At 35.3% G+C, this 138,702-nt stretch overlaps 12 protein-coding genes across 18 annotated transcripts; 1 reads left to right on the top strand and 11 right to left on the bottom strand.

The window, feature by feature from the left end:
• Positions 1-8,284: 8,284 nt before the first annotated feature.
• On the bottom strand, positions 8,285-11,619 carry LOC110728121 (cyclin-dependent kinase inhibitor 3-like). Its single transcript, XM_021907765.1, has 3 exons — positions 10,987-11,619; positions 8,804-9,007; positions 8,285-8,707 (listed from the first exon to the last, which is right to left on the bottom strand). The coding sequence occupies exons 1-3, from the start codon at positions 11,373-11,375 to the stop codon at positions 8,638-8,640; spliced, it is 663 nt and encodes a 220-aa protein (XP_021763457.1). The 5' UTR covers positions 11,376-11,619; the 3' UTR covers positions 8,285-8,637.
• Positions 11,620-38,543: 26,924 nt separating this feature from the next.
• On the bottom strand, positions 38,544-44,472 carry LOC110728120 (E3 ubiquitin-protein ligase PRT1-like). Its single transcript, XM_021907763.1, has 7 exons — positions 43,942-44,472; positions 42,833-42,861; positions 42,571-42,750; positions 41,778-42,068; positions 41,373-41,576; positions 40,378-40,505; positions 38,544-39,300 (listed from the first exon to the last, which is right to left on the bottom strand). Exons 1-7 carry the CDS (start codon positions 44,052-44,054, stop codon positions 38,815-38,817), a joined length of 1,431 nt encoding a protein of 476 aa, XP_021763455.1. The 5' UTR covers positions 44,055-44,472; the 3' UTR covers positions 38,544-38,814.
• Positions 44,473-45,635: 1,163 nt separating this feature from the next.
• LOC110728119 (transcriptional corepressor LEUNIG_HOMOLOG-like) lies at positions 45,636-57,590 on the bottom strand. Of its 3 annotated transcripts, none has more exons than XM_021907761.1 (19): positions 57,294-57,590; positions 56,922-56,981; positions 55,637-55,734; positions 55,422-55,531; positions 54,467-54,608; positions 54,306-54,357; positions 54,121-54,196; positions 53,883-53,994; positions 51,367-51,416; positions 51,043-51,255; positions 50,280-50,351; positions 49,843-50,064; positions 48,753-48,894; positions 48,560-48,666; positions 47,992-48,141; positions 47,758-47,913; positions 47,326-47,442; positions 47,013-47,210; positions 45,636-46,375 (listed from the first exon to the last, which is right to left on the bottom strand). In XM_021907761.1, exons 2-19 carry the CDS (start codon positions 56,951-56,953, stop codon positions 46,235-46,237), a joined length of 2,190 nt encoding a protein of 729 aa, XP_021763453.1. In that variant the 5' UTR covers positions 56,954-56,981; positions 57,294-57,590; the 3' UTR covers positions 45,636-46,234. The 3 variants fall into 3 exon arrangements, with proteins under 3 accessions (XP_021763453.1, XP_021763454.1, XP_021763452.1); XM_021907762.1 differs by having other exon boundaries at positions 51,043-51,213; XM_021907760.1 differs by having other exon boundaries at positions 51,043-51,282; positions 57,294-57,589.
• Positions 57,591-62,209: 4,619 nt separating this feature from the next.
• LOC110727718 (clumping factor B-like) lies at positions 62,210-62,752 on the bottom strand. The gene is made up of 2 exons (XM_021907300.1): positions 62,674-62,752; positions 62,210-62,595 (listed from the first exon to the last, which is right to left on the bottom strand). The coding sequence occupies exons 1-2, from the start codon at positions 62,750-62,752 to the stop codon at positions 62,210-62,212; spliced, it is 465 nt and encodes a 154-aa protein (XP_021762992.1).
• A 13,538-nt stretch (positions 62,753-76,290) lies between these two features.
• Positions 76,291-78,047, bottom strand: LOC110727717 (replication factor A protein 1-like). Its single transcript, XM_021907298.1, has 8 exons — positions 77,904-78,047; positions 77,559-77,820; positions 77,367-77,466; positions 77,151-77,281; positions 77,000-77,078; positions 76,759-76,870; positions 76,511-76,671; positions 76,291-76,429 (listed from the first exon to the last, which is right to left on the bottom strand). The coding sequence occupies exons 1-8, from the start codon at positions 78,045-78,047 to the stop codon at positions 76,291-76,293; spliced, it is 1,128 nt and encodes a 375-aa protein (XP_021762990.1).
• A 3,243-nt stretch (positions 78,048-81,290) lies between these two features.
• Positions 81,291-84,313, bottom strand: LOC110727715. The gene is made up of 3 exons (XM_021907297.1): positions 83,387-84,313; positions 82,978-83,276; positions 81,291-82,701 (listed from the first exon to the last, which is right to left on the bottom strand). The coding sequence occupies exons 1-3, from the start codon at positions 84,311-84,313 to the stop codon at positions 81,291-81,293; spliced, it is 2,637 nt and encodes an 878-aa protein (XP_021762989.1).
• Positions 84,314-87,809: 3,496 nt separating this feature from the next.
• Positions 87,810-91,396, bottom strand: LOC110728117. 4 transcript variants are annotated; one of them, XM_021907757.1, is made up of 5 exons: positions 90,813-91,396; positions 90,693-90,724; positions 90,447-90,544; positions 89,595-89,633; positions 87,810-89,008 (listed from the first exon to the last, which is right to left on the bottom strand). In XM_021907757.1, the coding sequence occupies exons 4-5, from the start codon at positions 89,616-89,618 to the stop codon at positions 88,043-88,045; spliced, it is 990 nt and encodes a 329-aa protein (XP_021763449.1). In that variant the 5' UTR covers positions 89,619-89,633; positions 90,447-90,544; positions 90,693-90,724; positions 90,813-91,396; the 3' UTR covers positions 87,810-88,042. The 4 variants fall into 4 exon arrangements, with proteins under 4 accessions (XP_021763449.1, XP_021763448.1, XP_021763451.1 ...); XM_021907756.1 differs by having other exon boundaries at positions 90,447-90,520; XM_021907759.1 differs by having other exon boundaries at positions 91,206-91,396.
• A 3,676-nt stretch (positions 91,397-95,072) lies between these two features.
• Positions 95,073-100,662, top strand: LOC110728116 (desumoylating isopeptidase 1-like). The gene is made up of 5 exons (XM_021907755.1): positions 95,073-95,211; positions 97,528-97,571; positions 97,679-97,776; positions 99,195-99,511; positions 100,042-100,662. The coding sequence occupies exons 2-5, from the start codon at positions 97,563-97,565 to the stop codon at positions 100,479-100,481; spliced, it is 864 nt and encodes a 287-aa protein (XP_021763447.1). The 5' UTR covers positions 95,073-95,211; positions 97,528-97,562; the 3' UTR covers positions 100,482-100,662.
• A 672-nt stretch (positions 100,663-101,334) lies between these two features.
• LOC110728114 (thiamine-repressible mitochondrial transport protein THI74-like) lies at positions 101,335-110,250 on the bottom strand. 2 transcript variants are annotated; one of them, XM_021907752.1, is made up of 4 exons: positions 109,897-110,250; positions 108,709-109,530; positions 108,165-108,582; positions 101,335-101,985 (listed from the first exon to the last, which is right to left on the bottom strand). In XM_021907752.1, exons 2-4 carry the CDS (start codon positions 109,270-109,272, stop codon positions 101,687-101,689), a joined length of 1,281 nt encoding a protein of 426 aa, XP_021763444.1. In that variant the 5' UTR covers positions 109,273-109,530; positions 109,897-110,250; the 3' UTR covers positions 101,335-101,686. The 2 variants fall into 2 exon arrangements, with proteins under 2 accessions (XP_021763444.1, XP_021763445.1); XM_021907753.1 differs by having other exon boundaries at positions 108,709-109,405.
• Positions 110,251-111,023: 773 nt separating this feature from the next.
• LOC110728115 (probable serine/threonine-protein kinase PBL25) lies at positions 111,024-114,225 on the bottom strand. Its single transcript, XM_021907754.1, has 5 exons — positions 113,265-114,225; positions 112,799-112,986; positions 112,485-112,674; positions 111,991-112,382; positions 111,024-111,722 (listed from the first exon to the last, which is right to left on the bottom strand). Exons 1-5 carry the CDS (start codon positions 113,347-113,349, stop codon positions 111,348-111,350), a joined length of 1,230 nt encoding a protein of 409 aa, XP_021763446.1. The 5' UTR covers positions 113,350-114,225; the 3' UTR covers positions 111,024-111,347.
• Positions 114,226-114,659: 434 nt separating this feature from the next.
• Positions 114,660-122,459, bottom strand: LOC110728113 (probable serine/threonine-protein kinase PBL7). Its single transcript, XM_021907750.1, has 5 exons — positions 122,333-122,459; positions 122,063-122,241; positions 116,109-116,298; positions 115,613-116,007; positions 114,660-115,194 (listed from the first exon to the last, which is right to left on the bottom strand). The coding sequence occupies exons 1-5, from the start codon at positions 122,457-122,459 to the stop codon at positions 114,961-114,963; spliced, it is 1,125 nt and encodes a 374-aa protein (XP_021763442.1). The 3' UTR covers positions 114,660-114,960.
• A 1,584-nt stretch (positions 122,460-124,043) lies between these two features.
• On the bottom strand, positions 124,044-126,314 carry LOC110728112 (receptor-like kinase LIP2). The gene is made up of 2 exons (XM_021907749.1): positions 125,120-126,314; positions 124,044-124,917 (listed from the first exon to the last, which is right to left on the bottom strand). Exons 1-2 carry the CDS (start codon positions 125,220-125,222, stop codon positions 124,640-124,642), a joined length of 381 nt encoding a protein of 126 aa, XP_021763441.1. The 5' UTR covers positions 125,223-126,314; the 3' UTR covers positions 124,044-124,639.
• Positions 126,315-138,702: the final 12,388 nt, after the last annotated feature.

The following is a 138,702-nucleotide window of genomic DNA, read 5'->3' as shown; positions in this document are numbered from 1 at the left end:
ATTAAATTGAACGTTGAGGAGAAATTATACTTATATGTTGATGCTAAGGCGATGAGCTTATGAAACAATTGGTTCAAGTTCTAATAAAAGTAGACAAGAACTAATCAAATTAAATTCACAACTAAAATACTCCGTAATTTTAATGAGTATCGAACAAAGTTAACTTGAGACCGTAACTCGAACTTTGAGGGTTTAAGTAGTCTGAAATCTCAATTAATAGCATGGTCCCCTAAATGTATCATGAAGAGGGGTTGATCTACAAAACAAATGGAATGCATGACATAATAGTTCTGAAAACATGAAACAGAGAAAGTAAAAACTCAACATCAACAAATCCCAAAAATAAAAATACAACTCAAAACTCAAAAGAAAGTAGCAGTACTCAATACAAGTATGAATGAATCAGAGGAGTACTAAGGTACACCATCATATAACTGGCAAATTGTACAAGGTCCCATGTGAATTTGCCTATATCTTCATCTCTATTTTCATCAATCTTTCTTCTTTTTTTTTCTTTTTTTTTATTTACTTATTTATTTTTCTTAATTTTGCTAAGGTAAAACAATAAAAACTCAAGCTTGTGGGACCAACCATTTTTTTTAGAACATGGAAAAAAATCCCTGAAAGAATTACATCAGCTGAATGAAGGATAGCCTTCAAAATAAACCTTGAGCATATTTCATTTCCTGCCCTCTTTACCCCCACCTTTAAAAAATAAAAATAAAACTTTTTGGTTCCGATTAATCATCTTACTACGTTTTAGATCTGGACATGCATATTAAGAAATTTAACAGGGTTGGATAAGAATGTAAGAGCAAGAAGAATTAGTAAAAGAGTTTACTTATATCACATGCACGGGCTAAGATTGGATCGGACCGAAACTGAAAATATAAAATTTAAAGCCTATAGACAAGGCCGGTTATGCTAAGACTAGATCGATAAAACTGACAAAACCCGAACTAGTTACTAAAAGTAAAAGAAAAATTACTGTGTAATTGTTATTTGGAATCCTAATACAAAAGAGCTCATAATATTACAACTTTCCTAACATATTAAGATGAGGTTTTTTAACCATTCTAAAGATTTTATGCATAACTTAAAGTAAATATGTGTTAGGCTCAACACCAATTTTAACGCTTTCTTTGAATAGCAAAGAAAGAAGGAAAGGAAGGAGATGTGATGGGAGGGAAAATAAAGGGAGGAGGAAGTGAGCTCCATTTTCCCTCTAAATGTCTCCAATATGGGAGGGATTATGCTCAATAAACATGAGTTGTATGGGAAAAAAAAATCATTTTGATCATTATGAATTTAATTCAAAAAAAAAATGTGGACTTCTTTTGGATGTTTAAAAAATAAATCCAAGAAAATTATTTGTGAAAGATTAGGTGCTAGTATTATATACATATACTATAAAATCTTTCAAAAAAATATTATTCCTCAAAAAAAATTTATATACATGTAAAAATAATTATGAAATTAGAGAAAAAATAACAATAAATGCCCACTTGTAGGTTTTTTATTTTTAGGGCCCACTTCTTGTTATATCACTCAAAAAGCCACTGAAATCTTTAAAAAAAATGACATAATAGGGGTGCAGAAAACTGTCAAATGAACTATAATGTTATGTATGACTTTTAGTCTGTCAGCAATTTAGTAGGGAAAGAAATAAAAATGCCAAAACCTCCTGAATTCAGATTCTACTATAAAGTTTCTAACTAGTCCAACTATTACTTGAGAACACTGTTTTTTCTTTTCTTTTTTTTTCAAAAAAATGGAGTAATGTACTCCTAATAATGTAAGGGTAGCATTAGATTCACCAATTCAGTGCCTTTTGGCTGAAAGGAATCCAAGAAATTCCTTTTTCAAAGTTTTAATGAATTGGTAGTTACCATTGGATGACTTTTTTAAGCCAACCCTGATTATTATAGACCATACTACTATGGTCCTGTTGTTAAGAGCTGAGATGGTCTGCTATTTTGAAATCTGTTAGGTTGACTCAAGGCCCGTTTCGATTTACTGAAATGAAGTGATTGGGGCTGAACTGAACTGAATAGAGATGAAATTAATTGTTTGATAGAAGGAAATTAGGAACTGAACTGGACTAAACTGAATTGAAGTGAACTGAAATTAAGCTGAACAGAATAGACCCTTAATCTGCTCTACTGACAACTCTAAAATTTGTTTTGCTCTACCCAGAAGCTCAAAAGAGCATGGCCTACATTTATTTTCCTCGGCTAGGTACGAGGTATGGAGTACGGAGTATAAGCTAGTGTATAATTAAATCTAACCTTTGAATGTACTTGGAAATAAATTTGGTTAAGGTTTTTTTTAAAAAAAAAACAATGATTTAGGTGTAATTACTCCCTCCGTTTTTAAATACTTGCTCCAGTTCTAGCTCATGGGCACGTATGCCGATACAAATTTTTAATCAATGATATCTTTAATTTTTAATAAGTATAAATTTTAACAACTGAAATTAATATTCTATTCATTGAGATGATTTCAACACGTACCCACAAGACTATATTTTTTTCTTATATATAAATCACAAACATTAGTCAAAGTAAGATAAATTAATAGTGCAAAAAGTAGAAATTGAGCAAGTATTTAGGGCCTGATTTACTGAACTGAACTGATTAGAGTTGAACTGGACTGAACTGAAGTGAGCTGAAATGAATTGTTTTAAGAGAAGAAAATTAGGAACTGAATAGAACTGAAGTGAACTGAACTGAAATTAAGCTGAAGAGAATAAGTCCTTAAAAACAGAAGGGGTGTTCTTCTTATAACAGTATTGTAGGTTGTTGTAAGTGTAGATGATTGTTATTATTAAAGCACTCTCACTTTGCTTTCACCACAATAGAGATGAGATTTTGAAGATGTCAAAAATATGGTTTTTGGAATGCTAAAAAATCACTACAGAAAATTAATCTAAATGTGATTTTATATTATGTACATGCATGGGTTTGGCCGTTTGGGAGATTGAACTCAACTGACATCATAAGATTCATGTCAAACACCTCAAAAATCGTACATAATTTGCAAGAACTGATACATGCAAAAAAAAGCTTAATTATTGAAACAAGTCCCAAAATATTTTATTATGAGGTCAAACACCTCAAAACTCGAATGGAAGTTCATTCTACAAACAAAAATATGATCGAAGGAAATTAAAATATGATCCAATGCAAATTTTCCGAACTAACATAGGATCAAATGGATATTGCTAAACACTATTATTAGAAATTTTTATATTGTGAATATTATCATAATCTTATACAAGTACTCCCTATTATTTAGGATAGGAATATATTTACTATGGATTTTTCAAATACCTTTGTAAATATATACTTCTTTCTCGTTTGTTTGTTTGTTTTTTAATTTTTTTTTTTTTTTTTTTTTTTTTTTTTGAAGCAATACTTCTTTCTCTTTTTGTAAACAACAAAATGGTCATTTTGTTGTCAATTTCTTCATGAATACACATATTATGGTAAATTGGTAATATGATAATACCCTTAAGATACATGTGAGTTTATCTGTAATCCCTAATCACTATTTCAACTAAAAACACCCACTAGAATTTGTATCTTGTATCGCTTTACATATATTATATTGGTAATTAATTTGATATTTCATTGGAAGGTAAAACTAAAGTATTTGTTTATCAATTATATTGTTTGCATGTTTTGTATGCAAATGCAACAAAACACTTGGTATGTACTTGTAGCAATCAGCATCAAATAATCCTACCACTCTTGGGCGCTAGTAAAGCTGGATTTTGGGTGATTATTCATGTTAGAAGCAGAAGGATAGTTGCTCTCAAGCAGCTCTATGTGATGTGGCAAGTACCCCGGCCCAAATCTACAATACACGACAAATTGCTTAGTATCGATTATGTTAGTTGGTCCATATGAGGCACAAAGACATTACAAATTACAAAGAAAGAAGGTAAAATTCAAATGGGCGTTTCTATTATAAATGGACCCTCAACTTTTGTCACTAGTAGGCCAATTAATCATTAGTGTATAATAAAGACTTATGGAGTATGTGCTCTATATAGCTTTGGTAAAGAATTTATGTTTTTAAGGAAATTAAAAGTTTAAGTGTCGTCAATATTCATAATAATAGACCTTTTTCGAAAATTAATATAATTTAATCTTCTAAAATTCCACTATATTGTCACTTAATGTCACATCTAAAACAATAAACTTGTTTAATATAATATAAATCTTTGTTTTTTGAAGGAAAGTTACGTCAAATTAAGCCTTGCTATAGAACCGAATCAGACATAATCGGACCAAATCATAATACATCAAATCAACAAGTATTACAATAATTGCTTTAAATTACTAGTAGTGAGTTCAGTTGTGAACTAACTAGTCTAAATAATTCCGATCCCTTGGGATTTCCTTTCATTTTCATAGAATTTGACAACTATATGATGAGTTACATGCATTAATATTGACAAAATAATCATTGACTGTCTCATACATCAAAATATGTTGCAATTGAAGAATAAGAGGCATAAAAAAAACGCATGCATGCATTTTAATTTCATGAAATTGAGAACAAACCGACAATAACAAATTTCAAGAACATACTAAATTACACTGTTACTCAAAACACGAAAGTCAGAAATTAGGGCATATATATGAGTCATGCACTACTAATGCTTAGATAGTCTTTTCTTGTCCATCGTATATGTCGTTATAACGTCCATTCTTTGCACAACATTTGAAGAGAGTGAAGTGAAACAGGAAAAATACAGTAATAGATTGGTTAAAACTACATGCACCACTACTTTGATGCCTTTAATTATTTGTCTTCATTGCAGATGGCTTGGATATCTATGTTACCCATCACGCGAACCTCCTAATAAAAGCATCACACATTGGTTTTTATTGGCTAAATAAGTCACAAGAGTATTACAATATGATAAGATTTGAACCTATGACATATTGTACGTATATATACACATATCTAAATCTCATTGGTAGTATGTCGCACATTGAAATATAAATGATATAGAATTAACAATCTCTGACACAACACGACAACATGATATACATATCAATCAGTAAATATAAAAAGTAATTTGAATACAACATGATATACATGATATACAACATGATATACATATCAATCAGTAAATATAAAAAGTAATTTGAATTCGACACTACATGAACTTGAATCAATCATAACCAATTACAGAATATTTTTATGTACTTTTTACATATAGTTGTTGATATATTTAGTGAACAAATCCAAACTCGACATGAAATCAGATGCAAACACGACTAATTTACTTGTTTTGTGACCTTGTACCACGGCAACACTACAACGCTTAATTAACTAAGTGTAATACATTTGGTGAACAATTCAAAATTGACATGAAATCAGAATCGAACACAACTGATTTACTTTTTTTTGTGACCTTGTACCACGTCAACACCACAAAGCTTAATTAGCATTTAGCAAGTGTATAATTGTTGTACCTTGTCAATGACACAATACTCTTACAACTCGTGAAGGATAGGGGCTTAGGACCTGTTCCCTTCAGCTTAATTTCAGTTCAGTTTAGTTTCTAATTTCATCCTCTCATAAACATTTCAATTTAGTTCAGTTCAGCTCCAATTAGTTCAGTTCAGTCCAGACCCTTAATTGCTTAACTATGTATTTTTGATTTATTGTGTGAGATAGTTGTATCATAAGGAGCTACTCCTAAAAATTAAGCAAGGGTATTAAATGACCAATTATCAAATTTTGTAATGACAAATTATATAAATACTTATCAGACATGAGATCGTCTCACACTAGAGCTTGACCAAACAAATTTTTGGCCACTTGTTCAATATGATTGACGTTGAATTGATAAGTCGAAAACAGGGGTTCAAAAGCAAATTTTGCCCGTTCATATATAATACTACGTAGTGAAAACACACGCTGACAACAAAAGCGTAGGAATCAATTTTGAAGTGTGAAACCCAACTCCGCAAAGCAAAAGTGTAGCCATTACTCTCATGAACCAAATTAGGGAAGTTGTCCAAGCTTCACAAGACAAAGAACCAGAGATCACTAAATTATATTCAACCAAGTAGAAACTCTTGAACAAGTCTCAATTATTTGAACAATTTTAAAACCATATGTTACAACTTACAATAAAATTCACAACTGAACAACTTTAAAAACTTGTTACTACAAATTTTGCGCAATCACAAGAATAATGCGGACAAGTTTACCCTAGTTGCGGAAGTGTAACAGTGGTAAAAAAAATATATTAAAAAAAACATCACTTTCAGCTAAAGTTTGGATTTTTATGTGCAGATTTATAGCTTGGTTTCATTAAGGCAAAACAGTTCGTGACACATATTATTACTATGAAAGTAACACTTTGAAAATGACTTTAAAACAAGGGAATATTAAGGGGGTAAAAAAAAATAAAAAAAAAATTATAGTACAATATATACATGCATAATTATAATATATGGTCTAATGGTTATAATTCAAGAATAATAGTACTATAGTACCATGGACCCAAAATGAGGGCGGTTGGGGTTATACTTGAGAGAGTGTGGTAGAAGTTGTGTTTATAATTATCAAACAAGGGGTTCAAGACAAAGCCAATTCATGAGTTTATATGATGAGATACTACTTTTACTTGATTTGATTGTGCCTGTGTTTTTTACCCCATAAGGTTCGAGTCTATGTGTAGCACGAGAGGCGGCACACTCTTTTTAATATCGAATTTTTGGGTTTCATTCATTTCACCTAGAACTCTTTCATCTAATCACTAACAAAATGTATTAGAGAATAATATCACGATCTTTATTTTTTAAATCAATATGTTACCTGGAAATTCTTTTATTTTATCTTTAAGAAAAAGTATTAGAGAATAATATCATGATCTTCATTTATTTTAATCAATACGTCACTTAAAAGCTCTTTCATCTTATCTTTAAGAAAAGGTATGTTAGAGAATAATATCATGATCTTCATTCATTTTAATCAATATTGAATCATCCTAATCTAGATATTCCATCTTTATCATAATCTCAACTTATCTTAACATATCAATGTAATTTGTCGTAAATATCGGCTAGGTTAGCACCTATGACATGGGATGGAATCCCGTCTACATCACCGACTAATGTAGCTTTATATACGCGTAAAAACATTGATTGGAATATCATGTTATACACTTAATTATTATACTAGAATTACTAATGTCTTATTAATTAAGAATATAGCATTTTCTCGAGATAATTAATTATTTTTGTTATTACGAAAATGACCAAAAGAAATGAAATGCCCCAAATCTTATAGAACAATAAAAGCATGCCTACTCCATAAGTCATAACTACTAAAGGAATCATGAACTTAATAAGGTCTCTAGTCCAAAGGAGTTTTAATCATATCATATTTGGGGTCTTGGGGATCCAACATCTATTCCTTGAATAATGTCCAAAATGAAACATTAACCACGAGTTCTAAGAAAACTCTATTAAATGTAGGCTTGTACCATATTAAGTGATGGAGATTTGGGTGCATTTGGAATTTTGGAGTATTCATGCTACTTTAAGATTGACAGTTTTAAAGCATTACTTCATCAATATACTTCCATTCAGTCAAAGATCAGGTAACCGGAAGGAGAACTGCATTATGTACTCACATTGTAACTCCGACTATATTGTGATATGTCATGCCATGCCTAGCTCGTGCACATATCGAGTTGTGCCTAGATTTCGTGTAACCATCCATTTCAATGCATATCGCAGTGTCACGAATACCTCCATCTTTGAAGAAGGTGGTAATAAGATGATTATAAACATTATAAAGTCCATGGAAGATTCACATGCTGATAGACAAAATTAATGAAAAAATACAGCATTTTGGTATCCTAAAAGTTAAGCAGATTGACAGTAAGAAAACAAAGATGCAGAGTAGATACCAAATATGTCATGTAAAAGGTTTCTGACTCAAATTTTGACAACATTAAATATAGATGTATCGCCTAAAATATTGCGAAGTCATCCTCAAATTCCTTGGTTAACTTCGTCATCAAAAGAAGTCATTAAAAGAATACAAGAGCTAAATAAAACATCTTATGCAGGTTTTTTGCATGCAGCTTTACTAGCTGTAAAACATCAGAATTCAGTATTATATCCTATGACAGTTACAGATCGATTAAGCGTTGATAGTGTAATTTAAACTAGTAATATGACGCTTAAACCCAAACATACGCGGCATTAGAAGCGTAATTCAGCATATATCAATGAAAGCAGAGAAATGCAGGGGTGAATAAGGGGGAGAAATTATGATTAAACTCCTTGAAAGCTACTAGTCTACTACATTTGGTTTCGGAACAATATTTAATGATATCAATTACAGAATACAATGGTGTATACAAACCATCATAAACTGAATTCTAAACCTACAGAATCATTTTATCTTCACTTTGGATCTCAAAAGCTAAAATCAGTCTTCTGCTAAGCTACCTAATAAAGAAGGGTTAGGCTATATTTAGTCAGCTGCACTTATGTTACAAATCACAGGTTACACATTCTTTCTATTTTTTTTTTTTTCCTTTTTCCATAATTTCTTGTAAGAAATGTGCATTGGCTTTTTGCAGATTCTTCCCTCCTACTTGTCTACTCGTACCCACTCGTAACGTCCTGGGAGAGGCATATCGTTTTTGATATCATAGTTGTACCTGCAACATATAAAATTCGACCAACATAAGGATTTGTTGAACATAGCAGCAGAAGAAAAACACCCGAAGAAACAAGTAAAAAGCGGAAATAATTACTTTTCAATGAATAGTTTCTGCTGGTGATGCTCAAACCCGGCAAAGAACTCTTCCATCTCCGGGTTTGTCGGGATGGCTCTTTGTGTACTTCTAGTTCTTCGGTTGTTTACTACAGTGGAGCATGTCGGTCTAGTAGTAGATCCAGGCGTCCCAATAGTTTCAGCGTCTCTAATCAAGCTGCAAGGGGTGCTCTCCCGGGTGCTCCTGCAGTTTAAATGCACAACATATTTAATCCCACAACTCAATTCTTGAACAGTCAAAAACCAAAGACCAGAACAAATTCATGCAGGACATTAAAGAAACAGGCTTTAAGGATAAACAGTCTATTACATAAAGAAAAGCACAAGGACAACTTGAAGCTATTTATCTTTTTATAAGAATAAAATTTAACATCGTAGTATAACCATAAGTACATTAATCAGATTTGGCATTGGTCCCCAACAATACAAGATGGTTCATTTTGAACCAAAAAACACATGGCAGAATGATTTATTGCCGACATTTCAACACTCATCTTTGCTCCCAATTCAATCTTAAAACACCACAATTTATTACCAACCACTCATGAAATTCATTAAGACTACTACTTCCACCATTCAATACTAACATGTTTTAGTATTGCATATAAATTATGAAATGGCAGCAATATCATGCAGAGCTATATTGTTTCTCAAGACCGATGCAGACGAGCTGCAACAAGTTAGCTCAACTAATAATGTACTCATATCAAGCAAGGGCGTGTAAGATATTCAATTGAATGGTTCTATTAAGGTTACATCGCGTCAATGGAAATGTTTACTACATATCGCGCACAATACCACAATTCAATACCAATTAACGCCTATAGACGGGTTTATTCATCCGTGCCTAAAGAACTCGTTACCAACCTACAAAAACATCAAACACCGAAAACGAATTGATAAACAAAAAGAGCTATATCTTAGATTCTTTATATGATATATTGTCACGGGTCACAAAGGTTAGAAAACATTTGGCTTCATATAAAAGCCATAAGAGAAAGAAACAGATAGGCTGAGGGAGGATGCATTGAATGAACAGGAACAGCCAAAAGCATAAGTTGCTTTCTAAAGGAGATATTCTTGGATTCTATTTGATATCCATAAGTTTGGCCCATGACATATTATATGAATTAAACAAAAAATATACAAAAATGAGGTGTTCCTAAAATTACAATTCTTGTGTTGATTTGGTTGGCCAGCTATAACACGGTAAATGTTCCTAAAGTCATAGGTAAGCTATAATTTGTAATTGGGGCGATTTTATATCACAAATTCTTGTATAAGACGGTTTGTCGTGTTCCGACTCCATTAAACCGGAGTCGGAACAAGATAATTATGAATATGAACAACAGATATATAATTCCACAAAAATACAATAGCAACCTTAGTTTGAATTATTGTTTTACTTTTTAAAGAGAAAGTAACAACTACCTAGCTAAGGTTCTAAATTGAGGAACTGAAAAGCTTCAATTTTTTGAAGATACTTTATATTCACAAATGTGTGCAAACCCAAAACTCACATGATTGAGCCTAAATATTCCGCTTTTCGCCCCACATTTGATGCACTTGAAAATACTTTTTTTTTACTCCAAAAAAAAAAAAAAATCAAATAAATTCCCTTTTTTCTTGTTTTTTTTTTCCTATGAAAATTCCATGAAAATTAAAAAAAAAAAACTCTTCAAAAAAATCCAATAAATTCCCTTTGTTCTAATTTTTGTTTCCTATGAAAATAAAAATTAAAAAAACCCTCTTCGAAAAAATTACTTTTAAAAAAAAAATTAAAATTTACAACAAAGTTCTACTTTTATTTCCTTTAAATTTTATTTTGATGAGAATAAAATAAAAAAGGAGAACTTTTGAGGAGTTCCAATAATAAAAATAAAAATTAAAGACAATTCTAGATCAAACAAGAAAAAATTGACAGATGGCATACATGAACAAGAAGTGTTGTTTTCAATATTCATCTTTTTGGAAAAAGAAAGGTTACCCATTTTTAAAGAAATCCCACTCTCAACAATTAATTTTAATAAATTTTCAACAACAAAAAAAAAACATTAAAATTAAATTAAACAAAACAAAACCAAACCAAACACAACAAACCCAAATAAATCAATCAATGAAAAATCAAATTAAAAGTCAAAAAAATAAAAATAAAAATCAAACCTTTCTCTGGAATCAAAATCTAAATTGTTCTCTCCAAAAGAAGCTTCAACAGTACCCAGATCATGAAAATCCTCGGAATCACCCCCATCAGTAAAATGACGAAAACGCCCTCGTCCACCACCAACAACACCACTTTCCCCTTTCTTGGACCCACCCGAGTTAACCGGGTTGACCCGAACCCGACTCCTCAAATCCGAATTAACCGGCGGCGGAGTCAGCGGAAGAGGCTTCTCAAGGCGGCGACTACGAAGCTGAAGGTAAGAAAGTTCAGGGTTTGGTTGAAGAGCGAGGGTTCGAGCCCTAGTACGAACACCCAAAGAAGAAGATTGAGGGATTTCCATTACTGCTACATCCCCTGTAATTTTACCCTTTTTCATGTATTTTCCCATGATTTTATTATTATTATTATGATATTATATGATCAGAATTTCATGAAATTGAAGGCGCGAAAATGGAGATTTGAGAGGAGGAGAGAGAAAGCGAGGGGAGAAATGAGCGGGATGAAGAGGAATTTGTAATGGAGAGAAAAATAAAATTAAAAGTTAGGGTTGGAAAGAAAAGAGGGATTTTTGATTTGGGGGAAAATCAATTGTATAAATATAAGTATAAATGTGAATAAAATATTATAATAAGGGTTATATAATTTTATTTTATTTTATTTATTTATAATAAGGTGAAAAATGTATTACGGGGAAACAGCGGCACGCATTATTGGTTTGTGTCACGGTATTTTGGTGATACCAAGTATTTATAACGGAGGTTTGTTGACGGTGATTCAGGTTTTTTTTTTTTTACATGCACATGACTTGCACGTGTCTTTGTTATTTCTAATTTTGGATTCCCTCCTTTGGGTTTTTTTTTTGCGGAATAAAAAAAATTAATTTATGTAAATCTTATACGAAGTATTTCGTATTAGTGATGATGTCGTATGACTTTTTATTGGGTGAGAAATTTGTAAAGGATAATTCTTTAATAATGAGGGTGGACCGTGGATGTATAAAAGATAAGCTTAGGGTGATAATTATGATGTGGATATTGGATATTGGGTACACTAGTAAGTTGTAACTATTGTGATAACGATTTATTTTGATTTGTTGATATCATATGAATTTTATGGTTTTTTATATGAATGTTTAAAACAAACATGGCCTAATAGATTAATTGGCTAATAGGTAATTAATTGAGGCTAAAGAAAACTTATTTTATGAGGATGGGAAGGAAAACTAATGGTATGAAATCAGTGAAATTAATTTGGTATGGAATTATATCGTGATAACTTATGGTGAGATTGGTGTGTCTTTTAATATTTTGATTCGAGCTTGATTTGTTATTACTTATATTTTTCTTGAAAAAATAGATGCAACTTTAGTAACATCGATAATTCATCAATTTGGAGAGAGGGTGAGATAGAGAATAAAAAATTGTGACAGTGCGTAGTTAAGTAATTAAGTTAGACCTAGCTCGGTAAGTCATATGATGTACGTAGATTATATAATAAATTTTAATTTTGTTGGTATTGAAAATTGACATTAGAAAATTGGTGCTGTTTGATTAGCTAGTCTTGTTTACTCTTTACATAATTTCAAATTTTTGTAATTTTAACTGTCTAGAAATAAAAGTCAAAATATTGACAAGGTATAAAAGTCAATGTGTTCCATCTAAAAAATGGATGTGGTATAGATTAATATATTATTACGCTAAATTTAGTTTTCGTTGTTTCCTTAACAACTAACTTTGAAGTAGATGGGTTTTTTTTTTTAAAAAAAAAAAAAAAAAAAAAAAAAAAAAAAAAAAAAAAAAAACTTTAAAGTAGATGATGACTAGATGTAAGCACGGTTTTTAAATATTTTATTTTTTATATTTTTTGTTTTTATTTTCTATTCTATTATTTTAACATTAATTTAAGGTAAAATATTTTGTAAAGTTTTAAATTATTCTTATTCAAATTTTACGTATACAGAACTTGAATTTATAAATTGAAATAAATATTATCTCATTCATCGGATAGTTAGATAAAATCATTAAATCAAAATATATTTTTTAATTTCTAATTATTTGTTAAAATAATATAAATCCTAATGTAAAAGATAATATAAAAGATAATTTTTGTTTTTTTTTCATAATTTATATCTTAAATTACTATTTTTTGTATTCAATTCTCAAATTTCATTTGTTATTTTTTTCTTAAATGGCGACTGAAAATTTAAATTTTAAATTAATATATAAATCTAATTTTTCATTGGTCGAAATATTACTTTTGCTTATGTGGCGAGCGATGCACGAATTTTTTTATACATTTTGTATATAAATATTTTTAAGGTGATCTCTTAATTTTTTTTCTTGCATTATAAGTTTTAAAATTTTGTATGAAAATATCATATCATCAGATATTTACATAAAACCATTAACATCAAATGATAATTTATATTTTTAAATATCAAAATATAATTTTTAGTTTTTTAAATAATATAGATCCTAATATCTAAAGATAATTTTTATTTGTAACAAATAAAAATGATAAAATTTAGTGTTCTTAAATAATTAAAATTCTAATAAATTACTATTCGTCGTTTTTACGCACGTGGAAAAAATTTAAAATTTCATTCGTCACTTTTGTTTAGGTGGTGAGTGATTTTTTTAATTCTAAAATAAAATAGAAATCTAATTTTTAATTGGTCGATAATATACCTTTTCTTATGTGGCGCTCCCAATGCTCTCCAAAAATGCCTACTTTATTTATATACTAGTTTTGTGCCCGTGCGATGCCCGGGTTCTTTATTAAATTTAAAGATATATTTTAATCTATATGTCAAATTTTAAAACATATCATTGATACAAAATCAGTTAGGAATTGACGTGTTTTTGTGACGATTTAAACTTGTAGATATGTAATGACAAATAATAATAATATTGGTGATTTTTTTTTTTTTTTTGACCTTGTCTGAAATGACTCGTGACCCGACCTAATTGACAGGTCTATACACAGTAATAAAATTATATTAGATTGTGAAGTATATTATTTTAATTGATTAGAATATATTATAAATCATGGATGTGGTACATTTTGAACTAATTCCTTTGCTCCAAAAAAATATTATGATACAAAAAATAAATTTATATGATAATTTATGACAGTAATAATCTATTTTTTTTAATAAAATTATAATTCAATTTGTACATATGAAATATTGGTACTTTATCAAAAATAAAACTCTAAATTAACAATTTTATCCTAAACTTCTATCCAAATTTGATTGAAAATAAAATTCTAAACTATCTTTTTTATCCTACAAATTGAATTCTATATAATTCTATCCTACGTGGCACGACACTTGGCAAAAAGTTGGAACGCTAAGTGTCGCTATCTCGTCGCCTGGCTAAAAGTTTAGTTTTATATTTTCTATCCAAATTTGATTGAAAATAAATTTCTAAACTACCTTTTTTATCCTAGAAATTGAATTCTATATAATTCTATCCTACGTGGCACGACACTTGGCGAAAAGTTGGAACGCCAAGTGTCGTTATCTCGTCGCCTGGCTAAAAGTTTAGCTTTATATATTACTTATATGATATTAGATTGTACAATTATTACTATATCTAGTATCTACTAAATGTATGTTTAATTGACAATTACTTTAGTTAATTAAGGGTCTGTTCTCATTGACAAAACTCAGCTGAACTGAACTGAACTTATTAGAGATGAACTGAACTGAACTTAACTTATTAGAGCTGAACTGAACTGAAGTGAGCTGAATTGAAATGAATATTTTATAAGAGAAGGAAATTAGGAGTTGAACTAAACTAAACTAAACTGAGTTGAGCTGAACTGAATTGAACTGAAAATAATCATATGAGAACGGGCCCTAGTTTTGAGAAGTGTTACTAAAGACAAGGCAAGGTATCATTTCATATCCACATCATTTGATATTTGTAAATATTGTGATTCTTTCTAATATTAATGTGGCTTGTATTAGAGTCATAAAACATTACATATATCATTGTAAATACCACGCAGTGAACACGCTTGCAAGATAAAGCAATATAATGGATAACAGTATAAGCAGATCAAAATTAAATTGTGATATCAATAGTTATAAAGCATTCAATTTTAAAGATCAGGAATCATTACATTCAAATCGCAAAGCAATAATGGTGTTCGAACCCAAATTTGGTATAATCTAATATCCTAATACCGCTACCTTTACAACTAAGAATATGATTATGGTTACCATTTATATAGATGCATCTGCACCACAAGCACCATGCTATATATCAACACGTGTTTTTGCAAATTAAATAACACTTTTAAATTTCTCTCATTACAAGTATATGTAACACTATATGTGACACATAGACCACTTCACAAAACATTGTATAAACTATATGAGTAATTTATTACATACACAAACAAAATATACTTCGTACAATGCTTCATTTATAAAGTTTTTTCCATGTGAAATTATATATCTTACCACGCTACATAGTTCATACATTGTGCACTTTTGTTAGCTTAGGTTAAGTCTTTGTTCTTTTGATATGCTATGGTCTGCTCTGCTCTGTTCAGTATAAATAGGGTCTGTCTATTAATATATGATGTCAGTTAATTTTTTATTTTTTTTTAAGAAAAAAATCATGAAATTCAATATATGAAACACATTCACATTTCATCGTCATTCATAAAAGAACATGTATGCCATAAGCCCATAATACAATAATAAGATCTAGTGTATGATTTCCATGCTCCGTGAAGGCTATAGCCATAGCACACACGTACTTCATTGGCACACATATGCTTCTCTCTCTCGATCGTTGTACGTAGTAGACTAGGTAGCTACAAGCTAGATTCTTGGCTATATAATCACTATGGATGCATGTATGTCACAATATCATAAATGAAGTAAATTTGGTAAATTCGAGATACATAGGTATAAAATTTTCAAATTTTGCATTTATTTTAGGTAGGATTAGTCTGTGTAGGAATAAGGGCATCAATACACAAGAAACCTAGAATAATGGGAAGAAAATAAGTTCATGATAATCATAGAGAAATCGAGATTACTAGATAGAAAAAACACATGTTAGGATTAGAAGTAATATAAATACGTATGAGGTATGAGATACGTCAATATGTATATATAAACTCTTGCATTATTAAAACAATATTATGTATATGTGAATTTTGTAATATAGGTAAAGGTGCACCTCGGCAAATCAATTATTTCATCGATCAATGATATTCACTCTCTCCTCAACTCGTTTGACTATTGGCAATTTGTCATAACAAATCGTGCAAGGGATTACTAGCTAGATTGCTAATGTTGATAACCTAGTCTCCACTAGTACGTTTAGATATTGAGCTTTGTAACAATTTTGAATTATATTCTATAAATTTTCAAATGCATTAATTAGACCGATGCTTCCTTTATGAGAATGGTCTCTAATCCTGACGTTTTTATTTTCTTCTTACCAAAAATATGATCATATAATAAAGTTGTTTAATTAATTAACTATCTATTAACTAGGAAAGAAGGTTAATTAGTATAATTAATTAAGTGGGAGTTTTGGAATTTTAGGTGATGGAATATATTAAGTACTATGTCTTGGAAGAGTAATAGCAAAGCATGGTAACATGGTCGAAACATAAGATGAAGGGCAACAAGGGGCAATGACATTTATGAGTAATTGACCTAATTGTACTTTGTTGATGCGTTTAACATCTCTCTTAGCTCAAATCGTGTTTCTCGTGAGTGTCTTATGTAGTTTAATTATATTATTGCAATAATAAAGTTGCTTGTAATCTTATTAGGGCCAAACCTTCCTAGAAGGTGGGATAATGCCATTAGGAAGCTATATTATTAAGCAGGTTTATCAAGCTATATAATCATATTTTGGCTTTTTTAAAAAACTATATTTGCAATACACACATGGTTGTCATTTTATGACTAAAGGTAAAGTATGTATATAGAGATTGTGATGAATAATATTCTTAGTACTCCATATATAGTTTTATCAAATGTTGAACTAACTTGCTTTAATTTAATATTCCCTCCGTTTCTTTATTAGAAGCTTTTCTACAGAGTAATAATTATTATATTCATATAATAAAGAGAAATATTTTTTAATTTAGGAACGGAGGGAGAATTTATTAATTCACCAAAATATATAAAGTATCTTTCTCACTAACACATTAAGGGTTTGTTCACATTTACTGACTGAACTAAACTGATTGAAGCTGAACTGAACTGATTGGAATTTAACTGAACTGATTAGAGCTATATTGAACTGAAATGAATAAATTATGAGAGAAGAAAATTAGGAGTTGAACTGAACTGAAATGAAATTAAGCTGAAATGAACAGTACCTAAGCTAGTAGGTTGAAGTTGAACATCACAACTTAGTTTCATACTCTAATTTTAGGAACATTCAAAATATTGTATATTTCGTTCACAATAGAGATGATTGTGTCATAATAGTTTTCCTTCCTCTTTAATGTTTTTTTTTCGAAAAAAAAAAACTTGTAAAAAGGTTTATTTTTAACTAAAAACAATTATCCAATATGTTACAATACTAAACAACGAAAGAAAATTCAAGGAACTTAAAACTGACCCGATTCAAGAACTTGGTCTGAACTGACAATTTGTACCCAAACAATGGGGTGAAACTAGTGACCTGTAACCCAACGAACCGTACCTGAACCCGACTTGATGTTAACCGACAATTGATTTGATCCAATACTTTATGACTTAAACTCGTACCTGCACCCGACCTGATAGTAAACGTCAACTGATTTAACCAGACCCAATTAGAACTTGAAAACAGTTGTAACCCAACGCTACCTGTTATTGACCCGAGTCATGCAATGTTTAATAAAATTTTATAACCTTTTGATTAGCTTATATACATGAACAATTCTATATTACCTCAATCTGGTTCAACTTATATACCTTTTATTAGTTCTCTATTACTTGTATATAGGTTTAATAAAACCTTGATATAAAGGTTCAACTTGACCACACTGACATGTATTCGAATTGAACTTGAACCAAAACCAAATGATCCAACATTAAGATTATTATCCGACGACCAAAAAATTATTAGACCTAACCCTAACCCGAACCTGATTTGAATTTGACTCGACTCGAATCTGACCTATAATCGAAAGGGTGAAGGACCCAAAATAACCTGAACTGAAATTGACCCGACCCCAACTTGAACTTGATCTGAAGCTAGATTGACCCAACATAACTTGATCATGATTTAACCCGAGCCCTAATTTGACCCGAGACCTAATTTCACCCGATCCAAACCCGACTTGAATACCCAAATTGAAAGCTCTAAGATTAATAACTAATAAGCTAGCCATTTTGTCCAAGTTTTCACTAATGCGTAAATACAAAACTGTTAGGCTGAAGTCGTATCACCTAATCAAAAGTATTGCCTAAGTCCTCTAACTAAAGTAGATAGGGAAGTAAGGTCGAATCCACAGGGAAACAAGTCTTTCTATTCCTAATTAATTAAAATAATCTAAATTATTGAGTAACCAAATTGTTGTTATTAAAAGGAATTATACTACGGAATTTAAGATTAGGAAAAATTCAATTAATAAAAGGCCTAGGGTCATAGGTTCACCAATAATTAATATTCTAGGATAAAATATATCAATAATTAACATTGCACATATAACATGATTAACAAATTCTCGCAATTTATTAATCAACATAGATCTAACAGGCTCTCGCAATTTACTAGATCTAAGTTCCTATTGAAAATAGCCGTTAATATCAAATTAACATCTGCTCGATTCATCAATTCAATACTGTTATACTTTTACAATCAAATCACATCTACTCGATTCATAATCTAATTGTAAAGAATTAAAACAATTAAATAAGAAATTATCATGCAATATCAATAATCAATAATAACAAATTATCCATTCATATTAATTATGGATCCCCAAAACCCTATAACTAAACTTCCTCACATATAATTAAATCTTAACTAAACAAAGGAATTAAAGAAAGCATGATTAAGATCAAAGCAAGAGAATAAACAATAAAGAGAGAAGAAGGAATACCGAAAGGAGGAAAATTGAAATTGCACTAAGAAGGTAAGATCTTGAGTTTAACAATAAAAAACCAACTAAAAATCTCTCTAGAATTTGAGTATGAGAGAAAGAATAATGAAAAACGTGTCTAAGAAAAGATTACCAAAAAAAGTATTAAAACTAAGCTCGAAGATTAGCCCAAAACGAAACTCCTAAACCGACTACAAATATGCGCGCCAGATCGGGCGAAGGGCCGCCCGATCGGACCCGCCTTTTTTCTTCACTCCTGTTTCTGGGAAATCGCCCGATCGAGCCCGACTTTGCCTTGGCCATGGCTCGAGCTTCTCTTCTAAATTCCTTGGGCTTCGAACGACGAGGCCCAACACCTCTTCTTGGTCCATTGCTCGGACCAATTTCACGAACCGAGCCCTTAATCACCGATACAATCGGTCTTAGGCTACGATCAACGGTCATGATGTGCTTCAAGCTCCGATATCTTGTAGTGGTAAAAAAACCATAAGAAATACCGACAAATTCGGGAAAATCCTACAAAACATATGTCAACTCTACAAAACACTTGAAACCACATATTAGTACCAAAAATAGCCCCGAAGAAGAGCTCAAATATGCATGTAAATGACCATGGGTCGGGGGGATTAAATAACATATAAAACATGAATATCAAAAACACCATAATTTTGGGTAAATTTGACGACAACAAAATCAACCATGAGTCCATGACTAAATTGCATATAACATCCTTGTAAAATAAAATTGTATTTGTACTCCCTTGTAAACCGTATTTGTACTCCCTTGGATTGTGTTTAAGGGTCTGTTTTCATTGACTGAACTCAGCTGAACTAAACTAAACTGAATTGAACTGAAATGAATATTTTATAAGAGAAGGAAATTAGGAGCTGAGCTGAACTAAACTGAACTGAACTGAACTGAACTGAACTGAACTGAATTTCAACGTAAGAGAACAGGCCCTAATTTGTTCTTCCGATTTGAAATTGAGAAAAGATAGAATAAATTAATGTGCTAATTTGGAAAAGAATGATGATTAAAATTTAGTTTCGTGTATAGGGAAATTCAATTATTGAAAATTTGTTTAAATTTTTTTATTGAAAAGATAATTAAAAATAATTAAAATCAACACATTTCACCAAATAAATGGAGAAAAACTTTTTTAACCTTCCGAACAGAGAAAACACCCCGTTATAAACAAACCGTGATAAATACGCGGAGGAGGGTAAATGAGGAAAACCCCAGAATTTTTTGAAGTCCAAAAAAATGAATAAACATAATGTCCCTCATAGTACAAACTCTAATCCTAACTTTAGCGCCCAAATTAAGGCTTTGATATAAGTTTAGGCACATTAATCAATGTTTAAATTGTACCATACTCTCAACTAATTTTGCCCTCCGTAGTAAAGTTATATGGCATGCCCCAATGTAAAGGGAATCTTTTTGTTTGTTTCTTTCCCGCCATTTTTCTTTTTTGGCGCCAAATCCCGCCTATTTGCTTACGTCAGCAAATATGTTCCGTTATTATTTTAGACTATTATAATGAGTACGGAATAATAAATTAATGTTTATTTATTTTGGGTGACTTCATCCATCCTCATCATTATCTCTTTATTTAATTTATTTTTGGTTGGCGCAAATCATTGTTACGGAGTATCACTTTTTAATTAAACGGATTAAAGTATTTCTATGTTTCATTATCTTTATGTTTCACCCCTGAATCCCTAATGAGCTCTATATGTGAGTGATGTGATTAGATCTCATGATGCTTTATCTTGGTTGTTTGTGGTCCAATTTAGCAGTTTAGCACCCAAATCAAATCAAATTACAAAAGAAAAATACACTTTAATAACCCCAACATTAGGCGATTTAATTCTAATAATCCCAACTAAGGTTTACTATATAATAATCTTAACTATATTATGTGTTTGCCTCCAATGGTCCCAACCGGTCAATATCAAGTCAACGACCTATTATAACATGTTATCATGACAGGTGTCAACACGTGATTGGTCCAAATTTTTTTAAAAAAAAATTAAAAAATCCAAAATTCCCCCCGACCACGAAACCCTAACCATTCCCCTAACCTCGTCGGAATCTAGTCGGCCACCCCTCATTACAACAAAAATCGATCGGCCAAAACTAGGCTAGGTTTTTGGGATCGGGGTGGCTGGGTAGGTGGTTTTAGGGTTGGGGCTAGGTTAGTTAGGGTTTTAAAAAGGCCAACCGGTCATTTTTGTTCGTTAAGGGGTTTGACCGACCAATTTCCGGCGAGTTTAAGGTTTCACGGTATGGGTGGTTTCGTTGGAATTCTTAGTGGTTTTTGGGATCGGGGTGGCTGGGTAAGTATTTTCAGGGTTGGGGCTAGGTCAGTTGGGGTTGTAGAGGGTCGATCATCAAGTTTCGGTGGTTATGGGGGCGGCCGGTCAATTTTCGGAGTTTAGAGGTGGGGTTAAGGTTTCACGGTGGGGAAGGTGGCTGAATTTTTTTTATTTTTTTTTTTGGGGGGGGGAGTTTTTTTTTTTCAAGTTTTTTATTTTATTTTGGGTCAATCACATGTTGACACGTGACTCATAAACCCCCCCCCCAAAAAAAATAACTCGTTCAGCATGTTACCAGTCATTGGGACCATTGGAAGCAAATGATATATCCAATTTATATAGTGTTTTACCCCCATCCCACGGTCATAATTAGTAGTGCTTTTGACTCTTTAGGGCCACTTTTAATACTAATTTGTGTTTTCTAGTGTTTTCGTAGTTTTAGTTGAGTTTTACAGGAAATTGCACTTTTGGAGCATTTTCCCGGGTTTTCATGGATCGACTACGAAAGCTAGAAGGACACGACCACTCTTGAAGCCCAGGATCGGTGAGAGCCGATGATTAAGGGCTCGATATGTGATACCGGGGCTATTGGATTGATTAATCAAGACTTGATGAGGAAATCCAGATTGGGCCGAGGAATTAAGCCCAATCGAAATCCAAGCCTCAAAGAAGAAGATCGGGCCCGATCGGGCAAGCTTACGACCGATCGGGCGGATGCGCGCAACAGCAGCCTCAAGAAATGCGCGCCCGATCGGGTGAGCATAGGCTCGATCGGGCGCAGCGTGCCAAGCAAAGGCAGAGCAAAAAGGCGCGCCCGATCGGGCGGTGCCTCGCCTGATCGGGCGCGTTTTATTATTAGGAGATGATTAGCGTCGTTTTAGTTTGTTTTTAGCTTAGGATTTGTACGGAGTATAAATACTCCTCCGTAAAACGATTTTAGGATCACTTCTTACTCTTTTCTTTACCCTCTTAATTATTATACTTAGGATATTTTCTCTCTCTTAATTTCTCTCTTAACTTTGTTCTTAATTACTTTCATTAATACATATTTCCTTTGGTAACTATTTATCTTCTCTTAACCTTAGTTGTTTATTCCATTCCTTTGATTATGTCTTGCTTTATTGCTTTGATTAGTTTAGTTTCTATTATGTGTGAGTAGTTTTCCTTCTAGGGTTTATGGGGATCCATAAATAATATAAAGGGGTAATTTATTGTTGTTGATTGTCAATGCTAGATTAATTTCCTATTGATTGATTTAATGCTCTGTGACTAGATTAGGCCTGATCTTTTATGCATGAGTTTGACAATATTGATTCGAGATTCGACAGATGAGAATTGATGTTTAGGTTTAGTTTCAATAGGCAGGTTAATTTATAAATGGTTAGGTCGAGATTCGAAAGATGAGATTTGATACCGGTAAATTAATTGTGTGATTATAATACGTAGCGAAAGCCCTTTATAATCTGATTAATGTATGCATTGATGAATGATTATTATATTCTACCCTGGAATATTGTTTATTGGTGAACCTATGCCCTAGATCCTTTTATACATTATTTCCTCCTTATTCTTAACCTTCGTAGTTTAGTTTCATATTCAACTTATATATTGGTTACCTAATAATCTAGATTATATTAGTTAATTAGAAATAGAAAGACGTGTTTTTCCTGTGGAGTTCGACCCTACTTCCCTATCTACTTTAGTTAGTGGACTTAGGTAATTACTTTTGATTAGGGGATACGACTTTACCCTGTCAGCAAACACATAGCATAGGTTAAGATTATTGGATAATAAACCTTAGTTGAGATTATTAAAAGTCAATCGTCCATAGTAGGGATTTTAAAAGTGAACAAAACCTCTGATACGATGAATAAAATAAAACCATACCGAAGTCCTAATTGTACGACTTTGGTATGATGTCCTTCTAACGTGGATGATTCGCGTAGAACACCACACCACCATGTTGGTATATAGATAGGGTAAAAAAAAAGGCCCGCAATCAAAAGTTTTGCACCCCTTTGAAATGAGTACATGTACATCACACCTCCTACGGTTGATTTTTCTATTGCAAAATTCAATATATCGACAAAAAAAAAAAACAAAGAAAAACAAAAAAAAAAAAGAAAAAGAAAGAAAGAAAGAAAGAAAGAAGAAAGAGAGAAGAGAGAGATTGTACCTTAAATAGGGTTTCATAATTTTTTATTTGTGGCTGACCATCATCATGGGTTACTTCATCAATGTTACAAGCTAGGTTTATTTGATTAATATTACATGCGCTACACACAAAACGTATTGTTTAACCATACAACCATAAACATTAAAATATACCAATAAAGAGCGACCTATGAGTAAGAAAGAAACCTTTTAACTTTAAAGTTAGTTATGGAGTCAATTTTTACTAAGGGCACTTCACTTTGATGGTTTGAATTTCCTCATCCATCCCTCCTACTTTTGAAATATCTAGCCTGCTATTCTGAGTTCAGCTAGCATGTGATAGGTTTCAATTCAAACCAATAGATTTTTATATGGTGAAAATGTTTATAGTGTAAGTTTAAAATGTGGGCTTTCTTTGAACCATTCAAATTAAATGTTTTAAACGATCAAAAGATTAGTTGGTTAAAGTAGTGAGTGTGATATGTAAACTTAGATCAAATCTTGTGTACATCATTGTATGTGCCTATATTAGTTCTTAAATAATTTTAATACATCCAACATCCTATAATATATATGTGTATGTGTTCCATTTTGGGGGTCACAATATTTTGTGCATGTTTCTAATCAAGATCTTTCTATTTTTTAATAACATAATTTTATCATAATGTGCCAACTCTTTTAACCTTTCCCATAAATTACCATATCATTTTCTTAAGTTTCTTGTTTTTATTTACTTTTAATTTAAAATATTTCCTGTATAAAATACTCATATATATAAATCTTCATTAAGCCATTACGTACTTTTCACACTTACCATATCTATAAATATAACTAAAGTAATTACCGCTGATGTCATTACTTTTCACATGTCAGCCTCTTATAAAAAAAATTTCCCACCAAAACTGTTAATGACATCATTTTTTCCCCAACATAAATAAAAATTTGAAAATGATAAATTAATTATACATTTCTCTAACAGATTTTATATTTAAATGGACTAATTATGCCATTTTGATTGGAAAAATTAAAGGAAGGTCAGACTATTTCATTTTCTTATAAACAATATCTTTTTCTCCTACTCCATAAATTTTATACATATTATATGAATTGGGGCTTCCACTCTTTATTAATTTCTCAATTTATTAGATGTTGATTAAATTATTTGTACTACGTACATATTACACACAAATAAGCTAAATAATATTGTTAAAATCGTAAAATAATATTTAAATCGTGCATCGCACGAGCCTAATCTAATACTCTAAAAAAAATATTACACATTCTCAGCTCCTTTCCCTTTAATTCCCATGAAAAATGTAGAAATTCACACTATATTATGCTTTAATCTTTAAATAAGGATTCTAATATTACTCCTTTTTTTTTTTTGCATCACTTTCCTTTTATGGTTGTTTTATGTAAAATGTATCACTTTAATATTTGGTAACTTTATACTATTGTTTTATCATTTTTCTCTTTACTTTAAACCCCACCCAAATTATTTTTATCATTTCTTACTCTTCAATGGTCCCCATCTTACTTTTACTATAATAATTTATTCACTCACAATCAACTATTCCTTCCGTTTTTAAATACTTGCTCCATTTCTATTTTTTGCACTATTCATTTATCCTACTTTGACTAATGTTTGTGATTTATACATAAGAAAAAATATAGTCGTGTGGGTACTTGTTGGAATCATCTTAATTTTCAATTGTTAGAAGTTATACCTATTGATAATTAAAGATAATAGTGATTAAAGATTAGCATCGGCATGCGTGTCCAAGAGAAATGGAGCAAGTATTTAAAAACGGAGGGAGTACTTCCTAGTAGCTTGATGTCGTTTAATGGAGGTCTCGAGTTTGAACCTCACCGAATGCAAAAAAAAAAAAACTCTTGTTATTAGGAGACTCACCCACCGTAAGCTAGATGTGCAACTCGGGTCGAATATGAATATATATAGTCGGAGCTAAGCTTCAGTGAATCGGATGGGGCAAACTAACAAAAAAAAAAAAACAACTACTTCCTCGACCCCCCCCCCATTTTTTGCCCCATTTGACTTTTACGATATCCAATACGCATCTTAAAACGTACTTCCTCTGTTTTCTTTTAAATGCAACAAACCTTCTTGGCACGCACTTCTAGGAAGTGATTTAGTAATATAAACGGATAAATTAATAAAAAAAAAATTATACATGTAGTACCTAACTCTTCTATAATCTCGGTGTTAAAATTATTTTGATAAAGTAACTCATTTACCTAGTCTTATCATATCCTAAAAAACATGCTAAAAGGGTTTGTTGCATTTGAAAGGAAACAGAGGAAGTACTTATCTTCATTTTCATGTACATAAAAATTATAAAATCGTGATGTTCTTTCCGTTTTTAAAAACTTGTTCCATTTCTCTAAGCGCGGAGTTTTATGAGAAAGTAATAAAATATGGAGGTAATGGGGTAGGTGAAAGAATAAATAACATAATTTTTTTTTTAAAAAAAAGTAGTTAAGATAATTGACAGAGAGAGAATATAAAATTTATAAAAATATGATTTATGTTGGGCCAACTAGGTGAGAGAAATGAATTGAATACTATAAAAATTTTCCAAATAAGGAAATGGAACAAGTATTTAAAAATGGTCGGAAATGAAATGGAGTAAGATTATACCCAATGATTAACTACAATCATTGTAGTTATCATATATTTTATTCATTTCTCTATCTTCCACCTAATTTGTAACAACTTTGACAACCATTCTATAATCGTATCCCAATTGTTGCCCATAAATTTTATTCAATAAGTAGAGAATCTTACAAAAGTGGGTAAATATTTTATTCAATAAATATGTTACAATAACCTGGTTAAAGCTTTAACCATGTTTTTGTTTTATCTCTCTTTTTTTTTTCCTCTCTCTACAATTTCATTAATTAAAGTCATACGACATCTATAATTGACAAGTAACGATAATGAAAACGAATCTAACAAAATCAAACAAGAATTAATCAGGGAAGGGCTAAGAATCTAAATACATAAATATAACAATTCGGCACATTTTCGATTCGTTGTCTCTTACAACTTTTTGAGTGGATCCGTCATCACTTCGCAATTTTATGAGATTGTAAATTCTCGTGCTGATTCCGTAACCTGAATTCGAATCATAATCAATCGTAGCCCCGCATAATTGGACACCAAATTAAACACAAATATAACCTTGTCTTTCGCAAGAGTCCGAAAAACCTTGTATTTCAAAGGATATCGAAAAAACTTGTCTTTCGAAAGAGATAAACCCTTTCTTTTGAAGGAGACATTTTTGTAACCTAAGAAATAAAAAGCTTAAGAGAAAATAAGGATTTGGGTTTTTTCATCAATAAAAATCCGATGGAAGCCCCTTCAAAATTGACAAATGAAGGCTAGAGTTTAGGAGAGAGGAGGCTAGGGTTTTTTCTCTCTCTCTACAATTGCTTATAATATTTTTACACTCTCTCACCTAATAACCACCCTAAATAGTTGATTGCCGGCTATGCGCCTATGCTCTAAGGCCCTGTTCCATTCACCTTAAAAAAATAATATCAAGTAAAAATAATTTCAGTTCAGTAAAAATAAGTTCAGTTCAGTAAAATTCAGTTTTCTCAAAGAAGAATTATAATAGAAAATCAGTAAAAATAATATCGATCAGTTAAGCAAAAATAATTTCAGTTCAGTAAAATTAATTTAAGTTCAGTAAAAATAATTTAAGTTCAGCAAAAATAATTTCTATTCAGTAAAAATAATTTAAGTTCAGCAAAAATAATTTCTATTCAGTAAAAATAATTTCAGTTCAGCAAAATTAAGGTGAAGAGAACAGGCCTAAGTATCTAAAAACGATTGAAAAATAAAAAGTAGAACAAGTATTTAAAAACGGAAGAAATATTAATAAGATAATTAATACTCCACCCTTCTCTTAATGATGGTCTCGTTGAAATTTCACGGGAATTAATAGTGTAATACTCGTATAACATAAGACTTTGATGTTTCAAAGTTGATAGCATTCCCTGGAATTCAAGTCAGTGCTTGCGGCTCGAATCCTGATGTAAACAAAAGGCTGAGTAGTGTGACTATTTGAGATAAAGACATGGCTTAGGATCAAGTATGAACTAACCTTGGAAAGAAGGCAACCCATTTCATATTTTCATAACTTATACTCAGTACTAGAGATCAATTATTCAATCACCATATTTTTTTAGGAAACTTTAGAAAATAACACCACAAAAAACACAAATTTTAATTATAATACTGCCAAAAAAAAGTTTTTATTATAACATTACAAAAAATAAAATTTATAAATTTGAAACACCTAAAAAGAAAGATGTAATTAAGGGATGGAGGGAATAATATTTTTTTTTCTAAAAAAAAAAACAAAAATAATACTCCGTATAATCAATTAAGAAAGTGTTTCAATTATAAAAAAAACAACCGTTAAAAAAAATTGTAATTATTACTCCCCCCGTCCCTTATTGATAGTCTCTTACGGGCAATTTTCACGGGAATTAATAAACATAAATAAGAAGTAATAAAGTATATTGAAAAGGTAAATTTAGGGTTTATTCTCATACGTTTATTTTCAGTTCAGTTCAGCTCCTAATTTCCTTCTCTTATACAATATTCATTTCACTTCAGTTCAGTTCAGCTGAGTTCAGTCTATGAGAACAGACCCTTACATTGGGTATGCAAAAAAGTAGAGAGAGAAAGTAACAAAAGTATATGGAAAAACAAAATTTATATGGGAAAGTTAAATTTGCACAAATATAGTTGTAAATTGAAGAGAATTTTGGTAAAAAAAAATAATAATAATATTAATGGTACTTGAAAAAAGCAAATAAAACTATTATTTTGGGACTTAAAATTGGTCATAAAGAACTATTAATAAGGGACGGAGGAAGTGCAAAACAGATGGAGAACTTCATTTGGTGGAAAATACAAGAATAGGTGGCATGGTACAATTATAAACATGGGCAACGGGCCGTGCCGTGCCGTGCCTAATTTTGGCACACCCCAGCCCACGGCACGGCACTACTCACGTGCCTGGCGGGCCGTGTCGTGCCGGGCCGCGGGCCAAACCGTGCCACTTTAATTTTTTTTTTAAAATAATAAATGTAAATAAAAAAACGATATATATTTTTAGTACAACTTAATTTTATATAAATAATGTGATTAATTTATGTTTATGTTAATGTTAATATATTTTGTTTAGAAAAACTTTATTTTAATTAAGGTTATATAAATTATTTATCTAATTATGTTTAAGTTTATATAAACAAATAAAAACAATTTTACTAATTTAGCAATAAACAGCAATGCATATAATAAAAAATAAAAAATTACGAGTGCGATAATCCGAAAACACAAAAAATTGAAGAATAACTTATTTTATCATATGCCGGGAGCCGGTATGATAAATCGATAATACAAATAATTAATGATAATTAAAAACCGTATAATATTTGGTGAATAACTTCATTTATTATACGGAATACGAAGTTCGATATTACAAAAATTGTACAATAGTGTATAATGGTGAGTAAATATGGGCTTCGTGCCGTGCCGGGCCGTGCCCGGTCGTGCTGGCCACCGTGCCGCCCATCGTGCCTGCGTGCCGTGTCAAAACTAATTTTTTTGTTCACGGCATAGCCCACGACCCACAGGTGGGCCGTTGTGCCGTGTCGTGCCAGTGTGCTGTTCCGGGCCGTGCTAGCGTCGTGCCGGGCCCGTGCCGGCATAGCCCATGCCCACCGTAAGTACAATTAATCTCTCTTATGTAAACAAAGTAAATATTGGACTTAAACAAAACGAGTTCATAAATAAATAAAAAGTAAATATGGGAATTATTTATTTATTTATTTATTTTCTTGATGGGGAAATAAATATGGGAATTATAAATTGTACTGTACATAGGAAAAAAAAAGTCAAAAAGGTTTTTGAGCTTTGTAACAAAGTTTCCTTTTTTTAATAAGCAAGCCGGATGGCCCATTGATATATTCCCACGTGTCCATTGACGATTGGCTGAAAGCTGACGCACGTAGAAGGATCCAAGGTAATTATTCCATGCAACAATGCAACGACAATCATCTTCTTTGTTACCAATATCTCTCAAGAGTTACACATTCATTCACAATTCATTCACCTAATTATCTTCATTAATTTTTTTTTATTTTTTTTAATTTTTTTACTATGGTCTTATGCCCTTATTTGGTACTCGTAATTGGTCAAATTTAGCTAGTGAACTTTTCAATTAATATTAAAGGCGTTTACAGCCAATTAATTCTTAACCACACACACATAAAAATAAAAATAAATAAAAAAAAGAAATAAAAGGAAGCTACTTTTTCCATTTGTTTTTTGTTGTTGTTGTTTGGTCAAAATTAGTTTATTTTGTACAACTGACATCAAAGAGTTTATTTACTAAATTTGTATGTAAGTTTTGAAAACAATTAACATAAACAAGTGACTTAAACATTTAAACGATAGACTTCAATTCCGTTCACTTCACCTTATTTTTGCTGAACTGAAATTATTTTAACTAAATTGAAATTAATTTTACTGAATTGAAATTAGTTTTGGTGAATTAAAATTATTTTTACTGATTTTTAGTTATATTTCTTCTTTACAATTACTGATTTTTATTGAACTGGAATTATTTTTTACTGAACTAAACTTATTTTTACTATACTAAAATAATTTTTACTAAATAAAACTTATTTTTACTGAACTGAAATTATTTTTACTGAATATTATTTTTGTAAGGTGAAGTAAACAGACCTTCCTCTATTTCTTTTTATTTGCAACAATTTGACTTTTACACTATTCACATATCTTACTTTGACTAACTTTTGTAATTTATAGATTCGAAAAAATATAGTCGTATGAGATCTTGTTATACTCGTCTCGATTTATAATTTAGTATTATTAATTTTTATAATATTTACATATTGATAATTATAGATATTAAAGATTAAAATAGTGCATTGATAAATGTGAAAAGAGAAGTATTGCAAGTATTAAGAATGCACTCCGTAGCATAGTCAAATTAGTTATAGTTATCCAAGGTACATGGTACAAGCTACTGAGCTAGGTGAATCAAGTAGCACAAAAAAAAAGAGAGATAATTTTCAACAAAATTGACTAATGAATACGATCAACAAATTAATGGTACTCTATTAATCAATTAAGGTGAAACTTTATCACAATTCAAAATATAAAGAACACTGATACAGTGAGATTGTTTATAATGGGGTCGCAAATAAATTCCAAAAAAAAAAAAACCAAAAAGGGTAATAGGGCTGCATATAAGTATTTAATATACTTATTTTATTGGTATTAAGTTGGGAATTTATCGAAAATTCATGAGTAAATCGGTGTAATAAATGTTTATTTATTGTCGATTCTTTTCATTTTTAGCTATGGTTGCATGCATATATCATTTTCCAATTTTTTTTTTTAAAAAAGAGAGTATTGTAAAAAATAAGCACACAATGAATGAATTATAAGAAAATGACAATAATATTGTATTCCGTATAAAAGAGTGATTAAAATAAAATAAAATAATTTACCACTCCTAAATCAAATTAGCCACTATATAATGAATAATTGAGATAAGTGAATTGTTAGCTTATTTGAAATAATAGAGGAAGTTAGATTATGTTTGTGTCATTTTATTTGGACTAATTTAGGGTTTATTCACATTTACTTAATTTCAGTTCAGTTCAGCTTCAATAAGTTCAGTTCAGTTCAATTCAACTCCAACCAATTCAGTTCAGTTCAGTTCAACTCCAATCAATTCAGTTCAGTTCAGCTCTTAGGGTCTGTTCTCATACGTTGAAATTCAGTTCAGTTTAATTAGCTCAGTTCAGTTCAGTTCCTAATTTTCTTCTCTTATAAAATATTCATTTCAGTTTAGTTCAGCTCGGTTTAGTTCAGTTTAGTTCAGCTCCTAATTTTCTTCTTTTATAAAATATTTATTTCAGTTCAGTTCAGTTCAGCTCAGTTCAGTCAATGAGAACAGGCTCTTAATTTCCCTCTCTTATCAAATATTCAATTCAGCTCAGTTTAGTTCAGTTCAGCTCCAATCATTTCAGTTTAGCTCATTTCAGTAAATGTGAACAAGCCCTTAAACAAAATAAGTTAAGACAAAGTATATATTTTAATTAAAAAAATACTACATTTTGATTTAATTAGTTATTTTTGCATAAACTTCAAATTATTTTAGATAAGTTCAAACAAGAATATTTTTAAAAAGTTCTAATAAAAAAATATCAGATTTTGATGAACCAAATCGAGGCTCTTAAACAAGCTAAGTTTTTGAAATAAGTACATACAAAGGACATAACATAATATATTAATGCATTACATTTTTTAATCTTATATTCCTAAATAACTCTAATTCAAAAGGTGGGTCATAGTTTTAAGAATATGATGGAATTCAGGATTACTATACATCTATACTTTTGGGGTCAAAGCTCTTAATTGGCACACAAGGAAACTTTTTTTAATATATGTGTGACCACTTGAAACCTAACCTTCCTTGACATGGCCTGGTTTGCATGACTTCGATGAAGATGTCACTTTAGCCGCAGCTTGTTTATAAGGATCTTGTTAACGTAATTATTTTAAATATTACCTAAATGGTATTAATTAGGAAAAGCGTGATAAAATCATGCGTCAATCGGTATAATTAATATTAATTTGTAATTTAATCTTTCTACTTTTAGTCAGTTTATCCAACGTCTCCGGGACGTTCGTTAGCTTTTGCCTATAATTACATTACAAGTATCCAAGAATCGGAAATAATTGTTATAAACGGAACTGCTGTAAACAATAAAAACAGAACAAAGTTACCGGGAATTAGACTGAGTCGCGGACTATGTCGCTCTCTTTAGAACATTCACGGTACTGCCCTTTAATTTGTGCAAGCAGCTCGTACAACAACCGGATGTTCCCCAGGATAAAACAGTCTGTCTAAGCAAGGAAAATACCAGTGGATTTGCACAGAACCAGTGGACAACTAACCACCAAAAATATGAAGAACACTGCTCGAATATTTTGTAAGAGGAAAAAAAAGGGATTAGAAAAATTCTGTGATTTTTGTTATATAAAAACAGTGAACATAACATGATGTTTTATAGGCAAAACAATGGTATAACGGTAGCAAAAACCGTTCCAACACCAGCGTGATTAACGCCAAAAACGGTCAATTAAAACGTTAATTTACCCAGTCAAAACAGCTAGTAAAACGGCCAAAGTTTAATTAATCTGGAAATAAACGTTAGAGAGATAATCAGTCAAAACCGTTTAGCAAAAATCAAGGCACTAATTACGTAATTAAGCCTTGTTCAAAAACTGAGCAAAAATTAAGTTTAATAAATAAACCCGACCCGACCCGACCCAGCCCAGCCCGGCTCGGTTCGGCGCGCGTGTGTGATAAGTGGGCTTGGTAGGTAAGTCCTCCCTCTCCACAAAATGTGGGTAGCCCAAGGGCCACACCCAAATACTCCACATTCTCCAATATAAGGGAGGACAAACTTCTATTTCCCACCAATGTGGGACTATTTGTTTTCCACAAAATTTACACCAAAACACACTTGTTCCAACAATAATAGAAGACCAAGAGAATTTAGGATTTTCATTTACTCGTATACAAGGTGTATGTTGTCTCATTTGTGACCTCATCACATGCCATCATCATTAAATTAGTTGACTAAGGAATATGCATAAGCCCCGTGCAACATCATATTATTATACGAGTAATCTATTCTAAATTCTAAACTTCTAAAATTAGATGAAAGATAGACTAGTATTCAAACTTGAACCGTCAAACTTTTAAACCATGGATCTTACTCTAATAGTCTAACTTATGTATATTTAGTAAATAAATCTAACCATATTTTTGTATATAATATAAGAGTCGTATATTATTACCCAAGGTGCATTGTATATATCATCTGCCACCTAACCACACATAAATTAATAGTGTCAAAAGAAGAATCGTTCACTCGTATAATGTGTGTACGTTATAAGATAATGATTTATGAGCTTAATTTTTGCTAAAATTGAAAATACGCAAGCTGGGGATCTAATTTGAGAGGAAGAAAGGCGGAGACAGAAAATGGAACTGATCATTAATTACTAATTGATGTAAGTTTAATGTTGATACTTGTTGTTTATCTTTACTTGTACCATATAGGTATAGAATTTTCTCAAATATATAGTTCCCTTGAGCACCCTCTCATTCCTAAAAAAGAAGTCTCGTTGTGTACCAATAAAATTTTGTGACAAGGACAATTCGATTCATATTGGATATTGAAAATACTATTGGGTATGAAATTGAATTTGATCATGAATTGGAGAGGTACCATCGTATTATATTACAAATAAATGCCTTCTTCCATAAAATTATGGGTAGGAAAAGCGAAAAATATACTGTAATAGATGAGACTCTTCTCTAATAATGCTCCTTAAAAATCATACGTTATGTCAACATGTAGTCCCCACTTATTATGGTTATCTTTGATTATTAATCACTCATTAAAGAGTTCTCATAATTAAGGAAATATTTTACTTTGGAATATTTGTTTTGACTACACAAAATTTGATGAAATATCGAGGATTGAAATCCATAATCATATCAATCATGCAAGATTTTCTTTAATTTGAATATATATTGTGTCATCTGTGTGTCTAGCTTTTACGTTGTAAGATATTAACAGTTTAAAGTATACATTCGATAAACATGAAAATAAAAATATGGCTCTAATATATAAATCCTAACTTACTATACTTTACCATTTTCAACCTTGTTTTCTTACTTAGATTTAATGTAAGAAGGCTTAGACATCCCACACATGCCTCCTTTACTTACCTAATTAGAATTTCCCACACCTTAATTCAAATTAGAGTTTTCAGTTAATCACCTAATGGTTAGACTCTTATGCTACCACTATTCCTTAAGACCTGTTCACATTTACTTTATTTCAATTCACTTCAGTTCAGCTCTAATCAGTTCAGTTCAGTTCAGCTCTAATCAGTTTAGTTTAGTTCAGTTCAGCTCCTAATTTCCCTCTCTCATAAAATATTCATTTCAACTCAGTTCAGTTCAGTTCAATTCAGCTCCAATCAGTTTAGTTCAGTTCAGTTCGGCTCCAATCAGTCCAGTTCAGTAAATGTGAACATATCCTAATGTTCTTCACAATTCTATTTCCACATACTTCAATGCCATCTTTTACCGTTAACATATCCAATTAAATCTAAATATTTTAAAAATATACTTTGAAAAATCCAACAAAATCTCATGTGATAACTTTTTGCTATTTGAAACAACGATAATTTAGACAAAGTTTATTACTTTCAATGTTTGATCAATACATTACAAAAACATAAAAAACATTAAGAAAGAGAGATAATACAAACAGACTTTTAAGAACGATCCTTTCACTTATAATTTATTTTTAAAGGTATAATACTTTTGAGAGGAAAGCAAAAATACAAAAAATAAAAAGTGTACAAGTGTATAATGTACTAATAGTAGAAGTATTATGGTATGCACACGTGAAGGTGAAGCCAATCATGCATTGCATGAAAATTAGATTAGATCAGAGTTCCCTATGCTATTGCTAGATCCCTATGCTTCCCTCTTTCCCACACAATTCCATAATCCTACATACTGCCCAACACCATCTTTTTATCGCGTGAATTTTTGACCAGGTCTTGATCTTCTTGCTTTCTTTTTGGTTTTAATTTACCAAAGTTTACTTTTTTTGTCCAACTTTACATCTATTGGGAACTATCCACACCCTCACTATATACATACCCTTCCAATAAAACAAAATTTGGTGTAATATACTCAATAAATAACCAACAAAAGTTTGCTCAAGTGGTACGCTTAGGGGAGGTATCGAGTTCGAGCCTCGCCGTATGCAGAAACTCTTGTTGGGAGACTCACCCATCATAAGCTAGGTGTGCTACCCGGATATAGTCGGAGCTAAGATTCGGTGAACCGGGTGGACATCTTAAAAAATAAAAAAAAAACTCAATAAATGTATTTTTGTATGTATGTTGGTAGGATGTATATATGCATTGGAAATTAGAAGACCTAGACCTTATAATTCTTAGGTGGAAAATCTTCCAATGTTAGCAACTAAAGTATTATTGATGGTGAAAAAGACTTTCTCAATTTTGATCAAGTTGATTGAGAATTTCACTATTTTTTTGACTGATTGATTGAAAACTTTCTCTAGCCAAATGTTTATTTTATACACAATCGGAGTTAATCTAATTTATCGATCAATGAACTTAACAATAATTAGCTATGAGAGTGAGGGATACCTTAAGTGATTAGAGTTTCCCTCCTGATTCCAGATGATCATGGGATCGATTCTCATCACCCGTCCTTGCTTGTGGCTCTCTACACAAAAAAATAATAATAATAATAATAAAAAATAATAATAATAATAATAACGAGCTACAATTCTACAAATGTAAATGGTGCGTAGGTTAATACCTCCAGGAGTCCAGGCCAACTTAATTGCCATTAGACTTACTTTTTACTGTAGAATTGAAGAATGACTCGACACAGTCATTGCTTTTCAAATAAATTCCAATAAAACATATTACCAGTTGAATGTAATACATATTCGGCTCCAAAACTCAATAAATAATACCTAGTCAAAATATTCAAAAATGTGAAATTGGTCATCGGCCCTGTTTGGTAACTAGTTGGTAGTTGATTGATATAATTGATTGTATTAGCTGATTTGACTTACTGGTTATATTAGCTAGTTTGGCTAGCTGATTGTAAATAGCTAACTGTATAAAAGTGTGTGGTAAATAGCTGTTAATTATTGTTAGCTGTTTTAGTGCATTTATAGCTAAAAAGCTAATTGTTCAATAAGCTAATTTCAAAAAACCATTATAATGAGTTAATTAAAAAGCTTTTATAATGAGCTTTTTATAAAAATAGCTTTTTCACTCTAAAAAGTTCTTTTAATAAGCTAATTACCAAACGTTTAAATTAGCTTTTTTTAATTGGTCAAACCTCTAATAAGGGACAATAATTTAAAAGCTCTCCAAAAAGCTCTTTATCAAACAAGACCATCATGTAATTGCGATACAAAAATGAACCACGGAGTATTTGGAATGGGTTGTAGGAACTAGCATAGGAATAGTGAAAACTGCTTATGTCTAGAATTCTAGTCTTATATGTCTCAGTATCCCAATTGAATTATAGACGAGGTCACTTATGATCTTGATGTACCACTATAATAGTCTGTTCTCTTACGTTGAAATTCAATTCAGTTCAGTTCAGTTCAGTTCAGTTCAGTTTAGTTCAGTTCAGCTCCTAATTTCCTTCTCTTATAAAATATTCATTTCACTTCAGTTCAGCTCAGTTCAGTTCAGTTCAGCTCAATTCAGTTCAGTTCAGTTCAGTTCAGTTCAGTTCAGTCAATGAGAATAGACTCTAAGTCTATAAATCATACTATTACCTCCGTTACATATTATTTGCAACGATTTGACATAAAGTAGAGAGAAAAAATGTCTAATTGTTGCAAATAACATGTCGGAGGTAATACGTAGACGAGCATTGCCCATGTCATAAATAACATTATTAAAAATCCCTCATGTCGATTATTGCTCATGTCGATTATTGCTAAGGATTTCATCAATATACACCATTAAAAAGCCTATATAACTGTTATAATTGTACTATTAGAATATGAATATTAGATCCTACAAGCGGGATTATGATGTGTATCATGCTCGAGATAAAATTTCATATAAATGAACTAACACCATCTTTTCTTTACAAAATATTATATATACCCAAGTAACCCAATGCATGAAGTACATCATGTTCTCAAGTGTAGGATCTGAGCTTGAATTGTAAAATTAACCTTAAAATTTGACCTCTTCATTAGCCTATATATGGATATAATTCGTACCTAGTTATTGTAGTTTTAAGGTTCTTACAATAATTTAATCCTGAATATCACACCTAGGGCCTGTTCTGATTTATTGAATTGAACTGAACTGAACTGACTGATTGGAGCTGAACTGAACTGAACTAAACTAAATCGAGCTTAACTGAATTGTTTATGAGAGAAGGAAATTAAGAGTTGAACTGAACTGATTTGAACTGAAATTAAGCTGAAGAGAACAAACCCCTAGACAGAGTTTATACTTTTTACTAATTATTATTAGTTAGCTTTCATTTTCATTATATTTAAATAAATTAAAATCTACAATTATTATTATAAATTTTACAGTTTCAGGACAACCAATGTTGCACATTAATTCAAATTGGTTGATTCAAATCATACATTGAGTACAGATCGGGCCCAATTAGAGTAATTCAGCTTACAAAATCCAGCAGTCACTTTTCTTAATCTAAAATTTTATTTTTGATACATGTGAGTATTAACTATTAAGCATAAACTCTTTCTTTAAAAACAAAAAAAAAAAAAAAATAAAAAAAAAAATAAAAAAAAAATTTAAGCAACAAAATATGTCATGAATCAGACTAAAGTAACGGTTTTTCACCAGCTTCACAACTACCGATTCCTCAAAAAATTCCTTAGAATTGAACAAAATTTCCTTAGAGGAGGAGGTGCAAATGCCCATGACATAAATCAATGTCACAAACTGCTAAAGGAGCCCAGTTGGACGACTAGATTAGCTCATGTATATTGAAAAGACGTGACAGATTGGTTGGCCAACCGTGAAGTTGTTCAAGACTCTCCGGTTCCACCTTCTAGATTTTATCCCTTTAGAACTTAATGTTTGGTTGCTTTGCTGTTTTGTTTTAGTTTGCTAACTTTCTCTTGGATGTATGTCCTCATTAGAATTAAAAAAACAAAACAAAAAAGACGACTCTTTGTTAATAAACTTACTAAACAGATCGAATCACGTATAGATTTCTTGCGACGTAGCAGGTTCTATAAAATTGAACCAACAACATTCGCATTCGCACCAGTGCTTATAAAGCGGATACTAACAAAAATCCTGCCTCTTCCAAATATTCACATCTCCTAACATTAGAAATTAAGCAGCAACTACAAATTAATACAAGTATACAACAGATCTGATTAAATTAACAATAGAATTGTCATTTACAACCCCTGCAGGACCTGAAGTCCTGAACCCTATCAATTATCAAGAACTAAGATCTAACTTTATCCTCTGGTTTCATGGGTGGGGGACTGAAGATGCACATATTCAAAAACTAACAAAAAATTGCAGCAAAAGCTCCAGTGTTAGATATTCTAAAAGGGAGGATCCTTGTTACCATCTTGATCGATATTATGATCAAGATGAGAAAGAGAAGCTGCATTATCCTCAGAAACTTCCAGAGCATCAACAAACTCCACCTCAATAGAACCGTCTTGTGTGTCAGTGTCATCATGCATATCACCAGGACTCTCATCAGCAGCAGCTACATTGTTACCTGGGTTAACTAGGTCATCAACTGATTCAACAGCAATCCAACCATCCGGGGGATCTTCGATAGCACTAATGGCAAGAACAGGAGCCCCAGAACTATCTATGAGATGTCCTCCAACAAGGCGCACCATTAGATTCTGTAGATTGTCTGGCTGCTTGACAAGCTCAAACTTGTGATCCAGAGTATGTTGCTGATTGAAACGACCTGGTCGTTTGGATCGCGTATTATAGCAATTTCCGCAAAGGTCAAATCCCATCAACTCCACACAATCTAGGCATCTGTATCTATTCCCGACTATAGGACACATCTGTGCAAATACAAAACAAACACCAGAATATTAGTCATATATGCTTCATTATCTCACAGAATCAATCAAGTGCAAACAAAAACATCATGTACCATGAAATTTCACAGATAAAGTTGTCAAGTGCATCCAATCAAGGACATCATATTATAATCATCTGTACTCAAAATAGAATTGGTCGGAGCAAGGCTTGATCTTTTATATAACTTTACTTTTGACAAAGCAAGGCTTGATGATCTAGGTCAAAAGGTCAAGAGGTACTTCATGTTTCGAACTGTGCTTTCTACTAGCAAAGCCAATTTCAAAATCTTAGGTTGTTTCCTTAGTAACTTAAGTTGTTGAAATTACAAAAACTTTCTGTGTGTCCACTACTGACATAAATTTTCGAACCAGGTCGCAGCAAACAAGTTCAAAAAGCAAAAGTACACCTGAATCAAATAAAAATATCCATAGCAAGGGATGTCCAAAGATCCTTGAGCATATATTTAATGTCCTGGAATTAGTCTGGTCACTTCCTCAATCATTTTTCATTTATATATTTTCTCGAATCACTTTACTATTTTGACAAGAAATAAGACAGTGTAAGAATAATGAGAATCTTTGCATATAAGTACTCCCTCCGTTCCATAATGATGTTCCTGCTTTCAATCTTTGACTTTTTTACGGAAGAGAGAATCTTCTAAATTTCTCTTAATCTATAAGAGCAAATATAGTCATGTGGGATCTAGTTTGATTCGTCTTGGTGAGTAGATTATTAATATATAACTTTTATAGTTTTTACTAGTGTGAGATTAAAGATATTTGCGGTCAAAGATGGGTAAAATTTTGCATCGATTTGCGAAACAGGAACATCATTATGAAACGGAGGGAGTATGATGGAATAACTACTTAGAGCAATGAAATCACAATACAAATTACAGTTGATAATGACAAAAGCCTTCCAAATATTTGGACTCTAGTGGATCCTATAATACTACAACACATGAGTCAGTATGATGAGTGAAGCATGCATAAGAAATATATATTGTAAAGGAAACCTATATATAGGTTATAATAAGATAACAAAAATGAGGCCCTTACTCCACAATAATCACAACCAGCTCCTGCATGAACTTTTGAACCATGTTCATTCCACCACGGAATGAAGTCTTCACTGCCCCTAAATGGCGTGATGAAACTTTTTTTAGCAGATGCCTTCGAATTGGAACCTGGACCAATGAACAAGAAAAGTCAACTTGGAAACAAAAATTTCTTTTTAACAAGGCATGTTAAGGAAGGTTCAACGTTAGTAAAGCTGTTACTTATGATACTTTAGCAAATTACTTATGGCATTTGGTGTCAATATAATCCACACATTTTTTAGATACCAAAGCGAAATTTCCATCAATTAATGAATAGAAGGCAATTGCTCTAGTGTCATCATCATTTAATTTAAATCTATACTAATAAGATATTACATGTCAGAAATAAATCTCCATTCTCCAATGACATTCATATTGCACAATAACATTAACTTCAGATACAAAAAAAAGCAATACTAGCAACATAAATTCAGAAGCTCCAGGAATTGTATTGCTCATCTCTATACAACAAAATGAAGACAGTCAACTTTCACAAAGAAATTCCAAAATTTTTTGGAAAAGAGCCTGATTAGAAACATGCAGCTAACAATCTCAACACCATATCACCAACCAAGAGGAAGGTAACTGATTAACATGAAATGATAGTTGCATTTATTGATATCAGTCACCACAACTTGACAAAACCTCACTATCTTTGGTTATTTACGAGAATAAATGTACGGCAAGAATTATAACTGGACATAACCATGTAAACCAACATATTTATCTCTAAACCCATCTTAAATCTCATAATTTCAGTAATAATATTTCCAAATTTATATCATCATTTTGTCATTAAAAACATAAGAACAAATTTTCATTTTAAGATATGTTCTACTTCAAATATGTTTTCTAATCAGTAATGAAGTTGATACAAGAGAAATTGGTTATGATTAAAAGCATAGCATTGCAAATACAAGTACTTGGAAAGAGGAAAGAAGAAGAAAAACATACAGGAAGATGGATTCTTATGTTGAAACCGTGCTTTTTTCTCTTCAACACTTTCTTTTTGTGCACCATACTCTTTAGGGAATTGCTCCTCCAAGAAGTTATTAAACTCCAAGCAAATGTTTGGACAGTCACTTGGATGTGGGCACTCACAAACTTTGCATATGATTATTCCGTCTTCCGGAACTATTATACAAGCTTCACAGTAAACTGGCCAAAGATATGAAATAATATGTATATCAATCAAGCAAAATTAACAACTCAATAGCAAGCACAAAAAAACTAATATAAGCATACGACAAAGAAAATTAAATAGAGATGCATTCCCCTCAACTAATGACGAGTTTAAAACATGCACGAACACAAAAAACAAGAGAAAAGGACATAAAGGCATGGAAGATCAGACAATACCATGACCACAATTTAGAACTGCAGGACGATATAGAAGTTCCTTGCAAGCAGGACATAGGACATCACAACTCGAAACCTTTTCCTTATTGATAGCTGATAAATCCTTTTCCTTAATATCATCTGAACCATTACTATACATCTTTGAAGAATTTTCGCCTACCCTAGTGATGCAGGAGGATGAAGCCGGATCAGACATAGCATTGGCATCTTGAGAAGGTTTGGATCCATCAGTACTGTTGTCTTCTTCACAATCAAGCTGAGGTGAGAAGCAATTCCTTGCAGTCTCTTCCTCTGAAACATAAAATAGAGAAGCTTTAGAAACATATTGGGTTACAATTTTTCATTTATAAAAATGACACAGAAACCTGGTCAATTTGAAATCGCACCCTTAAATGTCCCAACACCCCCCCCCCCAAACACACACACTAAAAAAAAAAAACACTCACAGTGCCTAGGGTTAGAGGTGTTTAGGTACAATATGAGGAGAAAAACACAGCACGAATGTGAATTTTGATAGGACCAATGCACATTATAGCTTTAGTAGCTTAGTATATTAACAAAGTGTTACTGTAATGATATTAATAGGAAATGAAAGAGTAAAAACAGCAAGGACAAGTTGTCCTTTAATTTAAAAATTGCAGGATACAAGGAGACAAGAAAAGAGATGAATCAATTGTATCATCGACATCAAAGAAGGTTAATAATTCAAACTTCCAATAAAAAAAAAAAAGCAACTCAACATTACAATGATAAAAGTGACATGAAAAATATCATTATTTGGAAGTAGTCTTACCAAGAATTTGTTTCCCCCTTCTCTTATAGGCTAAGGGATACATCTTTAAAAGCAGGAAGTGCAACATTTCACATATATTTGGAAAGTAATGATATGGATTCCTACAAATTGGGCAATGAGATTCATGGACCATGTCCATAGATTTATGAACACACCAAAAGCAGGAAACATGACCACATTCTGCAAAAACAAATAAGAAGAATTACTACATAACTATAGGAATTTAAATTGCCTTGAATGTTGACACTAGAAAATATTGTACCTAGCACAATGGGCTTGTATAGTAGATCTCTGCAACATAACAATCTAGATGTCAGAAAATATATATATATATATATAGTGAAAATAAACATGATACTCGGCTATATTACTATCAAAAGCTGAAAACAACCCAACTTCTTTCATCACCAAAGAGACATACATCATCATTATAGATTAATGTTCAACTCACCAAAATTTGAAATTGGGAAATAAAAATCAAGAGTTGCAAGAACCAACAACAAAAGCTATTCAAAACGTCTGATCCAAAACCATAACTTTAAATTATAGATGTATGGCATCGTAAAGAAAACATCATGAACTAAAAATTAATTCAAAGCAATTAACACTTGAGTAAAAGCTTTATATTCATTTTTATGCAAGATTGAATCATAAACCGCAACTACAAACTGATTTGGAATGGATAAGGCATAAAACTAAATGCATATATCAACAAAAAGATAAATCTTTACTAACAAGAAGCTCGATATTCTTATGCATCCCCAAAATCAAGTCCCTAAATTGGAATAAAACTAATTTCGCTTTACATGGTGATTTCAAATTAGATTGAACCAGAGGTCCTTCATAAACATTGGATGGCATCTTCTTCACAAATCACGGCATATGATGCATTGATTTTACAAACGAAAAACGAACTTAAGCAATGCCTGACTCCTATGACTGTAACACAAACACAGGAGTACACTACAAACTAAGCTAGACTACACAAGTGGCAGAAAACCCGACGCCACGAAACAATTAACTCCAGCTTATACAGGAGCCCATCAACAAAATAGACCTTGGCGGGGCAAAATTCACAATCACGTCATCCTAAACTAATCAACAAAGCTCAATAATCTAATGCTGAAGAATCTAGAAATCTAGAATCATCATCTTCCACTGAACAAATCATTCCACAACAACAACAACAATTTCAATCGATTTAATCAATGATCATATCAAATTCCACCAAATCAAAAATAAAAAAAACAAACAAAATAAAATTCAGCATCGTTTCGCGGAATTGCGTAATTGCAGCATGAATCATTTCAAATTAAGCAGAATTCCGAATGAAAATTACAATCAAATTAAAATTAAAATAGAAAAACTTACAAGCAAACGCAGCAAATGAAAGAATCAGAAATTGTTTCTTCGTGATGATCAAGTTCCAAGCAATTGGAAGAATTATTGGCCATAACGGAAGAAAAACAATTGAGAAATGACATATGAAATTGATTTGATGAATTAAAGTGTATTGTAGAACCCTAGGAGAGAGAAAATTAAGGAGAAGATTTAGGTAAAGAAAACCCAAGGCAGGTCAATTTTGATTAGCAATTTTTTTGACGGGATAAATGATTAGAAATTTGTTGTAACAAGTTTATCTATTTATTTATATTATTGTTTTTTTTTTTTTTTTTTTTTTTTTTTTTTTTTTTTTTTTTTGTGGTTTTTGACGGACTATTTATGTTAATCACTTAATTGTAATTCTCGAGAAATGGTCGGTAATCTTAGGGGTTGTTTGGTTACACAAAGAAAATGGAGGAAGTCAAAAATCATGGAAATTTGAAAATGGGTGAGTTGTTTGGTTGACACTAAAAAGTGAAAATGAGGGAATTGCAAATTCATGGGAATTGTGACTTTCGACAAAACATGGTAAGTCAAAATTCCCATGATTTGCAACTTCCTTCATGTCAACCAAACAATTTTAAGCAATTCCCATGAATTTGATGTAGGAATTTAATTCCCATGAAATACAAATTCCTATGGGAAGTAAATTCCCATAGCAACCAAACGACACCTTAGTATCCGACTCAAAAATTAAAATAAAGGGGGACATGTGATGATGTGTTTTATAGTGATTGGGTAAGGGGGTGTTTGAGGTGACAACAGCGAAAACTTTTCTGTTTTTAGCTCACTTCATTAAGTTAGTTAGATAATAATCTTGTTGACTGAGGGCCTGTTTACTTCAACTTAATTTCAGTTCAGTTCAGTGTAGTTCAGTTCAACTCCAGTTCAGTTCAGATCCGCTTCTGATTTCCCTCTCTCATAAAATATTCATTTCATCTCAGTTTAATTCTGTTCAACTTTCATCCGTTTAGTTCAGTTCAGTAAATGTGAACATGCCCTCAATAAATTCTTTAGATGCTAATACTTCGTGATTCGTCAAAATTACGGAGTCGTCATAATTTAACAGCAAATTGTTAATTGAATTAGTGATTTTATAAAGATTTTAATTGCGATATTTTACTAGGACTAATTGGGGACTTTTACATGTACGTCATGCAATAGTATGTCTGTGATTAACATTTCACTAACTTATTAAATTGAACATATCTTTAGAGATTAGTTGTCAAATCACACAACCTAAGTAACCTCAACCACATATAGGTTCAATTTCATTCATCAAAGATATCATTAAGTTTCCCTAGCAAAGTTAGGCTTTGCTCTACTCAACTTAATGAAATAAATTATAGTAAGAATAAGTAAAGTAATAACTCATGACAAATTAATGGGTATCAACAAAAATTAGTTTGGTTGAGCAAAATGCATCAACCAGCAAACAGCAAAACTAAGCAGAAGATAGCAAAGCCTTGAACAGATAAAAAAGAACCTCCCCTATTCATATTCGGTCGGTCCGAGTGTTTAAAGTGTTTAACCTCTAAAATGGTGTCTAATCGGTTATTTGATGTGTCAAACCTTTAGTTACAAACTATTCCAACTTTGCTTCATAGATTGGGTTAGCTACAAAGGTGCTTTTTACTTGGAAGCTTTTCCGCCCCACACAGAAATATTCTACACTAAGAAACTGATATCAAAGATTAGAACATTATTCTATATACTTGGATCGTACAATATGTCAATATGACAAGCATAGAAACAGTTTAACCTGGTTTTCAGTCACATGAGCAAATACATCCTTTTGACATGACTACAGATCATAAAGCATGTGCTGCAATTAAATTAATACACCTATAGAATACGCTAGATGACCCAGGGCTCTACAACTTTAAAGCCGGGGTTGTAAAAACAACATTCTATTGACAAGGAAATCTAGGTCAGAGGAACTAAAATAATAAAGGAAGATAGAAAATAGAATACATGAAAATTCAAGCTCAAGGGACCAATACACCATAAACTACAACACAAACATCAATGGCGATACTAGTAAAATTTTCATGAAACACTTGTCTTTGTTGTGCTTCTATACCTCCATTGCCATGCTCCTACTTGAACAAACTGTTTAAATACTCTGAGATGCTGGGTGCTGATTTCTTATGTATAGTGCATTTAGCACGGGTAACATTTCTCATCCTGAAGCTCAAGCATTTATTTCTGAGACTTCGATGAACTTTTGGAACAATACTAGTTAGGATTGAAGGGTATTGAACTTAACCACAATCACCCTTTATTTCCATATCTTAACAGCACAGTCATGTCCTGCCGAAGCAACCATTCCGGTGACAGATGCTGTTAAAGCTGATACAATATTATCATGTGCTGGTACCGTCATGCTCCTATTGTCAGCCATGTTCCACAATTCCAAGGACTGACAAAATTGAAAAACTCAAGTTAATAAGTTATTGTAAGCAATTCTGAGGGCTTTATTTTTAGCAAGACAAATATCATCAAACTTGAGCCACATATTGTTATGATTTCTTCACATAAATGAGAATAGTCCCTGGAAAATAAACAGCAGCAAGCAAAAAAATCTCCATAGATCAGCTCTTAAAGTCCTTTTCGATGGAGCGGATCAGTAGCAGTAGTCAAATATTGGTAAAACTGATAATAAACACCTAAGTAAGGCTATAATACTGGAGACAATATATGCTGTCATACTAGCATTTAAATCATGGTGTGCTTGCCTGCTTGGATAGTGACAATTAAAACTAATCAAGTGTGACCTCAATGGTAAAGCGCCCAACACCAAACCATTTGAACTTGGGTAGGCATCTGTTTCTTTTAGAGTGGGGATGGTATATGATGGTTTGTAATGTTCTCTCTAGGCCTTGAAATTTTTAGCCTTTGGGCTGGGATTTTCTATGGGATTAGTTTTTCATAAACCTATTAACCTACTGGCTTGGGGGCAGTTCCTTTCAGTTCGTTAGATGTAAGATTCCCCTCACCCCAAACAATGGCACATCAGAAAAAGCAACTTAAATCTTTCATTCAAGGATAGGAGTTACCCGTGTGCCTCCAACCACCAAGAGCGTTGGGAAACTGGGATGAAAAACACATGAATGGAACTGATTTCCATTCGAGCACAGCTCATGAATGCAGTCTCCTGAGGTCAATGACCACACTTTTACACTATCTTGACTGACAGATGCCAGAAGTTCTCCACTTGCATCCCAGCATATGTAGTTTACAACATCAGAGTGTGCCTACTCACATTAAAACATGCAGCATGTTAAGTTGTTAACTGCAAAATTTAGTGCATATATTATAAGGCATATGCTTCACTGGTAACACTATCCAATGCTAGCTCTTCAAACTAACCTGGAAAGAGTGCGTTGGCCTGTCTGACTCAACATCAAATATAGAAACAACTTTATCTGATGCAGCTGCGAGAAGCTGCCCTACTCTTGGCTGAAATCTCACTTGTGCAGTACCACCCTATTATTCCAAAAGAATAGTGTCATTGATGCCAACTAATAATCAGTATGTGTGTAAATGCTTAGTAAATGTGTTTTTAACATAATTGTAAGGCCTAATTATCTTCACCTTTTTTTTTTTTAAATCAGGAACTGAAAATATTTTTTCTGATTAAACTGATTTTAACTGTTGTATATTAATTAGAATCGAATTTTACTGGTAATAGCAATAAATTTGTTTTTACAGATTTAAAACTTAAGTACTTTCTAAGGTGAAGAGAAGTAGAGAGCATGGGCTCAGTATTACAGAAAAGCAATGTAGGGACAGTCAACTAACCTTTGACATGCGGATACAGGAAAATGGACTCATGCTCCAGTAGTGAATATCACTGTTACTGTCGCAAAAACAAAAAAGATCATTCTTTTTAGGGTGGAAATCAAGAGACATAACATGATTGCCTCGTCCAGGATAGACATTCATACAATGGCTGGGCTGCAAGGATAGAATTGAAATGATTAGTCAGATATCAAAGAGCAAACAAGAAGTATTTGGTGTAACTTGCAAACTGACATTGGATGCATCCCATAATCGCACAGATCCATCAAACGAAGCCGTTGCTAGATGAGTTGAATTTGGCCTGAAACGAACATCCGTTATTACAAGTGTATGATCCTCAGGAGTACTCTCTGTTTGCAGAGTGTCCATGTTCCAGAGAACAGCCTAATTACAGGGGGAAATCACATTAGAAATTCAGCCATTTGCAATCTTACAAAGGGCAATAACCAAATAGTGCAACATTGAAAATCAAGCTAGGTAACCCATCCAATCCATACAGCAACTTATCTTATCTTATTGCTAGGATTAAACAGTTAACCAATATTCCTTCTCAATTGTATGCACATCACTAGGTTCAGAAGGAAAGTCATACAACTTTGACATGATTAAAGTAACTTAGACAACTGCAAATACTAATCCAGGAGGATGCAGCACCATTTAGACAAGGTAATAGAGAAATGCAAGTCTTAGGGTTAGTGATTCTGTATAATATGTTCAGCCAAAGAAAGAAAAAGTAGAACACACTTAAGCAGAGATACTGATTACTTAATGGCAGGTGATGAATAAAACACATAATGCATACCTTTTTGTCATGCCCCGCACTTGCTAAATACTTCCCATCTGAAGAAAAATGGCAGCTTGTGACCTTATTTCTTGTACGTATACAACCTACTTCAGAAAATGAAAATCCTGAAAAAGCAGCAGCTTCTATGAGAATTAGAAGGAAGTAAAAAATTGCCAGAAGCATGCACAATAAAGTAACAAAAGACAGTTACCCTTGGAGGGCTCTGGTTTTGGTTCAGCTGGACTTTGTTTTATGGATCCATAGAGATCCTTTCCATCTCCTCCGTCATGTGACAAGAACGACTCCACGTTATCATCTAGAGAGCCAACATCTCCAAACTGCTCTATGTCATCCTACAAAAGAAATGGCATCTTGATCAAATTATCTAATTGACAAATAGCATTTTTGTGGTGATCATATGGTGACGTATCAGCTAACACAAATTGATCTTCCAAATTGGTGATCAATGATATTTCCCAACTCATTGAGGAATGAGTAGCTATCAGTTCATCTTACTAATAAAATTATACTTCCTCCGTTTTTTAATAGTTGCAACACACACTTTTCACGGTATTTAAGAAAAATGGGGTTCATATGATATAATAAACTTTAAAATGAGGTGAGTGGTTGTTAGGAGTATAATTTAGTGGGCCATGTGATTTAAAGAAGGGATATGGTACATCTTTTTCCTAATATAACTTTTCATGTATAGTGTGTTGCAAGTATTGTGACAGTTCCATTTTAGGGAAGTGTTGCAAGTATTAAAAAATGGAGGAAGTATTAATCATGAATTATGACCCTTCTCAACATCATAATAAAGTGTGCTTCTGGAATGCACAACCATACCTGCAATTTTATCATTAACCTTCTGTATGTACAGAATAAGTTTTTGATGATGGGCCGGTGTGTATTATTGTATATTATGTGGTTTGGTTTGCGTTGGCATGGATAATTAACAATATCATGGCAAGTGGTGATGAGGAAGACTAAGTAATGTAAGTGGGCAAAGGATAGATGTTAGTTATGTTCACTTTTATTGCCATCTTATAATCTTATATGACCCTTATAACCTGAAAGTCACCATAAGTATTTTCTTTTTAAATCACAGCTATTAGGTTTGACTGATAGTCAAAGGTTAACTATTACATCCAACTATCCAAGAGATTGAGGATTCAAGAATAGGTAGACTCTTTCAAGTAATAGATACATTGATTCTTCAAAAAAAGATGCACACATACCATTTAGGATCAATACCGCCATCAACGCAAATTCTAAATATCATAAGAAACAAAATGTCATACCAGCTGATTTGAAGATGAAGCCAGTGCTCCGGTTCCTTCAGCACCATACATCAATAAGCTTTTAGGCATGCTGTTAACCTGCTGCAGACTGTTTGCTGGTCCAATCCCATCACCAGGTGTATGAGTTGATGGAGGAGAGTTAGGTGAGGGGCCTACAGTGTTGCCAGTTCCTGTACTGTTCGCTGGTCCAGAAGAAGAATGTTGTTTTCTTTTTCTATTGTTCTGTTGGATACAGAAAATAATTGAGAATTAAAATCTTACAGGGTGGTTAGATAAATCTGAATAAGTTGAGATAAATGACATGCCATAGTCTCAATACACGCCATGTAGAGGGAAAAGAAAAAAAAAAAAAAAATCAAGTGCTTTACAGTGAACAATAAGGAGGGTGGGGGTATGAAGGGTGTAAAGGTTTTATAATTTTCTCTCTAATGGACAACCTGTTGTATTTGCTGCTGCTGTAACTGATCTTGCTGCTGAGAGGAAGATTGTTGCATCTGACCCATCTTCATCTATGAATACACATGCATGAAGAATAAATCAATTAATCACGTCTCTAATATCATAAGCACATAAAAACAACCAAAATTCTGCTGAAACATACATCCATTCTAGCTAATATTTTACAGGGAACGGGATTGTGGATACAGGCATAAATTTAATAATAAAATTATTAATTGTACTACAATCCTTTTTTACTTTCATTAATTCTCTTTCGAAAGGACCTACAATATTATTTATGAATTGCAAGATGCTCCAGGCAAAGAGAGGAGCTTATAGGAAGGCTTGGAGAGAAGTTTAAAAAAATTAAATAAAATAAAATAAAAAAATGAATTCACTTGACAAGTGGAGACAAAATTAATGACCGAATGAATAGCCCCCGCTCCTGCTTGGGGAGTAAGTTATATAGAGTTATCAATGTCGTACAAAGCAGCAAATGCCCAAACAACAGATTTTGTTGACAAAATATTGATCTCTGCATCCAAACCACCTAAACTCAAGCCTTTGCATGGATTTCTTGCTACGGGCAATCAAATTCAGCATAAATTAATATTGTTTGTAAGCAGTAAGCCAGAGTCATATGATTATTGGGATTCTAAAGCCTCTAGGTGTTGAAGTATATGCTATATAACTAAAATGATCACAAATGTCAGCCTTAATGTTGCAGCTCAAGCAACTGAAAGGAGGTAAAAAATAAAAAACCTGTGGTGAACTCGATTGCATTGGAGAGCAGACATCATTTCTAGCAGATTGAGCTTCTTTTGTATTCATGCTACCCTTTGGTAAACCATTAAATCTTCGAGGATCATTATCTCCATAGCTTGGTGAACTTCCAAGGCTGTTTTGTGCCTGAGCCTGTGACAGGACTTGTTGCTGCTGAGCCGCCAAAAGAATTTGATTTTGAATTAGAGGCTTCTGTGGCATCCTCAAGGTGTCAATTCCCTGTTAATAAACTCAAGACATCTACACTAAGAAGGTTTGAAACAAATGATAGTACACATCTATGGACCTTACGAGGGGACTTACAGTTAAGGGCCAACCCTTCAAAGGAAGACTGTTGATGCCGGGATTCAAACCTGAACACAGAACTTCATTAATATTATGAACTGTGAAGCCAATTCTTTGTATCATTGAAAGTACAAAAAATTATGTAGGAAATTCAAATTCAGAGGGCTTAAACACAGAAACTAACAAACAGGCCATACTATATTAATTATCAGTGTCACCCACTAAATAGAAAACCAATGAATTAAAATGCTTTGTGAAATTCTGGTAAGAATGACTAATAAGAAAATTTTAGCCCATCACCAAGTCAATCTCAAACAGTAAAAAGGACATAAGAAAAAGCAGTCTTGAGTCTTGACCATGCCAAGAACTTGTGTGCAAGTTTGGTCATATGAGCATGACCCACAATACCACAAGTCAAGACAGACTGCCAAAAAGGAAATGTGTACAGTGTACATGTTCTGACAAAGTATATTAAGCTAAGTTTTGCTTAGAGTAGAAAGGATCTACTAAGGGCATTATCGCTTTCACCAGGGCCTCATTAACTGTTTGACACGCCTTGAAGAGTGAAAGGGGCAAAACAGTACTTTGATCGTTTGACCTCTTATAGAAGATCAGTCTTGTCAAGGTCAGAGAAAGAAGTGCCAAAATACAACCTAAATTATAATTTAAGCCATCAAAATCCTTTACTCCATTATTTCACCTTCCTCGGCAACATGTATAACCTTTGACATAATGTGCTGAGAAAATGAAGACAGACCGGGCAGATGCCGGGGGGGGGGGGGGGAGGGGGGATTGACATTGAAATCATTAAACCCAGAAGAAAAACAGGCAGAATAGTATAGTATGCATTCTTTAAAATATTAGGAGCCAAGCTGCACCATACAACCCTTCTATTTGTAGGCACTGCTTTCCTGTACAAGAGAACAGCCTACCATTCTCCTTGTCATAAATCATCATTCCATGATAAGGCAAAGATAATCTCAGCAACTCCAAGAAGATGTAGAATTTCTAAGATACTTTTGGGACAGAGGGAGTACTCCTATGAAATTGTATTTCCCCTCTATTAAACTCCAATAACCTTAAATATATAAAAAGATATATTTTCTACGATTGTAGTCCTGCCACCGTCCAGATATAGATAAATGAGGAAATCACCACTTATAATGAACTATCAGTGTTTGCCACTTAATCATCAATACCTCGACCAGGAACATAGGTCTTCATGCAAGGCAAATGAAAATAAAAAAATGGAGTATCAACTGTATCATATAAACATCAGGAACCTATGGATGGATTCAAATATTGTAATATCCGAGAATAATAAGAATAGAGGTAGACGTAGCTAGGGTACACAGGTCAGAAATCATAGTTACTGTCAAGCTTAGTTTGACAGTTAGCTAGATGACGAGAAGATCATAAGTATCTCAGTAGCAGCATGCCACAGCATAAACTATTGAAAACAGCCATTATAAATTAATGCCTTCAACAATATATTAAGGGTTAATAGGCACTGGTTGTACTGACAAAACAAAACACAAGGAAATGTACTTGAGAGAAGCAGAAATCCTCAGACAGAGAAAGGGTAGCTACGGGAAGGCATGGCTCCAATACGAGTACGACTAGCACATAGATAGCTACCCAGCTTTCAAATATACTGCTATCAACATGATAGAGTGAAGAGGAATCACGTAGCCAAAAAGACACTTTTATAGTAAAAAAGGCCTCAACACTGGTAAACTGCTTTAAGTTGTCACTTTTTTGCAGCAAAGGACAAGTAGCTAAAGTCTTTGAGTGATTAAAACTACAATCAACCCAAAAGAAAAATGAAATCTTTGAGGTATAATTGATGGAAAGTGAAAGAATAAAGTCTAGTAGAGTAGTGCATAACTCAATTGTAGACCTTAGATGGCTTGTTTAATTTAAGATAAAAAATAAGAAGAATGAATATTACTTTAGGACCTTTAACAGTGACATGTAGTTAGCTTTGGATGTTTGGAATGACTTTCTAATATTTTAATTTTGGAGTCCCAGCTTACTAAAGTTTGTAAAAAAAATTAAAAAAAAAACATCTAAGATGTTACATACATCAATATTACTCTTCAAAATTCTAATAAACTATAAATCTTGTGCTACAGCCTGCAAATTAATTCCTTATATTAAAGAAAGGTGTTTTTGGAAAGACTTGTCTCAGAAATAAATATGACTTCACTTGAGCAATCCAAAAATTTAGTGTGAATGTTAATTGTCATAATGAGAAAGGGAGAGTATGACCATTCTCATCAATACATTGCCTTGGTACCAAATGGCTGCTAAGAAGTTATTTTGAAGACATATTCATCCTCGTCGCATCACATGCAAAAACTATCGGCTGTGTCAAGTGCTTTACTCGCACTGCATAGCGTCAGCTGATCTAGTATATTCATACTCTCTCGTACAGTAGTATATCTTTTCACTTATGGATCATTCATTCCTATCTATTATCACACTTAATGCAGAGAAAAGAGAATATTGCAAAACATCATGTTAAATCTGACCTGCACTCCCAAGTCCAGATTTTGATTGCAAAATTGCCTGACCATAAATGGAGGAAGGATCCATGGGTAATGATTTCTGTGCTCCACCTATGCTCACCTCACTCTTGATATCCTGTACAGTCCATATGTTACACACATAAACCATTGGTTACAAGGCAAAGGCAAACTCCCTGACAGCAGAAATAAAAGGAAGGAACATTGATCATAAAAAGGAATACAGCTAACTAGAACTACTCACAGATGTCATATGAGGCCGTGCCTGGATTTGCTGCAAGGCTGCAGACATTCCCCCTGAATTACCTTGGATCAACTGGCTGAATCAACAAAATTGACAAAATATATGATAATGTTTCAACACTAGGAAAAAGTAGGAGAATAACACCTTAAGCTAAATCCATGATAATTTCGCCAAAAAAAAATTACCCTTGCGGATTGTTTGCTGATTTGAGGAGGGCCATCCTGTTATCCATGATACCTGGATACACATCTAACTAAATTAGAAAGAGATTTATCACACGTCATTTATTTTATTTTATTTTACACAACATCTATCATCCACTGTTTAATAAATTATTTTTACACACCGTTTACAGGACCACCAAGGGGAGGATGGTTAGGACCGCCTCTCTGCATCTGAGCATTCCGCTGCTGCATGAGTTGCATCTGGTGCATTTGCAGCTGTTGCTGCTGCTGCTGTTGTTGCTCTCTAGTCTTCATTTGTTGTGTCTGATTTCCAATAAGAAGCGCAAACTCTCTAATAAGCCCTTATTTTTTAGCCATTATTTGCATACTTGACATGCCAGAAATCAATTTGTCTCACTTAAAAAACATTGCACCACTATCTGTCATTTGGAAATTCCAATGCAATATCTAAGCTCCTAGGTCTGAAATCATCAGTCACATCGTCCCATTATGAAGAATATATCATGATTTGCTAAATGAGCCATGCACTGCCTTAATTCCCTTGTAATCATATTCATTTCTTTAGTTACTCTTTAACTCCATGCTTTAGTCCTATTTTGGCAAACTTTTAATCCCACCTTAACCTTTCCTCCACATACAAATCTCACATGCTACTCTCTCTCCTACTTTTTCATACTTAAACCTCACATGCACCTGAACTCTTCCTACCCCACACAATCCCTCATGCAACACTTTCTCTCAAACTCTATCATACACAAATTCCACATGCAACACACCTTATAGTACTTCTTACACAAAACCCTCATGTAAGACTCTATCTCCTACTTTTTCTTACACAAACTTCACATGCAAGTATGCAACACTCTCTCATATCCACTTAGGCCATGCAACAAACAATAATTCTGATAAACATAAAGGAGATGAGGTAAATATTCAAATATAAAGCACAATCCAATTCTATTTAAAATAAATTTACTTCAAACAAATTTTTTTTAAAAAAATAACAATTGTTTACATGACTTTTATGTCAAACAAATGAACAACTCGCAAAGGGATAAGGAGGCAGGCAAAAGCAAGAACACAAATGATACAAGCCAGGTTAAAGGTAGAAGGTACCTCAATATAAGCTGCAGCAGCTTCAGAATGTTTTTCATTTGTTCTAGCAATAAAAATGTCCCAGAAGACAGACCACCATTCAAAGAGAAACCCACCAGGAGCATCAATAGCTGCAATGAGACAATGAAAATTAAAAATGATTGTCATAGTGATTCCCTTTTGATCACTGGCTGATGATTTAATCGACAAAGCTGGTGTAAGGATATAAAAATTACCAACTGGATCAGTAGCCACCTTCCCTTCTGCCATAAATGCTTTGGCAGAATTATGCAATTTTCTTTTCAACAAATAATCATGGATATAAACATCCAGCCTACAAAAGAAAAAAAAATCATTTTAGAGACACACATTGCAGCCTAGAGTCGCTTAGAACCTGATTACTCGCAAGCATACTATTTTACATCCAAAGCTTGTTTGCTCAGGTAGTCAAACATTCATACCATAAATTTGTACACGATAATAGGGAATGGAGCCAGAATCCAAAAATCTAAAAGTCCCTCAAAATAAATGTGAACTTCTAATCAAGTTAACTCCCATAAATAATTAACTTTTTCACGTGATTAGCGAAATATAGTTCACCCTTTATCAACCAAAAGACGGTGCTTTTCTCTAAAAGCTAACTCTGCCCGCAAAAATAATAAATTTACGCTATTTGCCTATTCCAGAACACTTACTCACCTCTACCAGCTACCCTACAAAACTACTTCATCAAACACCTTTTTTTTTTTATTGATTTTTTAAGCAAGTCCCAACTCTAAAAGCTACTTGAAAAGTTAAGACTGAGCATGACCTTTATCATGACTGCAGGACAAGAATATATTAACAATTTATCCATGCAAATTAGACCAATTAATCAAAATAATATTATGAGGGAGAGTAGGAGATTGCACTGTTTGCACATTTACTTTAAGATACGAAATACTCTCCATCCTGAATCACTATAATTGTAGCCATTTCAGGTCTTTTTTCCAATCCACTTTCCTTATATAGTACTTCCTCGGTTTAATACTTCATAAATTAATAAAACTTAATTAACTTTTATGGTCAAATCTTGTATACTTATATCATGTAAATGATCGATATCCAACATGACTCGATACATATCTTAGCTTCAATAAATCTAGCAATTAACGAGCTTTGTCCCATTATAATCAAATATCCCCTATGATTTTGATACCAAAGCAGTAAAATCGCGATTTTCTCACACTAAAGTCAATTAGATTCTAAGTAATCTAAATAAATTAATTTTTCCACTTATTAAATACAAGTATCTAAATTGCAACCAATAATTATTACTACTTCAAAAAAAAAAAAACCTACAAGTCCTCAAAATTCAACCTTAACATATATTTTTTCGAGGTATACAAGTATATAGCACGGAAACATCCATCTACGACTAAATTCAACAGCGATTGAGGTCAAAGGTAACAATGTTTTAGTACAACAGTCTTTATTTTCAGTCAACATAAACGAAATAAAGCAATAAATCTCAACTCTTACATCTTATCAGCTTCCCAATTACTCTGCGCCATTATTACTCGCTCGATCTCTCTCTCTTGTCTGAAAAAATCAACAATTCCGATAATCAGAATTACCTTTTATAATCCACTTAACATTTAATTAACACAAAAATTACTCAAAAAATCACAAAAAAAAACGCAAAATTAACACAATTTTCAACTCAAGCAGAAAACAATCACTGCATTTTCAATTAAACATCATTAATTACAAGATCTACACACAAATTAACGAAATTCATGCTAAAAACACAACGTATTTGTTAAAAATTAAAAAAATAATAACAAAACAATACAACAAAATTAAAATTAACAAACAGAATTTAAACACAGAAGAAGAGAGGAGATCTCTGACCTGAAATTAATAGAATTAGAGTAGAAGAAGATGATCAAGGAAGAGAGAGAAAGAGGAGAGAGAAAATTTCTGGAGGAGTGAAATTAGGCTCTCGAGTGGAGAAGAAATTGGGCTGAGAGAGAGTTGAAGAAAAATGAAAAATGAAAATTAAAAAAAAAAAGAAAAAAAAAGGTGGAGTTAAAAAGTGGAAAAAAATAAGGGAAGATATGAAGAGAGGTGGATACAGCACACACAGCTGTTTGAGTAGAGTTGTGACGATTGAATTTTGAGTATAAGTGTGAAGAGGTTGGGTTCGGGTGGAGTGTTTGATCGATATTTACTAGGCTCGGAATATGTTGCGTTTACCTCTTTTTTAGTGCGTCGTAATAATACTAGTACCAAAGTTTGATCATTTCTGTGTCACCATATGTGTTAATACAAGAGGACAAATAAAAAAGGATCGCCTGGATCGGTGAAGTTGGTGAGGAATTCACGAGTTCGTAAGGTCGAATTCTTTTGGCTGCGAACTGTGGTTTTAAATATGTAGCTGTACAATATTAAAACTAAATGAATAGAAAAACTATGAGAGTTAATAGGGTTTTTCTCTCATTAAAAAAATTTTAATTTTTTTATGTGTGTTTTATTCCACGATTTTGGATTTGTTAGCTGGTGAAAATTATTCATGTTCATCAAGAAGACAATTTAGTGGTGGATTGATTCTTAAATCTAGGTGTGATTTAGGAGAGCAATGCTCACGTGATATACGATATTCTTTCAGTTTTAGGTAGCTTTTAGACGAGAATATTATGGGTGTGGCGCATGGCCTTTTTCATGCCTGCTTTCACCCTTTATTTCGTTTTCTTTTAGCTTTAATTTTTGTTATTGGTGAGGAATTCACAAGTTTAAAAGCTCGAATTCTATCAATTATAGACTTGGGGTGAGAATCCCTTTATCCTCCCCCCCCCCCCCTCTCACTCCCAAGAATCTAGTCTACAAATATTGGACCACAAAACCGTGAAGGTTGAGGTTTGACCATGGTTCTTCTCTCCTTACCATATAAATAAGTAAATAAATAAAAGTCTTAACTTGCCTTTTGTACACAATATTAGAGAAAGATGAATTAAAAATACGTAGTAAGATAAGTGGAGATTTGCTGATTTGTGAAGATTATCCATGTTTATGGAGAAGGAAATCTAACGGTGGATTGGCTTTGCAAATCGATGTGACGTACTTATGAGAGCAACTCTCACGTTATATACCATATTCCTTCAGCTTAGGTAGTTTTTGAAACGAGAATATTGTGGGTGTATGAATGTGGGTGCATGGCCTTATCATTCCTGATTTTCATCCTTTATTATGTTCTCTTTTAGTTTTAACTAGGGAGGCTAGAGCGCGCTACGCGCGCTTTTGGTTTGTAAATCGTATGTGTTTGTCGTGTTTAGAAATGTGGCCATATTGGGGGTTTCACGAATTAGAAATCTAATTATGCTATGATTTGAAACTAATACTTAAAATGTGTGGTTGTGGATTGCAATGGAAGAAAGTGGTTATTGGTAGAAAAAGGAAACGTATAGAACTATTATTGGTAATATTATTAGTGTTTGCATACCATAAATTTAGTGGAGACTATTGTTGTCATTATAAAAAAAAAACAATTATATATATCCTATATGATATACAATATGTTACGATGGTATTGGTAAAAAAGCCATTTAATTACGCTATGATTTTAAAATAATATGCAAAGTGTGTGGTTGTGGATTGTGATGTAAGAAAGTGGGCATCGCTAGGTTTTGTATACAATAAATTAAGTGGATTTTTTCTTGTTCCGAAACAATAAAAAATAATGGATTATGTTTATCATATATGATATACGATATGTTAGGCTATTTATTTTAAGTGACACAAAGTGAAGTAGTTTTGTTTTAAAAAAATAAGCCTTTTATTGTTACGTGAAAGGAGTTTTTTTAAAAAATGATCGTTTTAAAGTTGCTGGGGAAATTATAATTTGTTTAAATATAGTTTTGTTTTTTCGATTTTCCTATGCGCTAAATTTATTTTAACAATTTTTAAAACCGTTGGAATTGAATTATTTATATGTAAAGTTATAATCCGAATGTATTCTCGTACACGTGCGTTGTATGAAACAGTGCAACTTATTTTGTGCTTCTGCATGTTATGATAGACAAATGAAAAGACATGTTAGGAAGAGTGATGGTTTGCTTAGTGACGGTTTACTTAGGAAGAATTGGAAGAGTCGTTCATTATTTTCACATATCCCCAAATTCATTTTGCTCTCTGTGAAAGTTGAAAAGGTTTTCTTTCCTCTTTCATTTTCTTTCTCTCATCCTCAATTGAAAATTTCAGTTTTACAATGGCTGGAATTGGTGACAATGATACGATCTTTGATGACTGGTACCGTAATTTTCTGCTGAAGCGCAAAGACAGCCTTCGTGGTCAGTATGTGGCTTGGGCGGAAATTCGAGCACAAGCGTCAAAGAAGATGGATGAAATGCTGGATGCTACGAAAGATTGTGATGCACAGATAGCCAAGTGTGATGAGGTTGCTCGAAAGAAAAGCAAGGCTGAAGAGGCAAAACCCGGAAGTAAGGGTAAGGAACCTGAACTCGGAAGCAACTACGATACTCCAATTAAAGTGGATACTGAAAGTGATACTGATGAAGAGCCTGTGAGAATGAGAAGGATTGTAGGGGTTCAAGGTGAGCCATCTAAGTTTAGGGGTCAATGTAGCGGCACAAAGTTGGTGTTTGGTGCTGGGGTTGAATCAGGGGATGCTGATATGGATATCAGCGATGATGAAAGCATGGTGAAGCATGTGATTGATGTTACGGTGGCTGCACTTGTTGAACCAACAGAAGATGAGCCTGCTGTTGGGGGCGAGGGTGCTGGTGCAGGGCAGCAAGGGCAGCAACAAGTGCAAGCTAACGAGGAACATGAGTCTGAAGAGGAGCAAGAAGATGAAGAAGGAGAAGCTGAGGAGCAGGGCAATTCTTCGGACTCTTCTGACATTTCTGGAAGCGATGACGGATATTACGGTTTTGATTCCGATTAAGCATTTTTAGTTATTTTTTAAAGTACTTTGGCTAGGTTGATATGAATGTAGGGGTTTTAAAATATGTAAAGACAATGTTATCTGTTTTTAATTTTGATTAAGTATTCTATCATGTTTGATTTTATGATCGCGGTAGATCATAAGTACTTTGGCTGAATATTTATTAATGATAGAATGTATGCTTTTGGTTGCTAATCTTTGAATTTTTAATTTTTTTGTTCCTCATTTTTGCTATTTAGTTTTTGTTATTTAGTGTGAGTGACTGTGTTTACTTGTTTGTGTCTAGGTGTTATTGAACAATGCAATATTAGGTGTTATATGTTAGGAAAAGGTTTGTGGGTTGGCTTTGATTCAGCCTGAAAATAGGATACACTGGCTGGATTATGTAAAATCTTTTTTTTCCTATTTAGTGTTCCCTAAATGCTCTGTAAGTTAGATATGTTCATGCTCTTGGTCTTGGTATCTTGTCTGCAGCAAGGTCTGGGATTATTTACATAGTGTCGGGCATCAACAGTAGTTTGATGGCCATACTCTTTGTCCAAAATAGACTTGATGGTTTCTCTGCAGCTGCTTTTCTTGGCTTGATCAACCTTCTCTTTTTTTGATCATTTAGCAAAAAGTTTTTCTTTTGCTTATATGCATTAGTAACCTACTTGACTGATATGTTGCTTCTGCATCAAAATTGCTAAAGCGTTGCATATGCGTGCAGTTTCAGGCTGTGACATATATTGTAGCTCTAGCTTGCAAATATTTGGTTGGAAGTATGTAAGTATCAGAGTGATCAATTTCTGCTCTTTCATGCATTAGCCATACAAGCAAACATGTCTGAATGTTTTTGCCAGTCCATTGCATGTGTTGTGCTGATATTTGCAGTAGCTCTAACTTGTAATTGTAGTTGTATACTTCCATAAATTTGATAGCCTACTTAAACTTTATCTTTTAAACTTTACCGTTAATCATGCATTATCAAATGTGTTGTACTCACTGTTGGTGATGGGACACAGAATTATGGTGATGGATCTGGTAACAAGGAATTGCATTCTCTTTATGTATGGTCCTTGGCTGCATTGTGTCTTTATAATGGAAATTGTATTTTGATGTCTTTATAATGGAAATTGTGATAATTATTCTATCGGGCATGTGCTAAAAAAATACCTCTAGTATGCTATCGAATAATCAGAGCAATTAGGGAACTTCAATGCTTGATAGGATATGCTTGAGAGTTGTGACCTGTGTCTCTTGATTCAGGTATGCTTGCGAGGTTTATGCAAAGTTAAATTTCGATGCTATTCTCAACATGAAGCTGCAAGGCATATACATGACAGGATAAGACTTGTTTTTCCTGCTTATGAATAAGTAATGCATAATGTGAATCTTATGGTATTGGGTAAATGTATAGGTCACAATGGAATATATTTCCTCGGAGCGATGAAGTGCAGCACTCATGCTATTGTAATGCTAATAGATAGAGTTGACTGAAATTGTACCTCATTGTTAGTATACAAAACTACAAGCTAAGTATTGTATCAATGTATGTTCATATTCTGTAAATCAGTAGAAATAGCAACAAGTGATATGCAGTGAAATTAATTTTTTGATGAAAATGAATTGAAATTTTGCTAATACACCATGCTTTCATATTGTATTAGCTAATTTTGCTTACACATGAGTCAAGACCTTAGGTACATGCTTACTTTGCACATTTACAAACCATTAACCACTAATAGAATAACCATAAACTATCACCCAAAAAAAAACTCTTAACAGAGTTTAAATCTGCTAGCACTTCTAAAATTTGTCCAAAAAACACCACACCATTAACAAACAAAAACAACAATGGTGTCTAATTCTCTACAGACAATTTTTAATCAGGAATTTTCATAGCAAACATGGAAGAGTCTTCGCTTGTTTCTTGATCTGCTTGTTGATAATTCCCGGAATCGGATTTTGTTCCGGTATCATCATCATCATCATCACACTGATTGCTCTCTGACTCGAATGGTTCATCAGATTCTATAACAGCTTTTTCTTCACTCCGAGTTTCAGACTCGGAATTCACATCACTTTCAGAATTTGTATCGGTCTCGCCTTCCTCAGTCTCCTTTTCTTCTTCAGCATCTTCATCTTTCCCTTTTGACTTACTTCTTTCTTTCTTTCCATCTTCCTCAGTGTCCTTTTTCTCTTGAGCATCTCCATCATGCCCTTCTGATTCACCTGCTTCCTTTGGATGATTTTGAGCGTCATCATTCTCTGACTCAACAATGATGACAGACCAGTCTCCACAACCATTTTTCTCAATTTCTCTTTTCCTTTTCTTGCTTGATTCACCTTTTTCTTTTTTGTTTTTCCCTACTTTTGAAATTCCTTGTTCTAGAAATTCCAGATGACTGTTCATCTTCTCCGTCATTTCCGTCACATATGTACGAAAGCTTGCGACATTCTCTGATTTTTATCTTGATTCATTAGGTCTCCATATCGGCGGTGCAAATACCTTGCCAGAAGTAGCAGTGCTGTCAGTGCTGGCCATTGTTGCATGAAAGAAAGAGGTTTGTTGCAGAGAAAGAAAAAGTTTTGTTGCAGAAAAAGGAAAGAGGAAAAAGAAGATGTAAGCAGACAAGAGAAGCAGAGTACAATATATGGACCACGCAACCCAAACGTTTCAATTGACCAATCAAATAGCAGTTTCAACAATTATTCCAACATGTAAAAGAATATAGATTTACATAGTACAACTTTAATGTACTTGTTCTAAAACAATTTTAAAGCTGAAAATAGTTGTTTTATAACTTTCCTTAGATGCACAACATTTATAAACACGTGTGAATTGGGGTTTAAATTTTATAAGTATGCCAAGCTATTAAAAGGAGGGGGGATGAATAATGCAAAAGTCTAAGCGCGTCAAATGAAAAAGAACATAAAAAGTCGTAGGATGCGTTTATTTTCACTATATCATATGCGATTTGGAAATATAGGAAAGTTCTAAAAGTAAAATAAGTGTATAATTTTAATTGTTTTAAGGGAAGAAAACAAGTTTTTTTTAAAATGAATCTTGCTTAGGTTGTCATCTCGCTAAGCTAATTGTCTTAATTGACTTTGTTAAATTGTTGTAATTGCTCAAACATTTTAACGTGTGTTTTATTATGAAAAAAAAAATTGTAGTTTTGTAACCTATTCCATACTAATTGGGCTTGGTTGTACTTTAGGCTTTTTGTTGACCTACAATATGATTGTGGTAAGTTGACTATTTGTTTTTTGTTTGGTTAACAAGTATGCCTAAAAAACTTGGGCTTACAATAATGCTTAATTTGGTTGGATAAGAAGTAAAAGATAAAGGTTTTTTAGTTATCATTTTGCGGACAAAATGTTATTAAATCAACATTGCAATGTACAATGAACTTAAATCTAAGCATTATTGGAATTGTTTTTTTTTTAAAATTGTTTTAATAAAAACAATACTATTTATTAATTATTATTAGGTATAAAAGTACCTAGTGTGAAAATGTTGAATATATAATAATATGCTTCTTTAAAAGTTGTTTGTAAAATTCTGTCTAAAATTGGAAATCAAAAGGTTTTGGACCTTTTTTTTAAAAGCTATTTTAAAAAGTAAATATTTTTTTTTGTGATATGTTTTAAAAAAATATTTGACTTTAAATTTTTTGTTTTGTGCGTTAGCTTTTCATCTCCTCCTTTCTTTTTATTCTTCTTTCTCTCTGAATCTTTGATTACTGGGTGTAGGGGCTTAGCATATTAGTTTGCCATCTATTAGAGTTTCAGTTACAATTTCACTCTTTAGAAACTCATAATTTGATTGTCAAACTTTGGGCTAAGTGAACATGGCAGATGATATGGAGTTGCGAGATGTTGAAGCACAACTTAATGTGCTGTACGCAGAAATGGAAGCAATTGCAGAACAGGAAAGGATTAAGAGAGAAGAATTGGCAAGTTTAAGGGTAGCGTATAGAAGTAAGCTTCAACAAGCTAGAGTTCTGTCTGATCAGGTTCAGAGGGTTCGTGTACGACGAATGTCTGCGTATTTTTGGAGAGTAAGTGTAGGGCGTAGAAGGTTATATGCAAGGATGGGAGGAATCGGGCGTGATGTTGGGTATGTAGAACATGCTGATGCTGAAGAAGACAGGGCTAGCGGTGTGGGTAGGAATACTGGAGGTGGCAATGAAAGGGATGTTGGTGGGGTTGGAGGAAGACTTGCTGGTGGTGATGCAGAGATGGAGGAAGTGAAACAAGGTGGAGGTGAGGAAGAGAATATAGAGGAAGGGGATGATGTTAATGACTATCATGATAATGATGTGGATGTACATGGTGCAGAGGAGGCTGGGGTGCAGAATGAGGGGCAGGATGCTGGCCATCAACAATCCGTGAGCAACTTTGCTAAGATTTGATAGTTATGTTAGGGGTTTTATTGAGTGATGTATTAATCAACTCTAGGCAATCGACATGGCTTGGGTTTTTTTCTATAAATTAGCATCAATTATGAATGGTGAAAGGATATTGGTGCTTAATTTTGCAGAACTGTATTGTTGGCTATTGTATTTTGAGATTGTAGTGAAATCAAATTGGTTACCTATTTAGTTATTACCAATGAGTGTGATTATTGTCTTATTTACGTATGTATAGAGCTTTTGCATACCTAATGAAAGCAAGTAACATGGTTTCTGTAATTATGAGCAAGTGTTAGTTTAGATGAACTACTACGAGAGGGGGGGTGAATAGTAGTAGGTTCCAATCGTGGAACTTAAGCGGAAATAAGCAATTAAAATGTAAAGAAAACTTAAAGCACACAACAAGTTTTACGAGGAAACCATCCAGTGCCTAATTGGAAGTAAAACCTCGGCCCTATTGGGACTTATAAACAAATTCCACTATAATAGGCAACTCTCCTAGTACAACCTATTACACATACCTTTGCTTTGCAAGTTCCACCACGGACACTTGACTCTATGATAGGACACTTCCTACCAGACCTAAGACACTTCTCAAGACCCTTTTTCTCCCTTTACCCAGGACACTTCCTAGGTGACCCAAGACACTTTTCAGGTTCCTTTTACTCACTGTGCACTCACAGCTACCACTCGAATTTTAGAGAATTCAAACTCATACACTTGTGTGAATTTAAGAGAATCCACAATCTCACCCCAAAACCAATTACAACTCAAAGACACACTCTAACACATAAATGGAAAGCTACACATGAAACCCGAAATCAAAATGATAAAGCTTAAACCTTTGGCAAACTTACTTTAAGCACTACGTGGTTTTCACGCTTTTAAACTCTCATTTTACTAAGCTGGAATACTTCTATATTTATAGGAGTTTCTCAGCTTCTCAAACTAGGGTTTTCGCAAACAAGATAGATCAAACAGAAATCTGATCTTATCTTCCTTAAAACCGAAACCAAACGGATTTAATTTCGTTTTTATGAAAACCAAATTTTATCAAACTCGTTTTTATTAAAAGATAGAATTTTATGAAAAAGATAAAACCAAGTTAAACCAGATTTTATAAAATAAAATCAATTAAGTACTTTTTCATAAAACTTATAATTATCTTTTACGAATTAATTAGTTTGCCAAGCTTTATCTGATTTCTAATAAGTTCCATGCATATCTATCATTTATATGTTTACATCATCCTACGAAAACAAACTTATCTTTTACACAACTATAAGTTATGAAGTCCATCTTCTTCGGTTGATATCTTGATCTTTGTGTTGATCCTTGATTGTTGAGGCTTGCCCTAGCATTACACCAGAACCAGGTCGTTACAACCCGTTTGAAGTTCCTGTTGAGAAACTTCGGGAAGTTCCATTGTTGGAACTCTTCTTCTGTTCTTTACTTGTCCTCATGGATCTTCTAAAGTTCCTTTGTTCCAGTTCCTACTTCAGCCCTCTACGCTTACTGAACCTGCCAACATCACAACACTAGAAAATCCTTATTAAAAGGAAGTTTGCTCAATTCTTAACATCATCATCAAAACCTCATAAGGGTCAACAATTTCCCCCTTTTTGATGATGACAAACTGAGCAAACTTCTGAGGATGATAAGTAAAGAAACAGAAGGTTAATTTTTCATTTTTCAATTTTTCTTTTTTTCATATAAGCAAAGCAAAGAAACAAAACAGAAATAAATAACAGAATGAAAAGAAAATGAAAAACAAACAGAAAGCAAAGAAAGAAAAATTTAGAGAAGAGAACAACCTTTGTTACTTACTCAACTGGAACTAGAACAACTTCAGCTTTCAAGTTTGCTCCTGCTTTTCCCCCTTTTGGCATTATCAAAAACGTGACTTTTCAAAGTTTTATTCATCTACTCACAGTCCCACAGGCAATTCATCGAATGTGGGAAGTTGGAAGCAGCGCTGGCTAGCTCTCTTAAGCTAGTGCTTTCATACAAAATACCCTGTTTTCTCAACAAGCAATGCATGCATATGTAGACAAAGTTCCAAGATTCAAATTAAAAAGCATACAACCATCCAGAAAAGTTAGAGTTATAACAGACCAAGTTCCAAAATAACCAACAAAGTTCCAAAGTCAAACCAAGTTCAAAAACATAGAAAACATAACATTGTTCCGAAAGTCATATGAAATAGACTAAGCTAAGGGATGGCTGGGTTAGGCTGCAAGGATGGTCAGGCATCAAGCGCTTTTCAGAATTTGCTCAAGATCTGCCTTGCTGTCTTCTTGAGCTTTCTTTAATTTTGCTTTAAGGCTTGAGATTGCCTTGTGGAACTCCTTAGCTTGAGCAGCATCAGTCCTCTCCATTGCCTTCAACTTCCCTGTTAACTCAAGAAGCTGTCCTTCAACCTGCATAAGTCTGTTGGACAAGTCAGCAATTCCTTCTTGGGTTCCTTCATCCCTGTTACTTAATTCCACAGGTTCACTTGCACTTGATTTTGCATGAGTTCCACCAGAGAGTCTTCGACTTTTCCTGACAGGATCTCTTGGCAGAGGACTCACTTCCTTTGCCTGTGGTGCAATATACTTAACACACTTCCCCCTCACCACTTGAAGACTTAGCCCCCTCAAAGTACTCTCATTGATCACATTTTCACCTTTTTCCTTCATTCGGCCATAATAATCCACAAGTTGTACACCTAGTTCCTCAAAACTGAAGCAAGGATAGCAGCATACCCTACTTTTATCTCTCTCTCAATACAGTGCTCTAGGTGTTGTATCATCAACGATGGAAAATTTATTTTGATCCTTTTTGACATGCAGAAAATTAAGGCCATATCCAAATAACAGAGTTCATTTTTCTTTTGTGTTCTAGGAACTAAGGATTTCTTCACAAAATTAAACAGTAGCTTATGCATAGGAGACAAATTATTGTGATTCATAATACTCACACCCTTTTTCCCACCTAAGTAAGTTATTACTTCAGTCTTAGTGTGCCCTGCAACTTTTACAGACACTGCACCTTTCATGTAGGTGTCAAACCCCTCACACGGAACTTGAAGCAAAGTTCCCAACCTCTCAGCATCAAAATCTATTTCTACCCCATTAATTTTACTGAAACACATCCCATCTTCAAGTTCACATTCTTTGCAAAATTCATCCATAGCTAAAGGATACAAGTAATTCTTAGCTTTTACCGAAAACAGTATTTCCCACCCTTGAAATTTAATCAGATCTAGAAGTTCCAGAAAATTCACTTTCCTACACCAATCAAAATCTATTCTGTAACCTACGACATACCTCTCAGCCTGCTTAGCCATGGCCTTTTGATCATCTTCCCCCTCAGAATCGTTCTTCTCTTTTGTTCTTCCCCCTCTTCCATGGCATCGACTTCCTCCATTTGCTCTTCAAGAGTCTTCTCCATCTTTTCTGACTTCCTTTTCTTCCATGCACTGAGTCGATCCAACACATTTGGTAGGCTTGCAGTTGAAGACGTTTCGGTTTCTTCAACTGCTTTGGGCTTAGTGTTTTTGTTTTCTGAGGTAAGAGGAGCAGAGGATTCAGGTAATAGCATGACACTTGGCTGGGTAATTTCAAGATTTTGTGACTTGGTGGTGAATTCTCGTTTTGGTTCTTAGGGTTTTGGTTTTCGCCTTCCATGGTTAGGGATGGTTTAGCTGTGAAAATTGATTTTTGTGGGTGAGAGAGTTTGAGAGTTAATTGTGATTTGACGTTTGTGGTTGGGTGAGTATTTATAGTGAAGGCAATTTCTTTGAGGCGGTGCGTGGGAGGTGAAGAGATAGAATTTTAGGAACAATGTATTTTACTTTGATTTCAAAACAATTTATCTGGATGGATAATCATATTAAAAAATTATCTAAAAAGAGATTTTAAATTTGTAAATTTTTGAAACAGAATTTTTTTTTTGTAAAATACATCCTGGAACGTGTCACATATATGTCTACATTAACTTGAAAATTATGTACAGTCTCTTAAGTATTAATTGCACTAACCTCCAAGAGTTTACCAACGGTGACATTCCCGTTATGTTTATCACACCAAGTTTGTGATAGATGTTTTATTCTTCTTATTGATCTTGTTACTTGACAATGCCATATCTAGGAACTTCAGTTGCAATCAATTCAGCTTGATCATCCCAAGTTCCAGTCTCATGTTCTCAAAGCGTTCTCTACTCAAAGCCTTAGTTAGAATATCAGCAATTTGATTATCAGTAGGACAAAATTCCAACTTAATATAGCCTTTTTCCACATTATCTTTTAAGAAGTGGTTTCTAATGTGGATATGCTTAACCTTAGAATGTTGTACTGGATCTTTAGATATACAGATAGCACTAGTATTATCACAATAAATTGGAACACATTCAAATTTTAAACCAAAATCACATATTTGTTGTTTTATCCACAGCATTTGTGAGCAACAAGCTGCAACAGCTACATATTCAGCTTCTGCTATGGACAAAGCAACTATATTTCTTGGAACCCCAAGAAACTAAGCATGGTCCAAGAAATTGAGTCATACCTGATGTGCTCTTTCTATTCACTAAATCACCTGCATAGTCAGCATCTGTGTATCCAACTAAATCAATTGATTCATTCCTTGGATAGTAGAGATATAAATCATCAGTTCCTTTGAGGTACCTAAGTATCCTCTTAACTGCCTTGAGATGAGATTCCTTTGGATTCGCTTGGAACCTTGCACATAAGCCTACACTGAACGATATATCAGGTCTGCTAGCAGTTAGATATAATAAGGAACCTATCATACCTCTATACATCTTCTGATCTATGCAAGTTCTAGCTATGTCTTCATCCAGTCTGGTGTTAGTTCCCATAGGTGTTCTTATAGTTTTGGAACTTTCCATCTTATATTTCTTTATGAGTTCCTTCACATATTTTTGTTGGTGAATCATTATTCCTTTCTCAGTTTGCTTAATTTTCAATCCAAGAAAGAAGTTTAGCTCTCCTATCATGCTCATCTCGAACTCACCACTCATAAGGTCAGCAAAATACTTCACCAAAATTTCGTTAGTTGCACCAAAAATAATATCATCTACATATATTTGCACAACTAAAATATCAGTTCCTTTAGATTTCAAAAACAAAGTTTTGTCTATTTTACCTCTTTTAAAATCATTATCTAACAGGAACTTGGATAACCTCTCATACCATGCCCTTGGTGCTTGTTTTAGCCCATAAAGGGCTTTATCAAGTTTATAGACATGATTTGAGAATTCTGGATCTTCAAATCCAGGAGGTTGTTCCACATAGTCGTCCTCTTTTAATAGACCGTTTAGAAATGCACATTTGACGTCCATCTAAAACAACTTAATTTCCATAAAAGCTGTAAAAGCAATAAGAATGCGTATAGCTTCTAACCTGGCAACTGGAGCAAATGCCTCATCAAAGTCTATGCCTTCTTGTTGATTGTACCCCTTGACACCAGTCTAGCCTTGTTTCTTACTATGATTCCATGTTCATCAAGCTTGTTTCTGAACACCCACTTTAGACCTATGACTTTCTGATGTTCCGGTCTAGGAACTAGGTGCCAAACTTTGTTTCGCTCGAATTCTCCTAGTTCAGCTTGCATGGCTATGATCCAATCTGCATCTTGTAAGGCTTCATCACAGTTCTTTGGTTCCAAAGTAGATAGGAACGAGAAAAATGCACAGAAGTTCCTTAGCTGTGACCTGGTCTGAGTTCCTTTTGTTATATCACTCATAATCATATCCACTGGATGAGACTTTTGATGTTTCCAATGTTTAGGGGTAAAGTCTTTGATTGGATACAACTTTTCAGGTTCAGCATCACTGTTTCCTGTCTCTTGATTCAGTGGTTCCTGATTCTCAGGTTCTGGATTCTCAGGCTCAGGATGTTCCTCTTGTGGAACTTCTGTTTCAGTTGCAGTTTGGTTTTCAGCTCCTGGATTCTTGTTTTGCTGCTTCATGGATATTGTTGATTCCTCATCAGGGTCATGTCTTCTTACTAACCCTATCTCGAAATCATCATCATCTTGTACATCAATCACAAAATCAGTTTCATAAAAAATTATATGTACAGACTCTTCAACACACATTGTTCTTTTATTATAAACTCTATAAGCTTTACTATTTGAGGCATATCCTAAGAATACAGCCTCATCACTTCTTTCATCAAACTTTCCCAAGTTTCTCTTTCCATTATTGTGTACAAAGCACCTGCAATCAAAAGATCTAAGATAAGAAATATTTGGTTTTCTTCCTTTAATTAGTTCATAAGGTGTTTTGTTGGTTATTGCCCTAATAGAAACTCTATTCAATATATAACATGCTGTGTTCACTACTTCTGCCCAGAAGTTCCTAGGCAGTCCACTGGAAATTAGCATAGTTCTAGCCATGTCTTCCAAGCTTCTGTTTTTCCGTTCAACTACTCCATTTTGTTGTGGAGTCCTGGGAGCAGAGAAGTTGTGGTCCATCCCATGTTCATCACAAAACTCATCAAATTTTGAGTTTTGGAACTCAGTTCCATGATCTGACCTTAGGTGAATCAATTGATGACCTGTTCTTCTCTGTTCTTTCTTCACAAAGGCAACAAAGTGATCAAACGTATCGTCCTTGCTTACAAGAAAGAAAACCCATGTATATCTGGAAAAATCATCTACAATAACCATCACATACCTTTTTCCACTCCTGCTTTGTATCCTCATAGGACCACACAAATCCATATGGATAAGTTCCAATGGTTTTGTGGTGCTTACCATATTCTTAGATTTGAAAGATATTCGTGTCTGCTTACCTCTTACACATGCACTGCAGACTTTATCTTTTAGGAACTTGATGGATGGAAGTCCTTCCACAAGTTCTTTTGATCTAAGTTTATCAAGCAGAGAAAAACTAGCATGGCCAAATCGTTTGTGCCATAATAAGAGATCATTCTCAATGACACTAAGACAAGTCAAAATACTACTTGGAACTTCATTGAGATCCACAATATATGTGTTCCCTTTTCTGGTTCCTTCAAGAATAATATTGTTAGTGTCATTGTTAATGATTCTACAAAGATTAGAAGTAAAGCCGACTGAGTTACCTTTATCACAAAATTGAGAAATACTTAACAAGTTGTGTTTAAGACCCTCGACTAAAAAGACATTTTCAATAGCATGGGAACTTGACCTTCCTACTTTACCTATAGCAATGATTTCACCTTTCTTATTATCACCAAAGGTCACAGTTCCACCATAGTAGGCATCCAGTGAGAGAAATTTAGATTTGTCTCCAGTCATGTGCTTAGAACAACCACTGTCGAGGTACCAAGTGTTGTTCCCCCTCACTGGAACCTGCATGAAAACTAAGCGTTAGTTTCTGGAACCCAGGTTTCCTTGGGTTCCATTGTTTTGGAAGAAGATTCAGATTTCTTCAACCATACCTGTTCAGCATGCTCAGTATTCTTAAGAGTATCTTTATTTCTTTTAGGACATGCAGCTTTAAGATGTCCTGTACTACCACAATAGTAACATAGCTTTTGACTAGGTAGATCCACATATTTCTTGTTTCTCCTAGACTTCTTCTTATAACCTAGTCCTTCTTTATTCTTGTTATGAGTATTAGCTATCTAGGATGGAATTCCATTATTAATCACTTCTTTGCCTTTCCTGGCTCTAGCAAGTTCCTCCTCCAAGGTTTGATTTTTTATTTTAACTTCTTCCAAATCAGATTTTAATTTCTCAAAATTTGGAAGTTGGCTTGCAATAGGAACTTCAGAGTCAGGGGAGTCAATTCCAAGTTTCAGTTGAGCTAACTCTACATTAAACAGAATATTATCATGTTTCAGTTTTTCAACTTGTTCTTTTAGAAAGACATTTTTATCATATAAGTCAAAGAATCTAGTTTGTATGTCCGTTTTCATATTATCTACCCATTCACTATGTTCTTTGTGAATTTTTAAAGCTTTATCAATTTGGAACTTTGACCTGTTTAGTTCTTTACAATCATCTTGAAGTTCCAGAATAATGTCCATAAGATTTCCTTTATTTAAATGTTTGAGTTGTCGATAGTCATACCATACCTCAGATTCAAGTTCCTTCAGATGAGATTCATCATCAGTTTTGGCCATCAAACATAAGTTGGCTGTTTCTTCTAAGGATTCTCTTTCTGCTTCTTCTTCAGAATCAGAATTTCCCCATGCAGCCATCATGGCTTTTCTGACATCCTCCTTTGAGAACGATGATTTGTAATATTTGTTTGGCTCTTTTCCCTTGTACTTCGTTTTCTCATCCTCCTTAGGTTGAGGACAGTCTCTGATGAGATGGTCCTTGGAACCACAACCGAAGCATTTAATCTCCCTGGAACTTGGCTGTACTCTCCTGTTCTTTTCTCCTCTCTTTCCCAGCATCCTCCTGAACCTTCGTACTAGCATGGCTGTCTCCATGTCATCATCTTCAGACTCACTTGATTCGTAAGCCTTTAGAGCAAGGCTTTTGTTCTTGGAACTTTCAGTGTTTGCTCCAAGATGAAGTTCATGAGTGAGCAGGGATCCATTGAGTTGTTTAAGGTTGAACTTGGTGAAATCCTTGGATTCCTGCAGGGCAGTGACCTTGGATCTCCACCTTTCATCTTGAGGAAGACTTCTAAGGACTTTCCTTACCTGTTCATCAATGGGTATGGACCTGCCTAAAGATTCTAACTCATTGACAATGTTAGTAAATCTAGTGAACATATCCTGAATGGATTCTTTGTGTAGCATTTCAAATCTTTCATATTTTGACATCAGTAAGTCAATTTTGGAACGTTTAACTTCATTAGTTCCTTCATGTGTTACTTGAAGCAAATCCCAAATCTGCTTTGCAGACTTACAACTCATGATCCTATTGTGCTCATGAGGTCCTAGTCCACAATGCAAGATTTTCATAGCTTGAGCATTTAACTCATATTTTTCATAATCTTCTTTATCAAATTCAGCTAGTGGTTTAGGGATTACCTCTTTGTTTGCATTGGTTTTTGTTACCTCGAAGTCACCGCTTTCAATGACTCTCCATACTTGGTAATTTTCAGCTTTGATGAATATCTCCATTCTATTCTTCCAGTATGAATAAAACTTGCCATTGAACATTGGTGGTCTTTGGGTAGAATACCCTTCTTCAAGTTTCTCGTGTGCATTCATCTCTTCAGGAACTTTACTCTACAAGGTTGCTTGTAATTTCGTGAGAACCTGCTCTAATACCAATTGTTAGTTTAGATGAACTACTACGAGAGGGGGGGTGAATAGTAGTAGGTTCCAATCGTGGAACTTAAGCGGAAATAAGCAATTAAAATGTAAAGAAAACTTAAAGCACACAACAAGTTTTACGAGGAAACCATCCAGTGCCTAATTGGAAGTAAAACCTCGGCCCTATTGGGACTTATAAACAAATTCCACTATAATAGGCAACTCTCCTAGTACAACCTATTACACATACCTTTGCTTTGCAAGTTCCACCACGGACACTTGACTCTATGATAGGACACTTCCTACCAGACCTAAGACACTTCTCAAGACCCTTTTTCTCCCTTTACCCAGGACACTTCCTAGGTGACCCAAGACACTTTTCAGGTTCCTTTTACTCACTGTGCACTCACAGCTACCACTCGAATTTTAGAGAATTCAAACTCATACACTTGTGTGAATTTAAGAGAATCCACAATCTCACCCCAAAACCAATTACAACTCAAAGACACACTCTAACACATAAATGGAAAGCTACACATGAAACCCGAAATCAAAATGATAAAGCTTAAACCTTTGGCAAACTTACTTTAAGCACTAAGTGGTTTTCACGCTTTTAAACTCTCATTTTACTAAGCTGGAATACTTCTATATTTATAGGAGTTTCTCAGCTTCTCAAACTAGGGTTTTCGCAAACAAGATAGATCAAACAGAAATCTGATCTTATCTTCCTTAAAACCGAAACCAAACGGATTTAATTTCGTTTTTATGAAAACCAAATTTTATCAAACTCGTTTTTATTAAAAGATAGAATTTTATGAAAAAGATAAAACCAAGTTAAACCAGATTTTATAAGATAAAATCAATTAAGTACTTTTTCATAAAACTTATAATTATCTTTTACGAATTAATTAGTTTGCCAAGCTTTATCTGATTTCTAATAAGTTCCATGCATATCTATCATTTATATGTTTACATCATCCTACGAAAACAAACTTATCTTTTACACAACTATAAGTTATGAAGTCCATCTTCTTCGGTTGATATCTTGATCTTTGTGTTGATCCTTGATTGTTGAGGCTTGCCCCAGCATTACACCAGAACCAGGTCGTTACAACCCGTTTGAAGTTCCTGTTGAGAAACTTCGGGAAGTTCCATTGTTGGAACTCTTCTTCTGTTCTTTACTTGTCCTCATGGATCTTCTAAAGTTCCTTTGTTCCAGTTCCTACTTCAGCCCTCTACGCTTACTGAACCAGCCAACATCACAACACTAGAAAATCCTTATTAAAAGGAAGTTTGCTCAATTCTTAACATCATCATCAAAACCTCATAAGGGTCAACAACAAGTAAAATAGATAGATGATGAGCTTGACAAAGTGATCTGAGTAACTAAAGTTAAAGAATGTATAGAATGTGACATTAAGAATTAGGAAAAAGAAGTAACAGGAGTGTTGAACACATGAGATGCAGAGTGTGATGTGTAAGATTTTACAAATGTACAAGCTAAGTATGCAATTATCTAGGGGATTGTTTAGTTAGCATGGTTTACAGGGTATGAGATATAGAGATTTTGAGAGCAGTAGCTGTTACTTTGCTCTTAATCTGCACAGATGAGTTGGATATTGATGCACTTAGTGATTTAATGATCTAAATGGCTGACTCATTGAGTATAGATGACTAACCCATGCGTAAATAAAAGCACTTTAAATGACAATCATAATTAGCATATTTGCGATAAAGAAATGAGCAAAATTCACACAATAAGCAAGTTTGAACCATAGGCAGCTATTGCATCCCTGCAATAATTTAAAGAACAAAGTGCTTCATGAAAGAGGTATTAAGTTTGAACCACAGGCAATTGTTTAATCCATTCAATGGATTGAGCAAGCAAAAGAGGCATTGTTTGTAAGCCTAATTCTAAGCAGATTTAAGTTGCTCTATATGACTAACATCATCAAAAGAAGATATAACTTCAGAGTTAAAGAGACAATGGTTGTTAAATTGTTGAGTAGTGAATATGATTAAGGGTAATCAAGAATGCCTCAAATAAGAACACATGCAAAATGATAAGCTGGAGTTATCGTGGATGATGTGTTCTGATTTGAAACTGCAGATTGGCAGGACAAGTGTTCAAGAATGAGAAACTGATTGGACTACCCACCGCAGCACTCCTGCCCTGTTTAGTGCCTGAGATGGATGGAGGATTATGTGCATTGGTGTGGATTTTAGAGCTGCAGCAACATGATCATAATCGTTCCAGTCATCGTGAGAATAAAAATCAGTGGTGTTATACCCAAGATAGCTAGCTGCATGGTATAATTTTATGTAGACTTTATGTTAAGTGTGAGTGGGAACCTTTATCTTTCTCTCAAAAATCTCAAGTGTTGTGAGCTTGAATATCTGCTCGCATACTTGGCCAAAGGCAGTGAGGCGAAATGTTCCAGTGTCATCTACAACATCAAAGGTAAAGTTAACCCTGCATTTGTGGTGTGAAATCATGGTAAGTGACATGAGGACTTGGCTAGTTGGTTGCGCAGCATAAGAATGCAAAACGAACCTTTCAGTGGAGGTGCATTTTTTGTCAGGGCAATGTGGGCAAAAAAAGTCCACATTTGCAGCAACGCCACAACGCTTTCCACAATTATCGCAGCCAATGTAAGCAATAACATTGTCTAGTTGTGCATCTGGAATTGTGACTGTCAGCGTGTGTATTTCTTCCTGGACAGTATTGTCAACCTAAATGGAGCTGTGTTAGTATACAAAAACAGGTAGTTAGTAGAAGGATTTGTGTGTGAGTGCACTCACATTTTTGCCAATGATGTTGTCAAGTGTGGTTGGAACCGGCTCAGCACCAATAGTCATGAATTCGAGTTGTCTTGCCATGTAATCACTAATTATGTCTGGATGTGCATGGGCCCTAGAAAAATATACAAAGAAAGACATAGCTGATTAATCACAGGAGTTTAAATTAAGCTTGATTTAGATACAATAAAGTGCGAATGTGTATCGGTGTAAATGGTTTTTAGCTATAAAGTTTTTGGATTACCAAGCTCTTAAAGCGTCAGCTTTTTCACCACTGGGGGCTGGATCAATCGTTGTGGACATGCTTGATTGCAGCGAAAAACCTGTGAAAAGTTGCATAAGCATACTTGATCGTCATATGATTTATACAGTGATAAAGGGTGAGAAAATTATACCTCTGTGGGTAGCAGGCTTCAGTGAAGTTAAGCTAACAACTAAGAAAGTGGTTGCCCAGTCTTTGAGGTTCTCACAGTCAGAAAGGGCTAATTGTCCCCATGCAGAGATGATCATTGAACGAGAACCAGTGCTGCAAAACAAAGTGTAAGTCAGTAAATGCAGATTTTGATTATATTGCAGGTAGCATTTTGGGGCCTTAAAAGGGTAGTAGCAACCTTTCATCAACTATGCTGATATCACGTACGTCGGCTACCCTGCCTGATTTGTATTCCACTTGTCGGGGGTCTTCCATGTGGACTACTATTCCAAGCAGATCTGTCAATTAAGTAACATATAGGCACATTATTGTCAAGAGGCAGATGTGTTTTTAGTTATTATGTGTAGGTTAGATAAGGTTTTGATGATACCAAACTGGTCTGATGATCCACTTGTCCTTGGTACATCAGCTATGGAGATGTATTCAGGCAACACAGGTCCCTCTGTTCGATCAATAACTTGAATTTTAGTCATTCCGCCGAAGGTTAGTTCACATTCTCCTAGGAATGAACTAAATTTCGTGTTGATTGTTCGCACTGGAGCATTAGCTATCTCATACTTCTTCTTGTGTTCAAAGACTTTTTGAAAGTGGTCGCATTCAGCTCCGAACAAATTAGCTTTCATGTTGTTACCCTGTATCATGGAAATGGAGAAGTCATGTATAGGATTGTAAGCACTTAATAACTATGAAATGATGCAGAGTGGTAAGTTTGCACCTCTTCATCTTCAAAAACCAATTTCTGAAATTTTTTCTTGTTTGGAGGAGTTCGGATAGGAGAATTTTCTTTCACTGTCACACGTACTTTGTATTTCTTGCTTACAGGTGACAGCTTGTTCAAAGGCGTGTACTCAGGTTTCATCTATAGTATACAAAGACAATTAGTTTTGTTATTTGTGCTTAAATTAGATAACAACAAATTTGACATAAGTCTATGCATGTAAGTGACTTGTATAATATTATAATATTATAAAAATATAAAATTAGAATATTATAATTTTATAATATTATAAGCAAATTTGGCATAAGTCTATGCACAACTATAATATTATATGGTATACATGCATTTACAATTCAATATAATAAAATATAAAAAGGAATCTTTAATGAAGTGACTTGTGACTATAAATTAAGTTCAGTGCTATGCAATGCTAAGCACATAGCAGGTTTTGTATGACTTTCTAAATAGGTATAATTATTGCATGGTTATATCCCTTAGACAAAGAGGTGTTACCCAGGCATATATAAAAGGAATGTCAGGCTTCAACATTTTCACAAACCATTTCTTTATTCCACATTCACATTTCTCTAGTCTTTTTTTATTCAATTCCAAGTGAAAGTAATGGCAAGTAAGGGGAAAGATAAGGTGAATCCTAGTAGTGGATATGAGCTTCCTAAACAGACTAACTATGAAGCAATGGAGGCACGGCTCACTGCTTTAGAGAAAAAGGTGGAAGATTTAGAGGTTGTGGTATCTGCTCTCTTCTTTGAGTCTGAAGATAAGCAGCCTAGCCCAAAGAAACAGACACCAAAAGAGGGGACCAGTAATTACAAGCCTCAGCCTACGCTTAACTTGAGTGACATTCATCACCACTCCAGCCCTTCATATTCTCCTGGAAGTGATGCTTCCTATGGTGGTTCTTTTTAAAGGGCATTTGAAGCTGCAACAAGGCATTTGTAACTTAAATCTAGTTGTGTTTTTAAGTAGTCAGAGACTTGTGTTGTTGCTTTAGTAATAAACAATATTTTACTTCTAGTTGTGTGTACGCTGTTGTTAATTAGTAAGTTGTGCTCAGTATTTGGTTGTGAAATGTTCTAAGTCGCCTTGTGTGGTTTAAATGAAAGCTTGAATTTCTTTAATATGGTTACTTTGTGTTCATAATATAGGCAGTTTGAGCTGATTTATATCATAATATACGGGTTCTCATATAATTTCTGATGGAATTTCTTAAAGTAACTTTCTCATCAGCCCTTAGCCAACTGTAAGTTTTTTAAAAAATTAAAGATGTATTTGTTACTAATATAGTCAATAAGTAGTAATTAACTTATCACCAAGTCACCAGTAGGTCAACCACAGACTCTATCAAAGTGCCTTTCTAGTTTCATGTCCAAGTAACCTACTTTAAAAAAGACATGGCTTCTCTGTCATATATTATACTTGAACATGGTCCTTTCAACTCATGGGCAACAAATATAAGGGCATAAGTAAAAATAATTGTGTACATGTGGCTTAATCACTGGCAAGATGATAGTAAGTTTAAAAGGATGAGAATCTTCTATGTAAAGGACTGTATGTAAAATAGCTACATGGGTTGGCTGAATGCAAAGCAAGCAAAAATACAGCTAATAAAAACATGTGTACATATGTAATCCAGCTTAACAGAAGGCCACATGGAAAGCAACACATATAACTTAATTGAATGCAAGTAAATAAAGGAGAAGGAATGAAGTTAATGCACAAGTAGATGTTAAGTACAGCAAAGCATCATTAAAGTGCTTACCTTCTTCAAGTGGAGTTGCAGGCAGAAATTGGTAGCACACGAGAACAGCAGAGCAAATCAGCAGAGAATGGAAGGAGAGTAAATGCTCTCTAGAACTATAAGAATCTTAAATAGCAAATAGCCTATTGACAAGTTAAAGCTGAATGACCTTTATAACTTAGTGGTTATTAGGATGTCCTGATACAACATATTGTCCATCGAATAAGAAGATGTATTGAGTAATCTCTCTCAAGGAAATCTGCAATGGTAATAATTATGCAAGTATAATATGAAGTGATATTATAAGTAATAAGAGTATAGTCACTGAAACATAGTTCTGTCCAGTGGTTAATAAGCTGTTTGTGGTGAAATACACTAAGGTTACATGTGCAAGTAGATAATAGAGTAATCAGTTATTGATCTATTTTAGCTATAAAAGAATAGATGTTATGTGAATTAAAAATAGCAGAAGGTTCTTTTTGGAAATCATCATTGTGGGCCACATAGGAAACATAGAATTTAATTATTATTTGTTGTTATTGTGATGCTTGATAGGAGCAGCAGAAAAAGAAGTGCTGCTATAATTATAGTTATCTAGGGAAAAAGTATTTATTTTTAGCTTGAGTGTGACCTGTTTGAAAGACTAAGAAAGGGCTGCACTTAAAGTAATCATGACTTGAATCACTGTATTGTCTAGCAGTTAATAAGGTGATTATGTGAAGTTAAAGCCATGTTTCTTTACTGTCTTGAGGGTAATAGAATGAAGGGGTACTATATATAACAGTGAAATAATAAAGATAAAGAGGGTTTTGCAACAAATCAGATTTTGTTAGCCATTTTAGGTATATTGTAAAATATTGAAATTGCACTTAAAGTAATCATGACTTGAATCACTGTATTGTCTAGCAGTTAATAAGGTGATTCTGTGAAGTTAAAGCCATGTTTCTTTACTGTCTTGAGGGTGATAGAATGAAGGGGCACTATATATAACAGTGAAATAAGAAAGATAAAAAGGGTTTTGCAACAAATTAGATTTTGTTAGCTATTTTAGGTATATTGTAAAATATTGAAATCAGACAACCTTTGATCCTGATGTTTTTTTCCCCCTATTTGTAATCTCATTGAAAATTTGTGCTCATTATTTATTATATCAGTTCAATATCTAGTTAGGTAACAACTATATCCAAATTATTTATTTATTCTTGATAATGTTTTTGGTTTGCACCTAATGAGCATTATATAATAGATGTGCATTGAATATCATTTTCTTGCTTAGTCAAAGCACAATTGTGAAATATTAATTGCAACAGAAAACAGAAATGTACATGTGAAGTAAACCTGTTCAAATAGTGTTGCTGCAATTTGAATAGGAGCATGTAAATTAACAGGACAAGAATGTTTGTAAAACAGTGCAAGTGATTTCAATGCTGCATATTTATATATAAAATAATGATTGTAAAACAGATATTACAAAAAAAGTTCTCTATACCAAACTGATATTCCAAAGATGTACAACATCAGACCTGCATAATAAGATAGTAAAATAAAATTAACAGAAAGAAAAAGGAGTTTGTTTCAATGAATAATTATAGAAGCAATCTTAGAAATACCTGCATCATATTGTATCATGTTATGCCAGATAGTCGCAAGACATCATAAGCCACAATGTTTTTCAGAACTGGTGTGCTGTGAATTTCAGTAGGCTGGGGTGTGATCACAGTCACTTTTTCCGATTTCTTAGCCCTTGACAATGCAACATACAATTGACCATGTGAGAAGCATGGTTGTGGGAGATAAACCATGACTTGGCTTAGTGTTTGTCCTTGAGATTTGTTGATAGTCCTTGCAAAACTGAGTTTTAGAGGAAATTGGATTCGCTCAAACTGAATCGGATATTTTGCTGATGATGGAGGCCGAAGGTTCACACGATGGATGAATACAAGCTCTCCTTTACGATGACCAATTGCTATTGAACAAACAATAACATTTCTTCTGAAATACTTGCATATGAGACGTGTGCCATTGCATAGGCCATCGGCAGGATCAATATTCCTCAGCAAGATCACTGGGCTGTTAACTTTTAGGACTAGCTCGTGTGGTGTCATACCACTCGGGGCAAGCTGGTTCAAGAATTCTGCTGGGTATATTGCACAACTATCATCTAGGATACTGTCAAAACTTCTATAAACAACTGCTTCTCCTGGGAACTTGTCAATCAGAAAGTTGTTGATTGAGTCAACTGCATCATTTAATGGGGTTAGGATTGCCCTTTCTGTGAAAATATCCGGTGTAAAGGCAGGTTGTTGCAATTCAGGGAAAGCAGCAGCATCAACTAGATAATCAATAGGTTCCTCGGCTTGTTGATAATAATTCACAATGTGAGGAGGAACTTCCACAAAAGCATTCTCAGTTGCCTGAAGCTGAACATTTCCCAAACTCAGCAAAAATGATGCATATGGGGGATCTGCTTTAGCTCTAATGTTTTTAGTCAGATGTAAATTTTGTAACCAAGGCCAAATATGTGAATTAACCAGGCTTGTTGCAACAGCTTCTCTTTGAATCTTGTGAGGAACAACTGGTAAAACCTGCCTGAAATCTCCACCGAAGACTATAACTTTTCCACCAAATGGCTGATCTGGATCACAGAGATCACGGAGTAGGAGCTCAATAGACTCAATGTTCTCCTTCCTTGCCATTGAAGCTTCATCCCAGATAATCAATGTTGTTTCTTTAATCAAAGCAGCCAAGCTGCCTTGTTTAGGAACATCACATGCGAGCGATGTTTCCGAATCAAGTGGAATTTTAAACCGTGAATGTGCTGTCCTGCCAGAAGGTATATTTGCTGCAGCTATTCCTGATGTTGCCGTTGGAAGCACAATCTTCCCTGCCAAGCGCACTTCTGCGTATAGAGAATTATACAAAAAGGTCTTTCCAGTCTCTCCAGGGCCATCAACAAAGAAACAACCAGGCTTTTCTGCTTGAACGTGAGAAATAATTTTGTCAAAGGCAATTTGCTGAGCTGAATTGAGTTTATCTCTACAATCAATTTATTCTTGAGGAATAGGTGCATCCAAAGCATCAATAATATCCTTTGTTCTCTGTAGTTCTTCTGGCATTTCTTCTTGTAGATGTTCAAGCTGAAAATGAGACAATGACTTGCCCATAGACTCTAAGTGTTTCTCAACTGACTGTATTGTTAGCAGCAAAACCTGGCTTACATTTTATGGAAAGGTATGACTAAAGTCATTAGATAAATCATTATAGAAGTGCTGCCATAGTGTACGTGGATTGCTCGGAGCGCAAAAAACCAACACAGCTGCAAATAGTCGACGTAAGGCTCCTGGCATATGAATTTCTGCAGCTTCAGACAAACAGGAATAAACAACATTGTCTTCTTCAAATAGCCCTCTTTTAATAGCTGCTTCATGAAAAGTGGCACATAGCACTCCATTCACAGTCCGGAGGTCAGGAAACGATTTGGGACTGCGTACATTGCTAAGAAGCAGCCGTAAAAAGAAGCGTTCTCCTTCTGCAGGTGTAAGCATGCCAGCCGACCTATGACCAGTTTCTTGTTTTGTCTCTGAAACCATGCCTTTGCAGTGGCATCCCACCTGTAATATTCAATGAATTCACTACAGAGATATCCTGTACCTTGAGGTGAGGCTGCATTTGCTTTGAAGAATTCTGTTAGTTGAGTTCTGGATCTTCTTTCATTTAACACTGCAGAATCAAGTTGCTCATGACTCCTTAGCTGAACTGTTTGCATGTTTTCCAAGTGCACTAGGTGCTGCACAGGGGGGTGCATCTCAAATAAGTCAAAGCCGAAAATCCTCCAAGCTGCCTCACATGGTGAAACCCATCGACCAGACTGGAACCTTTGAATTTCATCAACGGCCTGATTTTCTTCACCAACAACATTAAAAGATACTCTGTCATGCCCTTTGTAAACATATTTGTATAAGTACTTAACAACCTGAATAGATGAGCAGACTTCTACATTGAGATGACAGTCAAACAACGCGGAAAGGTATGGATTGTATGGAATAACCCAACGATTATCAAGGTTTGAACCTCGAATTCGGACACTTTCTCCTGTATCTCGTCTCTTGTACACTGGATATCCATCATCATGGTTTGTTGTTTCTTCATAGAATTGTTTTGGGTAGCCATATTTGCATGAGACAGAGTTATTATTTTTGGCAACCATACATAGACATGTAGGGTTTGCTTCTCCACAGGGGCCATGAATCATATGGCGTACTATTATTTTTCGTAGATCTGGGGAGTTGTGGGGTGGTAGCTCAGCAAAGACAAAACGATCAAAATCAGAAGATGTTTTCAATTTGTAATCAGGCTTCAGGATAATAAGGAAATGTGCATGAGGAAGACCTCTTTTTTGAAATTCAATGACATATATCATAGCAGCCACTTTCCCAAAAATATGCTTCTTCATGATTTGTTTTTTCAGACAGATTAATTTCGATCGAAATATACGGGCAACACGATCTGGCCGGTTCTGAGCTGTTTCTCCAGGAGCTAGTTCTGCCTTGATCTCTGGCCAGTTTGCATTACAAGTGATTGTGAGAAACAAATCAGGCTTGCCAAAGCGTTGAACCAAAGCCATGGCATTGAGGTATCGCCGCTTCATGTCTCGCGGACCACCAATAAAAGTGGGGGGTAAAATAACTCACCGTCCTACATTTATGGGATTTGTTTCACCACTTTCAATGGAATCCAAAATCCCCTGATACAAATCAGCTTTGATTGTTTGTTGGTTGTGGCGAAAGTAGACTAGGCGAGTGTTCTCAATCTTCACATACATGTCAACTATATATTGCTGCAAACATCGGCCTGCACGCAGGAGCATATTGTTTGGGCGGCATTGCAGTTTGTAAGCATAGTACTCACGGGCAGAAATATGCCGGACTGAAGCACCACCTGCGTCCGCTAAGCTTGCATTTACAGAAGCATGATTTGTGTCAACAGTAGCATAAAATGAGACACTTTGTAATAAAACTCAAGGCAGATGAAACTTACGGCTAGCTTCCTGTGCAAGGACATCTTCCTCTGTATGCACTACTGAAGATGTAATGGGGTCTGTTTCCTGCTGTCCTGTACCACTGTCCTTGGCCAGACCCTGACCCCAGCCACAATCACCATGCGGGAATAAGAGTGGATACTGCAAGGGATCATAACATCCATAATTATGGTATATGCGATGAGAATCTGTTGACTTTCCTCTGATAGTGATGTATGGGCCATTGGACGCGCTTGATGAATTGTTGTCAGGCCAAATCGCAGCCACTTCATCTATTGTGGGTGCATTATAAACCTGCTGGTCTAAAACGGTGTTTTTATTGATAGTAATTTGTGTATCTTCTTGAATGTCAAGCTCTTTTAATGATTTGAAAAGGCGAGCGTAAGGATTTTGAGCAGATACCTCCATAAGTATGTCTATAATATCTTGCCTGACTTGTTTAAAGCAATATGCTCTAGCAGTTGATTCAAATTGGCCATCATAAAAATAGAGCTGTAAATATCTAGGGCCTTGTTCATCAGGGATTAAATCAGGCAAGTTATGGTAAATTTGTCCATGCAATTTAAAAACATATATTCCTTTATGTATGCTGCCATCATATTTACCACCTAATGAGCTAAATTCAAATAAGTTGTTATATAATCGAATGTATTGTCTAAAGTGTGATGCATCTTCCTCATCAGATGGTTAAAGTCTATATAGTGCAGGGGGGTATTCATTAGTGGCTAGTTTAACAGATCCATTTCCACAACAGAAATGAAGTGATTCATGTTCAAATTTTTTTACACAGCAATGTGGGCAAACGGAAGGGGATTTCAGTTTCAAAGGTGTGGCAGGCAATTTTAAGCCAACTACAGCTGTTGGAGGTTCTGATATTCAACCAAGCATGCCAAGCCAATTTATCAGCATGGTACATTGCAAAAAATAAGCAAATAAAATAGTAAAATACGCATAGGAAAACTTACTGGGCTTTTTAACTGTAGCTTGCTTGACCACCTTCTTTTGAGAAGCTGCAGTAGTTTTCTCTGTCATATGAAAATTACATGTTAAGTTATAACAGAACTAAACATTTAGTGGTTAAATTGGTCTAATGTAATCAGGTATGACATAAAATTCACTTAATCTGTCTCATATAACTGAGCAAGTTTTTTCTTTTAATGCTTCTATAAAAGCTGTGGTGGGAAAGGGAGCATTTATTCATCTATAACACTTACACACTGTGTATTACCTATAGTATATTAGGCCTGCTTAGCTGAACTGCATACTGGTGCATCTTTTTTTTTATATATATGAAAGGTTTTTACATCCATTTCTATCTGAGTTCACAATTGATCATGGCAGAAAATCAAAACATGTTTTCTAACCATTTTTCTATGTCTAAAAAACGTAACATGCAGTCCAAGCTGGAGCATCTTCAACTTATAAAGGCTAATTTACAGGGCCAATTAGCAGATGCAAGAGCAATTCATTTTGAAGTGGGAAAGAGAGTTGTGAAGATAGAAAAGGAGTTAGCTGAAGTGTCCATTGAAATTGAAGGAATGCAAACCTGTAATGAAGGGAAAAAAACTAAGAAGAATAATGAAGATGTCCCTGATGATAGTGCAGCCATGATATCTGATGCTTCTAAGGATCAAGTGGCGCCTAAGCACAATGAGGATGCTGAGAAGATTGAAAGTGAAGAGGACAAAGACAATGTGATGTCAGATAAGACCTACTGGTTTTGGTGATAGGTTAAAGTGTTGTAAATGCTTAGGCTGCTAGCTAACAGCAGGTAATGGTTACATTTACTATAATGCTAAATTTCTCAAATATATCTGGCCTTTAATCTGATTTCAAATGGGCAAAGAAGCTTTAAAGAACAAGGATTGATTTAAGGAAGTCTTACTGTTGTTTTTTGCCTTTGTTTGTTTTGTTCCCTGGTTTTTTTTACTACCCTGTGCACTTGTTTCACCTATTTCTCTGTATAGCCAACGGGAAAACAACATAACACCAATATCAGCAGAAACACAGAAATATAGCAAGGCATGTGTTCTTGTGGTTTAAAAAAAGTAAAAGCACCTCACTAACACAGGCTCTTGTTCCATAGCTGCAAGTGCTCGCTTACGTTTGCTAGACCTTGAATTCTCAGGAAGTTGCCTATACAACATGAACTGGTCTGAGGGAGCAATGCTAATATCTGTTCTCACATCCTGGGATGTTAGCTACAGCTGAATCAGCAGGCAAAAGCTGTGGGCCTGTAAATGAAAAATTTGCCATTCAAATGCATAGCTAAATAATCCAAGCTAGAATAAACCTGACCCTAATGCTATCCAAACACAGGCAGCTTTCATAGTTGTTTTAGCTAGCTCATCTTCTAACCTCACTCAGTGAATTTTGCCAAAATAATGCAAATAGCAAATAAAAACAATTTTGCTTACTATTAAACTGTGTTGCTGAATTTGCAACCACTATGTTGGTAACATTCCCTACATAAGCAATTTTAGGCTCAATCTGTCCAGCCTCTTGCTGCTGATGTGTGGCAGAACTTGCCCCATCCATTTCCCTATATTGAATGATAAGAAACACTTGCTAAGAACAAGCAAAAACCTAAAAATTCTGAATAACAAAAACTTTTTCTGAACATGTGATAAGAAACACAAGCTAACACCTCATAGGAGCAGGGGTTTGAGACATAGCTTGTATCATCTATAAACGTTTGCTAACCCGAGTTTTTTGCAACGGTTTTTTTTGAAGCAAAGCACGATCTGGATACCAACAAAGTATTTTCATTTTAAAAGAACAAAATAAAATGATTGCAGCTTAATAGCAATAGATAATTTATAAGGTGCTTTGAATAGCATGGGGGACAAATATAACAAGTAAAGGAACTTGTATGTACGCATGGTGGTAATATAAACTGAGCTACTGACAACAAGAATTTGCAAATAGGCACTGCAGAATCTTTCAATAAATGGAACAGTGTAACAATGCATTTGCAGCTAGTATAACCTGTCAAGGGAAAAATTGCACACTGATCAAATTTCAAAAATCTAATGGCTAACCATGTTGTGCATATAAAAAAGCATGCTTAACAATACAGCAAGAATTTTCATAGAAAAATGAGCAATGACAAGAAAATAGGACTTCATTAATCAAAGCTCAAAAGGCTGGAGTACATTATATTCTGGGAAAACACCCACCATGACTTGCCAATAAAACTAACACATAAAGCAGTACAAAATAAGCTGAAATACAAGCAGCACACTAAGCTAATATGCCATATCTAAGGGCCTACACGAACACACGAAACAAAACATGTAAGCCAGCAAAACAAGGTCTTATGTGACTCCACTATGATCCCTAATCAAACTTCCTCCGCTTAAATAAGGTGTCCAACTCAGGAGGCACTGCAAATGGCTTCCGACTGAAGCGGTCACCAAAAGATGGCCTAGCTTTTGGCTTCTGAGGTGGAGGTGGAGGAAGAGCAGGTGTTGGAATCCTGTGCACAGCAGACTTAGGTGTTATGCAACCATCTTCACCTAAAAAAGGAGCTAAGTGCAAAGCACCTTGAATCCCCAATACACGTTCTTTAGCTGCTAAGTAGCTTTCCCTAGCCAAGGAACACTTAATACCAGCATAAACCCCATTGCCATAGTTCAAATCCACTATGTCAAGATTGTATGCAGTGCGCAGAAAATCTACAGCCCTCTTAGCAGCCTCTTGTTTGGTAGCATTGCAGTCAGCACGAGCACCACTAAAAATGCATTCCATTCCAGTAGCAATTGGAGGAGCGTAAATCGTAAGCCACGAAATAAACTTTTCTGGTCCTATCTTGAAAGTGTTAACTGCCGAAACACGCGCTTTAGTCTCCACAGTTAGAATACGCAGAACATCCATGTAATCAATGCACACATATTTCTTGCAGCGCTTGTGGTTTGGCACATCTGGCCACTTGACTGGCACTTTCCCTGCCTCCCTTTCCATTGACTCGAGCTCAATGCGTTTCATCTGATAGAGAAATTCACAACACTGGAGCTTCTTAATTTTCTTAGAAGTCAAGTCTTCAACCTGAATGTTGTACTCCATCCTAAGTGAAAGAACGCCTTTTTCAGCAGCTATTTCACGCGATTCTGCTACTGTTTTAGCTGGACCACCCTCATACACATAGAAGCCCAAACCTGGGTCAGTCTCCAAGACAAGCTTCACATCATTCTTTCTCGCATCAACCAAGTAGTAAGCCGGCTGAGGAATTTTCAGATACTCTACAACTTGCTGGAGCAGGCAGGAAAAAGAAATAGACACTTTTCGAGTTTCAGGACCAGCCACCTGTGTGCATACCATAGCATAAGAAAAGTGCTTTTGCAGCTAACACTGGTGTAGCGACATCTTATCACTTGAGCTACAGGTGTAAGGTAGTGAAACATGTGTTGTTGGAAGACACAGACAAAGGCAAGGCTAAATCCATGGCACACAACAAAGCTATCTAAATAGCCCATGCAATTACATCACAAAAGAACAACAAGGCTGGTTACTAAAGCATGCAACAGATCACCTTCAAACATAACTATGCATTTAACAGAACATACCCCATTTAAAATAACAAAACACTCACCTTATACTAACTAATGTAAGCAACTTACCCAGGCACGCTACACATAACACACAAAACAACAAATCAACATAGCTGGCCCTTTAAAAAGGCAACCAAACATATATACCATACAAAAGAACCAAACTAACCTACCAAAGCATGTAACACATGATATAAAGAACACAACAAAATCATTACATACTAACTAAAACCATCCAAACCAACACTGAACAAAAACAGCAATGCAATGCGATTCTTCAAACCCCCCCCCCCAAAAAAAATGCAGCAAATCAACATAGCTGTAAATAATGGAGTACTTACAGCAGAGCTAGCACCTCCACCCATCGCAAGCTCATAACTCTGCAATAGAAACGGCAAAAAGCAAAATTAATGTCCAATACCTTCACCAAAAACTGATCCCTATTACAATCACAATTGCATGATTTATCATCAACAACAAAAAGATGTAAACCAGAGCTTAAGCCAGCCCATGTAACCAATTCCAGATTCCACACTAACTGTGAACCAAAGAACACTTAAAAAGACAGGTCAGGCCACACAAAAAAATGGCAGGCTAATTAGCCAACCTTTACCAAAACAAATGTAACTAAATCTTTACTTCATCACTAATATATAGATTATACTTAAACTAACTGCTGTTGAATAAATCACACAAAGTTTGTTAAGCAACCAATTTGGTAAAATGTTGTGTGTACATAAGCTATTTAATTTTAACAATGGCCACCAATTTAACCATGCCAAGTTAATTTAAACAATGTAATCAATTTGTCAAGTTTAAAAATGTCATGATTATGAAGAAATCCTTGAAGCAAGTTCATATATGTTCTGTGTTCATGGTCAGTAATATCAAAGATTAGTTTTCCAGAGGTGCACTGTTGTTACTATAGCAAAGAAGCCTCTATCCAATTTCATGATTACCTCTAATGTAACCTCCATGGGACTATGCTGGGGTGTGTGTAGTTTTTTTTTTTTTTTTTTTTTTTTTTTTTGTTGCAATGAGGATGAGGAAAACCAGATGAACTGGCTTGTATCCTTAATTTATGCAAACACAAAGCAGTAGAAGACAAACAAATGCAAACAAACTAAGCCATACACAACAGGTAATTCAATGAGCCATGTATCAGTATTGGCTTAAAAGAGGAAAACATTTACCCATTGGTATGAAAAGTGCTAGACCGATAGATAATAAGGTTCACCATCTAAAAACCACTGGGTAAAAAGCTGAGCTGCAACCAGCATAAAAGAAACAGCTGTAAAAGCCAAAAAGTGTGTGAAAGGCCTAAGCCAAAAATCAAATAAAGTAATTATGACACCCAAATCTAATCTACTTCACAATCAGGAAAAAGTTAACAATTTGCTTATTTCAAAAAATATCAAAGTAATCTTTTTATTACATACCTTAATCCCACTTCCCAAAACTTGAGCAGCAGCTGCAAGCAGAAATAAAAGTGATTTTATTTTGATTTGAAAACCAAACAGCAAATTAATCCTTTTAAAACTAAAAAACCTTAACCGTACTTCCCAACACTTGAGCTAACCAAACAGTAGCTTAATCTCTTTTGAAACCTTAATCCCACTTCCCAAAGCTTGAGCAAAAGCTGTAAAAGAGAAACCCTCTCACACAACATGCAAAACAATAGACCAACGGATAACTAAGAGGCTCACCATAAAAAGGATCAAACAATTTAGTCCTCCCAAATCCATTTTCCCAATGCCTGAATTGTTGTAAATCCCACAAAGGTGCATAAATTAATATCTAAACGAAGAAATAACTGTAAGCATAAATTAATCAGCTAAACAAACAAATCACTGAAATTGATCGCCACCCTCTAACCACTAATCACTTACAACAAACATAATATAATCAGCTAAATGTGCAATGCTAATTTCTAAGACCAAACTAAACAATACCTTAGAAGTGGAAACCAATAACTGCACCATGAACATCGAATTAATGCATATGCAATCAGAAACAATGGGAAATTAGCCTTACATTATTCATGCAAATCACAAATTAAGCTCTAATTGAATCAATGCATCAGCAATAAAAAACAATGTCAAATGAATTCCTACATGTTCAGCTGCTTTAATGCGATGCATAAGTGTCCAGAAATTAAGCAAAGATGATAACTTTAATCACCCACCTTGTCATATATTCTCAGACACGTTGTCACCCATCCCTACACGTGGTCAGTGAATTGGCAGCAATGATGCACACGGTTTTTTTGAGGGCAAATCAGTCACAGCACTGTAGATAAGGAAATGCCAGCACAAATACAGGGGTAATTTGGTCTGAACACTGTTCATAAGGAACCCCAATTTTTTGTGTGTTGGTGCTTTTATTGGGTAAGGATTTATGTTTTTTCTATTGTTGAGGAATTCACAAGTTTACAAGGTTAAATTCCGTCAGCTGCAATACTTGAGGCCAGGATGATGATCTCTTATCCTTCATCCTCACTCTATCCCAACTTCTCATGAGTCTAACTCGCAAATACTAGACAAAAAAATCGTGAGGGTTAAAGTGTGGTTAGGATCCTTATCTCCCCACCCTACAAAGATAAATAAATAAATAATAATAATAATAATAATAATAATAATAATAATAATAATAATAATAATTCGTCTTCATCTGTGATCTATAAACAATTTTAGAAAAGTGAATTAAATATATGGAGTAAGATAGTGGGATAAGTTGACGGGTGAAGGGTGAAGATTATATTTGTTTATTAAGGCAATATAATGGTGGATTATTTGCACGCAAATCTAGGCATGACTCGAGAGAGAAACCCTCACGTTTTGTACAATATTTCTTCAACTATAAGTAACTTTTTAGAACAAGGATCGCATGGTCTTTTCATGACTTATTTCATCCAATATTTTGTAACCTTTTCATTTTAGTTTTGGTGATTAATTTACAAGCTAAGTTTACAAGGTTGAGTTCTCTCGATTGCGGTACTTGGGGGTGAGAATCCCTTCCTTTTCCCTCACCCTCAAAGACCAAGTTTCTAGCCCTCAAACATTGGATTAAAAAAATTGAGGGGCGACTGAGATTTGGTCAGGCACATAAAATTTGTACATGTGCCACGTTAGATTTGATTTTGGTCATCAAAAGTCAAATTATTGGCTCAATGTTAATTGACTTTGGGTAAAATATATTAAATTAGTCCATTTTAGTTAAGTCCATTTACTTTAATAGTTAAAACCTATAGAATGGGTTAAACTATAATAGATGGACCATGATTACCAAGTCAAAACCCCATTACACATTAAACCTTAACCCTAGGAGCCACTTATTGTATAAACATATAGAGCTCTCTACTCCATTTGATAAGGAGAAGGAAACAAGCTAAGGAGGCTACATCATAAAACAAAGAAAGTTTCTCAAAACCCTACACCTCCTTACAAAAAACCTCTGAAGGCCTAGAAGAAGAAAATCAAGCATTTGATGTGGCATTCTAATCTAGAAGATCAATCGTAGACGAGATCAAGTCTCGACGACCCTTAACATGAAAAAGAAGAATTCAAGTCTCGACGACCCTTAACATGAAAAAAGAAGAACAATCCTTATATGAGATCTAGCCTTAGCGGGCCTCAGCAAAGGAGAAAAGAATAACTTCAAAACATTAAGCACACCATAAGCTCGTGCCTCTACGTCAAATATCTTCTCGAGATTAAGCGTTGATGACCCTAATCAAGAAATCAAGTCAATGCGTGATGCAAATTAAAATCTTGCATCAACTATATTCGATTGAGATCAAGCCTTGACGACCATCAATCAAGAATTCAAGTCAGTCTGCGCATGACTCAATTAAAGTCAAAGTGGAGGTCAAATTAGGGGATCAATTAGAGATTGTACCCACAAATTTCAAATTAAAAAAGTTAACATTTTGTTTCATTTAGGGCCAGTTCTGATACAATTATTTTCAGTTCAGTTCAGCTTTAATAAGTTCAGTTCAGTTCAGTTTACCTCTTAATTTCCTTCTCTTATAAAATATTCAGTTTAGTTCAGTTCAATTCAATTCTAATAAGTTCAATTCAATCAGTTCAGTTCAGCTCTAATAAGTTTAGTTTAGTTCAGCTCAGTTTAGACAATTAGAACAAACCCTTAATATTTACAAATTAACATATGTGTTTACTATATTATTTGCAACTTTTATTTATATTAAACTAGTACTTCATTTAATTTATTTATTTTTACATATTTATATATATAACTACATACAGTAGTACATAGTAAAAAGGCAATGTGCAATAATTTTGTAAACACGAGACACAGAACTAAAAAAAAAAAAAATACACACCAATCTGAATAATTACGGAGTAAAAAATGAAGGATGAGAAAAAGAAAGACCAACCATAGCTCTTTACAGTTGAGATATGTACTTTGCATATGCCCCACGGCCATGATTGTATGCTTCTCTATGGGGGTTCAATCTATATTGACCTTTTTATTTTATTTTATTTTCTTTTTTTTTGAGGTAATATTTTTGTTAGATAAAATGATGGGAGTAAATGGGTTATGCTTCCCACTAACAAAGATCTATTAATACCTCTCTTGCAACTAGTAGTGAAGATCTTTACATCTACCCGGGTTCAAGTTGTATCGAAGGGTGCTCAATTAATGAATAATAATCATTAAAATGACTAAATACTACCCCCGTTAACAATTATTTGCAATATTTAGTTGCTGGTGCACCGTGCTAAGTATATTTGTAAATTCTCTTAGCTTGTAGTGGAACAAATACAAGTACATTAGTTGCTGGAGTATAACTTGGTTTGATTCCCTCATAATTATTTTAAGATCATACTCTATATTTATTAATTGAATTGGCAAAATTAAGACGGTTTTTTTTTTAAAAAACTTTTTTTACTAGCTTGATAAAAAGTTAAAAACCCTGTAAAATACAAGTATCTAAATTCCAAAAATCCAAGCATCATGTATAAAACTTATATGACATGTCAAAAAAAAAAAAATTAAAATTTAAACACTGATATATAATTTCAATTACTTGTTCGAAATATCTTAATTCTTAAAATTAAAATGTTCAAAAACGACGTTGAATGCTGTAAAGCTTATATCTAAACCTGATAATTACAGAGTATTTTATACACAATGTTTCATATGTCAAAATACATTTGCTCCATATAAAACTTATATGCATTTCATCATAATCTTAGTGAGATGTGACTCACACAATATAACATTGTTCATTAATTCAAAATTGAATGTCAATATAAGTCAAATTAAAGTCACAATTTATATCAAATTAACCACTATATAGTAAGAACTTGGCTATGAACCTTTTACTTTCCTACCACAATTGACTTTTATGATCACTCGGTATTACATTTGATTTGATACATTGCAATACAAGTTATAAACACCCAATGATGTACACTTAACATCAACAACACCCAAACATTCATAGCAAACAAATTAAAAACTTAGCCTAATGATAATGAACTAATGGCTTGACCTCGTAACTTAAAGGTCATGAGCTCAAATCTCATTATCTCATACACACATTATTACTTCGCCTATATTAAGACACTAATCACAAGACAAACTGAATTACTTCATAGTCTTAAACACATGCTAAACATTACAAGTAGTGAAGTAGAAGAGGAATGTCAAAAAAATACGCGCCAATTCAAGAATTTTCCTTGCAACAAAAAACATAAAAAACACATCGAAGAATTTTCCCGTGGTTAACATTCGAACAGCACATAACACGTGTCGAAAAGGAAGTGGTCAGGTACTTTCTAGAATGTCACAGAATATGGGAGAAACCCACACACTAAACTTTCCCTCGCACTAACTATATAACCCCAAATTGCTTTCAAATTAAAATCCGATTTACAAATTGCGGTGCATTCTTACGACTTTCTCGCTCCTTTCCAACTAACGCTTGTTCTGGTAAATCCCTCTCTCTTTTTACAAATTTAATTGAAATTAGGGTTTGCTTCAATGATTTGATATTGATTGATTGAATATTTAGGGAATTGTTTTTTTCATTGCAAGTTGCGATCGATCTGTGCTTAATTGTTTTGATATGCGTTTAATCAAAAGTTTTGAATTTTTTTGGAGTTAATTGAAGCTGGATAATTAGTTTGATTTTTTCATCATTGATTTTTTTGAGAATTGGGATGAAATTGCTCGATTTTGAGTTCCTTTATATTAGTACAATTTGCTTGTTTTAGGTGAATGATTTTGGGTTTTTATGGTGTACGATATTGAATACAATGTGATCAGTGTTTTTGTAAAGAGCATTGTTGTAATGGTAGCTGCTGATTTTACGGATTACGAGTATTGTAGATCTGATAATGATAATTTAGGGGATTGACATATGGATGCACGCTGCTAGTACCGACATTGGTTGAATTGAGTTTGTGGTACTAATGTTTGGTTGTCGGTTGTTCCTAGGCCAGAGTAGAACTGTGAATTGTTTCACTCTTAGGTTTGTAAGAGTTAGGATTGAATACTGTGTTTGGTGAGCAGAATTTTGAATTGCTGGAAATTCTGAACTTGCTTGATGCTTTGATTGATAATGTTATTTGTTATGAGTAGTATGAAGCTTTAAAGTCGCAATCTTGCTAGATTAAGTGGTAGCAATGTCGTTTCTGTAAACAAATGATTAAGTTAGAAAGATGAACTTTTTTGCCAAAGACCCTGTCTATTGTGTTATAGGAAGTTGAAGTATTAGGACAATCTCACCTTTTAGCCTTTCACAAGGCTAAAGTAATCTTATTCAGAGTAATAGCTATTGAATTTTCTGGCTTCCCATATCCTTTGTTTGCTTCGTGTTGCGTAACATCTTTCTCAGAACCACATTGCTTTCATCCGTTTAGCTGCCAGCCTTAGTCATATGTTTCGTGTTGTTGTCAATGGTGGTTTACAGGCTGTTTGTCACGTATTTCTTCTCTACCATTAGATGTCTTTATCTACTAATGCTTGATGAAGTCTAGTGTTTTTGGCCCGGTCACTGCTCCTTCCTCGTCAAGGCTACTTGACCTATGGCGTTATGCATAGCCAGGAAACAATAAGCCACCTTACTCCTGATCTAGCTGTCTTCCTCCCATCTTCAAACCAAACAAATTCTGGAGGAAAGTGGCCTATTATAACTTATCTCAGATGCCACTTTTTTCTCCCAGGTTTGAAGTTTTTTCAACCACACATGCATGTCTAGTTTCCAAAGTTCCAATTGCCGTATGTGGAGCATTGGAGCAGCAAAAATCCAATGCTCTTGTCCTTGCACTTTTATCATTTTTCACACAGCATACTTTTGGGATAATTGAATTGAAGCATCATTGATTTTCACTCATTATGATTGATTCACTGGAGATGGGAGGATATTAGTATTTATTAAAAATATCTTAACCTTGTTTGAAAGAGAGAATATTGGATGAATGTAGTCCTTATAATTGGTTCTAGTCTTAAGTTTTGGTCTCCTATCATTTTGGTAGTTCAGAAGCTTATTGACAGACTATACTATGATTTATCAGATTTGAAGGTCTATGGTGTATTATGATGCTACTGGATGCTAGTGGTTGGTTTAACTTCTGATTTGGTTTTCATAAGGCATAAGATGTCTTTATTGTGCTTGCTTCATAAGAGTTCCCTGGTAATTGGGTCTCTCGCAATAAGAGTACTTTTTAGTGATTGGCTCTCTCATAACAGATTCATAATGGGAGTACATCATAGGAGGTCTTTGAGACATTTGTGCCTAAAATATGGAGTGAAGATCTTAAATGCTGGCAATTTCTTCTTTTGGGTATATGAAATCAATTCTTGAATGGGATTTAAGTGGAGACACAACTCTTTAGTTCTTTAGTTGTGTCGATTGTTATGCAGACAATCAGTCTGCATATTGTAGAGTGCCTGTTGCATTTGCCATTTGGGTTTTGTAGTACTGAATGACTTATGTTGTTATACTAGTATGTCCAGTGTTTGTTTTCATTTGAAAGTGATTTTTTCCCCCTAATCTGCAAACCTATGGGTCATTGTCTTTTCGAGTCATGTTATATATTTTTTTAACTATACAAAAACCTAATTTCTTGGCAATCCATAGTATTTGTCCTTAAAATATTATCAATGTGTTTTTTTTTAATTTTTTTTTTTTTGGTTTGGTTATGTGAAGCAGTAGTTTGGCTTTTGGCTAGCTTCTTTTTAGTTTGATGTTGCTCGAGCCTTATGCAGCTTTGATAAAAGGAATTTTTTTGGTCTTTTTTTCAGGGCTGATTATTCTGGTTGGTGATTTTTTTTTGAGGATGGCTGAAGTAAGGCATCAACCTATGAAATACACTTCTTGCTTAGTATTATTAATGTAATAATTTTCAAGCAATAGGATGGTGCTGATCTTGTTGTTTACTTGTCATGCTTACAGGAGGGTCACAGAGTCACTTTGCATGTCTATGACTTGAGCCAGGGACTTGCTCGTCAACTTTCTACCACTTTTCTTGGGAAAGCCATTGAAGCTATTTGGTATATGATATGTTGTATTTCTCAACAAAAAAAAAGTGATATGTTGTATACTTGGATCAATCACAGTAAATAAGCGATACTATAATACTACCTTCGTTACAGGTTATGTGCAACGATTAGACATTTTCCCTCTCTGCTTTATGTCAAATCTTTGCACATAACCTGTAACGGAGGTATTATTTGGTTTGCAACTGCTCTATTTAGAATGGATATAGTAGTGCTTTCTTTATTTCATAATAGTTGACACGTTTTGTGTCAAAAAAAAAAAAAAAAAAATAGTTGACACGTTGTAGGCATGGTTTTCCAATGCATGACTTCAAACATCAATACCTTCAATTATCAACAGTAGGCAAAAAATATAAATTGTAGATATTCAGAAAATACACTTTCTGCTGATTGAGATGAATCTAACTAGAACTTTCATGACTGTTTTTATAAATATATAATAGTATATTACAAAGGATGTCAAACTACCTTATGTGAATAGTGCAAAAGTCTAAATGTTTCCACTAATAAGAAGCAGAGGAATCATATCATAACATGCTTTACAAGAAACCATTTTAGTGTTTTCAAAAAACAAAAAAAGAAAGAAACCATTTTAGTTGTAGACTACTATTTTTCACTAATAATAAGCTGAGGAATTATCATAACATATTAACAAGGAACCATTTTAGTTGTAGACCACAAAATACTTGTGAAAAGTAGTGATCTGTGGTGGCTTTGAAGTTCTCCTTTTGCTTGCCAATGACTTTCCGGTGTGATGAGACGAGAGATGGGAAGATCTTCAAGGATATTACTTATTAAACTCCAAAAGAAGAGATTAAGATAGATAAGAACCTTTTTCAATGTTCATGCTTCTTAAGGAACTCATGTGATGAGGAAAGAGATAGAGAGAAACTGTTTACTATGCCAGAAAAAATGATATACTACCCATGTTTCAATTTATTTGCAACATTTACTTAAAATGGATACTACAAATTATTTGCAACAAATGCTTTCTTTCCTTTTTTACTTTTCATTTCTATCTCTCTCCTCATTACATGCAGCTTTATTTTTCTCTGTCCATTTACCCTTCACAAACAAACTTTACCTAGATTTTGGTGAATGTCATATCGTTGCAAATAAAATGAAACAGAGGTACTATAATATATATATATATATATATATATATATATATATATATATATATATATAATGTAAAAAATCTCAAAACAGACCAAAATTAAAACTGTGAAGATAATGTCTTACAGAGGGAAAAGACTATACTTGCCCTTCATCTGTATCACACTGCAGTATTTAGGATGAAAGAATGCAGAAATACCATGGATGGGATTGTTTTGAATCTTTTGATGTATCTAAAGTGCAATATAGGAAATCTGGCTGGATATCTTTTTTTACTTGGACTTTTTCAATTTCAGGCACACCGGAATTGTTGTTTATGGTAAGGAGTACTTCTTTGGAGGAGGAATACAACATGCTCCTGCTGGATCAACACAATATGGGACACCAATGAAAGTTGTAGACTTGGGGATCACATATCTGCCACAAGATGTGTTTGAAAGTTACCTGGAGGAAATCAGTGATCGTTACACTGCTGAAACTTACAGTTTACTTTCTCACAATTGCAACAACTTCAGCAATGAGGTTGCTCAATTTCTTGTAGGAACATCCATTCCAGATTATATTCTTCAGCTCCCTAATGAAGTTATGAGTAGCCCCATGGGTGCTATGATATGTAAGTTGTCATTTCATTACATTGACTTGTATATCATTGCTGTGTCCTCTTCTGTTATCAACTTAACTGTTTTTGCTGATTCGTCCTCTTTTCTCAAGTCTGTCCTTCACCATTCCTTTGTGTATTTACACTGTTTTGTATTAACAACTTTATGAATTTTATTGTTGTTGATTGACTTTTTCTTGAATTTGGCGTTGTTGTTGAGGTCTTTTCAAAATGGTTTGCATTTAAATTATTTCATCCAAAGCTGATTCTAGACTAATCTGGTTATTTTGGAGTTCTGTGACTTGTTTTCATACTTAGAATCCCTCTGAATGTAGGCTAATGAATTTATGGTATATTTCTGAGATTTTATTGTGATATTGAAGTATATTGATTTATCAAAGCTGAAGTTCTAAATCGTGGGATGATTATATCAATAGTTGATATTTGTTTATTTATCAATACTTGATATTTGTTTATATATCAATAGCTCTTAAAATTATTACCTAATAACCAAAGCTGACGGACTTTGCAACCTTTGTTCACAGTGCCTATGATTCAGCAACTAGAGGCAACAATGAAAGCAGGGGCGGTTCCTCAAGCTCCTCAGTTCAGACCATCATCATTGGGACAGGCCGCAACAGGTGTTACAAGCAGTCAAAGCAAGTCCTCAAATGTGTATGCCAAAGCAACTGAGAGCAATAGTAAATCTCAGGAGCAATCCAACAAAAAGGAGGAAGCTAACACATCTCAGAAAACTCTAGATAAAGAAGTGCCTCCTGCTGTTCAGCCAACGGGAGCACAAGAGACATCGGCTGATCCAGCAGAAGACCCTCTTGGTGATGCCAGAGGTAAAGTGCAAGAGGAGATAACCAGAGAATTCGCTGCTCTCATGGCAACAGGGACTTTGAGGGCAAGTGAGGCTGCTGCTCTAGCAACTCGTAAAGTGATGGAGAGATATGGAAAGTTAAATGTTGCAATGTCTTAGAAACAATATCTTATGATCATTTTATTGATTAATTTTAAATTTTAACTTAATTAAATCTATATTATAGATTGCTACATAGCTTTTCCCATGTTGAAGTGTAGTATTAATACTATTTAACTGATTTGACACATTGCTTTGGATATTGGTTACTCATTTTGATAATGCTTTAATTCAAATTCCTAGAAAATGAAACTGTCTGAACTTACTCCTAGTTTATGTTTAGATGTAACTTATTTGAATTTAATTAAACTTATCAACTAAACTTAACTTTGTTAGATTTATCAACCCTCTAAATTATAAGGAGTTTGAGTGGCTATAATTCCGCTAAATTATAATCAATTATCTCACAAGAAAAACAATTCAATTAGTCGCCGAATATGAAGTACTACAATTTTGTAACAAATCAGGTCAAGGAAAAATTGATTAAAAGCATTCTAGCAACTTAGTAAGATACTCAGTCTGAAGTCTAACTAGAACAGAATACCATTTATTAGAACAAGTATGTTGACTAAGACAATTCAATTTTACATTTGACTATCTGAATGTGAGACAATAAAGCATCTGTTCTAGTAATTACTCTACCCGAAAAAAAAAAAAAAAAAAAAAAAAAACCACCTCAAGTTTCTTCTGATGTGAGACAATAAAGCATTTCATATTTGAACTCAAAGATAAGCAATTGTTATCTGCCATTTCATATTTTCATTGCAGTTTAACCAATTGTTCACTCAAAATTTTACAAATGTTGGATTGTGTTCTTTCTAATTTATCAAATGGGTGAAATTTGGATTTAGGGCAAATCCATCTTAGCCAACTCCCAAATATCATTCCAATGTTAAAATTTTGATTTTTGTAGTTTCATAGTGAATAGTGACCACATTTTGTGCCACACAAACCAATCAAGTACATTCAAGGTAAATAATTTGGAGATCAACCAGCACTGGCTTAGTTATATTTATATTTCTTTTTACATTTCACAAAATTCTTAGTAGCATCTATATGTCATTGAACTATATCCACAAAAAATAGTTACAAGGCTACCTAGTGTATAAGTGTAATGGACTCTGAGTAGAAGTTGAAACTGTTCAATAATGGCCAAGCATTGGCTGAAATCTTGCAAAAATCTGCCTCCAATGGAGTGGTAGAACCATTTCTCGGGATGGTATTCAGCATAACTCTGGCAGATATCGCGTTATCCTAAGAGAAACCTAAAGTTCTTCTGTGGTGTTTGATAAGACATGGTTCTGATGGTGAGTTCTGTTTTCTAGCTCCAAGGTAACCTCCTCGGACTGACTACACACATCTGAAGGAATATTGATGCCAGCAAACCCAGCCATGACAGCTGCAGCTCCAATGTAGTCCATTGCATTGGGAGCGTTGCCCACCAGAGTATCAACCAAAGCTGCCAAAGGCACCTGAATTGTGAGACCCGCCGTTGCCACTGTCGTTGTCGTCAAAAGAACAGCTTTGGCCCACAAGTAATCACTCAAAACATTATCAAGCAAACCTGAAATTGCGAACATGGTGACATATTTATCAGAATAATGTTTCAACTTTTTTGGAACTCACGGGCTACCTAGCCACAAAGTGCTCTAATTCAACTAATGCAGGAGTGTTTTGGACACCTCAAATCTAAAAGGGTGGTTAGGATGTGTTGGGGGGGGGAGGGAAATGACCTAAAACAAAGTTAACTGCAGTTACTACACCAGAGCATTTCTAATAAGACATGGTTCTGATGGTGAGTTCTGTTTGCTTGCAGATCATCACAAGTACTAAGAATTCTGAGACAAGCAACACTACTAAAAGCCCACCAGTTATGGAACCTTCGCCTTTCAAATATATTGAGAAAAAGGGGAGGATTGTCAATTTGGTGTTATGAAGGTGGATACAAAAGGAACCCAGGAATCAGTCTAAAGGATTCCCAACAAGGTAGTAAGCTGCTAAGTTTTGCGAGTTTCCAATCATGGAGATTCCTTCTAAAAAGAAATTTCAAGGGTTCACTATTTCCCACCCAAAGGTGTTTATTAGGAGTATATTTATTCAAAGATGAGTCAACTGAAAGAGAGGAGAAAAGGAACCAAAAGACACTATCCTGCTCAAGAATACTCCCGATGTGCTCTTTATTACCCTTGTATCTGACCAAGGTAAAGAAGATTAAAGAGAAATGAATGCAGTGAAACAACTTCCTCGAGTCTGTAATAAACTATCCTAAGGAAAGGGCAACAATGGGTAGTCTAGTATTATTCGGTTAATAGTCTTCAGCTTTAGGTAGGCAGAATTTGGAATGAATCATTTTGAGAGTTGTGACCTCAAGTCACTATTAGGAGAGTTGTATCCTCAAACTACCTTTGAGATTTGCAACCTAAAGTCGCTGCTCCAGTAGGGTGTAAAAATCAATCTTTTTAATCAAATAATCAATCTTTTTAATCAAATAATCAATCTTTTTCTCTCCATTTTCCTGTTATTTTGTATGAGTAATTTAGCAGTACTTTCAGTCTATTACAGGGTCAAAATAGCCAATCTGACATCCGGTAATCACATCTGACCAAGCCTTCAGATTACTCTACTAGGCCTTAGCATATAATCGTACTATTGCTTCTCACTAAGAACCAAATATATTTGAAACCGAGGCCATCCCCGTCCTTAAACCTACAAACACTATTCCACAACACAAAATGATCCCTCTTCCCCTAAATTACTATCCTTAAACACAAAAAACTCAAAATAAGCCTCTTGAGTCTATCAACTCCAGTCACACATAATTGTAATAAATCAATACTTAGAACTGGGAGCAACTCAAAAATCTGTGAGACATCCTCACCTCTTCCCATTCTATAAGAAAACCATAAAAAGAAAAAAAAAAAAAAGGGTTTTTCTATACAGTGCCCCTGAGGTATTGACTTTTCCAAGCTGTGCCCACCCATTTTCAAAATTCTACGCTGTACCCCTAAGGTACCTTTGGTGTTTACGCTGTAACCCTACCCTAATCCCTCCGTTAACTTAAGTTAACTTTTCGTTAACTTCAAAATAAATATTTTTTTTTTTAAAAAAAAAAAAAACCCAAAAACACCCAAACACCTCTCTTTCCTCCATCACAAATACCACCACCGCACCTCCCGCCGCACCTCCAGCTCCACCACCGCATCATAGTGTCTCGCCCCTCTCTCCTCGACCCACCACCGCATCATCCTCCTCCTTCCTTCGTTCTCTTTCCAGATTTTCGACCATTTTTCGAAAAAATTTGGGCATAATTCGAACAATCTTGACCAATTAAACTATATTCGTGCAGATTTTCATTAGAAAAATCAATTAAAACAAGTTTTGTGTATTTAATCTCGATCTAATTGAACCAAAATTGATGATTTAACAATTAAAATCAAATTAGGGGAAAATTTAGGGTTTGGTGTCGTTTGATTGTTGCGGTGGTGGGGGACTGCTGCGGTGGTGCGGGAGGGGATTGGGGTGGTTGGTATTCCGAGGTGAGAGGAGAAGTTGGTCGGTGGCGTTTGCTGGTTCATGCGGCTGGTCTGTTTTGGTGTGGTGCAGTGCAGGGAGCAGTTTGGAGTAAGGTTGTGGGTTTTCCGGTGCGGGAGGGGATTGGGGTGGCTGGTATTCCAGCAGGCTGGGCGGTCGAGGAGAGAGAGGCAGTGGGAGTGCGGCGGTGCGGCTGGATTATCGAAAGTGCAGCGGTGCGGCTGGAGGTGGAGGTGTAGTGGTGGCTGGTGGGTAGTTGTGACTTGTGAGGGAGGAGAGAGAGGTGGTTGTTTTTTTTTTTTTTTTTTTTAATTATTTATTTTGAAATTAACGGAAAGTTAACTTAAGATAACGGAGGGATTAGGGTAGGGTTACATCTTAGACACTAAAAGTACCTTAAGGGTACAGCGTAGAATTTTGAAAATAAGTGGGTACAGCTTGGAAAAGTCAATGCCTCAGGGGCACTATATAGAAAAACCCAAAAAAAAAAAGGGAAAACTGTCACGGATGCACATGGTCAAGGTCAAGGTGTCCAACCAAGTTCCATCAAGGTTTATACAAGGAGAAGGCAAGTCAACCAAGATGAAGAGGAAAAGCATCAGCAGCAGCAAGCACCAATTAGGGAGGATACAAGGCACTTGGAGTTAGTGTTTGGGATTTTGGCAGGAAACAAGTTGTACGCCAATTTGAAGAAATGTGAATTTGGCCAAGTAGAAATTGCTTACTTGGGCCATGTAATTTCTTATCATGGTGTGGCTATGGATAAGGAAAAGGTGCAAGCAATCTTAAAGTGGGCCTATCCAAGAAACTTGAGAGAGCTTAGAGGCTTCCTTGGGCTCACGGGGTACTACCGAAAATTCGTGGCCCAATATGCCCTCATAGCGGGCCCACTCACGGCCCAACTCAAAAAAGAGTGTTATAGTTGGACCGATGAAGCCACTCAAGCCTTCAACCGACTTAAAGAAGCTATGGTTACTGCCCCGGTACTAGCAATGCCGACTTTTGAGAAAGAGTTCGTGGTAGAAGCCGATGCATCGGGCTATGGGCTCGGGGCTGTCCTCATGCAAATGGGCAGGCCCATAGCATACTATAGTAAGATGTTGGGAGTTAGGGCCCAAGAGAAATCCATTTATGAAAAGGAGCTTATGGCCATTTGTCTAGCCATAGTTCGTTGGAAGCATTACTTGATGGGCCGTCATTTCGTGGTAAGAACCGACCAACAAAGTCTACGGTACATCACTCAACAACGAGAAGTCAGGGGGGACTATCAAAAGTGGTTGCGGAAGCTTGTGGGATTCGACTTCGAGGTTCAATACAAACCCGGGGCCTCAAACTGAGTGGCAGATGCGCTGTCCAGATTAGGCGGGGAAATGGGCCAGAAGGTGCAAGAAGCCCAATTCGCTGCTCTAGTATCTTCAACTTGGGTGAATTGGGCTGATCTGGAAAAAGAATTGGAAGAGGATATGTGGTTGGGCCAAGTCAAGAAGGGCCTTGAAAATGGGGAGGGTCTATCAGGCTTTACACTTGAAGGAAATAGGCTTCTCTACAAAGGCAGAATCGTGATCCCTAAAAACTCAAAATTCATATCTGATGAGGGAGTACCACGCCACCCCCACTGGTGGTCACGACAGAGAAGTCAAGACCTATATTCGAGTCGCGGCAGACTGGTATTGGCAAGGAATCAGAAAGGACGTGGGGAATTTTGTGCACGAATGTATAGTTTGTCAACGGAACAAGGTGGCTCAACGCCACCCCCTCTCGGCCTCTTACAACCTCTCCCAATTCCGGGGGCAATTTGGGAGGATCTTTCCATGGATTTCGTGGAGGGGCTACCCTTGTCCAAGGGAATCGATTCCGTGCTAGTGGTGGTGGACCGACTATCCAAGTATAGCCATTTTATTGGATTAAAACACCCCTTTAATGTGCTACGAGTGGCTGATTGCTTTATTAAAGAGGTGGTGCGACTTCACGGGTTCCCGTCTTCAATTGTCTCGGATCGTGACCGAGTATTTATGAGCATTTTCCGGAAAGAGTTATTCAGACTCCAAGGCACTCAATTGAAGCGAAGTACGGCCTATCATCCACAGACGGACGGCCAGACGGAAATTGTTAACAAGGGGCTCGAGGTATATCTCCGGTGCTTTGTAGAGGGGCAACCGAGGCAGTGGGCAAAGTGGTTAGCGTGGGCAGAATATTCGTAAAATACCTCACCGCACACATCGACCAAGATGACACCCTTCAAGGTTGTCTATGGCCGTGATCCACCAAAATTGTGGCGGTTAGGGGCAGACGCCGGTCAGTAGTTTGGAGGAGGGTTTAAGAGAGAGGGACTTCGTGCTTGAGGAATTACGCCTCAATTTGGTAAGAGCTCAACAGCTAATGAAGGAGTTTGCGGATCGGCGAAGAACAGACGACGAGTTTCAGGAAGGGGAGGCGGTATATTTGAAGCTCCGACCATACCGACAGCGGTCTCTGGCGAAGCGGCCGTTCGAAAAATTAGCAGCGAGGTATTATGGGCCGTACACGGTGGTTCAGAAGGTGGGGAGGGTTGCATACAAATTGGACCTGCCATCATCGTGTAAGCTACACCCCGTGTTCCATATTTCGCAGCTCAAACGGGCGGTAGGGGCGGCGGCAGTCAATCCGAGTATTCTAGAGCAACTCACTGACGACATGGAATTGGTAGTCGAGCTGGAATCAGTTCTAGAAGTTCCGCCAGAGAATGCACGCACAGGGAACGGGTGGGAAGTCTTAGTCAAATGGAAGGGATTGCCGGAATTTGAAGCGACATGGGAAGACGTCGAGTCATTGAATCAACGCTTCCCGGACTTCCACCTTGAGGACAAGGTGAGTCTTTTGGGGCGGGGTATTGTCACGGATGCACATGGTCAAGGTCAAGGTGTCCAACCAAGTTCCATCAAGGTCTATACAAGGAGAAGGCAGGTCAACCAAGATGAAGGGGAAAAGCATCAGCAGCAGCAAGCACCAATTAGGGAGGATACAAGCTCCAATTAAGAAGATGAAAAAATTAATTAAGAGGAAGAGAAGGAAAGAAAGCAACTTAGTTTCTTTGTGCTAATTTATGTCTTTCTATTTTAGCTATGTATCACATGTAAGCTTCAAGGTCTTCTATGACCACCTTAGTATAAGTAGTGTAAGCTGTAATTTAGAGGGTTATCCAGAAATTGAGTGAAAACACCTTGTGAGAGTGGTAGCCTCAAGCTACTAGAGAGAGTGATAGCCTCAAGTTATCAATTGTAACCCTTCCTATCTTTAATCAATCAAGCTTTAAGCCTTCCTTCCCATTAATTGTTGCAGTAAAATTGATTCGTTTCCTGGAAGTCAGTTCATCACAAAAACCCTTTTCCCCTAGAAAGCATAAAATTGAAAGAGGATCACCATGCCAAACCCTGTTTCTCCACAATTTAAATTGTAAAAACAAAAGCTCCTTAATTCATCTCCTCCATGGATGACAACTAGCTACAAACACCTCTTATGCTGTCCTTTTACTACCACTGAAAAACATGCAACAACACTGAATCCATCTCCCCCAAGGGCCAAAACCCTTTAGATCAAACCAAAATCAAGCAGTATATTTTGAAAATACAGTGTGACACTCGGACATGTAGCCAAGTCCAAGTAACAAACCCAATTTTGAATCCTACAAACTAAAATATACAGAGTATGTGGTGATGGCTGGCTGACCTCAACAAATAATATGATCAAGGAAACATAGAAGTAGCTGATAGGTTGTCATAGTATGCAATAGACAAACTTTGATGACTGCCCTAAGGCCTGCAACCTCTGGTTATTTTCAAAACCTATCTATCTAGGCTTATTTATCGCTTCCTGGGCCCTTAATTGAACCCTCATCGTTGTAAAACAGAAAAGTTTATTTATGGAAAGTAGGGTCTGAGCAATAAGGAAAAAGGTGATACAGAAGTCCAGACTGTGTACAAGATGCGTCAAAGGAATTTACTTTAACTACTATCTGCAAGATGCCAAGACATGTATGCTGTACATCTACTTCGCCATCATCAATGCAGTATCTCACTTATGTTTTTAAGAGGTGGGGGAGAGAGAGGGGGGGGGGGGTAGGAGGAGTTGATGCATAAGCAGATAGCCTATGAAAGAAGGATCATGTGTTTTCAACTACATACATGCAAGAAAGACATGTATAACCATAAAAAAGAAAATTACTTGAAAACATACCTTTGCCTATAATCAAGCCAAACTGCTTCCAGGTAAATGTGGTAAAAAATTCCACCTTAGCCAACTGCAATACAAGCACAACAGGTAGGAAAATCACCATGTTGAAAAATCCCAAATACCCCAGAAACTGTGCCATGCTAACTTGACCGCTTTTCTCATCATCAGGCAACTTCTTACGAATGAGTGTTATATATACAGCATATAGACCAGCTGAAGAAAGAGACAATATATCTCCAAGAATAGGATTCGAGTTGATTACGCCCTTTCCTGCTTCCTTGTCACCCAAGCTGACAATGATTGTTCCTCCCATACAAAGAAGTACACCCATGAGCTTCAACCAAGTGAACTTCTCGCCCAAGAATGCCAGAGAGAGCATAAAGGTGAAAAGGCTAGAAGACGTGCTTAAGATTGTATTTGACTGCAGAAATTAGAAATACAATTTAGGCACTATGCAATGTTCTTCAAGCATAACATATAGTCAAAAAGAGAAATATATCCAAGAAAGTGAAAAGGAAAGGACAAAGATGAGAGGGTTTGTTCTTACAGTGACTGTCGTATACTTCAACGAAAGATTAAAGGTAAGCTGTGCCAAAAACCAAAATGGGCAAATCAATAGGCTGACTCTTGCTACCCTAGAGCGTGTCCAACGTCCCTTTGAATCCAGTTGTTTATCAAGATCTTTATCAGCACTAACTTGGCCAGGCAAATCATTTTCCTCTTCAAAATTTGACTCAGGAACAGATTCTATAGAGCTTAGATTAGTTTCTTCTTGGCTAATACCTAAATGGGGATTTAAACCACATGTAGGCTCGTCTAAATCGCTTTTCCCAAGAAGGACAACCTCCTCAGAACGAGCTAATTCTTGCGAGCCAACTTCCGGTTTTTTCCGCCAAAAGCAAAATTTCCCATTATAATTTTCCAAATATCTTGAAGCTTCCACAAGAGGGATATAAACTATAAACAATGAATTACAAATGTATGTGATGAGGAAGGGCGAAATTCCTTCATCAACAACAGATTGAACCACGTAGCTAGCAGCAATCCAAATACCGGCCACTGCCACAATATATATCAAACCTATAATCCATCTCGAAACCTCAGTTCTCATAGTCCACACACCTAAGCTACAAAACTCTCTAAACTTGTGATAGCATCAAGCCGAAATACCCAATTACCGTCACACTCAAATACTACAGCCTCATTATCATTGATGTAACCAACGGATATTGATCAACTATCACCTGAATTATGCAGGAATTAATCAAAAAACGGATAGCATCAAGCCAAAATACCCAATTACAGTCACACTCGAATACTACAGCCTCATTATCATTGATGTAACCAAAGCATATCGATCAACAATCACCTGAATTATGCAGGAATTAATCAACAAAGGGGAAAGTTACACTCAAAACATAAAATAATTATAAATCAGCACCAACACAAACAACAAATTAATTTTAGGTTCAAGGGATATAAACAATAAATCAATGAAATACATACACAGAAAAACGAATCAAGCAGAATTTAGCAAAAAGCATAGAAACCCTACAAAAAAAAAACCAAATCTTTTGCATTGGGTTATACGTTTATGATAAAAAATCTAAAGACCCAATACATCAAAATCACTAATTACGCGAATTACAACATAATAATTTCAAATATCATAAATTTAACAAAGATTAACATAGGGAAATCATCAAGTTTGATTAGCAATAATTAAAGTACGCACCTGTTCTGGGTGAACCCAGAAGCGATTGCTAAATCAGAAAGATTAAATTTTTTGATAGAATGTCGGTAGAAATTAAGAAGAAATAGGAAAAAATAGGGAAAATAGGGTGATCTGGGTTTGATTCAATGCAGATTATTCAACAATGATATGACATGAAATTGGAGTATTTTTCAAGTCTAGTTAAGTCATCAATTTTGGGTTTTTAGAGATAGATTGTATTGAGATCGGCAAAGATGGAGTTTTTCGTTTTAATTTGGCAGGAAAAGTTAATACTCCTTAATAAGTACGAGTAATAATCCACTATTACGAATTAGCATAGTATAATTGGAATAGCGCTGATAATTTTTGTCTCAAAGTGATAATCCGATTAGGAGTTATTGAGAGAATTTGAACTTTATCATCTAAATCGAACCCAAATTCGTGAGCTCAATTTGATTTGACTCGTGTGATAATACTAAATTTTACACCACTCCTTAGTTACTTTATTAACATAGCTTGAGATTGGCTAAAATTTTCAGAAATTGGTTGTGCGTCTAATTTTTTATATATGAAATAAGTTTACTATATTAACGTTAATCATCTACTAGTTCCATTGTGCGTCTTATTTTTATGATTTCTCTCACAAGTTTTGAATAACATGTTTTGATAAAGGTACCCACCTTCAGTAATTGAGTGAAATCTTGGAAATTGATTTCTTAATTCTTACCAAATTTGTACATGGTTGGTTGTGTAATATCTTCAATACTCTACATTTCTAAGTTGTTATTGTTGATTTGTTATGTACGAGTACAAATTTAGAAAATACTCCTTATATTCTATGTGCGAACATGCTAGTTCTATGCTTCTACCCTTTAGGGCGTGAAGTTGCCCTATAGGGTGGATGACAAAGAACAAATTTGATTAATTGTATTTCCTTATTTTTGAGGGATTGTGCAGTGTTTCTTAAATTCACTTATATTTCCAACCTAGCATCTCATGAACGTAATTACCACCCATTTTCCCATTCTATGCTGTTTCTCTGCAGAAGGTATTCAATCAGATATGAAAGTACATGCCAGCATGCCTGGCGTATAGAACATAGGACAGTGGCATCACAGCAGCAAAGTAGTATCAACATTGAACTGGTTTAACACTTTAACATTTAGGAAAGACGTTTATTACTGTTTGTACAAGATCCATTAGAAATTTGAGCATTCTGCCCTCATATATCATTATACAGATTCGTCTTTCAGGAGTTCAACAAGTCCACAAATGTAGAGCTCAACTGTCAAGACACCACTTTCCCTCTCATATATGCATTTGTATCCTCGAAACAAAAAAACTGCACAATTTGGCAAATCCAAACTCCAACACATTGCACTTACGTAACAAATTTGTTATACTGCCTTAGGTTGCATTATGCATTGCTATTAGCAAAGTCATACCATAGGACAAAAAATGAAAAAAAAGATTTATGCTGTTGAGTTATAGCTAGTAGCCCGGGATAGAGCAGTGTGAGTAGAGCCCCATTCCATGGCTTCTGCTAATGCTCTCTGGCGCTCTATAGCACTTTGATCGTGATGTCCTTGGACCTGGTGATTGTTACAGTCAGTGTATTGACTGACAGGAGAACCATCAGGAGAAGTATAGCCTTCATGTGGGTCTACTGTCAGGTAATTGAGGGCGGTCACCACATCACTCATATAAGGCCGTGCATTTTCTTCTTCCTGAAGGCACATTGCTGCTATTGCCACAGCCTGGTTTAAGCCCCTCACTGGAAAATCCCCATCAAGAAGAGGATCAGCCAACTGTGGGTATTTTATTGGATTACTGAAGTATGGTTGTGCCTGCATATTAAGTTTCGCAAGTAAGAGAATGCATAATGTAAGAAGCTTCCTCGTTCTAGGAAAAGAAATCTTAGATACTAGAGCAAACTTTTGTGATGTTTAACAGAATAATTCAGTATTAACAATCTTTCTTAAATTTAGAGAGCTATCTGTTTAAGACAGTTATCTTCTTTCAATTAGGTGATATTAATTAAGATTCTAGACATGTTTCACTTGATTCTGGGAGGAGGGGGTGGGGGAGGTTGTGTCAAAAGAACCAAGAGCTCACCCAAGTGACAAGATTCTGCTCGTGATTTGGTCTATTGGTGTCAATGACTCTTCGCCCTGTAATTAGCTCCAGTAAAACAACTCCAAAACTGTATACATCGGACTTAGTTGTTAGTCGACCTGTTCTTTGGTATTCTGGTGCACAATAACCATAGGTTCCCATAACTCTAGTAGAAACATGCGAATTTTCCCCTGTAGGACCAAGCTTTGCTAGTCCAAAATCAGAGAGCTTTGCGTGGTAGTGTTTCTCTAGCAATATATTAGATGATTTCAAGTCCCGGTAGATGACAGGAGGGCTTGCTGCATCATGAAGATATTCTAATCCCTTGGCAGCATCCAATGCTATTTTCATTCTATTATACCAATCTAATGGTCTTAGCTCCCGCGAAATATCTGTATAATACAAGTTTTTCACCCACAAAATCAGCCAATATACTGCAGGTATATGCGATACAAAGTTAGATTTGAGGTGATAATAATAGGACAAATGATTACCAAACAGATGGTCTTCCAAAGATCCTAAAGACATGAATTCATAAACCAAAAGCCTCTGATCTCCATCAGAACAGTAGCCTATGAGATTAACTAGGTTTGAATGGTGTAGAAGACTAAGCATCAGAACCTCAACAAGAAATTCTTTATTCCCTTGCGAGCCATTTCGATCGAGTTGCTTTACTGCTATAGTCTGAAACCAAACATTAAAACAATCAGCAAGTAGCTCAACTAAAAAGTTCACTTTAGAAAATGAAATTATTATAAGTGAGATCATAGAAGAAAACGCAACGAATTGACATACAACTAAAACATACCTGTCCATTTGAAAGATGGCCCTTGTACACTCTTCCAAACCCACCTTCACCTAACAGACATTCTGGACGGAAATTCTTCGTTGCAGTCGCGAGCTCTCTGAAAGTAAAAGTCTGTGCTGCAATATTATTGTCCCCATTTTCCCTATGATCATTCATACTATAAGTTGTTTCTCTAGCTCCCTGAGTTTCTGCAATAAAAAACAGAACTAAAATATAATATCTGCCAATCTTCTGTTGCATATTCTAAAAGATACTGATGAATGATGATTTACAACTATTACAAGCCAGCAACAAACAGCAATGTTCTGCAACTACTAACACTTGATAAAACAGAAAATAAAGATAGCCATTTAATTGACTCTGACAAAAAATTACTTGAACTTAGAAATCTGATTAGTACATATAGAAGGCAATGTAAGGAATACAATATGAATCAATTCACAGGTGCAGTGATGCCGAAGCTTACCGTGTTGAGGCGAAGCAACATTCCTTCTGCTATTGTGCCTCCCTGCTTTCCTCCTTTGTGATGAAAAGCATGGAAAACAACCCATAATTTACCCTTTTCTGGAAAAACCCAGAAATATAAATATTCAAAACTTAAGATAGTATCTTACAATTTCTTTGTCAATGTGAAGAAAAAATTTTTGTGTTTTTTGGTTGAGGACTTTTATCAAACAAGATGCATGCAGCTGTTAGCAATATAGTATTGATACTTCTTATTGACAAAATTTGAAAGGAAATTAAATAAAGAACAAAACTTTTTTCCTCAAAAGTCAAAAATAGTGGAAATTAACATCAAATTCAAGTTTGATAATGAAAAATTGAATAATGAAAAATTGAATAATGAAAGAATTAACAAGATTAAAAAAGAATTTGGGGTTTTTAAATTCAAAATTCAAAAAATTGTTGAGATTTTTGGGGTGTGAAAATGGATTAAATGGTTGACATTTACAAAAAATGAATCATTTAAAAGAGAAAAGAAAAAAATCAAAACACCCACAAAAACCCAGAAATCAAAACTAAAATTGGAACCAAGAATTCAGGCGAAATGCAGAAATTTTCAGCAATTTATAAATCAACCCAGATGAATCATGAATTTATATATGATCAAAATATTAATAAAAAAATTTAACATGACACTTGATTAAACAAAAAAAAAAAAAAAAAAAAAAAAAAACAAAGAAAAAAGAAATGATCAAAGTAGAAAGGACTCAGCTTTTTTGAGAGAAAATAAAAATAAAAATAAGAGATTGAGCAAAAAGTTGTTGGCTGGAATTTCCGGCAAAAATGGAGGGAGGTTAAAGAAGGAATTTTAGGAAATGTATATCATCAAACCCAATTAAGTGGGGGTTTTGGCGGGTAATTATGTTGCCGTGGCATACTTGGACACTACCGTATTAACAAGATCATAAATGAGTTCGGAATTAATCACCGTGTTGATTGTATATAGATGATTGATAATGACGAAATTTGATTGGAAGAAGTACTACATAATAAATTATGACTTGGTGTATCATAAATTTTAATAATGTCCATCCACTTATTTGTTTTTTCATAATTACTTAAGAAAAATTTAATTATCGATAGGTTTAAATTTGTATTGCTATGTTGTAAAAATTATGAACAACTCCAATAACATTCCAATAGATTTAATGAGACAAAATTAAGTGTGAAGATCATGAGAAGATAAAAATATACTTCGTAATACTTTGTACAAGTAATAAAAGTATAGCGAAGGTTTTAGAATTTGTTATATACACCAGGTTTACTGTACACTTGGGGTCATTTGCTCATTTAATCAACAAAGGAGCAAATAATATTTTCACTTATTTATTGATTGAATGAGCAAATGACCCGGGTATACATAATAGACTCTCCAAAGGTTCAATTATTTCAAGTATATTGCGCAATTACGCTTAAAAACAATCAATTTAGAGAAGTGTTGATACATACAATTAAAAAAAATACAAAGAGAGTATTGAAAACATAAGAACAATAAGCAATAGAGGGACAAGGGGTATACCAAGGTTTAGCATCATATACTGCAATAATGAGATTGAAAAGAAAACAAGCATCATATATTCATATTAGAATGATGCTGCTGTCCATAAGAATGATGTTTTGGTATTGTGCAATTCATCCCTATAATATGCTCTACTCAATTAGGCTTCATGTAGTGGAGAATTATTCGTGTTGTCAAGGTTGCAATCGGATGAAATGTACGAGATGGCGGCCACTACATCACTCATCATGGGTCGTGCTGTTAAATTTTCTACAAGGCACATGGCTGCCACCGCGAATGTTTGGTAGAAGCTTCGAGATGGAAAATTCCCCTGCAGAAGCGGGTCTGCTAACTCTAGAATCTTCTTTGATTTCTTCAATACCATTCGATTGGCCTAATTAGGAAATAAGAAACATTGTTTTTCAAAAGTTTCAGTTTTAGAAAGTTCTGAAGTTAAACTTGCAGCATGGATTTCATGTAAAGCACAATTATTAATGAAATATGGAATAATAGTTAGCTTCACATTAGACGGTGTAACTACATACTGTATGAATCAGTAGTCTGCAGGGACGCAGACTACCTCTATCTCAAACTCGCATGAGTAACATAGCTCGTGTTTAGGTGAAGCAAGAAAATGTATAATACTCTCTATCTCTAAAAGTTTTTCCTGTTTCTTATTTGAGATGCAGACTACCTCTATCTATGAAATTGATTGAGATGAAGGCAGTCTGCATCTAAAATTTCATAAAATAGACGTGAAATGAAAAGGAAGCAATCTTTTTGTATGAAAATAAATCGAGAGGAAAACTAACCCAATAGGACAGCTCCTGGTCCTTAGTTTCCCTTATAATGTCGACAGCTCTTCGACCTGTGAGCAACTCTAACAAAACAATTCCAAAGTTGTATACATCTGCCTTGACAGACAAAAAACCTCTTTTCACATATTCCGGTGCAATGTAGCCAAATGTTCCCCGAACTCTCACAGAAACATGTTCCTTATCACAAATAGGTCCAAACTTTGACAGGCTGAAATCAGAGAGCTTAGCATTATAGTCATTGTCTAGTAAGATGTTGCAGGGTTTCAGATTGCGATATATGACAGGAGGGTTGGCTTTATTGTGCAGATATTCTAACGCGTTAGCAGTCCCCAGAGCTATTCTCGTTCTCGTGTGCCAATCTAATGTTGGTGTATGCAGAGATGATCTGTCTGAATTTCAAAATGACTAACCTTTTTATAAAAACAAAAAAATTGACTGTCTGCTAAGATTGCATCAGATAACAACTTAAGAGAATTCGACAGATTATTACCGTGCAGATGCTTGTCTAAGGATCCCAAAGGCAAATACTCATGAACTAAAAACCTATCATTTCCTCGAGTACAGTATCCTGTAAGATTGATCACATTTGGATGATTTAGGAGGTTCAACATCATCGCCTGTACATCAAATTCACTATCTCCTCGTGATCCATTTCTGTCCAAATGTTCAATCGCTACAATCTAATAATAACCTATCCAATGTCAGCAAAGCCAAAAAGAACAGCAACAAATTTTACTTCAGCTAAAAACCTGTCAGAAATTAAAAGGTTATATGTTAATGAAGGTACATAATATTTATAATATACCTGTTGATAAGTATATTAGGTGACTCGTACTTCGTAGCTTTGTCCGCCCGATCGGGCGGACATTGCCCGGTCTGACCGGGCGGAAGAAGAAGAGGTGCCTGGCAAATTCGTTGAAGAAGCTGCTCTCGCGCCCGACCGGGCGAGCCTTCGCCCGACCGGGCGAGCCTTCGCCCGATCGGGTAGACCTTGCCCGGTCTGACCGGGCGGTGGGGGTTGGATACGTTGAAGCATTCGTATGGAGTTTTCTTCTCGCGCCCGATCGGGCAGACCTTGCCCGGTCTGACCGGGCGGAGAAGGAAAAATGCGGAGACGCGGATTTTACGATTTAAAGTTATCTTTTATGTTATCTTTTTGCCCAAGTATCTTTTATTTTAGGGATTAATATAAAACCTCCCTAATATTAGTATTAGGGTTAAGAGAGAGAGAGTGAGAGCCGTTCTTGAGAAATACAAGAATCATCTTTGTAATCTTTGCAGTTTATAGTGAAATCATTCGATCTCGGTGCCCGTGGACGTAGCTATCACATCGATAGTGAACCACGTAAATTCTTGGTGTTGTTCTTATTGTTTGCATTGAATTTCTTTATTGTTTTCTTGTTTGTTTTCGACCTTTGCTTCCGCTGTCGCACAACAATTGGTATCAGAGCCAGGTTCAATCCTTGGAGAGTTTCTTGAAGATAACAATGGCAGGAGATTCAACAATAAGAATTGAGAAGTTTACCGGGAAAAATAGTTTCGGGCTATGGCAAATTAAGATGAAGGCTCTGTTAAAACAACAGCAGATATGGCGTCCGTTGGCTCCAAAGAGTACTACTTCGGAGTCAGGAGACGGACCGACTGACTCGCAGTTAGAAGTTATGGAAGAGAAGGCACACTCTACCATATTACTTAGTCTTGATGATCAAATCATCACGGAGGTTGCTGATCAGGAAACGGCGGCTGGATTGTGGCTGAAGCTGGAGTCATTGTATATGACTAAGTCGTTGACCAACAAATTATTACTGAAACAGCGGTTGTTTAGCCTCCGGATGCAGTCAGGTACTTCCTTACGGGAACATCTAGAAAAACTTAACTCTATTTTGCTTGATTTACGTAATTTAGATGTTAAAATTGATGATGAGGATGCTGCGTTGATTTTACTTGTATCTCTACCGTCTAGCTTTGAGAATTTTGTAGAGTCTTTTGTTGTTGGTAAGGATTCTATAACCTTAGAAGAAGTGAAGGCAGCACTTCATACTAGGGAACTCAGAATGAAAGCTACGAGTGATAATGGGGATAATGGTAGTGGGTTATTTGTTAAGTCCGGAAAGTCTAAAAAGAATAAGGGGTTTAACAAGGGGAACAATGCTGGGTCGGGTGCTGGAAACGGCAAGGATGGATCTAGTAAAACTACTACTAAAACATGTTATTACTGTAAAGAACCGGGTCACTTTAGGAATAATTGTCCGGTGAGGAAAAACAAGTCCCAGGCTGCTGTAGTTGAAGAGAAACCGAATGAGAGCTATAATTCAGAGGAAGATTTAGCATTAGTCAGTTCTGCTAGGTCTGATGATTTATCTGATAACTGGGTTCTAGATTCGGGGTGTTCGTTCCATATGTGTCCACGTCGAGATTGGTTTGATACATATGAACCTCGCAATGGGGGTATGGTTATAGTCGGTAACAATGCTCCATGTAAGGTCACAGGTATTGGTTCCATGAGGTTGAGGACTGTTGATGGGCGGAGGTTAACTTTGACTAATGTACGGCATGTTCCTGCTTTAGGAAAGAATCTGATTTCATTGGGTACCCTGGATGAATTGGGGTACAATGGTGTGTTTTCAGATGGGGAGTTGTGTATTTTCAGAGGTTCTGAGTTGGTACTTAAGGGTATCAAAAGGAACACCCTCTATGTTTTTGAGGGTGTTACACTGCCTAGTTCTGCGGTTTGCGCATCTGTATCTCACCAGGAGATGACTAAGATTTGGCACATGAGGCTTGGTCATATGGGGGAGAAGGGGATGCAGCTATTGTCCAAGAGGGGTCTTCTATCCGGGGTCAAGGTTGCCAACCTTGAATTTTGTGAGCATTGTGTGTTTGGTAAGAAACACAGGTCAAAGTTCAGCAAGAGTGCTCACATTACTGATGCAGTGCTCGATTACATCCATTCAGATTGCTGGGGTCCATCTAGAGTTGAAGGTATGGGAGGTTACCACTATTTTGTGTCATTTGTTGATGACAAGTCCCGATACACATGGCTTAGGTTGCTTAAGTCAAAGGATGAGGCCTTCAAAGTTTTCAAGCAATGGAAAGCTTTGGTGGAAAATCGACAAGGAAGGAAGATCAAGAAGCTACGAACGGACAATGGGCTAGAGTTTTGCAAAGACGAGTTTAATCAGTTCTGTGCAGATGAGGGTATAGGTCGGCATCATACTGTCAGGAAGACACCACAGCAGAACGGTGTAGCAGAACGGGTAAATCAGACACTGCTAGAGAGAGTCCGATGCATGCTCTCTAATGCAGGGCTTGGGAGGAGGTACTGGAGTGAAGCTGTGTTAACAGCTTGTTATGTCATTAATAGGGGTCCTCATTCTGGAATTGATTCCAAGATTCCGTTTGAGATCTGGAGTGGTAAGTTGCCTAATTTTTCGAATTTGAAGATTTTTGGTTGTGTTGCTTATTATCATGTTATTGAGGGTAAGCTGGATCCACGAGCCAAGAAGGGGTGTTTTTGTTGGGTACGGGGATGGTGTGAAGGGGTTTAGAATTTTTTCACCTTCGGAGGGTCGGGTCATTCTTAGTAGGGATGTTACTTTCGATGAAAACACCATGTATTCAATTAAAAATGCAGAGATTTCAGATTTGAGAAGGGAAGGAGACAATTTATTACAGACAGATGGGGTACTTGAGGTACATCAGTCTACCATTGCTGATTTACCTCGGGTACAATATATTGATGATGATGCTGATGTTCCAGTGCCGGGTACTCCTGAACCTGAGATTACTCCTACTCATTCTAACTCTGGGGATGAGGTGGAGCAATCTAATCAGGGGTCATCTAGTCAACCTGACACCATTCTTGAGATGCCTAAACGAGTTATCAAGAAGCCTGTTAGATTGATTGAAGAGATGGAGGGAAGAAATTGCTGTGTTGATGCGATGACAGGTTATGCATTGAGTGTAGCTGATGATGTAGAGTCATTTGAACCTGCCACATATAAACAAGCAATTAGTTGTAGTGAGTCTGCGCAATGGCTTGCCGCAATGGGTGAAGAGATGCAGTCTCTTTACAAGAACAGAGTGTGGGAACTGGTAAAGGTACCGGAAGGGAGGAAGCTTGTGGGTTGTAAATGGATTTACAAGAAGAAAGAAGGGTTGTCGGAAACTGAGCAAATACGTTTTAAGGCTAGGCTAGTTGCTAAGGGGTTCAGTCAGGTAGAAGGGGTTGACTTTGTTGAGATATTCTCACCTGTGGTTCGACATACTTCTATCCGTGTGTTATTGTCAATTGTAGCACATTTTGATCTTGAGCTGGAGCAGTTGGATGTTAAAACGGCCTTCCTTCATGGCGATTTGGAGGAGGAGATTCTGATGAAGCAGCCCGAAGGATTCGAAGCTCCTGGAAAGGAACACTATGCCTGCAGATTGCTAAAGTCATTGTATGGACTTAAGCAATCCCCCCGACAGTGGTACAAAAGGTTTGATTCTTTTATGGTTTCACAAGGTTTTGACAGGAATTCATATGATTGCTGTGTGTATCATAGTAAGCTGGATAATGGTTCCATGATTTATCTTTTGTTATATGTTGATGACATGTTGGTTGCCACAAAGAATAAATCTGATATTGCTAGATTAAAGGAGATGCTTAACTCGGAGTTTGACATGAAAGACTTGGGTGCAGCTAGGAAGATTTTGGGTATGGAGATCTACAGGGATCGGGCTAGAGGTAAGCTTTTCTTGACTCAGAAAAGCTACATTGAAAAGATTTTGTCTCGTTTTGGGATGGAAAAATCGAAGCCTATAAGTACGCCAACTACTGTTAGTTGTAAGTTGTCTTTGTCTATGTCACCTCAATCAGAGGAGGAGTTGTCTTATATGTCTAGAGTTCCATATGCGAACGCGGTTGGTTGTTTGATGTATGCTATGGTCTGTACTAGGCCGGATATTGCGCATGCTGTTAGTGTTGTAAGCAGGTTTATGGCTCGACCTGGGAGGGAACACTGGCAAGGGGTGAAAAGGATTTTTCGCTACCTGAGAGGGACAGCTGATATTGGTCTTGTGTACGGGAATGGTAAGGAATGCTTGGTCACTGGGTACAGTGATTCTGATTATGCAGCTGATGTGGATACCAGGAGATCTGTGACTGGTTATGTGTTCACTTTGGGTGGTTCTGTGGTTAGTTGGAAGTCTACATTGCAGTCATCAGTTACGTTGTCAACTACTGAAGCTGAGTATATGGCTCTAACTTCTGCAGCTAAGGAGTCTATTTGGCTCAAAGGCCTAGTAGGTGAACTGGGTATTGCACAGGATTTTGCTACAGTGTATTGTGATAGTCTAAGTGCGATTTGCTTAGCTAAAGATCAAGTACACCATGATCGGACGAAGCACATTGATGTCAGGTATCATTTCTTACGTACTGACAAGAGGATTAAGGTGAAGAAGATTGGGACTGCTGACAACCCGGCTGATTTCTTCACTAAGCCTGTTCCGTTTAGCAAGTTTAAACATTGCTTAGACTTGCTAAATATTGATTACTACGTGATGTAGTAGGCCCTGAGGGGCGAAGTTGGGGAGCTCCTGGTGTAGGTGTGTTGGCATTAAGGTGGAGCTTGCCCGGGGCTTGTGATGCAGGTGGAGCATTATGAGTTGTTATACTTGGAGACGAGTATGTGATGGGTCTTGGTTGAAGACTTATCGGGATGTATGGCTTATGCATGAGTCCTGCATCGGGTTTGGCTTGAGATGTTTTTTCACTATGTCTTGATGGGGTCGTTTGCTGACTACGAGTTCTCGTCAAGGTGGAGATTGTTGATAAGTATATTAGGTGACTCGTACTTCGTAGCTTTGTCCGCCCGATCGGGCGGACATTGCCCGGTCTGACCGGGCGGAAGAAGAAGAGGTGCCTGGCAAATTCGTTGAAGAAGCTGCTCTCGCGCCCGACCGGGCGAGCCTTCGCCCGACCGGGCGAGCCTTCGCCCGATCGGGCAGACCTTGCCCGGTCTGACCGGGCGGTGGGGGTTGGATACGTTGAAGCATTCGTATGGAGTTTTCTTCTCGCGCCCGATCGGGCAGACCTTGCCCGGTCTGACCGGGCGGAGAAGGAAAAATGCGGAGACGCGGATTTTACGATTTAAAGTTATCTTTTATGTTATCTTTTTGCCCAAGTATCTTTTATTTTAGGGATTAATATAAAACCTCCCTAATATTAGTATTAGGGTTAAGAGAGAGAGAGTGAGAGCCGTTCTTGAGAAATACAAGAATCATCTTTGTAATCTTTGCAGTTTATAGTGAAATCATTCGATCTCGGTGCCCGTGGACGTAGCTATCACATCGATAGTGAACCACGTAAATTCTTGGTGTTGTTCTTATTGTTTGCATTGAATTTCTTTATTGTTTTCTTGTTTGTTTTCGACCTTTGCTTCCGCTGTCGCACAACAATACCTCTCTTGCTTCTCCGAGTTGTCCTCTGTAAACATTCCCAAAGATGCCTACATTCACCAGACATTTACGATTGAAGTTATGTGTTGCATCAGCTAGCTGTCTGTAAGTATAAATTTCCGCGATAGGTGGACAACTGTCGTTGATAGCTCTTTCAGCCGTGTTATTAGGCTCATCTTTGTCTGAAGATAATAAAAATAGGTAGAGCCTCACTTAATTATATTGCCATTCCATGATCATCTCAAACACGAAATTGTAATTGTACATTCTTACAAGCAGGTTGTGTAAGTTTCTTAGGCGAAACAGTCAAATCAGAGGAAGGGTGCTGCCTCAGTTTGCCATTTATCTTTTTCAGTGCTTTATTGAGTCGGGACGATGAATCACAGCAATACCAACTCATGATTTACCTAAAACAAAAAGGAGGTGCTGAAGTTTTCTTGGAAGAATGTACAAAAGTAGAAGACTTCATGAAGTTGCAGAAAAGTCTTATGCAGGAAGGGGAAATAATAACTTGGGTGCCACACTGCCACTATCCGTTATAAAAATAGCAGGAAGACTAACAATTGTTGACATAATCTAGTCAAGTTGAAACTGACAATTAAGTGAACGATTCCAATCATCAACAATGAGTAAAAAAATCATTCATTTTATCAATTCACATATGAAAAATGGTTGGTTTATTACATGTAAACTGAAAATCAGCCTATAACAAGCAAAGGAGATAAAAAAAAAAAAAAAAAAAAAAAAAAAAAAAAAAAAAAAGAAAAAAGAAAAAAGTGGGCTAGTTGCATTGCATGAAAAATGTAGCATAACACAAAGGGTGATCTTCAATGACACCTTCATCCACATACTGAGTGTACGACTACATACGTCGTTAGTCATTAAGGTTAGTTGTTTGAGGTGAGGCACATAATGTCTGCAACCACATCGCTCATCATGGGTCATGTTGATTCTTGTAACCGAAGACACTTGACTACCAACGCGAGTGCTTGACTGAATCCATTTGCTGGAAAATTCCCCTGTAGGAGCGGGTCTGCTAACTCTGAAACTTCTTAGGCTTCTTTATTTTCTTATGTGCCTAATAATTAATAATTGGAGAAAAGCATTATTTTCCAAAAGTCAATTTGACATAGTAAATTCCAAAGAAAAAGTTCCAGGATAAATTATATGATATAGTTACACTCAAAATTGAACGAACTAGTTAGCTTCAAAAATTGAAGTTTAAGTTGTAGGGTTCTTAGTAGAAAGACAGTAAGAGGAGCAAGATATGTATATGTATCCTGCAGCTAGACTGCAGTGATGCAACTAGGGGAAGTACTGTAAGGTGTCGAATTGGAATGAGTTTCGGCTTAACAATTACTCCCTCTGTCTCAAAACATAATGGTACAAGTAACATATAACTTGTGTTTAGGTACGTGTGTGAAAAGTGTAAGAGTTTCAATCTGTATTGAAAATTAGGCAGTCATGAAATGAGGATAAAATTTACCCAAGAGATCAGATCCTGTTCCTTAGTTGGCCTAGAGATGTCCTTAGCTTTTCGCCCTGTGACCAACTCTAGTAAAACAACTCCGAAGCTGTATACATCTGCCTTCACAGTCAAACGACCTGTAGCTATATACTCCGGTGCATGGTAACCTTCAGAGCCAATTCCAATCAATGTTGTTGTGCAAGTATAATCGTTGTGATCATAAGGTTCTGATAGAGTATAAAACATATTCCTGAGCCTTAACTATTAGCTTAAGCTTTTGGTTGAGTTGGTCCTTTAATATGGTATCAGAGCCAACGTGACATAGAGGTCACGGGTTCGAATCTCATCCACCCCTCCTTTAAAGTGGAATTAATTCGCGCCGGGTATGAGAGGGTGTGTGTTGCATCCACATTTCAAACCCAAAAGGCCTTTCATGTGAAGGGGAGTGATAGAGTATAAAACATATTCCTGGACCTCAACCAGTAGATTATTGGAGGGCTAGCAGCATGTATACATTCTAAACCTCTGGCTATCCCCAGAGCTATTTTCATTCTCGTATTCCAATCTAAGGGCGGATTTTTCTTTGATAATCTGCCTGAAATTTCAAAGTTTACTTGCTGATGCAAAGTGACAATATAACATAATACCACATGAAACAATTAGTAGTTGGCTGCTACGAAACCTAAGAAACTTTTGTGTAAGACCGTCTTACCATCATAAGAACACGTACTTTTTTTAGAACATAAGATGGTTCATGTTTAAACATAAGATCAGAATTTAGAACAAATTTTATTACCGTGTAGATGCCGGTACAGGGATGATGTCAAAGACAGATATTCGTAAACTAATATTCTCTGATCTTCTTCAATACAATATCCTATAAGAGTTATCACATTTGGATGATTAAGGAAGCTCAGTATCTTTAACCGTCGAAGAAATTCTTTGTGTTCTGGTGATTCATTTCGAATATTTTGATCCCAAAGCTCGACAGCTACAATCTAAGAACAAATGATCTAATGTCAGTCTTCATTCAACGACGACGTGAATTGGATGGTGATAGAATTCTACTTCGTTAAGTACATCCTTTGTTCTTAAATGTTATTCCTAGAATCCTAGTTGGTATATTTCTGATAGAAAAAGTCAAACATAGAAGAACATTTAGAAACGGAGAAAGCAGGAAATGAAGTCCTTGTTAGTACCTCTCCGGTATCTCTGAGTTTCCCTTGGTAAACAGGTCCAAAGCTACGTTCATCCATGAAACATTCTGTACTGAATCTCTGAGTTGCCTCAAGTAGCTGTTGAAAAGTAAATTCATGTATCTTTCTGGTTGGAGCACTGTCATCATTAGCTCTTTCAGTTGTGTTAGGCTCTTTGTTTTCTGAAGAAGATGCTGAAGAATCAGCTGATTAGTTAAAAACAGTTGCAGAAGATATATAATTCAACAAAGATACACGAACTTGCCTACTCTAGCATGTATATTAATACACGTATTAGGATGAATTCTTACAAGTTCAATTTAGACTTAAAAAACACTAGTAGGTAATATGCTTACATATTGTCGAAAAAAGGAAAATGCATTGAGGTATACTCACCAAGTTGTGAATTTGTCGCGGGCAAAAGAGTTGAATCAGAAGGTGGCCGTCTCACTTGGCTATTAGTCCTTTGGAACGATAAACCACAACAATACCAACTCATGATCCTCAATTTTCTTACCTAAATTTGTGTTTTCTATCAATTCAAATATCAAACAGTTTTATGTGAATGTAAACAAATACAAGTATGAAATGTGCAATAAATGTTGGAAACATATAAATGTGACAAGAGAAAGCATGAAATTTTCATGGAAGAAGAGTAGATTGCATAAAAAGTCTTATGTGGGTAAAGCAGTACTTGGGTGCCACTAACTATAAATATAATAATTCTGGTTCTGGGCAATAATTTTGAGATTGGCAGGGGAAATCTGTTCGCTGTTTGCTCAATTCATAGGTTAGTATTCATTTACATGTGATAATTTTGAAGAACTGTGTTTTGAAGAAGAAATGATACATGTAGGTTGATAAATAGTTATTGCAACTATCCGTTATAATAATAGCAGGAAGACTAACAATTGTTGATATAATCCATCTAGTCAAGTTGAGTCGCGTTCACAATATAAATTATAATTCGTGGGGGGTGTTATATAGGGTTGGGATCAAGGTGAGCTAGAACTCGTCGTTCAGTGATAGATTTGTTACTCCATTGCACAAATTAATAAATTTTGTTCATTGCTACTTTGTAATAATTGGAAAGTAGTTCACACAATCTTAGAGTCTTAGCAATATGCTAAATTAGTTTTTAACCACGATTACCATGTTCTAACTTTTAACATCATGTCTAACACTTTAAAATCTACACACGTTAGGAAAACATATGTTTTGAGACAACTATGTCTAACACTTTATAAGTGAGTAATTCCAACTGTCAACAATGATTCAAATTCATTCATCAAAATGAAAGGGCAGCTACATGTATATTGACAATCAGCCTATAACAAGCAAAGAACAGCAAAATATAGTGGGCTAGTTGCATAGCATGAAAAATTGAAAAGTGTAGCATAACACACAGGGTGATCTTCAGTGGCACCCTTCATCCACGTACGAGTGTACGACTACACAAGTCGTTTGTCATCAAGGTTGTCTGATACGAGGCACATAATGTCTGCAACAACATCGCTCATCATAGTCGTGTTAATCGAAGAACTAGAGAGAGGGAAAAACTAGAGAGAGAAACAAATGAAAGAATTTTAATGTGTTTATTATTTCTGAATAAATGAAATTATTACAGGGGAAGAGTATTTATAACTCACCTAACTAACTAATAACTAATTGTGGGAATAGATAGTAAATGGATGCTGACTCAGCAAACCAATAACAGAATATTGTTACAACAAAAACTAGTGTGGTGTAGGATAACTATCCTGCACTGCAACTAAGGTATTATAATCAACACCCCCCGCAAGCTAGGAAGGGGTTAAACCATTCCAAGCTTGGACAATAAGTACTGGAACTGATGTGAGGGCAAAATTTTTGTAAACACATCTGCAAGTTGTTCTGTAGTAGGCAAGTAAGACAGCTATAAGAGCCCTTGAAGAAATTTATCACGAGTGAAATGGCAGTCGATTTCTATGTGTTTTGTTCGAGCATGGAAAACTGGATTTCGAGCAATGTGCAGAGCATTCTGGTTATCACAATTCAGAGTAACAGGCTGTAATCCTGTGACTCCAAGTTCTTCCAACAAACGCACTATCCAAGCAACTTCAGAAGATGCTGAGGCCATAGCACGATATTCTGCCTCAGAACTAGAAGTAGAAACTGTGCCTTGTTTCTTACTTTTCCAACTTATAGGAGAATGACCAAGCAACAAAACATAACCTGTAACTGATCTTCTGGTGTCAGTACAGGAACCCCAATCACTGTCTGAGTATGCTTGCAAGGTAATCTTGTCAGATCCTTGAAGTAAAATCCCCTGTCCTGCAGTGCCAGCAATATACCTCAAAGTATGCATTAATGCCTGATAATGTGGTTGTCTTGGTCTTTGCATAAATTGGCTTAACACCTGAACTGTATAAGAGATGTCAGGACGAGTATGAGATAGAAAATTTAACTTTCCTACCAGGCTTCTGTACAATTCAGGATCCTGAAACAAGTCTCCATCTGAGGCATTCAGCTTGAGATGTAGTGGCAAAGGAGTTAAAGCAGGTTTGAACTCTGATAAACCAGCACTCTGAAGCAACTCTTTTGTAAACTTATGTTGACATAAAGTAATCCCCTTAGAGGAATAGCCAACCTCCAGACCCAAGAAATAGCTCAACTTTCCTAAGTCTTTAATCCCAAAAAGAGAATCCAGGTGATGCTTCAAAGAATTTATGCTATCAGAATCTGTACCAGTGATGATCATGTCATCAACATACACAGCTGCCAGAGTTATATGCCCATGCCCTTTTTTAATGAAAAGAGAATAATCCTTCTTGCTCTGTCTAAAACCTTGAGAAAGCAGCTCATCATATAGCTTGGCAAACCACTGCCTAGAAGCCTGCTTCAAACCATATAGAGACTTAGTCAACTTGCAAACCTGATTATGTGAACATTCCAACCCTCAGGTGCCTTCATATACACTTCTTCATTCAAATTTCCATGAAGGAAAGCATTATTGACATCTAGCTGTGAAATATCCCAACCTTGACAAGCTGCCAGAGCCAAAATGCATCTAATAGTCTCCATTTTAACCACAGGAGAAAAAGTCTCAGTGTAGTCTATACCATACTTTTGGGAATAACCTTTTGCAACCAACCTGGCTTTATATCTTTCAATTGAACCATCTGCTCTTCTCTTGATCTTAAAGACCAATTTGCAACCAATTGGTTTCTTCCCAGCACGGAGAGGAACCATCTGCCATGTTTCATTAGCCTTCAAAGCTTCTAATTCCTTTGCCATAGCAGCTACCCAATTTGGATTCTTTGAGGCTTCCAAGTAAGAAGTAGGATCTTGTTCTTCAGAAGTCACTGCAATGAAAGCTCTCTGGCTGGCAGGAAGAGCACCATATTTGACCAAGTTACACCAATTTCTGCTAATATTAGCAGATCTAGTGGAATTATGGGTTTTGGATTTTGGGAGACTGAGATAAAAATCAGAAAATTTCTTGGGAATTTTAATTGGTCTACTGGAAATCCTAGTTTCTGGTTGAACAATAGGAGAAGAAATGGGAGAATGAGGAGTAGAAGGAGAAGAAGGAGTAGAAGTAGAAGTATTAGAAATGTTAGGTGTATAGACAGGTGTTTGAGTGGAAGAAGGAAGAGTATGTAAATGTGAGTGTGAAGCAGGAAGGTTATCAGGGGTAAAAATATCTGGGAAATCATGAAATGAGATGTTATCTAGGGAAGTAGAAGAAGGAACAAAAATATGAAAATTTGGAGATGAATAAGTGGAAGGATCAGAAGGGTGAGAATGATGAAAAGGGAAAAATTTCCCATGGAAGATTACATCCCTGGAAACTGAAATTTCCTTGTTTTCAGGTTAAGAACTTTGTATCCTTTCTGGGATGGGGAGTAACCAACAAAAATGGAAGGTTCTTCCCTAGGATCAAACTTGCTTCTGTTTTGTTTCAAGGTTGAAACAAAACATAAACACCCAAATACTCTCATATCCTTTATATCAGGTGGAACCATAAAAAGCTTTTCATATGGTGAAACAAAACCTAGAACCTTAAGAGGAGTTCTGTTGACAATATGGACAACACATAGAACACACTCACCCCAATAATGTGAAGGGATTCTAGATTGAAAATATAGACTCCTAGCAACTTCCAAAATGTGTTTGTGTTTTCTCTCAACTACCCCATTTTGTTGAGGAGTGTCAACACAACTCTTCTGAATAATAATGCCTTTAGAATTATAGAAATACAACATATCTCCCTCAGTCAACTCCTTAGCATTATCACTCCTAACAAACATAACAGAAGTCTTGAATTGGTTTTCAACATAAGCAACACAATTCTGTATAATACTCACAGCCTCAGATTTGTATTTAAGCAAATGAATCCAAGTATTTCTAGTAAAATCATCCACTATTGTAAGGAACATTTTACAACCATTGTGATTTGGAGTTGACAAGGGACCCCAAATATCTAAGTGAATAAGCTGAAAAGGAAAAGAAGAAACAGAATGGCTAACTGGGAAAGGTAGCCTAGGCTACCTGGCAGCAGGACAGACTTAGCAGATACAACTGTCAAGGCTTTTTACATCAACATTATTCCTTATTATCCTCAACTTGTCAATAGGCAAGTGTCCTAACCTTAAGTGCCATAATTTGGCTTCATCACTCCTAGACAAAGCAACTAAAGCATTACAAGGATGTGAAACTACAAGTTTATTTGAATTCTCTATACTTGAATTGGAACCATCAATGTGTTGTGGAACTTCTAGATAGTATTGACTATGTCTTAAATCACCAAGATGCACTGATTTGGTCATGTGAAGGCCCTGAAGGACACAAGAAGTATCAGAAAAAGAAACAGAACAGTTGAGATCTTCACACAACTTATGAACTGAAATCAGATTGAACTGAAAATCACGAACATAAAGCACATTTCTAAGAGTGATAGTGTCTGAGATTTTAACATTTCTAGTTTGTGTAACAATGACAGTGCTACCATCTGGTATGGTGATGGTGTTATCAAGGTCAGACACTTCTTTAACAGACTAAAAAACACTGAAATTATGACAGATATGGTCTGTAGCACCACTATCTATAACCCACATAGAAGGAACAAAAGATAGAAGGCAATGCTTACCTGCAAACAAATCATTTCCAGTAATGGAATTGTCCTTAGAGCTCTCTCTTTTATCAGAAATAGGATCCTGTATATGATGTTGCTTCACTAACATGTTCATGATCTTGTTGCATTGAGCCACAGCCATTTGAGGTGTCATTACTTCATCATCAGTAACAAGTTGCTGATCAGAATCAATTTCACCACCCTGAGCAAGATATGCAACCCTTTTGTTATTACCTTGAATAAAAGAACCAGAACTATTGCTGTTACTCCATACATTCCATCCAGGAGGATATCCTCTCAACTTAAAACATCTCTCAATTCCATGTCCTGGCATTTTGCAGTGATCACAAAATCACTGTTTCTTGTTCCCAACCTGTTGTACAGACCTTGAGATCTGTAAGAACCAGCATTATGATTTCCAGCACTATTATTATTACTGTTATAATTTCCATCAGAATGAGAAAAAACACCAGAAGGATGTTTGAAAGACTTATCAAAAGACCTATCATTAAATCTTCTCCCAGCTGCAAAAGCCATAGACTCAGAACCATAAGAACCAATACTCATTTCCTTATGTTTCTCCTCTTGCATACACAGACGATAAGCAATGGAAATTGTAGGTAGGGCTGCATCATCAAAATGTTAGTCCTGACCATAGCATACTTCTCATTAAGTTTCATAAGAAACATCATTAATCTCTGATCCTGCTGAATCTTGAGAATTTTCTTAGTAAGCAAGCAAGTACAAGCAGCACAAGCACAAATAGGCAAAGGCTCATTGCTATCCATCTCATCCCAAATCGACTTGATTTTGGTAAAGAACACTGATACAGACTCATTAGATCCTTATTAAAGTTCAGACAACTGCTGGTATAAGGCATACTGCTGAGTAGCAGAAGTATGCCCAAACCTCTCTTCAAGATCATCCCAAAGAGTCTTGGCTGTCTTGCAATACCAAACACTCTTAGCAATGCTCTTTTCTAGAGCAAATAACAACCATCCTAACACCAAGTCATTGCATCTACACCAAGCCTTATAGTTTGAGTCAGTAACTGGAGGTTGTTCCACAGAACCATCTATGAAACCTAGTTTATTTCTAGATGACAAACTCAACAAAATGGACCTCTTCCAATCACCAAATCCAGTTCCATCAAACACATCAGAAACAAGAGTTTTGTTCGAAGCATCGGAAGGATGGATATAATAGACACTACCAGGAACCGCAGTAGGATCCATAGAAGATTGTTCTATCTCAGGCATTATCAAACCAAAAAATTATGCAAAGCAACGTCTCAATTAAACCTTAATTTGCAGAGAAGCCAAGAATCTCCAGAAACGTATGAATTCAATATGAACTCCAACAACAAGCAAATGACAAGATATTCACAAGTGTTATCAATTCACGAATTGAAGAACAAAATTGATAACATACAGATCTCAGATCAACAATCAACCTCAAGAATCAATCAAATATATGCAGATCTCAAATCAACAATCAACCTCAAGAAACGATCAAATCAACCACAAATTGCAGCAACAAAATCAACAACAATCGCAATCAGATGCGAGAAGCAACTATCCACAATCGAAGAATCAATCAATAAAACGTAGTACAGCGAAGAAATTCATACCAAAATCGTCGAAAGAACACCACAAGAAATCGCAACAAAAAACAATTCAAAAACTCAGCAACACACAGAATCCAATCGCAGATACAGAATCATCGAAGGAAAAATTGCGGAATAATCAAGCTATGATAGCTCTGATACCATGTTAATCGAAGAACTAGAGAGAGGGAAAAACTAGAGAGAGAAACAAATGAAAGAATTTTAATGTGTTTATTATTTCTGAATAAATGAAATTATTACAGGGGAAGAGTATTTATAACTCACCTAACTAACTAACTAATTGTGGGAATAGATAGTAAATGGATGCTGACTCAGCAAACCAATAACAGAATATCGTTACAGCAAAAACTAGTGTGGTGTAGGATAACTATCCTGCACTGCAACTAAGGTATTATAATCAACAGGTCGTGTTGATTCTTGTAACTGAAGACACTTGACTACCAACGCGAGTGCTTGATTGAATCCATTAGCTGGAAAATTCCCCTGAAGGAGTGGGTCTGCTAACTCTGGAAACTTCTTAGGCTTCTTTATTTTCTTCTGTGCCTAATAATTTATCATTGGAGAAAAAGAATCATTTGCCAAAGTCGATACGATCTAATATTCTAATTAATTCCAAAGATAATCTTGCAGGATAAATTACATGATATAGCTCTTACTTAAAATTAAATGAGCTAGTTAGCTTCAAAATGTGAAAGGTTAAGTTGTAGTGTTCTTTGTAGAAAATGGAGTGTTTATGCAGTGATGCAATAAGGAAAATACTGTAAGATGCCAAATTGGAATGACTTCTTAACAATTACTCCCTTTGTCTCAAACTTGTATGAGTAACATATAACTTGTATTTAGGTACGTCGTACGTGTGTAAAAAGTGTAAAAGTTTCAACCTGCATTGAAAATTAGGCCGTTGTGCAAACATATCCGATGTCATCATAAGGTTCAAGCTTAGATTGGCCGAAATCAGAGAGTTTAGCATTAAAATCATCATCTATTATGATGTAGCAGGGGTCCAAGTAGAAGTAGATAGTTGGAGGGCTTGCAGCATGTATACACTCTAAACATCTGGCTATTCCTAGAGCAATTTTCATTCTTGAATTCCAATCTAATGGCGGCTCTTGCATTTGTGATTTGCCTGATATTTCAAAGTTCAATTGTTAATGCAACAACTTAACAAAATGATCAGAGGAAGCAATTAGTATCTGGAGCCACACCGACAAACTAACACTAAAATATTAACTGAGTAACCCTTGACTGACCAAGTAAATCATGACCGAGTAAAAAACCTTGACCGAGTAGCCTCTTCCCCTGACCGACCAAATAATCCCTGTGTGGCCAGCCACATATATGAAAATTTGTGTTTAGAAACATAAGAATAAAAGTTTAGAACAAAGGTTATTACCATATAAATGATAGTACAAGGATGACCCCAAAGGAAAATATTCATACACTAATAATCTCCAATTTCCTTCAGTACAATATCCTACAAGAGTTATCACATTTGGATGATTAAGGAAGCTCAGTAATTTTAACCGTTGAAGAAATTCTTTGTGTGACCCTTTTCGATCCCATAACTCGACACATACATCCTAAGATCAAATCAATGTCAGCCTTCCAACTTTGAGAAAATATATAACAGGAAGCATTGCATGAATTAAACTTCAAGTACTACTTCCTCGATCTGTTTCTAAATGTTCATCCTGGTTGGTATGTTTTATAGTGAAAAAAGTCAAACTTATAAGAACTTTTAGGAACGGAGAGAGTACAGACTAGGCCAGGAAAGCGGAAAATGAGGTCCTAGCTTGTTAATACCTCTCCAGTATCTCTGAGTTTCCCATGGTATACTGATCCAACGCTACGTACATCCACGATACTTTCTTTATTGAATCTCTGCGTTGCATCAAGTAGCTGTTGATAACTAAATTCATGTATCTTTCTGGTTGGAGCACTGTCATCACTAGTTCTTTCAGCTGTGTTAGATGGTAAAGATTCATCTGATAAGTTAAAAAAGTTGCAGAAGATACACAATTTGACTAAGATAATAAAAGCGCGAACTAGCCTAATTGAGGATATAGATTAATACCAAGTTAGGATAAATTCTAACACGTTCAATAGGTAAATATGCTTGAATTACTGTCAAAAAATAAAGGACACTAAGTTGAGGCACTCACCAAGCTGTGAATTTGTCGCGGGCAACAAAGTCGAATCAGAAGGGGGACGTCTCACTTTGCTATTAGTCCTTTGGAGAGATGAACCACAACAATACCAACTCATGATCTTTAACTTTCTTACTTGAATTTGTCTGAACTGTTAATTCAAATGTCAAACAATTTTATGTGCCAGAAAACAAATACAAGTATGAAATATTCAAGAAATATAAGAAACATATAATTTTTGACAGAAAAAGAAAAAGAGTGGATGCTGAAATTTTTGTGGAGGAAGAGTAGACTGCCAAAAAATTCTCATGTGCACAAAACAGTACTTGGGTGCCACTAATAATACTAATTCTGATAATCGATAATAAAATTGTTGTTAAGATAATAATTGGGAAATATTGTAAAATATCTTTAGGTTTCCTAGTTATGTTAATATTCTATAATTATGTTAGGGTTAGGAATATCTTTGTATCTATATATATACTTCTTCAGTTAATGAGAAAGTTAAGCTATTCAATCATATTTTCTCCATATTTTGTCATGGTATCAAGAGCTTAGGTTTGAGAAAAAAAAAAAAATTTAAGGGCCGTGAGAGATGGTGAAGGAGGATAAGCAATCTCCACCACCACCGGTTGATCTAGATTATTATCTAGGGTCTAGTGATCATCCGGGAGTAGTCATAACCCCTGTGAAATTGAAGGGACCAAACTACGATGAGTGGGCTAAAGCAGTTCGACGCTCGATGATAGCAAAATTCAAGTTTGGTTTCATAGATGGTTCAATATTGGAGCCAACTGATGTGGTAAAGAAGAAGCATTGGATTGCCGTAAACTCCATGCTTGTTTCGTGGATTACAAATACCCTCGATGATGGTATCCGTTCACAGATTGAAGATTTTGATATTGCGACTGATTTGTGGAAGCATCTCAAGCAACGATATTGTGTGGTTAGTGGAACTCGCATTTGTCAGTTGAAGCAATCGTTGGGAGAATGCAAACAGACATCAACCGAGTCGGTGACGGATTACTTTGGTCGGTTGTCGAAAATTTGGAAGGAATTGGTGCAATATTGCCGTGTTCCGCAATGTTCTTGTGGTCTTTGTAAGTGCAACATCGCACAACAGGTTACGGAGATTCGAGAGGAGGATTACCTTCATTATTTTTTAATGGGTCTTGATGATCCGTATGAGGCAATTAGAGCTCAATTGTTAGCTCAGTCACCTTTACCCTTAGTTGACAATGCTTACCAGACGGTGATAAACACCGAGAGATTACGGGTTCGAGACGGAAAACCAAAGGAGAATGTGATGGCATTTAAGGTAGAGTCTCGTAACAAAGAAGAGTCCGGAGATGGAGAACGCCCGTTTTGCACTCATTGTAACCGTATGGGGCATTGGAAGAAGGGATGTTTTCAGATTATCGGTTTTCCGGAAGGATGGGATGAGAATCGAAAAGGAGGACGTGGAAGGGGCGGCTCTAGTACTCCTGGAGGAAAAGGAGGCTATGGTCGTGGTGCTTCGTCGTCTAGATCATCACCTGCTGCTCGGGCTAATGCAGTCCAGGGAGGTGCGAATTCCACTTCTGGGCAGCAACATCCTCACAAAATAATCCTACTCAAGGTCTTGTAGGAGTCTCAACAGAGCAAGCACAACAAATCATCGACATTCTTAAGCCACGGTTGGAAGGTAAAACAAATGTCTTATGGATTGTGGATACAGGAGCTTCCAATCATGTCACTAATGACATATCTCTCATGAGAAATGTCAAGACAATATAGAACTGTCCGGTTGGCTTGCCGGATGGTCAAATGGTGAACGCGAATCAATTGGGTTCGGTCACTTTGGATGGCGGTTTGGTGATTGATAATGTTTTATTTGTGCCTAATTTGAATTGTAACTTGATTTCTGTTACTCAACTCAGTGATGAGTCGCAATGTACAATTCAATTCACTAACAAAATTTGTGTTATTCAGGACCAGTTGACGAGGACGGTGATTGGCGTAGGTGAAAGACAAGATGGACTTTATTTTTTCCGAGGTGTGCCGCAAGCGAAGGTGTTAACAGTGGATTGTGTGGTGGATCTTTGGCATCAACGTATGGGTCATTCGTCGGAAAGAATTTTGAAGTTACTTCCTCCTGTGAGTAATCTAGTTAGGAAAAATAAAAATGTTTGTGATGTATGCCCACGTGCAAAACAAACTAGGGATAGTTTTCCTATTAGTGAGAATAATGCTAGTAATTTGTTTGAGTTAGTTCATATTGACTTGTGGGGACCATATAAAGTGCCTTCGTCATGTGGGGCGAAATATTTTTTAACAATTGTTGATGATTATTCTAGAGGTGTTTGGATTTATTTAATTCGTAATAAAACTGAGGTTGAATCCACTTTTCTCAATTTTATTGCTTTAATTAAACGCCAATTTGATAGACTTATCAAGGTTGTTCGGAGTGATAATGGTACAGAGTTTAATCATCTTCAAGATTATTTTGTTAAAAATGGGATTATTTTTTAGTCGTCTTGCGTGGGTACCTCTCAACAAAATGGGAGAGTTGAGAGAAAACATCAACATATTCTTAATGTGGCTCGTGCTTTGAGGTTTCAGGGGGGATTGCCTATAAAATTTTGGGGTGAATGTGCTTTGACTGCTTGTTACTTGATTAATCGGACTCCAAGCCCGGTTCTTCACAATAAAATTCCATATGAAATGTTGTTTGGCAAAATTCCGTCTTATGATTCTATTAGAGTGTTCGGGTGTTTGTGTTATGCACATAATAAACGGAGTAAGGGAGATAAATTTGAGTCACGTAGTAGAAAATGTGTGTTTCTTGGCTATCCGTTTGGAAAAAAGGGTGGAAACTATTTGACTTAGAGACAAGGGAGTATTTTGTGTCTCGAGATGTGAAGTTTCATGAACGTGTGTATCCGTTTAGAGAAGTTGTGGACAACATTGGTGGTACTTCAGAGAGTGTGTCCATGGATGATTTGCTAGACTATGAGGATGAGTTTGATGCTTGGCATGGTGGAAACTTGGTGGGTGCATATGAGAATACAATGCACGAAGGGGGAGATAAGGCCGACACAGATGGCTCCGCAGGCAGGCCGCGGGAGCAGGTGCCAGGCCACGACCAGCCCGCGGACCTTGCTGCCCAGCAGGCCATGCGACCTCCCCATACAGAGTACTCCGCGACCAGGCCGCGGGGAAGTACTCCCAGTCGCAGCCTTGACGCGGAGGGGCCTGACCAGCAGGTCTTGAGCCCTGCTGTGGGTGCTGGCAGCAGCATAATGGAGCCAGGCAGCTCTCCGCAACATCACAGCAACTCTAGGCAGGTTCCCACCAGCTTCGAGGATGATACACAAGGGGTTCAGGCCACGAAAACAATTGAGGAAAAGGGGGACAACAATGCGACAGAAAATACGGGTGACGAAGAACTAGGACGGGGGAAAAGAGTGAAATTTCCTTCGACGAAGTTGCGAGATTGCGTTACTCACACTATTCGGAAAAATAAAAATAAAGTCACATCTTAATCCGCGGCATCATCATCCTCAGGTACTCCCTATCCTATAACATATTTTGTGAATTATGATCGGTTTTCCGAAAAACATAGAAATTATATTGCTGCAATCACTAAGGCACGAATATCGAGATCTTTCAAGGAAGCAATGCAACATGAAGGTTGGAGAGAAGCAATGGCCTTAGAGATAAAGGCTCTCGAAGATCAAGGCACTTGGACCTTGGAGAGTCTACCAGCAGGAAAGAAAGCACTTGGAAGCAAGTGGGTTTACACCGAGAAGAGAGATGAGGCAGGTAATCTGCTAAGATTAAAAGCAAGACTTGTGGTGTTTGGTAATCATCAGGAAGAAGGGATCTATTACAATGAAACATTTGCTCCAGTGGCAAAAATGTCGACGGTTCGTACTTTCTTAGCAGTTGCAGCAATTAAAAATTGGGATGTACAACAAATGGATGTACATAATGCTTTCTTGCACGGTGATTTAGAGGAGGAGATTTATATGAAAGTACCACCAGGATTTCAACAAGGCAATTCAGATAAAGTCTGCAAGATGAGGAAGTCCTTATACGGATTGAAGCAAGCTCCTAGGTGTTGGTTTGAAAAATTGTCCACAGCATTGAAGAAATATGGATTTAAACAGTCGTACTCTGATTATTCTTTATTCACTCTTTCGAAGGGTGGAATGAAATTGAGTGTATTAGATTATGTGGATGATATGATAATCGCAGGAAATAATACATTTGCATTGGAAAGTTTTAAAGCGTACTTGTGTCAATGTTTTAAAATGAAAGATTTGGGTGCCTTGAAATATTTTCTGGGGCTAGAAGTGGCACGTAGCAAACATGGTTTCTATGTGTGTCAGCGTAAGTATGCTTTGGATATTATTTCTGAGACAGGGTTACTAGGAGCAAAACCGGCAGATATTCCGATGGTGCAAAATCATAAACTTGCTTTAGCAGAAGGGAAGGAGTATGGAGATGGTGAACAATATAGGCGGTTGATTGGTCGTTTGATATACTTGGTAGTCACAAGGTCGGATTTGGCGTATTCGGTGCATATTTTATCACAATTTATGCAATGTCCAAAAGAGGAACATTGGGAAGCGACATTGAGAGTAGTAAGGTATTTGAAAAAGTGTCTGGGTCAGGGCATTCTACTAAGATCGGATAGTAGTCTCCAGTTGGAAGGATGGTGTGACTCGGATTGGGCAAGCTGTCCCTTGACTCGTAGGTCATTGACAGGTTGGTTTGTATTGCTTGGGCTATCTCCCGTGTCCTGGAAGACTAAAAAGCAACCAACAGTTTCTACAAGCTCCACAGAGGCCGAGTATAGGTCAATGACGGGGTTGGAATGTGAGTTGAAACACTTGAAGCAATTACTTCGATCATTGGGTGTAGAGCATAAACAAGGTATGAACATGTATTGTGATAGTCAATCGGCACTTCATATTGCTAATAATCCGGTGTTCCATGAGAGGACAAAACACATTGAGGTAGATTGTCATTTTATTCGGGATGCCATTAAAGAAGGAGTGATTAAGCCATCGTATGTGTCTACGAAGTTTCAATTGGTGGATAT

This window comes from Chenopodium quinoa, unplaced genomic scaffold (genome assembly GCF_001683475.1).
Source record: "Chenopodium quinoa cultivar QQ74 unplaced genomic scaffold, ASM168347v1, whole genome shotgun sequence".
Taxonomy (NCBI): domain Eukaryota; kingdom Viridiplantae; phylum Streptophyta; class Magnoliopsida; order Caryophyllales; family Amaranthaceae; genus Chenopodium; species Chenopodium quinoa.
Note: the sequence above shows the minus strand (reverse complement) of the source record. Positions and strands in the feature narration are given on the sequence as shown.

Bases quoted from the DNA above. Each gene is read 5' to 3' on its own strand.
- LOC110727718 (XM_021907300.1), bottom strand. From the start codon at position 62,752: ATGACGGAGAAGATGAACAGTCATCTGGAATTTCTAGAACAAGGAATT. The intron at 62,596-62,673 runs GTGAATCAAGCA...TTGTTGAGTCAG, and splicing joins GAAAAACAAAAAAGAAAAAG to AGAATGATGACGCTCAAAAT.
- LOC110728114 (XM_021907752.1), bottom strand. From the start codon at position 109,272: ATGAGAACTGAGGTTTCGAGATGGATTATAGGTTTGATATATATTGTG. The intron at 108,583-108,708 runs GTAAGAACAAAC...TAATTTCTGCAG, and splicing joins TGAAGTATACGACAGTCACT to TCAAATACAATCTTAAGCAC. The intron at 101,986-108,164 runs GTATGTTTTCAA...TCGCAATTTCAG, and splicing joins TGGCTTGATTATAGGCAAAG to GTTTGCTTGATAATGTTTTG.
- LOC110728113 (XM_021907750.1), bottom strand. From the start codon at position 122,459: ATGAGTTGGTATTGCTGTGATTCATCGTCCCGACTCAATAAAGCACTG. The intron at 122,242-122,332 runs GTAAGAATGTAC...TATTATCTTCAG, and splicing joins GAAACTTACACAACCTGCTT to ACAAAGATGAGCCTAATAAC. The intron at 115,195-115,612 runs GTTAGTTTTCCT...TTTCCTAATTAG, and splicing joins ACCAGGAGCTGTCCTATTGG to GCCAATCGAATGGTATTGAA.
- LOC110728117 (XM_021907757.1), bottom strand. From the start codon at position 89,618: ATGGGTGGAGGTGCTAGCTCTGCT. The intron at 89,009-89,594 runs GTAAGTACTCCA...GTATGCACACAG, and splicing joins GTGGAGGTGCTAGCTCTGCT to GTGGCTGGTCCTGAAACTCG.
- LOC110728112 (XM_021907749.1), bottom strand. From the start codon at position 125,222: ATGAGTTGGTATTGTTGTGGTTTATCGTTCCAAAGGACTAATAGCCAA. The intron at 124,918-125,119 runs GTGAGTATACCT...CTGATTCTTCAG, and splicing joins CGCGACAAATTCACAACTTG to CATCTTCTTCAGAAAACAAA.
- LOC110728115 (XM_021907754.1), bottom strand. From the start codon at position 113,349: ATGGGTTGTTTTCCATGCTTTTCATCACAAAGGAGGAAAGCAGGGAGG. The intron at 112,675-112,798 runs GTATGTTTTAGT...GTTTGGTTTCAG, and splicing joins GCCATCTTTCAAATGGACAG to ACTATAGCAGTAAAGCAACT. The intron at 111,723-111,990 runs GTGAGCTCTTGG...CTTAATATGCAG, and splicing joins AGCAGAATCTTGTCACTTGG to GCACAACCATACTTCAGTAA.
- LOC110727715 (XM_021907297.1), bottom strand. From the start codon at position 84,313: ATGAAGCGGCGATACCTCAATGCCATGGCTTTGGTTCAACGCTTTGGC. The intron at 83,277-83,386 runs GTGTTAAATGAA...TGAATATTACAG, and splicing joins ATGAGCAACTTGATTCTGCA to GTGGGATGCCACTGCAAAGG. The intron at 82,702-82,977 runs GTTGGTTTTTTG...AATTGATTGTAG, and splicing joins CGTCGACTATTTGCAGCTGT to AGATAAACTCAATTCAGCTC.
- LOC110728116 (XM_021907755.1), top strand. The intron at 97,777-99,194 runs GTATATGATATG...TTTCAATTTCAG, and splicing joins AAAGCCATTGAAGCTATTTG to GCACACCGGAATTGTTGTTT. The intron at 99,512-100,041 runs GTAAGTTGTCAT...CTTTGTTCACAG, and splicing joins CCCCATGGGTGCTATGATAT to TGCCTATGATTCAGCAACTA.
- LOC110728119 (XM_021907760.1), bottom strand. From the start codon at position 56,953: ATGGCGCAGAGTAATTGGGAAGCTGATAAGAT. The intron at 54,609-55,421 runs GTACCTTCTACC...ATTGGAAATCAG, and splicing joins CTGCTGCAGCTTATATTGAG to ACACAACAAATGAAGACTAG. The intron at 47,211-47,325 runs GTTAGTTTGAAG...TAATGTGAGTAG, and splicing joins GGCCAACGCACTCTTTCCAG to GCACACTCTGATGTTGTAAA.
- LOC110728121 (XM_021907765.1), bottom strand. From the start codon at position 11,375: ATGGGAAAATACATGAAAAAGGGTAAAATTACAGGGGATGTAGCAGTA. The intron at 9,008-10,986 runs GTTTGATTTTTA...TTTAAACTGCAG, and splicing joins GATTTTGATTCCAGAGAAAG to GAGCACCCGGGAGAGCACCC. The intron at 8,708-8,803 runs GTAATTATTTCC...TATATGTTGCAG, and splicing joins CAGAAACTATTCATTGAAAA to GTACAACTATGATATCAAAA.
- LOC110727717 (XM_021907298.1), bottom strand. From the start codon at position 78,047: ATGAAACCTGAGTACACGCCTTTGAACAAGCTGTCACCTGTAAGCAAG. The intron at 76,672-76,758 runs GTGAGTGCACTC...AATACTGTCCAG, and splicing joins ACAACATCATTGGCAAAAAT to GAAGAAATACACACGCTGAC. The intron at 76,430-76,510 runs GTTCGTTTTGCA...CCACAAATGCAG, and splicing joins AAATGCACCTCCACTGAAAG to GGTTAACTTTACCTTTGATG.
- LOC110728120 (XM_021907763.1), bottom strand. From the start codon at position 44,054: ATGTCATTTCTCAATTGTTTTTCTTCCGTTATGGCCAATAATTCTTCC. The intron at 42,751-42,832 runs GTACAATATTTT...TTGTTTTTGCAG, and splicing joins ATACAAGCCCATTGTGCTAG to AATGTGGTCATGTTTCCTGC. The intron at 40,506-41,372 runs GTATGTTTTTCT...TCATTGGTCCAG, and splicing joins ACATAAGAATCCATCTTCCT to GTTCCAATTCGAAGGCATCT.